We start from the raw sequence: 144179 nt of genomic DNA, 5'->3' as shown, positions 1-144179 counted from the left end.
ATTATTTTTGTCCAATCCGTATCTTTTAGGTGAACTGACAGAGCTCGTAATTTTATGCCATCTACACGATGCTGTTTATTAAATTTTACACTACAGGCACATCCGATGAGCCTATGCTATAGCCTCTTAGAAACTTTCTAGGTTAGTTTAAATGATACCTTGGCATAGGCAAGAAAGCTCCGTATCCATGCGTGGTGAGGTCTCCGCCCTCTTGCTCATGGCAAAGCCTGCAACTCCCTACAGTTTAAACATTTACCTCTTTCTTCACCGAAAGACCACATCGTTTCATATCATAGGATTTCCTAATATATTTTCACCCATTTAAAGGGGAATATTTCTTTTTACTTACATTTACAGCCGCTCATAACATTCAGCTGTTTTACATACAACAGTTCAGTGTCAGTCGCTTGCGCCCTTTGGCCTCGTATCTCCTTGCGCCAATAAACCTTACTTGTCATCATCCAAAGTATGTCTTAACATGGAACAGCCGGGCTTTGTTCTCGTTTCAGAAGCTATGGTTGTTGCGCCCCATTTCTGAAGCGATAGCTTCAATCTGCTAACTGAAGCCTGCCATCGCCGTGTGGGCAACAATCACCAGTATGGCGCTGTCAGGCGGTAGCTGTCAGTTGACATGGCCCAATACTAAATGGATAGACATTACTTTTGGCAGGAGCCACCAAATCCGGCCCCCCTTTTCATATATCATTATGATATCAGAATCAGCCTGCAAGAACCCTTGCATTCACTTCACCCCTCAGCCACGTTGGGACATTCCTACACCTTGCTTAAAGTGGGGCTTCATATGTTGAGTTGTAGACTACGCTATCGCGTCATACTATCAGAGGCGGAGCTTAAGTGCCCATAATTGTTTATTTTTTATTTTTACTTTTTTCCAAATACTGCAGGAAGCAGCTCTGCCCAAGCAGCAGAGAGGTTACATGTTCTGCAATAACAGTTCAGCAAACATATTTTCATTGGCGCATTAGACAATAAATTGAGACAAATGGTTGCACTAATGTGTTCTGAGGGGAAAGTATGAATTCTAGTAAAGTTTGGTCCTGGCGAAATATGGGCTTACTACTTTGGAGTGGTTCAGTCTACTTGATCTCTGGGGTGCAGCAAAAATATAGGTATCACGTGACAAACCAGATTTGTTGTTATACAGCATGTGAAGAATTTCAGCCTAGAGACCTGACGGTGTACTTTAAGAGGTTCTAACTTTAGCTGACTAAGCATGCTACAGACCTAAGATGTTGAACAGTAATCAGAAAAAATAAATATGGGTAAAAGACTCTGGATGCGCTCTAGTTTGATATTGTTCTTATTATAGCACGGTGTCACCCGCTAATAAATATGAGGTATTATTATTAACGATGCGCCCTTAACGGTGCGCACACTCCCAGACACCCTTAGAGTGAGTGGGGGTAGCTGTTCCGGTCGCAAAGGGGATGCCCTCGACTTGCGTGGCAAGCTCAGCTGGAATTCAACTACCTAGTAGTGACAGAAGAGGGTGGTCGTTTGGTGCCCAGCTGTCGCCGGTTCAAACCAGAGTAAGGATCGGAGTCAGAAGTAATAAACAAAACACAATTTGTGTAGAGCAAGAGACGATACAAATGAATACACAAGATCACGTGAAATACAACAGACGAGAGGTTCACAGAATACAAACGCTAAGCATGCAACTACAGAATGATTCAATAACACAGGCTTTACAACAGATCAAACACGAGAGAGTTACATAAACAAACACCAAATTGTTCACCGGGCACTGTTGCAGTCCGACGCCTCAAGAGTCACGATGTGGCCGCCATACGAGACGAGCGCCGCTCCCTTGAAAGTCCGTGGGCTTGCCAGCAGCGGGTGATCCCCGGGAGTCCAGCCGAAGCGCAGGCGAACACGTCGCAAACACTGACGAACTGTCTGACTGACTGACTCATCAAGCGGCGCGGTCTCTTTAAATAGGGCGCGCCGCGTCTGTTTGTTAGCACGCGTCAAAGCTAGCGCGCACACACACTTAGCTTTGCTGGTTATAGCGCTCTCTCTTCCTCCCGTCGAGCCGCGCGTCGCCATTGGCCAGGTCCCATAGAAGATGCTGGAATTTTCTGGTTGATTCCAGTCCGATGAACCACCGTCCTCCCCGGGCAATGGGAAAGAGGGTCACGGCAACGCGTACAAAGCTACGCGCTCTCCCGCGCGGGGAAGGGGGATTTTCTCTCCATGCCTTCCACGCGACGCCGTGCGGGCCTCGCGCCGTACCGGCTTGATGAAAATGGGCGCCGATTTCGTGACACGCGGGTCCCAAACTATCGAGAAATACTCGAGAACTGGTCTGACTAGAGAGCGGTATGCTTCAGGTTTGGCATTAGGAGTACCACCTTTTAATTTTCGGCGAAAAAAACAAACCTTACACAAGCCTTCGTGGTAATGTTGCCAATAAAGGTGTCCCATTTGAGGCTGTCTGCAATCGTTAACCCTAGATACTCACCAGCTGAAACAAAATTAATAAGCTAGTCCTGTATGTGAAAGTTGTAGCCAAGGGGCTTCTTCTTTCTTGATATTGACAGATACAGGTTTTGCAAAATTAATCTTCATACCGCTCTCCTCACATCAGTCCGCAGGTTTACAAAGGCTTTCATTCAACACACTTTGCTGCGAAGCACTGTCTATAACACTGCACAAGACACAATCGTCGGCAAACAATTTCACGCTTACACTCTCATCGACGTTTTAGGCAATGCTATTAATATAAATTAATAATGGTAAAGGACCTAGCACATATCCCTGAGGTACTCAGGTCAATACATCAGTATAAGCAGATCTATATTCTGAACATTCCACAAATTCGGTCCTACTGCTTAAGTATGCCTGTAACCATCTAGCGAAATTGTCTGAAACCCCCGCTTCTTTAGCTTTCTCAATAAGCAAAGGATGCAAAACGCGTTCCAAAGCCTTTCATAGGTCAAAAAATATAGCATCATCCTGCTTGCCACCGTCAACGGCCGAAGCAAAGTCATGAATGACCGATAAAAGTCCCGTGACGGTTGACACCCTTTTTCGAAAACCATGTTGATAGGCCACGACAAAGCTTTTAGATTCGAGGTGATAAGATAGGTGACGGGCTATTACATGTTCTAGTATCTTACAGCAAGCACACAATAAAGAGATTGGTCTATAATTAGCAGCATTAAATTTATTACCCGATTTCATTATCGGAATTACTCTAGCGGTTAGCCAGTCGGTTGTTAAAGAACATTGCGGAAGTGATGCATTCAATATAACAAAAAAGATAATGAGATAATATTTCAGAATATGTTTTAAGAAAACCGTTAGCTATGTCGTCGGTGCAGTGGGACAACATTACTTTTATATTTAGCAAGAGTGAAAATATCCCCTCACGACTAAGCTCTAGGTCTGGTATTGCAGCAGTAGAGGGGAACTGGACAACGTTCGGGGCTCGCACATGCGAGGAGCGTGGTCCAGCGATGGCGAGCTCGAAGCTACGGCTGAATTTATTAGCAATATTAGTGAGGTTGTCAGTTCTGCTAGCATTTATTTTCCGCTGTACCACGCTTTTTTTGGTTTCAGAGAAGAAGCGCGAAAACTTTTGGGGCAACTTTTTGAAGAAATTTCTTAACGTTTTACCTTAAAACGTGCAGTGTGCAGTCCTGAATTTATTAAGCAGTTCATCCTTAAGTGCAGCCAGTTTAGTGGTAGCGTTTCTCTTCGTTTTCTATCTACGTGCAATAAGAAGTTTTCAATGAATTATATCGAGGGTAACCCACGGATTGCGACGCTTTGCCGTCCTATGACGAAGTGGAACAGAACTACTAATGCCATATAAAATTAAAGCTTTAAACTTTTTTCCAAAGATACGAGGCATCTGCACTCTGATCGACTTCAGAAAACGAGAAGTGTAAATTATCAAGAATGGACTCATCGTCGGCAGCTAAAATATTACGTAAAGTTTCGTTAGAATGCCTTCTAATTTCACATTTACGCGAATGAGCTTGTGGGCCGAAATTCCATCTGTGGTACTAACTGCGTAGTCATCGGGCATGTTTTCGAGAAATACAAGGTCAAAAACCGATGCGTCGATGCACTAATGCGTATTGGGGTATTTACAATCTGCTACGGTGTCAAAATATGGTGTCAAGAGAAAGGCAAGCGCCATCTCCATCTTCGGAAACCGAGACCGCAAACCTTTTCTAATCTATGCCCCGTGGTTCAAGTCTCCAGTAAGCACAAGCCTATGACTAGACTTCAGCGTGCGTCTAAATATCCTACCAGGTTTCCTTGTCAATACTTATATTGCGGGTAATATAGATGAATTCTATAGCAATAATGAGAGGGTGACATGCATCGTAATTAAGCTTAAAAAGCGGTAGACACTGAAGGTTGTACAAGGCCTATGAACCTACATACAGCTATGATGACCAGGCACTTGAAAGTTTCTACGACGATGCAGAATCGGCAATACGAAAAGTAAATACGAAGTATACAGTACTAATGGGCGACTTCAATGCCAAGGTAAGGAAAATGTAGGCAGGAGACCAGGCAGTAGGTGACTATGGCATTGGTTCTAGGAATAGCAGGGGGGTGTTACTAGTTGAGTTTGCAGAGCGCAATAACTTAAAAGTCATGAATACCTTCTTCAGCAAACGGAAGAACGGAAATGGACATGGAAAAGTGCTAACGGGGAGACTAAAAATGAAATGGACATCAAACTGTGTTCAAACCCCGCCATTATGCAAAATGTAAAGGCAATCGGGAAAGTGCGATGCAGTGAGCACGGGATGGTGAGGGAACGAAATTCTGCAAATCTGAAGAAGGAATGCAACAGATTAGTAAGAAAGACGTCCATCAACGAATTAGCGGTGAGAGGGAGGACAGCAGAGTTAAGGATCTCGCTACAGAATAGATATTCAGCTCTAGCCGAGAATGGCGACATTACCATAAAGCAAAAAACAATAATTTCAGAGATATCATTATTGAGTGCGTTGTAGAAGTAGGTGGTAAGATAGTCAGAGCGGATACCGGTAAGCTGTCTAAGGAGACGAAAAAATTTGAGGAAACGCCAGGGTATGAAAGCTCCCACCAGATCAGATAGCATTGACAGAGATATCAAAGCTAATCAATAAGCGCAAAGTGGTGAGATATAAGGAAGTATAACATGGCGAAAATTCAGCATGATGTAAAGAACGGGGAGGACTTGAAGCGATGAAGAAGAAATGGGCATAGGCACAAATCAGATGTATGCGCTAAGGGACAAGGCGGGCAACGTCATTAAAAGATAGTCAAAGTAGCCGAGGAGTTCTATAGTGATCTCTACATGAGCCAAAGTAGTCAGGATCGTAATGAGATTGGCGGTAGGGAAACACAGTCAGGCGTTCCACCAGTGATGAAGAACTAAGTTAAGAAAGCAATAGAAACTAAGAAAAGGGGGCAAGCAGCTGGAAAGGATCAGATAACTATAGATTTGAAGAAGGACAGATATCAGGGGGGATATCGTGCTAGAAAAACTGGCCACCTTGTATACACAGTGCCTGGCGTAATCGACGGTACCGGAACCATGAAAGAACGCAAGCATTATCCTCATTCATAAGCAAGGGAATGCTAAGGACCATACAAATTACAGACCAGTAAGCTTACTGTCTGTTACTTATAAGGTATTTACTAAGGTAATCCCTAATAGAATCAGGACATCCTTAGACCGCAATCAAGCAAAGGATCAAGGAGGGTTTCGGAAACGGTACTCTACTATCGATCATATCCATTGATTAGAAAATGTTCGGAATATAACCAGCCCTTATACATAGCATTCATTGATTACGAAAACCATTTGACTCAGTAGAAACCTCGGTGGTGATGCAGGCATTGCGAAATCAGGGGGTATACGAGCCGTAAAGTGCTGGAAGATATCTATAGTGGCTGCACAGCAACCGTAGTTCTGCATAACGAAAGTAACAAAATCCCCATAAAGAAAGGTGTTAGGCAAGCAGACACGCTCTCCCCAGTTCTATTCACAGCTTGCTTAGAGGAAGTATTCAAAGCCTTGGAATGGGAGCAGTTAGGGATAAGGGTAGATGAAGAATACATCAGTAGTCTGCGATTTGCTGATGACATTGCCATGCTAAGTAACTAAGGAGATACACTGCAAAGAGCAATTGGTGACCTAGAGAGGACACGTAGAAAAGTAGGCTTGAAAATCAATATGCAGAAGACTAAGGTATAATGTTCAACAGCTTCGGGAAGGGACAGTAGTTTAGGTTAGGTAGCGAAGCACTGGAAGTAGTAGGCGAATATGTCTACTTAGGACAGGTAGCAACCGCACATTCGGACCATGAAAAGGAAATAACAAGGAGAATAAGATTGGGATGGAGCGCATTTGCCAAGTACTCGTAGATTATGACTAGCAGCTTACCGGTATCGCTCAAGAGGAAAGTATACAACAGTTGCATCTTGCCTGTACTCACCTATGGGGCTGAAACGTGGAGGCTAACCAAGAGGGTTCTGCTTAAGTTGACAACGCAGAGGGCTATGGAACGAAAAATGGTAGGGGTAGCATTAGGAGATAGAAAGCGTGCAGAGTGGGTCAGAGAAATAACTCAAGTTACCGACATTCTAGTGGAAATTAAGAAGAAGAAATGGGCATGGGCAGCGCATGTAGTGCGAAGAGAGGATAACTGATGGTCACTTAGGGCAACAAACTGAATTCCAAGGGAAGGAAAGCGTAGCAGTGGGCGGCAGAAAGTTAGGTGGGCGGATGAGGTTAAGAAATTCGCTGGGGTCAAGTGGATGCCGCTGGCACAGAACCGGGTATTGGAGAAATATGGGAGAGGCCTTCGTACTGCAGTGGGTATAGTGAGGCTGATGATAACGATGATGATGATGATGGCGAATGCTCCTATATACACTGGAACCGCAAGTCTTGAGTCATGAACTACCACGAAGTCCAGTAAAATTAGAAAGAATTTTACTTTCGGGGCTGCTGATTTATAATTCAATGCATCTATTGTTGCTCAATGCAAGTTTTCTAATACCGACGAAGGATTGTGTGCAAGTTAGTTGTCCCTACAAATGTTACCAAATAATTGACAATACAGTGTAAGTGAAATGGTGAAAAAAAGTTCTTTTTGTACTCTGAAATTGCACTTTTCCTGCATCCTGTGCCGATTAGGTTAACCAAACAAATGATCTGAAAAAGAAGCGCCCAAAGACACGCCCTTTTTTAAAAGAGCTGTTTATTCGTACCTTTCAGAGTAAATCGAAGAACAAAGTGTCGCCGATTTTAGCTAACGAAAGCAGTCTATTCAGTTGTTGCCGAAGGCAAGTATAAGATGTTGTTGAGCGGCTTTCCCGCCCAGCAGTTCATAAGAAAAAGGGTCACAAACAGGCTAAAATGTATGGGAGGAATAGGGCCAACCCTGTCCCCTTAAAGTGTAATTTTTAACATAAAGTAATTTAACATACCAATGTAGCAGCCTGAGAAAACACATTTTATGAGAACGCTTTTGCTACTCAACAATAATTTTATTTTCTTCAATAGGATTATTGGGTCCTGCTGATAAGGCAAAAATTTAAGAATGAGCGAAGGAAAATTGACTCAGAACGTGTCAGTGCAAGCAGGGAAAAATATGGCAATGCTCAAAAGCGCTAAAGGCTGCCCACTCCAACTGACGACCCTGGGTTGCAGGGCCAAGTTGGTCAAACCTCGGTCAGTTCTTATTTTTATATAATTGGCCAACATATTTCTTATTTCATTCATTGTGAGTTCTGTCTCACCGCAGGTGCAAAGCTTGCCTCCTGTTGGGGAGGGCATGTCTAGCCTGTCCCAGCATGAAGCTTGGATGATCAGTCAGTAGACACGACCTGACGAAGACAACGATCAAATGCAATGCAGGCTGGGAATAACACATTCTGCTAGAGTGCAACAGCTATCCCAGATGACGGTTGCCACAGCGATTGATCGCTACCCTTATATTACCGACATACAATGGGTATGTGTAATTGTGCCCAGAAATGTTCCATCATTCTAATTACTATCTTTGTAAGGTACATATTCGGAAGTCAAGCGCGAGCATTCATTTTGTGTTGCACATTTATTGGCTTGTGAACCTGGGAAGCAAGCTAGTTGTAGCTTAAAAGATGTGCTGCACTAACATATATGGACCACTGAAGAGGAGGCACAGACATGACACCTAGTTTCTAAAGCGCTAAACAAAGCATTGCCGCTCGTCGCTGTCACTTAGTTTCGGGGTTTTAGAAAATTTCGCGTGTCGCCTGGAAGCAGCTCACGACGCATCCAACCGCAGAAGGCTTTAGGGTGCTCAACTGCCGTTCTGACTTTTTTTCTGCGGGTAAAGTTTGCTATCTTAGTCCGGTTTGGACAAAGAACTTGGTGCCTACAGACACTCATTTCATCTGATCCGTGTATTACAAGCGCTTCGAGAAATTTCAGTAAAAGCTTGGAAAGGTAGTAAAAGAAAAAAAGGCTAGTGTGGCTAGGTAATGTTCGAAAGGAGCAGGAGAAAGTCACTGCATACAATGGAAGTCTGAATCGCAATGTTGTAGCACACTGCTGCGCTGTGAAATGCGATGTGTTACAAGAAATTTCATCAGTGTTTTATTGTACTTCATGCTGTTAAATGTTAGAAATGGGATATAGTGCGATTGCACTCCTCTTGACCGAACGACGGAGCGGCGGTAACAAAGCAACGCTGAAAACGCATCTCTCTGTCGCTGAGCCCCATCGCTCCGTGCGGTGTGCACCAGCGGCAACGACACGCGGCGGCGCGCGACGGATCGCTAAGGGTTGTCGCCTCATGTGGTTACGCTTAAGGTGCCGCTGCTCCAACTACGACAGTTTTCTTCTCTACTGTAGTTTTCTTTCTAACAACTGTGTTATAAAAGCCGATGACGAATGCATTCAGAAAAAGTAGTCCGCGATACTTTCAGGGCTCTGAGTACTTGATGTTGCGAAGTGGTGGCCATATGACTAAACAGTTCGTTGTAGTTTATAGTCGAGACCAAGTCATGTACTTGTGCAGTAAGGTTTCATTCACACTGCGCAGTCGTGTTTTTCTTATGAAGTCCTCCCTTGACAAGGGGTTACCTAACATTTTGATATTTTTAGTGAAATATAGGAGCTGGCAGCCACTATGCTGATAGTTTCTAATAGGTGTCTTATCTGGAACACTACGAGAGTGCATAATGAAGTCCTGCAAAAGTGTTGTTGCATGAAGGAACATGTTTCAAGTTGATAACTCTCCTTTGTATTTCACATTTTTTGTACTGTTTTCCTTGCAGTTCATTGCAGTTTATTCAAGACTTTAATCTTTTGATTATGAAGGATGGACTGAAGGCAGTAGATACAGGTTTTGCCACCATGCTGGGCCTTGCTTTGACTGATGCCCTTGGCGCAAAAAAAGAAGGAAATGAAAAGTCTTGTACAGGCTGATGGCGTGGGCATTGGCCTAAACGCAAGAAGCGTGAGTATTAGCAATGTTGAATCAATTGCCAGGTTGAGTTATGTGCTTTTCATTGTGGAAAGGATACACCAAAAGTGGACTGAGCATGACTGGGCTAGTAGGTGAAAGGTGCTTTATGAGAATGATGACTGAAGAAAGGGTTACACTGTCTATGGGTATTTTGGGCTCATAGTAATCGAGCTGTCATTCGGTTATGTATGTAAGGAATGTGGGATATATAATAGGCTTTTGTTGCAGAAGCTACACTGCAGTATGTTTTCAAGACCTCTGGTGGCCGCAGAAACATTGTGAAGAGGCGTAGCTAAGGTCTCCTCATAAAAAAAGCAGCCTGCCATGACATTTGAATTCAGGTTGCCCCTATGCTATGGGCAGGCGATGCCAACTCTTATCGCTCCTTTCATATGGGAGGGTGATATCAGAATCAACCTGCCAGAACCGTTTGCATTCTTGCTACCCCTGTGACACACAGGCACGTCCATACGGCTTGGTGAAGCGTAACTTTATAATTGGGCTAGTGGCTTACACTCGCGTCATACTCTTAAAAGATGAGCCTAAGAATCCCCAATAATGTAGCACCTTACAATGATAGGGCATGACAGGGGAATAACGTAGCAGGCAAAAGATGCTTCCACCGCTGCTTTTGCAATTCAACTATAGTTTACCAGAGCTAAACCACAACTAATTGTTTCTCTGTATATTTTTTGTTCTTCCTGTTCACCCTGAACCCTGGAGAGGTTTAGGTGCTGAATGAACACTATAGTAGAGCCTAGAAGGTTTACTTATCTTGAACGGCTGCCGCATCCATAGGTCGCGGTGAAGCTGCTTTGGATGCATACCATAGGCGGCTTTGCATCCATCAGTCCAGCTGCTCCTCGTGCAGTTTAGAGGCGGGAAGTACATGCTGACAATGGTTCATGATTGACTTTCTTGCTGTACGCTACAAATCTTTAGCTGCAGATTTGAAAATGTTGACTGAAAGCAAACACCGAGTGATACGTTAACCTTAAGCTGCATAGTGCTCATGACAATGCCTACAGCTTGTTCTAACGTGGTTGTAATTACTTTAAATCATTGCGTGAGTTTGGAAGTTAGATGCGGATAAACATTTTGTTTGAGGAAACACGGTAAGTAAAAAGGCAAAAAGCACTATTTCATATAGTGTGCTTTGTTATGACCATTAACGTAGTTTGCAACACACTCTGCAGGATGAAACTTTTGAACGCCTGCCACGCTGTCGTCCATACATAATTGGATCTTCCCCGCAGTTTTTCTTTTTGGACATGGTTTACTCTAAACGAGGTATTTGAACGCTCTAGGAAGGGGATGAACCAGGTTTACGATATAAGATATGTACGACCGGAACTAGCCAGAACATTGGCGGTTAAAGACAGTGTGAAAAAACGGGGCGCCAGATCCGCAATGAACCGCTTTTTGGCTGGAAACAATAGTGCTTAAGGGGCAGCGGAGCAAGGTGGGCAAATACATCCAATCTCACATGGAAATGAGTCGCATGTCAAATCTGGAATACCTGGTATACTGTGCAAGCATGCAAAAACATAAATTGGGAAAGCAGGTATATTTGAACCCAAGAAAATACGACAGATTCGAAATCTAGACACCTATACCGAGAATTTTTACTACCGTGGTCTTTATTTGGTTGCCATCGGTAGTCTTATTTCCCGCGCAGAATGAGCTTGATGTTCGTAGTGACAGTTACCATCTGAGCAGTTTGTTAGACAAGTGCCTATTCATGCATTTTCATCTTTATATTTTATATAACCACTCCTGCAATGCTTCAAGCCTTGGACAGCAGTACCTGTACATAACAATAACATTATTTACAATAATGAAATTACCTGGTGTTGCAATTAGTTTGGTAAGAATGTCGTTAAGAAGGCGTCTAAGGATTTCAATGCAACCGATATGTTCCGGTACATAGCACGCTCTATCTCTGTTCAGTAACTTCTAAGGGACACAAGTTATTCTATACAGTTGCATCTCGCTACAACAAAACTGACGGGGCTCGCCAAACATTTTGCTGAAGCGAAAATATTTTAGAGCAAATTAGCCCAGAACAATGTAAGATATAACTGCGTAGTTAAGAACATTATATGAGACGATTTCGGGTAGCTGCTTCTGCATATTTGGTATAGGTAACATGTTGAGATGTTCACATTAAGTCGGCAATTGCAACGGCATAAGTTCCATTCGTTTCATGGATGTCCCTGACATGAGCATTGAATATCGCATATTTTAATTCAGAACGGTAAGAGTGTGCGCGGCATGTCTGTGCTCTGCGAGACGCAGATAACAGTAGCAACATCTGTTTCTCATGCTGAATGCTCGAGAATCCTTGAGAGAATGCTCCCTGTTTGAGAAATTGTCATCATGCTACCATCGAGTGCACCACGCAAAGACAAGTGAAGAACGACTAGGGCAAACAAACTGCATTCATGCTGCAGCCACGTGCTTAAGAATACTCCTGTACTACGAAGTATTCTCAAGATTATAGTACGTCGAGTAGCAACCAAATTTGAAGTACCCTTGCGTGTTTGTGCGACATGAAGGGCCCAAGTCTGAGCTGTAGCAAGTGCGTGAACGGGCTTCGGCGACGGAGAAACAACATTGTGAGGCATCCGCCGAGAAATGCCCGGCCCTACGCATGTATTGCTCCGGAAAGGCGGATATCTATTAGGAGCAGTTCTATTAAAACTCCAGTGGAAGGGGACTGCTTTTCGAAGCCCGTATGGGGGTGCTACCGAAAATGTCTTCGTGGGTGGCGTACGGTGGATGCAATGCAGACAGAACAAACGTGTGGTGTGAAGTAGGCAGAAGAGACCACAGAACACAATGTTCTGCTTTGTCTAGTACTCTAACCACAACATCAGGCTGGAATAACGTTAGAACAGCGACTTGAATTCCTATCTCGAAGACCGCTGGATGGCGATTCGGCTGCTGCAGATGCGGTGATAATAGGACTGCCAGCCAGCATGGATGGGAATTTGGAAGCAACATTGGAAACAACAAAACGACGACTAAGTTGTGGAGAGAGAGTTAGTGAAGGCTACTAATAAACTGTAGGAACATCCACGTAGGTAGGGTGGGACGCTGGTGGAATCTTTTTCCGTAAGACAACCCACCAGAACGTGGAAAGACCATACCCAATACTAAGAATACTTTATTGGAATGGGTGGTTAATTAGGAGCACCTATCGATTGCATTGAAAATATTTAGTGATACAAAGTAGTGTTGACCTACAGAAATGAGAAGACGGGTAGTGAAGCGCTTAATGTATCGTCAAACACATTTTAAATTCCAGCCCCACTCATTAAACACGGAGAAGAGGAAGTATTATTAATGTGGAAAATGTATTGAAATGTTCTTTGTAGCTGGGCTCGCATATAGATTTACCAACATCATGTGTAAGCTATCGGAATTGCATCTTTCAGAGCAACGGTTGAAGAAGCGACTGCCATGAACCCCTACGAAAATAATGTATGCCAACTAGGACCCTGCAATTCCGGCCGTTGTCAAAACTGCGATGAAAAGGTTTGCTGCCAGAGCTCGCCGATAATGACCATGAGTATCTCTAATCATAGTTTCTTGTGACGTTTTCGAGCTTCCTGGAAACGGAAGGACTCGTTTTAATGTGAAAATAAGTACGTAATAATTAGGATGTCATTTTTTAAACAAGGATCTGTATAATAAATAAAGAAACGTTTAAGGAACACAATGCGGGCTAGTGCTTTTGTCATTACGCTCAAATATTTCCTTCAAAAATGTTTATTATTTTCGATAGGCACCGATGCAGAAGCTGCAAATGAGCTCTGAGTATTACTTTTATATCCAGATGTAACGAAATCGGCGCACAATTGTAAAGTCGGCTTGGTGCAAAGAATCGCACCAGCGAAAGTCGCCAAATATTGGAAAACATACAGTAGAAAGCAAACGTATATTTTTGGACCCAGTCTTAGAGGCGCAGTAGTTTGGCCGCCGGACTGCTGTGCTCAAGTATGCGCAATAAATATCGGTCCTGGTGGGCGCTTTTCGACGGAGGCGACAAGCGAAGTATACATTACAGAACAGCACTTGATACATATTCCCGGAGCTCTCCTATGCGGCTCACATCATAGCATGTGTAGCTTTGATAGATAAACCTCGTAAATCAATCAAATCTAAACTAAACTGTAGCGTAGCCCTGCGAGCACTTGGAGTCGCCTTAACATCGCTCTTATCGGCGGTGACTGATCACAGCGGAAGCCAAGAGCACTATCTAGGGATGTCCTCCGCGTCTGCCCACTGACGATGAGCCTCTCGGTGGTATAGAGAGAGAACAATTGTGTGCTGAGGGATACGTGTGACTGCACGCCTGTTTTTAAATTCGTCATCAGCTCCAGCCGGATCATGCCCACTGTATGGCGAAGCGCTCTCCAATATTACAACTAGCCCGGTCCTGTGCTACCTGCATCCACTTGAACTTTACCAACTTCTTGACCTCATCCACACACCTAACTTTTTGCTGTCGTCTGCTACGCTCTCCTTCTCTTGGAATAGACTTTGTTACGCTTAGCGACCATTGGTTACCATCTCTTCGCACTACATGATCTGGTCATGCCCATTTTTTTTTTCTTGATTTCGACTACTGTACTAACTCGATTTACTTCTTTTACTAACTTTGAACGCTTCCTCTCTCTTAAAGTTACGCCTAACATTTTCCGTTGCATGGCCCTCTGCGTTGTCCTCAGCTGAAGTAGAACCTTTTGCGTTAGCGTCCACGTTTTAGCCCCGTAGGCCAGTACAGGCAATATGCAACTGTTATGCAATTTCTCCTTCAGAAATACCGGTACGCTGCTATTAAAAATTTCAGAGTATTTGCCAAATGGTCCCCATCCCAACCTTAATATCCAGTTATTTCCCTTTCTGGGTTCGGATCTGCAGCTACTACCTGTCCTAAGTAGAGATATTCACCTACCACTCTGGGTGCTTCTTTAGGTATTGTGAACTGCTGCCCGAGGTTGTTGAATATTACCTTAGTGTCTGAAAACTAACCCTTAGGCCTACCTTTCTGCTTATCTTATTAAGGTCATCAACCAATATAGGCAATCAATTTCTTGAGTTACTTAGTAAGACAAAGTCATCAGCGAATGGCAGATTAGTGAGGTATTCTCCATCAGCCCTTATCCCCAACTGCTTCCATTCTAAGTTCCTGAACAGTATACCTTTAAGCAAGCTGTGAATAGTATTGGGGAGTTGTCTCCTTCCCTGACACTTGTCCTTAGAGGAGCTTTATTACTTCCTGTATGCAGAACTATGCTTGCTGTGCAGTCACTACAGATATCGTAAAGTAATTTCACAAAGGGCTCGTCTAAGCTTTGATCTCGCAATTCTTGCCTGATTTCGGAGGTTTCGACCTAGTAAAATGTTTTTTTTTCATATTCAGTGAAATCTGTGTATAGGGGTTTGTTATATTCCGGGTATTTTTCTAAATGCTCGACGACGCGCGTCCATCGGGGAACAATTGAGTTGTGAGGGATACGTGCGCGTGCACGTCTATTTTTGCGTACCTTGTAGGATTCGGGCTTGCTGCGGCTGCCCTTTGCGCCGCCGCCGCCCGCTTCCCAGTTGTTCTCCTCGTTCCCTTTCTGCCGCCTGAGGGGGCGGAGAGAGGCTCGGTCGCCTTGTCACCGTCGTTCGGGCCACAGCTCCGCCCTGGCGTCCCAGTGGCTGCTCTCATTGGCGCCTTTTGGAGGGAACACAGCAATGCTTCGACAGCCGCGCTTGCGCGACCGTCCGAGCGGAGCTGAGGGGGAGACCCCTCCGAGACATCGCAAGGTGCGTACACAACTGTTCTTGTCTGCCGGCCTTTGTCCGCGCAGACCAGTGCGTATTCGAGTTCGTCTGCTCCGGGTCGTACCTGAGAGCGCAGCTCGAGCCTGTTTATCGTGATCCGACGATCCGCGACAGGCGTACCTTGCGGTGGTTGCCCACTCTCTCTCAAAGGAACCCTTTGGTCACGGCGAGAGAGAGATCACAGCACGCCCTTGCGTGCTTGCGGCGCGCACTCCGTGTCACTTGTGCGTTTTGTATATATGTGTATGTGTGTGCGGCTGGAGGATGGCGTTTCAATAAACGTCTCCTTCGTGAACTTGGAAGTTTGTGTCCTTGCAGCGAAGTGCTCTCCTCCCGGTGGAGGTTGAGTGCGCGCTGCGGTGTTTCAGTGTGCGCGTGGTGACGGCTGATCGGGGCTTCGGCTCGCGCGACGCTCGAACCCGCGGTGGTTGGTGGCCTATGTCCACGTAGAAAACCACAACTGGCGCCCAACGTGAATTGTCCTGGCTCTTTGAGTTGGACTGCACATCGGCCGAGCCGGTTGCCTTGACGATCAAGCTCTTGCACCATGTCTGCCGCCCCTTGCGGGGCACACGGCAGCGAATTTGAAACGCGCTATATGTCGGCTCCTTACGCAGTCGTAGCGTCTTTTGATCCGTTGGATGCTGTTCCTCTGAAGAGCCAACAACAGTGGCTGGCCGCCGGCCCCATTGGGCTATACGGCAATGCCGCGAGTAACGTTGATCACTCGGCTCCCATTGGAGCTTTCTCCGGACCACCCTGTGGTGGGACCGCTACACACATACCTCTGCTGTATCAGTTTTCCGCCCATGGCGGAAGCAGTTCGCGCGATGCCGTCGCTACCGGCAGCTACGCGCAACAGCAGCCGTGCCCCGCTAGCAGTCAGTTTTGCTCGGTGAACGGTGAGGCGTCGGCCGGACTCCCTGCGGAGACCGTGCCGCTCATCGAACTGGAGGACCGTTTGCCTTCTTTGTTCATGCAACCCGCCCAAACCTCCTCTGAGGGAAGGACGCAGGCGCTGCTCACAAGCGCTGCCCAGATGATTCAGAAGCTAACACGGGCGGTTGAGGCTCTTTCGGCCGCGCCGAAGCTGTCTCACCCCGCGGCCATGTTGCCCATGCCGACGTACCGCGGCTATGATGATCCTCTCAGTGCCCGGGATTTCATTGATTCCCTCGCCCATTACCAGAGAGCTATGGGTCTCCCTGATGAGGATGTGTTTGCACGCATGATCCCCGCAGCGCTGACTGACACGGCAGCTAGGTGGTACCGGCTTTCCGGCCACCGAGCAGCGACTGTCGAGGAGTTCCGTGCAGCATTCGGCGAGAGCTGGAGCTCCGCACACAGGCTCCGGACGAGTCGCTCCAGGAGTTTGTGTTGCCGATGGAAGACCTTTTCTCAATCGCTGAGCCAACAGCCTCAAACGAACAACGCGTCGAAAGAGTGATCAGGCAGGCACATCCGACTTTTTCGGCATACCTGTGCGGCGGCCGATTCCGAGATCTAGAGGAGCTGGCCGCCGAGGCAAAGCGCATTCAAGGCGACATCCTCGCCGCGCGTGCGTGTCGCCCGCCACGGCCGGCAAGCGAGGCCCTTGAGCCACGATGCGCATGGAGAGGGGCCATGACCCTTCTCCACCGGCGTGAACCCGCACAAACTGCCTTTGCAGCCGTTGGCGGGCGAGACGACGCTTGGGAGCTGAGCGAAAGAGCTCTATAGATCCTTACTCGTACGGAAGACGAGCAGCCTGCGCTGCACAGTTTTCTTACCCGCGTGCCGAAGGACGCCAAGCGACCCAAAGCACAGCAGAAGGAGAAGCCCGCACAAACCGGCCCTTGTTCGGTGGTACAGCGAGCGGACCTAGGCAGGGAAACGCGCCTTTGTCACGCGGCCAACCGGGGGTGTGCGTTGTTTCCGTTGCCAAGAGAGGGGACACTTAGCAAGAGAATGCCCCTTAGCCAGGCCTCCTGCAGGCAGGAAAACGGCGACGGGGGTCGGTTGTAAAGAGACAACCGGCCCAAGCTTTGCTAATTCCCTCTGCGTACAGGGTAAGCTGCCTCGGTGGTGCGCCCGCGCCGTTTATTTCGGTCACCCTTGCTGGCCGCGAATTTCCGGCGATACTCGATACAGGAGCCAGCGCCTCCTTTTTCAGTGAACAAGTTTTGTCCCACTTGCAAAAGCACTCGGTGCGCTTGCGGGATTGCCGTTCGACATTTAACCTTGCGAAAGGCGTGGCCCATTCGGCTGGCGCCGCGAGGATGACTGTCAGATGGGGAGAGCGAGGGAGACGCACGCGTTTCATTCATCTCCCTGGGCTCAGTGTGCCCATGATTCTCGGAAGGGACTTTCTCCTGAAAACCGGGATCGTGGTGGACATTGCGAATGGCGGCTATCGCGAAGGACCGTTTTCCCAGCTGAAGCCGTTCATTAGCCCCCCGGCGTCGGTATCTGCCTGTGCAGTCGAGACGTTCGGAGAGTGCCACGGTCAGTGATCGGGGCCCTGCCCTTGTGTCGAGCGTTATGTCGTTCACACCCCCCTGTGGGAGCGAGCGGCGCGGTACGGCGACGCCCCCCATCCACTGGCCGCCTCTGCGGTAACTTTGGATCAGACACAGAAGGCTCGGTTGACAGCACTTTTGCGTCAGTGCGAGGAGCTCTTTACCGATCAACCTGGCTGTACCACTTTAGTGAGCCACGCGATCGACACCGGAGAAGCGCTTCCGTTGAAGTACAATCCCAGACCAGTCAGCCTTGCAAAGAGGCAGGTGATTGATGGGTTGTTGGATGAGATGCTATCGTCGGACATTATCCGTCGCTCGTCCAGCGCCTGGGCATCTCCGGTGGTGTTGGTGCCCAAAAAGGATGGCAGCCATCGCTTGTGTGTGGATTATCGCCGTCTGAATGCGCTAACTCGCAAGGATGCCTATCCGCTCCCAACGATCAGCTCAATTGTAGGAAGAGTAGGCAGTGCGCGATATTTTACCACGCTAGATGCCTCCAAAGGTTACCTACAAGTCCAGACGGATGACATTGACCGGCCTAAACCGCGTTCACGTGCCACAGTTCACGTTTGAGTACCGCGTTCACGTTTGAGTTCACTCGCATGATCTTTGGCCTCTGCAATGGTCCTGCGACTTTTCAGAGGCTGATGGACCGCGTCCTAGGCGATGCGAAATGGTCCCATGTCATGTGCTACCTGGACGACATCGTGATTTATTCATGAACCTTTGATGAGCACTTAAGCCACATTGCCGACGTACTCGAGAGGGCACGGGCTGCCGGGATGACTTTGAGTCCTGCAAAAGCCCAAATAGCGCGAACCCGAGTTCAGTTGCTTGGGTTTACGCTGGGCGAAGGCTCCATTGAGCCGGACCAGGAAAAACTTCAAGCCATACTCGAGTTTCCTGTGCCCAAGGACGTACGCGGCCTGCGCCGTTTTCTGGGAATGAAATTTTTATAGGTCATTTATCCCGTCCTGTGCCCGCGTGCAGGCGCCCTTGACCAAGCTCTTGGGAAAGACTGCTGCGTGGCGATGGGAGCCTGAGCAAGAGCAATCCTTTCGCCGCCTGTCTAGTGCCATCGCAGAGACAGTGCAGCTCAGGCTACCAGACCTGACCAGACAGTTTGTAGTCCAGACTGACGCGAGCGATCTGGGATTAGGAGCACTTCGCGAAGCGGGCGACAGGGGAGGCTCTTTGTGAGCACCCCAGATGCGCCGAGGCTAGCGAGCGAAGTTTTGGCGGCTAACCTGCGCGGGGACGAAAACAGGCTCCCCTCTGGGATGACTGGAATCGTGTTCAGCCGTAAAGAGCTACTGATGGCCCAGCAAAATGACTCCTTTTGTCGCGAGGTTAGCGACGGTCTCAGGGAGACGAAGCGCCGTGACGCTACTTGTACTATAGCAGGCGCAGCGGGGCAAGAGCCAGCGTGTGTCGTGGCGAGCCCCGGGGACTCATATTTGCTGGACCGTGACGGACATAGCCACAGATGATGAGTCCATTGACCCATTTAAAGTGGTTATCCCCAAAAGTCTGAGAGGCGCTCTGTTGCGATTCTCTCACGACGAGCCACTTGCCGGTCACCTGAGTGGCTCCAAAGTTTTCACAAAACTGAGTTAATCGGTGACGTGGCCCGGCATGAAGCGCGACATTTTCCGCTATTGCCGTTCCTGCCATGTCTGTCAAACGGTGAAGTCAAGGGGTGGCAAGCCACCAGGCATGATGAAACCAATTGACAGTGTACGTCCATGGTAGATGGCCACCTGCGATTTGATGAGGCCTTTCCCCAGAAGCAAGCAGGGGTTCATTTACCTGATGGTAGTCGTTTATCATTTTTCCAAGTAGGTCGAGTTGTACCCCCTTCGGAAAGTGACAGCGCGAGCGGTGCTGGATAAACTCCAGAAAGTGTTCTGTCGCTTCGGCTTTCCGGAACGGCTGATCACGGACAATGCGTGACAATGGACTTCACGGCTCGGGTGTTTGGTAACACTTGCCGTTCCCTCGGAATCGAGCACTACACCACTTAACCCTACCATCCCCAGTCTAATCTGACCGAGCGGATCAAAAGAACGCTCAAGCCAATGCTTACGGCCTTTGCCGAGTGTCAAAAAGACTGGGCAGACCATTTGAGTGAGTTCGCGTTCGCCTTTCGAACTGAGAATCGCTCAACTGGTTTCTCTCCCACCTTCTTCAATTTCGGAAGGGAGCTGGCGAATCCGATGTCAGGCGTCGTTCAGAGCCAGCAGCTCGAGGATGAGAAGGCGCGAGCAGACTGCTCTGCTTATGCGTCAACGCTTCGGGACCGGCTGTGTCGGGTTCTCAGTAAAGCAAGACAGAGTTTGGCGACGGCCAGAGCCCAGCAGAAGGTTCAGTACGACCGCAAGCACCGCTGCCTGACATTTCAGGTGGGCGATCTTGTCCTGACGCGTAACCACGCTCTTAGTGACACGAGCAAGGGGTTCGCAGCCGCGCTTGCTCCTAAGTGGCTTGGTCCGTACCGAGTGGTCAAAGTCTGGTCGCCACTCGCGTACCTGCTGGAGGATTCCCCTACGGGGAAAACCAGCCGTGCCCACATCGCAGACCTGAAGGCCTATGTGTCGCGGTCTGACGAGCTTGCGTCGGTGCGCATTGTCACCACAGGCAAGCGACGAGGCACACCCGATGCGGCGGAACGCAAGCGTGCCCCGCACCGGTAATCTGAGACGACGGTCACCTGTGTGATTTAATGCCGGACGGCGGACTTTTTCCGCACCCGAAGGCATATCGCCTCACCGAGCGAGCTTTCTCATCGGACCCTACCCGGAAACAACGTCGGCCGTCCCCTTTCTGTCCCGCTTGGTTCCAGCCTCTGTGCGTTATTGTGTTATTGAATTTTGTCTCTTCTAGCATCTTGTTTTTGTGTTGTTGTTTATTTGATTCCGTCCTCGCTTCACCTATTGTACAGTGAGTGCTTTCTTTTGCAGAGCGCGTCTTTTCTCCTATTTCCTTTTGAACACGCGACGGTGGCTCATTAAGCATGCCCGTCGCGCGGCTGTGTTCGGTGCGTGTGGAGGGGAAGTTGGGGTAGTTGGGGGACAAGCAGCGTGGAACATGCCCCCCTCCCCCTTCACCCAAGACCGCCGAGGCTGCGAAGGTGCTCGGGACAGGTTGCCGCTGAAGGTCGGCGTAACACTTTGTGTGGTGTGTGCGTGGCTGTTGGTGAACGCGCCCGGGAGCGGAGGCGACGACGTTGCGGCGTGTGTGTTTGCCGGCGTGTGCTGAGCGCGGTGGAAAGAAAGCCCGCGTGTGCTGAGCGAAAAATAAACGTCCCCCGCGGTCACCACATGTGCGTCTTGGATGGCCGCCGAGACGTTTCCGCGCCTGGGCCCCCTTCCGCGTGTTCACTGTTCCCGCACCGACTGCGATCGAAGATCGTCTGCAGCCAGCAGCTGCCAACTGACCACCCAGAAGTCGACGAGCGGTGAGTCACCGGTTACCGCCGGCTCTCTGTGCTGTACCGACGAACTGTGTCGAACTTTGGAACTTTACCGCTGACACTTTCGTATTTACTTCGTATTCGGAACTTTACATATTATTCTTCAGGTCATGTTATCCTTTTTTTTGTTTTGTTTTGTGTGTGTGTGCCTTGTTGGTGTTTGTCTTTCTTGAGTGTCTGTCTTTTCGAGATCTTTTTGGCTGGAGCTGAAGCGTAGTTGACTTGTTGCGTGAGGATAGCATTCTTTTCTTCGTGCTGGGGACTTGCAGCTTGCTTTCGCTGATGGGTAGGAGGGCAATTAAGGAGAGGAGGATGTGGGATTCGGGCTTGCTGCGGCTGCCCTTTGCGCCGCCGCCGCCCGCTTCCCAGTTGTTCTCCTCGTTCCCTTTCTCCCACCTGAGGCGGCGGAGAGAGGCTCGGACGACTTGTCACTGTCGTTCGGGCCACAGCTCCGCCCTGGCGTCCTAGTGGCTGTTCTCATTGGCGCCTTTTGGCAGGAACACAGCACCGCTTCGACAGCCGCGCTTGCGCGACCGTCCGAGCGGAGCTGAGGGGGAGACCCCTCCGAGACATCGCAAGGTGCGTACACAACTGTTCTTGTCTGCCGGCCTTTGTCCGCGCAGACCAGTGCGTATTCGAGTTCGTCTGCTCCTGGTCGTACCTGAGAGCACAGCTCGAGCCTGTTGATCGTGATCCAACGATCCGCGACAGGCGTACCTTGCGGTGGTTGCCCACTCTCTCTCAAAGCAACCCTTTGGTCATGGCGAGAGAGAGATCACAGCACGCCCTTGCGTCCTTGCGGCGCGCACTCCGTGTCACTTGTGCGTTTTGTATATATGTGTATGTGTGTGTGTGTGTGTGTGTGTGTGTGTGTGCGTGCGTGTGTGTGTGCGTGTGTGTGTGTGTGTGTGTGTGTGTGTGTGTGTGTGTGTGTGTGTGTGTGTGTGTGTGTGTGTGTGTGTGTGTGTGTGTGTGTGTGTGTGTGTGTGTGTGTGTGTGTGTGTGTGTGTGTGTGTGTGTGCCGCTGGAGGATGGCGTTTCAATAAACGTCTCCTTCGTGAACTTGGAGGTTTGTGTCCTTGCAGCGAAGTGCTCTCCTCCCGGTGGAGGTTGAGTGCGCGCTGCGGTGTTTCAGTGTGCGCGTGGTGACGGCTGATCGGGGCTTCGGCTCGCGCGACGCTCGAACCCGCGGTGGTTGGTGGCCTATGTCCACGTAGAAAACCACAACTGGCGCCCAACGTGAATTGTCCTGGCTCTTTGAGTTCGTGTGGAAAGCATGGAGAGGAAAGCCTCCTTCCCCGCGCGGGAGAGTGCGTAGCTTTGTACGCGTTGCCGTCACCCTCTTTCCCATTGCCCGGGGAGGACGGTGGTTCATCGGTCTGGAATACGCCAGAAAATTCCAGAATCTTCTATGGGACCTAGCCAATGACTACGCGCGGCTCGACGGGAGGAAGAGAGAGCACTCTAACCAGCGAAGCCAAGTGTGTGTGCGCGCTAGCTTTGGCGCGTGTTAACAGACAGACGCGGCGCGCCCTATTTAAAGAGACCGCGCCTCTTGTGCACTATGTCATAGAGTCAGTCAGTGAGTCAGTTAGTCAGTAGTTGCGGCGTGTTCGCCAGTGTTTCGGCTGGACTCCCGGGGATCACCCGCTGCTGGCAAGCCCACGGACCTGCAATGGAGCGGCGCTCGTCTCTTATGGCGGCCACAACGTGGCTCCTGAGGCGTCGGACTGCAACAGTGCCCGGTGAACAATTTGGTGTTTGTTTATGTATCTCTCTCGTGTTTCATCTGTTGTAAAGCCTCTGTGTTATTGGATCATTTTGTAGTTGCATGCTTAGCGTTTGTACTCTGTGAACCTCTCGTCTGTGCATTTCAAGTGATCTTTTGAATTTCTGTGTATCGTCTCTTGCTGTGCATAAATTGTGTTTTGTTTGTTACTTCTGACTCCAATCCTTACTCTGGTTTGAACCGCCGACCGCTGGGCACCAAACGACCACCCCCTTCTGTCACTACAATGTAGTTGAATTCCGGCTGAGCTTGCCACGCAAGTCGAGGGTCTCTGATTTGGGACCGGAACAGCTACCCCCACACACTCTAAGGCTGTCTGGGAGTGTGCGCACCGTTAAGGGCGCATCGTTAATAATACCCCTCTTAATTATTAACGGGTGACACCTGTCAACATTTTCACTGCCATACTTTAATAAGCATAAAACATATGTTTCCACAGATAATAATCACCGTAGCAAAAATTTTCCGTTTTTCGTTTACCGAAGGGGAAGACAAAGAAGACTACGCCACCGTGGTTGCAAAGATCGAAGAGTACTTCTTCGAGCAACCGAACTAAGTGCCCAAACGCTATGTGTTTCGCTCATGAGTGTAGGCTTAGGCGGAGCTATTTGAACAGTTCCTTCAGAAAATGAAAAAGCAGGTCTGGCGCTATAACTTCGGGACAAGTGCAGATGATATTGTTCGCGACCAAATTGTGTTCGGCATGACCTCTCCAAAACTGCGAGAAAAAAATGTGGGAAAAGTGTTGTGTTGTGTTGGGTTTTATGGCGCATAAGCAACTAAGGCTATCATGCGCCAAGAGCAAGGTTAATGTTAAATCTATAGTTTATTTAAAAAGTTTCCTTCTTCTAGGAAACTGAGAACGGATGCTAGGTTTACAAGTGCTCTTTCTCCTAAAAGCAAGGTGGGATGAAATGGGATGGTATGATTGTAAAATATAGTAAAATGTTTTCTCCGTAGTGCCTCAAGTTTTGAGCATGTAATTAGTATGTGGTTTACAGTGAGTATCTCGTCGCATTCTTCACAGGTCGGTTTGTTATGTTTCATCAGCAGAAAGTTATGTGTAAGATGTGTATGTCCAATACGAAGACGGCATACTATCACTTCCATAAAACGTTGTTGATGTGTGCTCGATTTCCATTCTCCTAGTACAGGCTTTATGAGACGCAACTTATTATTTTCTTGGTTGTTCCATCTGGACTGCCATTTATTCATCTGTTTATGTTTTATTAATTTCAAGCAATCACTATGTGGTATGTTTACTATCTGAATCAATTTGTTGTGGGCAAGTGCAGCACATTTGTCTGCTCTTTCATTGCCGTCAATGCCTACGTGACTAGGGACCCAACAGAACACTATGTTATGTCCTTGTGTCGTGATCATTTTTACATTATGTATTATGTCACCGATTAGAGGCATGGCAGCATTTCTGTGTTTTAAAGCCATCAGTACACTCAACGAATCGGTGTAGATGACACTTTTCCTAATGTCTTCATTCACTATTTTTTCTACAGCTGTCAGGATAGCATAAGATTCAGCTGTAAAGATTGATGCGCACTGAGGAAGCCTAATTATTTGTTCCCAGTTCTCTTCAACGACGGCACAGCCAACATAAGTAGAAGTTTTTGATCCATCTGTATAAAACTCTGTATAATTACTGTACTTTTCTTTTATTGTGCGAAATTCTTGTATTATATGCTCTTTAGGAGTTTGGCTTTTGTTGAAGTGTGTTAGAGTGAGATCACAGACATTTGGAAAGTTGTACCAAGGGGGCAGGGGGCTGTTTTTTGGTGCAGTGTCGGGCAAGGTGTCCAGAATTTCTAGCTCACTGCAAATGTCTTCGAAACGCATTATCAGTGGCCTCGTTGCTTGTGGTTTATTTGTGAAAATTACTCGTGAGCGGCATGTTGAGACTATTGGATAGCAGAGGTGTTTTTTCTGTGACCTTATTCTAAGGACATAAGCACATGTGAGTGAAGCCCTTCTATCTTTCAGCGGAGGCTCATTCGTCTCTGCATACAGACTATCAACAGGGGATGTCCTGTAAGCGCCACAAGAAAGGCGTAAACCTAGGTTATGTACCGGGTCCAATTTCCTTAGATATGATGGTCTAGCTGACCCGTAGACTATGGACCCGTAGTCCAAGCTAGACCGCACAACAGATCGATATATATGTAGAAGACACGCCCTATCAGACCCCCAGTGTTTCCGAGAGAGAACCTTCAGTATGTTTAGAGATTTTATGGCTTTCCTCTTTAGGATGTTTATGTGAGCCAGGAATGTTAGTTTTCTGTCGAACGTTACACCCAAAAATTTATGTTCGCTCTTTACTAGCAGCTCACTCCCATTTAGGTGTAGCTTGGGGATTGATCTGTATACCTCGTTTCAGCGAGAACATTACTGCCACTGTTTTCTGTGGGGAAAATTTGAACCCATTTTTAAAAGCCCATGAGTCTAGTTTATTTAGTGTTAATTGTACTTGTCTTTCACAAATTGATATGTTTGAGGATGTGCAGGCTATTTGAAGGTCGTCGACATACAGCGAGAACATAATGGATTTTGGGATTACCTTGCTAATAGAATTCATTTTTACAATAAACAAAGTTGTACTTAAAATGCACCCCTGAGGTACCCCATTTTCTTGAATGAAGTTCCTCGAAAAGGTGGTACCGAGACGTACTTGGAATGAACGACCTGATATAAAGTCCTTCAGAACATTAAGCATCCGGCCTCGGATGCCCAAATCTGCTATATCGCGTAGGATCCCGAACCTCCAAGTCGTGTCGTATGCCTTTTCGATGTCAAAGAAAACGGCCAGGCAATTTTGTTTATGTATGAACGCTTCCCTGACAGTATTTTCAAGACGCACTAAGTGGTCGGTCGTTGCGCACCCTTTTTTAAAACCACACTGATGAACATTAAGAAGTTTATGAGATTCTAATATGAAAGTTAGTCTCATGTTTAAAACACTTTCAAAACATTTTGCTAAACAGCTGGTCAGAGCTATGGGTCTGTAACTGCCCGCTGAGGTCGGCGGCTTTCCTGGTTTCAGAAACGGAACAATAACGGCTTGTTTCCAAGCCTCTGGGAGTTTACCCAGAGTCCAAATTTTGTTAAAGAATTTCACAAGTGCCTCTACAGAGGATTCGGACAAATGAGCCAGCATTTCGTAATGAATTTCGTCAGGGCCAGGCGCAGTCTGCTTTCCAGCAGCAAGGACGTTCTTTACTTCTTGGAGTGTAATAAAACTATTATATGATTCATTTCTGCCACCACTTGTTGGGAGTTTTTGTTTCTCAGCTATGTTTTTGTATTTTAAGAATGTTTCTGTGTAGTGTGATGAACTTGAAACGTGTGTGAAATGTTCGCCTAGTATATTGGCCTGTTCTTCTATGCTAGTCTGAACACCAGGGGCTGTGAGGATGGGAATTGTAAACGGGGAAAAGTTTCCACTAAGTTTACGAACTTGTTCCCACATTTTCTTAGATGTCATTGAGCTATTTATTGACGTGACATACTTCTGCCAGGATTCTTTTTCAGAGTTGCGACGAATGTATCGAGCTTTAGCTTTGGCCTTTTTAAAAGCTGTAAGATTTTCGTGTGTAGGGTACCTTCGGAAAACACCCCATGCTTTATTTTGCCGCTTTTTGGCCTCCTTACATTCCTGAGACCACCACGTCTTGTGTTTTTGTCGCACCACACCTAAAGACTGTGGAATGGTGAGGTGAGCGGCAGTGATAATGCAAGTTGTGAACAACTCATTTAGTTTGTCGACACTAAGGGCATCTGAGAAAACTGCTCCTAGATTCGCCTCTACTTTAAAAAGCTCCCAATCTGCTAAGTGAAGTTTCCACCGTTTCGGTTTGGTCGGCATGACTGATGGTGAGGATGATAAGCTGATTATTGCTGGCAGGTGGTCGCTACTATACGGGTTGTTCAGAACATCCCATTTAAAATCATTAAAAAGGGAAGGTGAACTAAAAGCCAAATCTAAAAAACTCACTTTTCCTGATCTTGGTGAACAGTACGTGGGCTTACAGGAGTTCAATAAGCAAATGTCTGAACTAAGAATAAAATCCTCGATAAGCTGTCCACGTGTATCACTTTTTTCACTTCCCCACAAAGGAGAGTGTGCATTAAAATCTCCTACTACTAGGTATGGCTCTGGTAGTTGGCAAAAAAGGTTTTCTAGATCATGGAATGTTATTTTAAGACTTGGTTCAAGATAGACAGAACACACAGTAAGAGTTTTAAAGGCAATTATTGTGGCCGCTACAGCTTCTAAGGGAGTGTTTAATTTCAGTTCTTGAGCTGGAACTCCACTTTGCAATATGATGGCCGCACCACCCGAAAGCCTGCTTGCTTGCTGTCGATCTCGGCGGAAGACTTGACATTTTTTCAGTATATTAGTGTGCGTGCAACCTAAATTTGTTTCCTGTACGCACAGTGCAACTGGCGAGACTGTATCTAGAATGTCTTTTATGTCATTAATATTCTTTAGAAGTCCTCTACAGTTCCACTGTACCAGGAATGCCATCTTATTTTGTTGAAAGCTTGGAAATTAAGTTAGGTTTTTTCCAGGGCCCGTGATTCGGGCCTTGTCTGTTTTGGTTCGTTCCAAGGAGCTCCGCCGTCTCTGTGACGAAGACGGCAAAGAGCTGTCCTGGCCTATGTCCATTACCTCGTCTGAGGTGCTGGACGAACGTGCCAGAGGCACGTGTTCCTTCTTTTTAGACCTTGCCTCGTGGGCGGAGGTCTTGTGGCCCGCCGACCCTGAGGGACGCGTAGCCTGTTTTGGGGGTGGTGGAGGAGCGGGAGTTGCTTCCACCGGGGCAGGGGATGGCACTACCTCAGCCTCGTTTGAGGTCTGGGTAGGTGCCGAAGGCCGTTGTGGTGCCCCGCCCTGTCGCACCACATCGGCGAGATTTGGTTTCGCTGTGAACTGAAATGTGTTCTTGGTTTTGTTGTACTGGGTACGTGCCTCTTTGTATGTGATGTTCTTTGTTGTTTTTAGTGTTATGATCTGCTTTTCTTCTTTCCATTTTTGGCAGGATCGAGAGTATGCGGGGTGGTCCCCCTCACAGTTTGCACAGCGTGGGTCTGCGGTGCAGTTATCAGAGTTGTGGTCGTTCGCAGCACATTTTGCACAAGTTCTGCGGCCACGGCAACTTTACGAGCCATGGCCGTATTTCTGGCAGTTGAAGCATCTCCTCGGATTTGGGATGTACGGTCGGACGTTTATTTTGATGTATCCGACTTCAATTGATTCTGGGAGGGTGCAGCTATTGAAAGTCAGAACCAGATGTTTTGGGGTTGGGTTGGGTTGGGTTGGGTTTTTTGGCACATAGGCTACTATGGCCATCATGCGCCAAACACTAGGTTGCTGAGCTTCTTTATGAGTGAAAATGAAAAGTTTAGAAAATTACAGCTGATTTAGAATCCCTAACTCTTAAGAAAACTAAAAACAGATGAAATTTCAACAAGCGGGTTGTCTCCTAATAGTAAACAGGGGTGGAATAGGATGCGTTCATTATAGAATGGAGTAAAATATTTTTTCCTTAACTGTTCAAGTTCTGTGCACGAGATCAAAATGTGGTTCACGGTGAGCTCACCTCCACATTCTTTGCATAATGGTTTTCGCTCTTTTCTCAGTAAGAAATTGTGTGTCAAGTGTGTATGTCCGATTCGAAGACGGCACAAAATCACCTCACTGAAGCGTTTGTTCTGTGTACATGATTTCCATTCTCCTACTATGGGTTTTACTGTGTGTAGTTTATTTTGCTCTTCGTTATTCCATTTTTTCTGCCATTTATCTATCAGGCTTCTTTTTACTAACTTAATACAATCCTTGTAGGGAATTGGTATTTTCTTTATTTTCTTAGTTCGAGCTTGTGCAGCACATGAGTCGGCTACTTCGTTACCATCTATCCCAACATGGCTAGGAACCCAGCAAAAGACTATGGTTTGGCCTTGCGTTGTGATTTTTTCTATGCCGTGAATGATGTTCCCTACTATAGGCTCAACTGCATTTTTGGAATGTAATGCCGTAAGCACACTTAAAGAATCGGTATAGATTATGCTCTTTTCACAGTTCTGTTGCATAATTTTATTTACAGCTACATAGACAGCGTAACATTCTGCAGTAAATATTGAGGCACTGTTAGGTAGCCTTATGACTTTTTCTCTGTTGCCTTGCACGACAGCACATCCAACATAATTTGCTGTTTTTGATCCATCTGTGAAAAATTCTGTGAAGTTCATATACTTCTCTCGTAGTGCTAGGTATTCCTGTAATATGTGTTCGTGTGCTGTTTGATTTTTTCGGAAGGCTGTCAGTGTGAGGTCACATGTAGAGGGAAGGCTGTACCAGGGCGGAAATGGATACTGTCTTTGGGCTACAGTTGGAAGTGCATCCAGTATTCCTAAATCTTGGCATATTTCTTCAAAGCGGAGTAGTAAAGGCCTGATAGCATGGGGTTTGTTTATGAACAGTGTTCTGGAAGGGCACTTTGTAACTAAGGGGAAACAGAGATGTTTTGGTAAAGATCTTATCCTGAGTATGTATTCGCATGTAAGCATGCTCCTCCTGTCGGCTAGGGGTGGTTCATTTGCTTCTACATAGATGCTTTTAATGGGGGATGTTCTGTATGCACCACTAGAAAGACGTAAGCCGAGGTTATGTATTGGGTCTAATCGCTTTAGATATGATGACCTCGCGGAGCCGTACACAATACAACCGTAATCTAAACTGGAGCGTACAAGAGAGCGGTAAATGTGTAAGAGCATGTTCGATCGGATCCCCAGTGCTTCTTTGAGAGAACTTTGAGTATGTTGAGGGACTTAGAAGCTTTCTTCTTAAGGTTAGTTATGTGAGGCAGGAATGTTAATTTTTTATCAAAAGTTATACCTAAAAATTTGTGTTTATTTTTTACTGGCAGTTCAGCTTCATTTAGGTATAAAGTTGGATCTGTCTGTAGGCCTCTCTTCAGTGAAAAAAGAACAGCTACTGTTTTTTGAGGGGAGAATTTAAACCCATTCCTGTCTGCCCATGTAGCTAACTTATTCAATGTTATCTGTATTTGCCTCTCACAGGATGATATGTTGGATGATGTACAGGCAATTTGCAAATCATCAACGTAGAGTGAATACATAACAGACTCTGGGATTGCTTTACTTATACTATTCATTTTTACAACAAACAATGTAGTACTTAAAATACATCCCTGTGGTACGCCATTCTCTTGGATAAATGTTTTTGACATAGTTGTGCCTAGACGAACATTAAATGAGCGGTTAGAGAGGAAATCACGCAAGATGTTTAGCATTCTCCCACGGATGCCCAAGTCTGCAAGGTCACGCAATATTCCGAACCTCCATGTTGTGTCGTATGCCTTTTCAAGATCGAAGAAGACCGCTAGACAGTGCTGTCTGTGTATGAATGCTTCTCGGACGGTATTTTCCAGACGGACAAGATGGTCAGTTGTACAACATGCCTTCTTAAAGTCACACTGATGAATGTCGAGAAGCTCTTGGGATTCTAGGATAAACATTAATCTAATATTAAGAATACTCTCAAATGATTTTGCCAGACAGCTAGTTAATGATATTGGCCTATAACTGCTGGCCGAAGTTGGTGGTTTGCCATGCTTCAAAAATGGTACAACAAGAGCTTTTTTCCACGCCTCCGGTATCTGTCCTACTACCCATATCTTGTTGAAAAACTTTAGAAGGGCTTCTACAGATGGCTCAGAGAGGTGGGACAACATTTCATAATGTATCTCGTCGGGGCCTGGGGCAGTCTTTTTGCCAGTAGATAGAACTCTATGAATTTCTTGTATTGTGATTAAACTGTTAATCAGTTCGTTGCTGCCACCGCTAGTTGGGAGTTTCTGTTTTTCAGCTGTGATTTTATATCTTAAGAATGATTCTGTGTAGTGGTTAGAGCTAGACACTCTGCAGAAATGCTCACCGAGTATATCTGCCTGCTCCTGCAAGCTAGTTTGCACACCTGGAGGGGTTAGGAGAGGGATTGTGTAGGGGGAGTAGGTACCATCTAGTTTGCGAACTTGTTCCCATACCTTTTTGGATGTGATGGAACTGTTTATAGATGAAACATAGTTTTTCCAAGATGTTTTCTCTGCGCTGCGACGAATATATCTTGCTTTTGCTCTTGCTTTCTTAAAGTTCATTAGGTTCTCGTGCGTTGGGTACCTGCGAAAGACACCCCAGGCTTTATTTTGTTGCTTTTTTGCTTCCTTACATTCCTGTGTGTACCACAGTTTATGATTTGGTTGTATTTTGCCCGAGGACTGGGAGATAGCAAGGTGAGCAGCAGCAAGGATACGGGTCGTGAAAAGCTCATTTAATTCATCTACACTGAGGCTGTCTGAAAAAATGTTTTCTAAATTGGCTTCTGATTTGAACAATGACCAGTCGGCTAGGTGGAGCTTCCAGCGACGTGGTTTAGAAGGGATGATTGATGGAGAAGATAAAAGCTCAATAACAACAGGTAGATGATCACTTCCATACGGGTTGTCTATCACGTCCCATTTAAAATAATTAAAAATCGATGGCGAGCAGAGGGATAGATCTAAACAGCTCATTTTTCCAGAGCTTGGTGAGCAGTATGTTTGCTTTCCGGTGTTCAGCAAACATATGTTGTTACTGTTGTTGTTGTGTTGTGTTTTATGGCGCATAAGCAACTCAGGCTATCATGCGCCAAGCACAAGGTATATTATGGTTTTTTTTAAAAGGAATGAAGTGTTAAGATATCATAGTTTGTTCAGGAAGGATGTTTCTTCTAAGAAACTAAAAACAGATGAAATGTCTACAATTGCATTCTCTCCTAGGAGAAGTGATGGATGGAATGGTATCTGTTTGGTGTAAAATAGAGTGAAATGCTTTTTCCGTAGCTTTTCGAGTTTTTTACATGAAATTAAAATGTGGTTTATCGTCAGTCCATGTCCACAGTCTTCACATATGGGTTCATCTTCTTTTTTGAGAATGTAACTATGAGTAAGATGCGTGTGTCCTATTCGAAGGCGACATAATATTACCTCCATGAAGCGTTTCTGGTGACTGCATGACTTCCATTCTTCGACAACTGGTTTCACGACGTGTAGTTTGTTGTTTATTTCATTTTTCCATGAGGCTTGCCATTTTTCCCTGAGCTTTTTTTGTATGAATTTCAAAACATCTTTGCGTGGTACATTTACTTTTTCTATTTTTGCTTTTCGGGCAGCTGCTGCACATTCGTCAGCTGTCTCGTTACCTACGATTCCGACATGGCTAGGTACCCAGCAGAATTTAATTTTGTAACCTCGTGTTTCGGCTGATGTTATACAATGTATTATTTTTCCCACTACAGGTTCTGTTGCATTTTTAGAGTGTAATGCTGTGATTAAGCTGAGGGAGTCAGTGTAGATTATACTCTTTTCAATATTGCATTTTATTATTTTTTCCACAGCTATGGATATGGCATAACTTTCTGCAGTGAACACTGATGCACAATTGGGCAACCTAACTGTTTTCTGGCGATTGTTTTCTACGACACCACTACCAACATATGAGGTAGTTTTAGAACCGTCGGTATAAAATGTATTGTGGTCTTTGTATTTTTCCTCTAATGTCAGGAATTCTTGTAATATGTGTTCGTGTGGAGTTTGTTGTTTGTCAAACTGTGTTAAAGTAAGGTCGCATACACAGGGAAATTTATACCAAGGGGGTAATGGATCAGGGCATTGTGCAATGTCGGGGAGTGTATCGAGTATTTTTATTTCTTCGCACATCTGTTCGAAGCGGAGGAGGAGGGGTCTGACTGCTTGCGGTTTGTTGTTGAACAGGGTTCTGGACGGGCACTTTGTTACTATGGGGTAGCAGAGGTGTGTTGGTAGCGAACGGATCTTAAGAATGTATGAACAAGTTAGCATGGTTCTTCTGTCCTCAAGAGATGGTTCGTTGGTTTCTACATACAGACTTCGCACAGGCGACGTCCTGTATGCCCCGGTCGAAAGACGCAGACCTAGGTTGTGGACTGGGTCTAGTCGTTTTAGGTATGAGGGTCTTGCGGAACCGTAGACTATGCAACCGTAGTCCAAGCTCGAACGTACAACTGAACGATAAATCTGCAGAAGGCATGTCCTGTCGGCTCCCCAGCGTTTACGTGACAGCACTTTGAGTATATTTAAAGATTGGGAGGCTTTCTTTTTAAGGGTGTTTATGTGGGGGAGGAAAGTAAGCTTTCTGTCGAAAGTAATGCCTAGAAAATTATGTTCGTGTTTTACTGGGAGAGCAATGTCATTGAGGTAAACTGTAGGGTCCACTTGCAAACCTCGTCTAAGTGAGAATAAAACGGCTATTGATTTCTGTGCAGAGAACCTGAAACCATTTCTATCTGCCCATGTCGCTAGTTTATTCACTGTTAATTGAATTTGTCTCTCACACGTTGATACATTAGAGGATGTACATGCTATTTGTAGGTCATCGACATAGACTGAATGCATGATGGTCGTTGGGATTATTTTTACTATGGAGTTCATTTTTACTATAAACAGCGTGGTACTCAAGATGCACCCCTGAGGGACACCATTCTCCTGAGTGAAACGTTTTGACAGAGTAGCACCGAGACGAACTTGGAAAGAACGGTCGGACAAAAACTCTTTCAAGCATTTTAACATTCTGCCGCGGATGCCAAGGTCTCCCAGGTCACGTAGGATTCTATACCTCCACGTCGTGTCATAAGCTTTTTCTAAATCAAAAAATACGGCAAGGCAGTGTTGTCTGCGTATAAATGCTTCTCGTACCGTATTTTCCAAGCGCACAAGATGATCAGTTGTCGAACATCCTTTTCTAAATCCACATTGGCGTGTGTCGAGAAGTTTGCGAGATTCAAGTGTAAACATGAGCCTGATATTTAGAACACTTTCAAACGATTTAGCTATACAACTCGTTAGTGCTATGGGCCTATAACTGCTTGGGGATGTTGGTGGCTTTCCATGTTTCAGTAACGGAACAATAATGGCTTTCTTCCAGGTCTGCGGTATTTCTCCTGACATCCATACCTTGTTAAAAAATTTTAAGAGTGCTTCAACTGAGGATTCAGAAAGATGGGCTAGCATTTGATAGTGTATTTCATCTGGGCCTGGTGCTGTACGTTTGCCGGAAGAGAGAACTGTGTTTATTTCTTGTAGTGTAAGGGGACTGTTGTATGATTCGTGAACGCTGCCAGTAGTAGGTAATTTCTGTCTTTCTGCTTGGCTTTTATACTTTAAAAATGATTCTGAATAATGTGATGAGCTAGATACCATGAAAAAATGTTCACCTAAAATGTCCGCTTGCTCTTGAATGCTTGTCTGGGTATTTGGGTCTGTAAGGAGAGGAACTGTAAACGGGGAGTACTTGCCATTTAATTTATTTACTTGTGCCCACATATCCTTGGATGTTATATGACTGTTTATAGAAGAGATGTAATGCTGCCATGAAGCTTTTTCAGCAGTACGACGCACATAGCGGGCTTTAGCTCTAGCCTTTTTGAAAATTAGGAGATTTTCTTGTGTGGGGTACCTGCGAAATATACTCCACGCCTTATTTTGTTTTTTCTTTGCCTCCCTGCAGTCTTTTGTCCACCACACTTTACAGTTCTGTCTCACAACTCCAGATGATTGAGGGATGGCTTGGCGTGCGGCGGCTAAAATACAAGAGGTAAATCTTTCATTTAACTCGTCGACATTAAAATCTTCGGCAAATAGTTTTCTCAAGTCGGCTTTCTCTTTAAAAAGCTTCCAGTCTGCTAAATGCAGCTTCCAACATCTTGGTTTGGTTTGAATTATAGATGGTGATGATGTTAGACTGATTGTTGTAGGTAGGTGATCACTTCCATGCGGATTATCTAAGACATCCCATTTAAAATCGCTAAGAACCGATGATGAGCAGAAAGATAAATCAATAAAACTCAGTTTACCGGAGCTCGGGGAGCAGTAAGTGGGTTTTCCGGTGTTAAGTAAGCAGATATTATTGCACAGAATAAAGTCTTCTAAAATTTGGCCCCTCGTGTCAGTTTTTTCACTGCCCCAGAAAGAAGAGTGGGCGTTAAAATCGCCAACTACTACGCATGGATCTGGCAGTTGGCTGAAAAGGTCTTCGATATCATGGAGTGTTATTTTTAAGTGTGGCTCTATATAAATACTGCAAATTGTGATTGTTTTATACGTGATAAGTGTGGCAGCTACTGCTTCTAGCCGAGTTTTGAGCCTATGTTCACGAGATGCAATATTGTTTTTAACTATGATGGCAACACCGCCCGAGAGCCTGCATGCCTGCTCTCGATCACGGCGGAAGACTTTGTATTTTTTAAGAATATTCACATGTAGAGGACTCAGGTTTGTTTCCTGCAGACATAAGGCCACAGGTGAATATGTTGCTAAAATGTCTTTTATGTCGCTTAAGTTATTAAGCAGTCCCCTGCAATTCCAGTTTATTACAAAAGCCATCTTAAGCTATATGAGTAAAATAGAGACTACGTTGTTTTTGGCCCCGTGATTCGGGGCTTGTCCTTTTTTGCACGCTCTAAGGAGTCCCGCCGTCTTGACGGCACAGGACTACCCTGTGTTGTCGTGTCCATCGCGTCTTCAGACACGCTGGATGACCGCGGACAACACACCGGAACGCTTGAAGTAGGCCTCCCCGTGTGAGAAGAGGCCTTGGGCCCCGCAGACCTGGAAGGTCGCGAAGCCTGCTTTGGGGGTGGTGGAGCAGCGCCAGCTGCAGCCACCGTGGGCGCGGATGGCTCCACACCAGGGTCACTACCCGTGACCTGGGCGGGTGCCGAAGCACGCTGTGACGCTGCGCCCTGTTGCGTCACAACGGAGTAAGTTGGGCTTTGGACCAATGAAAGCCGCTTTCTCGCCTCTCCGAATGTAATGTTCTCAGTGACTTTTAAGGTTACAATTTCTTTTTCTTTCTTCCATGTTGGGCAGGATCTTGAGTATGCTGGGTGGTTGCCCTCACAGTTTACGCAAAGGTTTGGTTCAGTTTGGCAGTTGTCAGTGGCATGTTCATTTGAAGCACATTTTGCGCAGGTGAGTCGGCCTCGGCAGCTCTGGGAGCTGTGGCCATATCTCTGGCAGTTATAACAGCGACGTGGGTTAGGTATGTACAGTCTGAGTTGCAGCTTTGTGTATCCTACTTCAACGGAGTCTGGAAGGGTGCTCAGCGCAAATGTCAAGACGATGTGCTTAGTTTGGATCTCTTTGTTGTCTCGCCTGATCTTGATTCGGTAAACGTTGATGACATTTTGGTCCTTGATTCCTTCGAGCAATTCTTCTTCGGTCAGAAACTTGAGGTCATTATCTGAAATGACCCCACGAACTGTATTGAGTGAGCGGTGTGGTGAGATTGTGACAGGGACATCACCGAATGATGTAACAGCTGCTAGCTTTTCGCACTGGTGGTTGTACAGCACTTCTAAGAGGAGGTCACCATTTGGTAGCTTTTTGACTTTGTAGCCTGGACCTATTGTGTCTGTGAGAGTCTTTGTCACAAGGAACGGTGAGACTTGACGGGCAGTTTTTTCTGCTTGTTCGGAGTGAATGACATGAAAGCGGGGGAAGCTGTTTACATTTTTAGTGAAAAACTTGTTCGTCACATCGGTGCGCCCTCTCTTGGCGGGAGGGCGATCAGTTGCGGAAAGGGAAGAAGCCATAAAATTTATTTTATTGTTCGGTTATGGTACCAGCCACCCACCATGGAGTCCAACAAGGGGACGGGACAGGTGCCTAAAAAAAAAGCCCTGCCCACGCCAGCTGTATACCTTAACTATAACCTAATATGGCTCAACCCAGGGTAGTCAGCCACACAAGGTTAACCCTCGCCGCCGGGAAGTAAGGAAAAAACCAAGAAGAGAGTAGAGGACAGGAGAGTTGTAGGATAGATGACAGGAAAGTGAAAGATGGAGAGGAGGACAGGAAAAGGCGACTGCCGATTTCCCCCGGGTGGGTCAGCCCGGAGGTGCCGTCTATGGGAAGCGTGGGCCAAAGTGGTGTGTTGCCTCCGCCGAGGGGCCTTAAAGGTCCAAACACTCGGCATCGGCTCAACCACCAGGATCCCCTTTTCCCCAGACACGACGATGCCACGCACGGCTAAGCGTGGGTGCTCGGGGTCCGTGGTGTCGCACAAAACACACAAACACCTGCTTTAACAGGTGCCCCCTGCGGGGATATGTTGTTACATAATATAAAATCTTCTAATATGCGGCCTCTAGTATCTGTTAATTCACTGCCCCAAAAAGATGAATGGGCATTAAAATCACCAACTACCAGATAAGGCTCTGGCAGCTGGTCTAAAAGCTCCTCTAAGTCATGGAGATTTACTGGTGAATGAGGTTGAAGATATTAGCAGCATATCGTTATCGTTTTAAAAAGCAAAGTGGTGACAGCTACGGCTTCGTATTTAGTTTTGAGCTTGATTTGTCTGGTTGCAACACCACTCTGGATAACAATAGCGACACCTCCTGATAATCTACCAGACTGCTCCCGGTCACACCGAAAGACTTTATAATTTTTTAGAATGTTTTTATATTCAGGTCCTAGGTTTGTTTCTTGTAAACAGATGACGAATGGAGAGAACGTGTTTAAGAGATCTTTTACATCACTATAGTTGTTAATTAGACCTCGACAGTTCCAGTGAATGAGGAACGCCATATTGGGTGGATTTTGTTGAGAGTTAAAAATTTAGGTTTCGGGTCTCTCAGGGCCCGTTATTCGGGGTTTGTCCCTTTTTTTCTTTTCAAGCGAGTTGTGCCGGCGCAGAAGCGGCGGCGAACTAAGACTAGTGTCCATCGCTTCCTCGGAGGCGCTGGACGTCCGCTGGTCAGCTGCGGGTGCTTGTGTTTCAGGCTTCTTCTGAAGGGAAGCCTTTTGGGCTGGCGGTTGTGAGACCGGTAGGCCCTGTTTTGCAGATGGCAAGGAAGCTTTCGCTGTCCCTGCCTGGGGCGGGGGTGGTCCTGTCTGAGGCATTGCCTGGACAGGAGCCAGATTCAAGCGTGGCGTGTCGCCCCCACGCGCCACCTTGGAGTAGTCTGCCTTTGCTGTAAAAACGAATGGGTTTTTCTTTTTCAGTTTTTCGCGCGCTTCTTTGAAGCTGATGTTTTCTATTGTTTTTATGGATATGATTTCCTTTTCATTTTTCCAAGTTTGGCATGATCTGGAGTAGGCAGGGTGCTCCCCATCGCAGTTGGCGCAACGTGGCACAGCTGCACAGTTTTCAGAGGTGTGGTCATTTCCAGCACATCTTGCACATTTTGGACGGCCACGGCAGCTCTGTGAGCCATGACCGAAGCGTTGACAATTGAAACAGCGTCTGGGGTTGGGGATATAATGTCGCACAGTCACTTTGATATATCCTACTTCAATAGATTCGGGGAGTGTGGAGGTGGCAAAAGTTAGGACAAGGTGCTTAGTGGGTATTTCTTTGTCATCTTTTCTTATTTTTATTCTGTGCACATTGGTTACATGCTGTTCTTTAAGCCCCTCAAGCATTTCTTCTTCTGTGAGGTTCAAGAAATCGCTCTCAGATATCACGCCACGGACAGTATTCAATGATGTGTGCATAGACACTACAATTGGGATGTCCCCAAACGACTCAAGCTTTGGAATGTTGTCATGTTGAGTTTTGTCTTTGACTTCAAGCAGGAGGTCCCCACTGCCCAGCTTGGATACTTTGTATCCTGGACCCAGGGCTTGTGTGAGAGACTTGGACACGATGAAGGGAGACACCATGCGGGCTGGCTTTTCTGGTTTTTCACTGTGGATAACGTGGAACTTGGGGAATATTTCTAGTTTTTCATTAAAGAATTGAGAGGTTACTTCGGTCCGCCTTTTCTTTGTTTGGCGATCATTTTGTCTTGAAGAAGCCATAAAGTAAGTATGCTGTTCGGTCACAGTGCCAGCCACCCACCATCGAGCCCAACAAGGGGACGGGGCAGGAGTTAAATAAATAAGTCCTACCCTCGCCAGCTGTACACAGTAACTATAACCTAATATGGGTAACCCAGGGTAGTTACACCACACACGGTTAACCCTAGCCGCCCGGAAGAAGGAAGAATCCAAGAAGAGAGAAGAAGACAGGAGAGCTGTAGGATAGAAGATAGGAAAGTGAAAGATGGAGGGGAGGATAGGAAAAGGCGACTGCCGGTTCCCCCCGGGTGGGTCAGCCCGGAGGTGCCGTCTATGGGAAGCATGGGCCAAAGTGGTGTGTTGCCTCCGCCGAGGGGCCTTAAAGGTCCAAACACTCGGCATCGGCTCAACCACCAGGATCCCCTTTTCCCCAGACACGGCGATGCCACGCACGGCTAAGCGTGGGTGCTCGGGGTCCGTGGTGTCGCACAGTACACGCAAACATCTGCTTTAACAGATGCCCCCTGCGGGGGAACCAGATGTTTTGTAGGGATCTCCTTGTTATCCTTTCGGATTTTTATTCTGTGAACCGCGATGACGTTTTGGTCTGCTAGTCCTTCTGCCATTTCATCTTCAGTGAGAGCAATGAAGTCTATCTCAGATATTACTCCTTTTACAATGTTCAAGGATCGGTGGGGGGTGATGACGACGGGGATGTCCCCAAGCGACACAATGTTTTTCAGGTTGGAGGACTGACACTTGGTTTGTACTTCTAGCAAGAGGTCACCATTTGCAAGTTTTGATACTTTGTATCCAGGGCCGAGGTCTTTAGTGAGACACTTTGACACTATGAAAGGGGAGATCTTTCGAGCGGGTTTTTCTAGCTCCTCGCTATGTATGACATGGAACTTTGGGAAAGTCTCTTTTGTTTTCACAAAGAAATGGCTTGTAGCATCGGTCCGCCCTCTTTTGGTTGGAGGGCGATCATTTGTTTGGGAGAAAGAATCCATGAAAGGGTTTGTGTTTTCGGTAGTTGTGCCTGCCACCCACCATGGAGCCCAACGAGGGGACGGGACAGGAACTTGCAAGAAGTCCTGTCCACGCCAGCAGTACACCGCTACTATAACCAAATATGGGCAACTCAGGGTAGCTACTCCACACAAGGTTAACCCTCGCCGCCAAGAAAAAAGGAAAAAAAGAAATGAGGAGGAGACAGGACAGTGCTGTGGGAAAAGAAGTCAACAGTTTCAAGGCCGTGGGCATGTGCAAGGCGGCAAAAACATTAGCACGCCAGAATGAACTCGGGATCAAACGCAGAAAGGGTTCGAAGTCAATGTCATCTCCTCGAGCAGAACAGATATCATGCTACAACAGCCCTCCAGGCGAGCTCCCAAGTGCAGTCGATGCCACTTTCGGGGACAAAAACGGACCAAAAACCAGATCAGAGGGACGTGTCAGGATACGGCTGTTTTGTTCCGCTGATCGCCAGCCGAGCGGCCACTCGCGGGTGTGTGTGTTTGTATTGTATTGTATTGTATCGGGGTTTTATGGCGCATAAGCAACTGAGGCTGTCATGCGCCAAGAGCAAGGTTAAAATCTGTTCTTATTTGAAAAGGGGAAGAGGGTTCGTTAAAGTTTACAGTTTATTCAGTACGTCTGCTTTTTTTAAAAAACTAAGAACACATGTTAAGTTTATTATTGCTCTTTCTCCTAAAAGTAATTTGGGATCAAAAGGGATGGCACGATCATAAAAAATAGTAAAATTCTTTCTCCGTAGTGTCTCTAGTTTTGGGCATGTAATCAGGATATGGTTGACTGTGAGTACTTCTCCGCATTCTCCACACATAGGCTTATCTTGTTTCATTAGTAAAACATTATGTGTGAGATGTGTGTGCCCGATACGCAGACGGCATACTGTAACCTCCATGAAGCGTTCCTGATGAGTGCTTGTTTCCCATTCTTCTATTATAGGCTTGACGAGGTGCAATTTATTACTTTCTTGGTTATTCCATATAGACTGCCATATGTCCTTTTGTTTTCGTTTAATTAACGTTATGCAATCCTTATAAGGTATGTTCACTTTCTCTATTTCTTTCCTGCCTGCTTGAGCAGCACACACGTCCGCTCTCTCATTTCCTTCAATGCCCATGTGGCTTGGAACCCAGCAGAATATTATGTTATGTCCTTGGGCTAATATCTTTATTACATCGTGTATTATGTTACCGAGTAATGGCATGACTGCATTTCTGGAGTTTAGAGCTGTGAGCACACTCAGTGAATCTGTGTTGTGTTGTGTTGGGTTTTATGGCGCATAAGCAACTAAGGCTATCATGCGCCAAGAGCAAGGTTAATGTATGTTTTGGTTAAAAAAAAGGAAATGGATATGTTAAATCTATAGTTTATTTAAAAAGCTTCCTTCTTCTAGGAAACTGAGAACAGATGCTAGGTTTACAAGTGCTCTTTCTCCTAAAAGCAAGGTGGGATGGAATGGGATGGTATGGTTGTAAAATATAGTAAAATGTTTTCTCCGTAGTGCCTCAAGTTTTGAGCATGTAATTAGAATGTGGTTTACAGTGAGTATCTCGTCGCATTCTTCACAGGTCGGTTTGTTATGTTTCATTAGCAGAAAGTTATGTGTTAGATGTGTATGTCCAATACGAAGACGGCATACTATCACTTCCATAAAACGTTGTTGATGTGTGCTCGATTTCCATTCTCCTAGTACAGGCTTTATGAGACGCAACTTATTATTTTCTTGGTTGTTCCATCTGGACTGCCATTTATTCATCTGTTTATGTTTCATTAATTTCAAGCAATCACTATGTGGTATGTTTACTTTCTGAATCAATTTGTTGTGGGCAAGTGCAGCACATTTGTCTGCTCTTTCATTGCCGTCAATGCCTACGTGACTAGGGACCCAACAGAACACTATGTTATGTCCTTGTGTCGTGATCATTTTTACATTATGTATTATGTCACCGATTAGAGGCATGGCAGCATTTCTGTGATTTAAAGCCATCAGTACACTCAACGAATCGGTGTAGATGACACTGTTCCCAATGTCTTCATTCACTATTTTTTCTACAGCTGTCAGGATAGCATAAGATTCAGCTGTAAAGATTGATGCGCACTGAGGAAGCCTAATTATTTGTTCCCAGTTCTCTCTCTCTCAGTGAATCTGTATAGATAACACTGTTCTCAGTGCCCTCGTACACAATTTTTGCTACAGCTACCCGGACAGCATAACACTCGGCTGCAAATACTGATGCACATTGAGGAAGTCGAATAATTTTTTCGGAGTTCGGATCCACTACAGCGCTGCCAACATAGGAGGCAGTTTTTGATCCATCCGTGTAAAACTCTGTGCATTTTCTGTATTTCTCCTTTAGTGCCTGATATTCTTGTAATATATATTCTGTAGGAGTTTCGCTCTTTTTTAACTGTGTAGGAGTGAGGTCACAGACTGTTGGAAAGTTGTACCATGGGGCCAGAGGCCTATTTTCTTGAGCGACATCAGGCAAGGTGTCCAGAATATGGAGCTCATGGCAAATGTCTTCAAATCGCATTATCAATGGTCTTGTTGTCTGAGGCTTATTTGAGAATATTGTTCAAGAGGGGCAAGTTGTGACAATCGGGTAACAGATGTGTTTTTTCCGTGTCCTTATTTTGAGGACATATGCGCATGTAAGTAAAGCTCGTCTATCTTTCAGTGAAGGCGCGTTATTTTCAACATAGAGGCTATGTATGCACAGGAGACGTTCTGTTGCACCACAAGCAAGGCGCAGGCCTAAGTTATGCACTGGTTCTAATTTCTTTAAATATGATTGCCTAGCTGATCCATAAACTATCCTTCCATAGTCCAAGGAGGAGCGCACAACAGAGCGATATATATGCAAAAGGCATGCCCTATCAGATCCCCAATGTTTGCGTGCAAGGACTTTTAGGATGTTTAGGGATTTGGAGGCTTTCTTCTTTAGTGCTTGTATGTGAGGGAGAAAAGTGAGTTTTTTGTCAAAAGTAATGCCCAAGAATTTATGGTTATTGTATATGGGCAATTTGATTTCATTTAGGTGTAAGGTAGGATTGGGCTGTATGCCTCGTTTGAGCGAGAACATAACTGCCACTGTCTTCTGCGGAGAAAATTTAAACCCATTTTCACTGGCCCATTTTGTTAGCTTATTTATTCTTAATTGGATCTGTCTATCACATGTGGACATGTTGCATGATGTGTAGGCTATTTGTAGATCGTCCACATAGAGTGAACACATTATGGAATTTGGTATTACTTTACTAATCGAATTCATTTGTACAACGAAAAGTGTGGTGCTTAAAATGCACCCTTGGGGCACAGCATTCTCCTGCAGAAAGGTTCTTGATAAAGTGGTCCCAAGACGTACTTGAAACGACCGATGTGACAAAAAGTCACTTAAAACCTTTAGCATTCTGCCACATATGCCTAAATCTGCTAGGTCGCGCAATATCCCATACCTCCAAGTTGTGTCGTATGCTTTCTGAAGGTCAAAGAAAACGGCAAGGCAATGCTGTCGGTGTATAAAAGCCTCTCTGATAGTGTTTTCAAGGCGCACGAGATGGTCAGTTGTTGAGCATCCTTTTTAAAACCGCACTGATGAATGTTTAAAAGTTAATGGGATTCTAAAACAAAAGTTAGTCTGATGTTTAAAACACTTTCAAATGATTTTGCTAAACAGCTGGTGAGAGCAATGGGCCTATAACTACCAGGAGATGTCGGCTCCTTTCCGGGTTTTAAAAATGGTACGACAACAGCTTTTTTCCACGCCTCTGGCAATTTTCCTAGGACCCGTATTTTGTTAAAAAAATTTAATAGTGCCTCTATGGCAGGTTCGGATAAGTGGGCGAGCATTTTGTAGTGAATTTGGTCAGGACCAGGTGCAGTTTGTTTACCGGCAGCTAGGACATTTTTTATTTCTTGTAGTGTAATTAAGCTATTATAGGGTTCTTTTGTACCACTACTTGTAGGGAGTTTTTGTTTTTCTGCTGTGTTTTTGTGTTTTAGGAATGTTTGAGTGTAGTGTGATGAACTGGAAACTTCAGAAAAGTATTCACCTAAAATGTCGGCCTGTTCTTCTATAGTTGTCTGTACTCCGGGGGCTGTTAGAAGGGGAATGGTAAATGGAGAGTAGCTGCCATTTAGCTTTCTAATCTGTTCCCACATTTGTTTTGATGTGGTTGAGCTGTTTATAGAAGTTACATAGTTCTGCCAGGAGGTTTTTTCGGCGCGGCGGCGGATGTAGCGGGCTTTTGCTCTTGCTTTTTTAAACTTGACGAAATTGTCCTGTGTTGGGTATCTGCGAAAAATTCCCCATGCTTTGTTTTGTTCTTTTTTTGCTTGTTTACATTCTTTTGAATACCAGGTTTTGTGATTTTGTTTCACCACTCCTGAGGACTGAGGAATTGCTATATGTGCTGCAGTAAGGATACAATTTGTGTAAGCATCGTTTAGTTCATCTATATTATATTTATCTGGAGTAATTTTTTCTAGGCTGGCCTTCTCTCGGAACAGTGCCCAATCGGCTAAATGCAGCTTCCAGCGTCGCGGCTTGGATGGGATGATTTGTGGTGAAAATGTTAAGCTGATTAGTATAGGTAAGTGATCACTTCCGTATGAATTATCTAAAACGTCCCATTTAAAATCTGTAAAAATTGATGGTGAGCTGAGGGATAAATCAATACAGCTCATTTTGCCTGAACTAGATGAACAGTGGGTTGGTTTCCCGGTGTTAAGGAGACAGCTATTATTGAATAGTATACAATCCTCGATGATTTCGTCTCTTGTATCTGTTTTTCTACTGCCCCAAAGGATGGAATGTGCATTAAAATCTCCTACTATTAAAATTGGCTCTGGAACCTGCTTCAAAAGATCTTCTAATTCATAACTACTAAATTTAAGGTGCGGCTCTAAGTATATGCAGCACACAGTTATAGCTTTAAAAGCCTGTAAGGTTACCGCTATTGCTTCAAACTTAGTTTTTAGTTTGTGTTCTTGAATTCCTACTCCATTTTTTACTACTATGGCAACACCACCTGAGAGCCTGAGAGCTTGCTCTCGGTCGCGACGGAAGACTGTATAGTTTTTAGTATGTTCTTATGTTTGGGACCTAAATTTGTCTCTTGCAAACACAAGGCTAGTGGTGAGTGAGTGGCCAATAAGTGTTTTATGTCATTCATATTAGTTAAAGGTCCTCTGCAGTTCCATTGTAAAAAAGCCATTTTGTATTAAAGGAGTAGAGAAATCTAAGTTTTGTTTTCAGGCCCTCGGTTTCGGGGCTTTTCTCGTTTTTGTCGATCCAAGGAGCTGCGCCACCCGTCTGACGTCGACGGCACAGGACTGCCTTGGCTTGTGTCCATCGCGTCTTCTGACACGCTGGACGCCCGTGCGGACCGCACAGGTGCGTTTGTAATTCCCCTCACCGCATGGTGAGAGGCGTTGAGGCCGGCTCACCTGGGGGTCTGCGCAGCCTGTTTTTCTGGTGGTGGCGCAGCGCTGGCCGCAGCCACCAAGGGCACGGATGGCCCTGCTCCCGGTTCACTGTGTGAAACCTGGGCAGGTGCCAGAGTCTGTTGTGGCTCAGTGCCCTGTTGTGCCACAACAGAATAGGCCGGTTTTTTTGACAGAACACGATTTCGCGCTTCCCGGAAAGTTATGTTTTCTTTGACCTTGATGGTAATGATTTCCTTTTCCTGTTTCCATATTGGGCATGTGCGTGAATAGGCAGGATGACTACCCTCACAGTTAGCACATAAATGTGTCTGAACCAAACATTTTTGGGAATCGTGTTAATGGGAAGCACATTTTGCACATCTCGGCTGGCCGCGGCAGGTCTGGGAGCTGTGACCATAGCGTTGGCACTTGAAACAGTGGCGAGGGTTTGGAATATATTTCCTGAGTTGAAGTTTCACATAACCTATTTCGACTGATTCGGGGAGGATACTTTGTGCAAATGTCAGGACAAGGTGCTTGGTCGGAATCTCTTTGTCATCACGCCTCATTTTTATTCTGTAGACATCTGTTACGTTTTGGTCTTTGAGGCCTTCTAGAAGTTCCTCTTCGGTTAGGGATCTGAGGTCATCGTCAGAGATAACTCCGCGGACAGTGTTCAGAGAACGGTGTGGACTGATGGTCACTGGGATTTCTCCAAAAGACTTTAATGTGGACAGTTTTTCATGTTGATGATTATAGAAGATTTCCAACAGAAGGTCTCCGTTCGGAAGTTTCTTTACGTTGTAACCCTGACCTATTATTTCTGTCAGTGCCTTGGTCACTATGAAAGGTGAGATTTGTCTAGCCGTTTTCTCAGCGTTGTCACTGTGTACTATATGAAATCGTGGGAACCTCTTAGGGTTTTTCAGGAAGAACTTAGAGGTTTCGTCGGTGCGACCCCTTTTTTCGGAATCGATCATGTGAGAGTAAAGAAGCCATAAAATAATGTTGATGCTCGGCCAGGGTGGCGGCCGCCCACCACCGAGCCCAACAAGGGGACGAGACAGGAGCTTCCGAGAAAGTCCAGCCCACGCCAGCCTTACACCCTGACTATAACCAAATATGGCGTAACACAGGGTGGTTAGCCACACAAGGTTAACCCTTGCCGCCTGGAAAATGAAAAATCCAAGAAATAGGAGGAGACAGGAAAGTTGTAAGCAAGAGGACAGGAAAGCAAAAGATGGAGGGGAGGACAGGAAAAGGCGACTGCCGATTTTCCACGGTCGGGTCAGGCCGGAGGTGCCGTCTATGGGAAGCGTGGGCCAAAGTGGTGTGTTGCCTCCGCCGAGGGGCCTTAAAGGTCCAAACACTCGGCATCGGCTCAACCACCATGATCCCCTTTTTCCCAGACACGACGATGCCACGCACGGCGTGTGTGTGTGTGTGTGTGCGTGCGTGTGTGTGTGTGTGTGTGTGTGTGTGTGTGTGTGTGTGTGTGTGTGTGTGTGTGTGTGTGTGTGTGTGTGTGTGTGTGTGTGTGTGTGTGTGTGTGTGTGTGTGTGTGTGTGTGTGTGTGTGTGTGTGTGTGTGTGTGTGTGTGTGTGTGTGTGTGTGTGTGTGTGTGTGTGTGTGTGTGTGTGTGTGTGTGTGTGTGTGTGCGGAGACGCGAGGAGGATTCCTCTATTATCGACACCGCCGAACGAGCGCCGCGACTGCCAGGCTCCAAGGGTCCACGCAAGCGGGGGGCCCCTCTAAAGAAAAAGAGAAACAAGTGAATGCCTGGAGAGGGAAACACGGCCGACAGTCCTCGGACACAGTAGCTTGCAAGACGCCGAACGAAACGGTCGTCAGTTTGAATTTGTGTAAAGTTTCTTCCATGTAGCATCCATGTAGCCATTAACTCAGTTTGTTAAGTTTCACCGGAGTTTTATTCTGCGACCAAATTATCCCAACGCACACACGACGACAACAACGATTATTACGACAGACAAAAAGTTTGGTGCCGTAACCCGGGATTCGATCTGCCGTGGATTTGTGAGCTGGACGCTTTCTTTCAACGCTCACGTCAACGCATCCGCGCCAGGGACGTCTCGGCAACGATTGGTCACAACTACCGATGTCATCGATCCGGTTATGTTAATTATTGGCTAACTAATTGCGAAGAAAATGGAACGCCTTTTAAAGAAATGGAAGGTTTTGCGCGTGCAAGTTACAAGGGTCATCAACGAATTCAACGAGCGGCAAATGCCACTAACAACTACTGAAGCTACACTGCTGCATGCTAGACTCAGCAAGCTGGAGCAACAACTTGATACTGCCAATACGGAAATTGTACCATTGGTACCGGAAGATGACGCAGAAAACGACTACGAGCAAGTATTTGAATATCAAGACCGGATCATACCCTGCCTCGCTGGACTAAAGCTTCAAGTTGATAGTGGTCCGTTATCAACGCAGGCTGCCGTGGAATCGGCGGGTAGTGGCATCATCAGTCAAACGGCCACGCCAGCCACTCAAACGACCACACCAGCCTCCTAAACGGCCACATCTGTGAAAAAAAGAGTGAAGATGTCGAAGATCGACCTAATGAAATTCACAGGACGGCGCTCTGACTGGCAACCCTTTTGGGAAGTGTTCGAGTAGGTAGTGGATAAAAACGAAGATTTGTCTGACATCGACAGATTTCACTACCTGCGAGCATCAGTCACGGGCGACGCGGCAGCGGCACTCGCTGGTCTTACACTGACCGCAAGGTGTTACAACGATGCCATCCAGCTGCTCAAGAAACGGTTTGGTAACGAGGAGCTTCTGGTTCAGGAACATCTCAAGAGGCTGATCGACTTGAAGCCCCTGCGCTCATCACACGATATCCGTGGTCTTCGCCGTCTCTACGACACCTTGGCGGCACACATCAAAGGCCTCGAGACGGTCGGACAAAAGCTGGAGTCCTACAGCTCGATGCTGATTCCGATCGTGCAAAGAGCGATACCACGTGACATCCTGTTGGACTTCAGCCGAACGTGCGTTGCGGACACAGACAGCCTCGCCTGCGAATAGAGCTCCCTCTCCGAGGCGTCGTCACACGCAACTAACGAAAGCGGCCAAGGTACGGTTTCTTCCCTTTTAAAGCTACTCTCCTGTCTGAGAGTAGAAGTCGAAAGTCGGGAGAATTTAAATGCATTACAAAGCATGTACCTCAAGCAGCAACCTAGAGAAGGCCTTAAAGACAATTTGAAGCTGCATGGGAAAACGCATGACAGGCATGTCCGATCGGCTGCGATGCTACATCAAAACGCTACCCCATTGACCTGCTTTTTCTGCGGTTCCAACCAGCACAAAACGCAGAGCTGTGACGCCGCAAAAACTTTGGAAGGAGAAACAACTTCTGCGGTCGTCCGGCCCATGTTTCAAGTGCGCTAAATCTGGACATCAGTCACGAGCATGCCGCGTAAGCCTGCAGTGCAACAAATGTCGCAAGAAGCATGCCAGCACGATGTGCGACCCTTCGTACACCGGTAACAGGCCACCTGAACCGAACCGCACCGTAACGAACGCGCAAGTAAGCCTCGAAACTACTACAACGGGAAACGGCTCTGCTTTCAAAAAAACCGTTTTGCTGCAGACCGCAACTGCATTATGTGGTGGAGAGATCAGGTACGAGTTCTGTTCCACGGGGGAAGTCAGTGCTCTTACATCACAGCTCACACCTCGCGGAAACTAGGATGTACGCTTCTCGGGCATGAGAGGTTGACCGTCGGTGTGTTCGGAGGCCACCAAGGCGAACGTGAGTTCCGAAGATTAAAGGTTACACTGAAGACTAACCGCGGAGACGAGCGGGAACTCGAAGTACTGGAAACAGATACCATCTGCGATCAACCTAATCCCTCGCCACCAGAGAGAATAATGAAACGACTAAAGTACCTTGGTTACGAACCGGCCGAATTCTCAAATAACAACGGCACAGGATCTGACCACATATGTTTTGTCGACGACGCAATGCAGTTTCGGCCCACGGACGGAATACGCGCAGACCCTCTCCGGGGTCCCGCCTCGGACTCGACGGGGGGTGCTCTGATCTGCGCTGCGAAGTGGCTCTCGGGTTACTCGGTCATTCCGACCCCGGACATCTGGCGGAATAAATCTGTTCCATTGCTTTTTTTTTTGACGACTGTGTCGACTACATATGGGACTTCACCACAGGTAGATCGGTCAAATTAGGAAATCGACTGAGTGCAGTGGAAACATCAGCGGGCTGGCCCATTCAGGACGATGCCGAGCAGACCCACTGCTTCCAAACCGTGGCACTACGAATATCTGTAATCGAGAGGCAGACGACAGATATTCTGACCAAATTCTGTGATTTGGAATCAATTGGAGTAAAGGAGGCCGAGGAGAACGACCAAATGTGTAAAGCTTTAGAGTTCTTTGAGGACAACATCAAGCGAGTCGGTAACCGCTATGAGGTTGGAACTCCGAGATTTCTCTCGAGGATAACCGAGAAATTGCTCTGAAGCCCCTCAATCAATTGGCGAACCGACTCAAAAGAGCTCCTGACCTTCTCGAAGAATACGACGCGGTGATCAGGCAGTACGGTATTCTGCACATGGCAGAACGCGTAGAAGAAAAGGCCGACCGCTACCACTGCGTTTACCACATGCCTCATCAAGCAGTGCTCCGTGATTCCAGAAAATTGAGAGTTGTATTTGACGCTTTTTCCCCCGCTAAATGTACAAGAAGTCTTAATGACAACCTTGAAACAGGACCCAACTTAACGGCAGACCTCGTCGGGCTTTTGCTCAATTTTTGCAACTATCGAGTTGCGCTTGTCGCGCATATTGAGCAGGCCTTTCTTCAAATTGGAGAGCGAGAGCAAGACAGAGACGCTCTGCGATTTTTTTGGTTCCGAGAGACTCCTCAGGTCGGTACTTCGTTGCCTCCCATTGAAACATGGCGCATGAAGCGAGTACCGTTTGTAACCACCGCAAGCCCGTTTCTGCTCTCCGCTACCCTTCAGCACCACTTGAAAGTGTGATGTTATATATGGGCCCAGGTCCGTTCAGGAGCTCTGGGCAGGTAGCAGAGCAGGTTCACAGACACACGGACGCTTTTCTTTTCTTGACCAATTAACGTAACTGGCACAGACATGCATACAGCCTAGCTTCTCCCAATAGGATATGTCCCAACACAAAACCGTCCTACTTCTGTTTTGGGACTTCCAGTCGCCCGAGGACTCGGTAGCGCGGCAGGCCACGCTCCGGCGTCTGTGTCCGGCGTCTGCTTCACAGTCCGGGGTACGGCGGTGTACCGCGGGGTACCGCGTCACGCCCGGGTACTGCAAAGTGCGGCACCAGTGCGGCAGCACAAGTGCGGCGGCCAGGCACGCTGGAGCGGTTGAGCTGTCTCCGCAAGCTGTTCGCCGGATGGCGAAGCGCTGGGCAGTACCAGACCTCGGACCAGGTGCCCGACAGGTGCTGGCGAGCCGGCCTTGAACGCCAGGCCCAGGACGATGAACTCCGCCGCCAGCGACGCCCAGGAGCGTCCGACCCGTTCGCTTGCCGGAACAAACTCACGCGCACTGGCACGCCCCGCACGCGGCCACACTTCACTTCCTTTCGAGCCACCCGCACGCTCGCCACAATCACCATCATCACAACCTCCCCCCGTTTCAAGACAGTTTCTTGCAACTGTTCTGGCGCCGGGGAGGGGGAAAACGTGGCGGGGAGAGAACAAACTACAACAATAATAAACCCAAATCAGAAGCACACAAAACTTCACAATGCAACACACGAGTTCGTTTTTTTAAATTTTTGTTCGGACACTAGAAACACACTCCCACACCTTTCACACGCTGCTCATGTAACATAGACACAGGACTTAAACACTAACACAAGAAATACAAGGCTGCAGAATGCAGGCTCAAGTTCACACACGGCTTACGTAGTCAGCGCCCACATTGTCAGTTTCCTTGACATACTCTATCGCACTTCATATGGAAGCAAGTTCCCATAGTTTGCGACACCTAAGCATCAATGGTAGTCCTTGCGTGGCACAAACTTAATAGCGAGATACAGTCACTGTAGTCACATTTCTTGCGACAAATGGGATGTGTGTTTGACATGTTTCCTTCTACAGCGGCGACAGCCACGGTGGGGAAACTGGTACGCAGTTTCTCATATTTTTTCAGCATGTTGATGCGGAATTGTTCCTTTGCACCTCCCAAGTCCGTGAGGTAGTTAACCTCGTTTCTCACGCCCACAACTTCAAATGGACCTCGCCATTACATGAATAGTTTGTTTGAATAGGCCAGCAGGAAGATGAGCACTTTCTCTCCAGGCTGTAGCTTCCCCGGCCGACTCTTGCGGTCGTAGTATGTCTTGTTTTGTGCGAGCCCTTTCTAGGTGGTGGTGGTGTTTTGATGCCAAAAGGCATATATCGAAAGTGGTACAGTCCAGAAATACTGGAAAAATCCGTTTTTTTTTCCTGCTTCCAGCAACCATAGTGACCTTCCAATGACGTACCCTTCGTAAGATTGAACTTGGAGAAAAACGTTTTCTGTCCTGCAAGGATGAAGACGGCATCAATGCGCGGAATGAACCCACAGTCAGACTTCAGGACGTTATTGAACTCCCGGAAGTTACTGTACAATCGTATGCGTTGTCTGACATCTTAACAAACACAATTGGCGCATGGTAGAGAGATTTCGACTTCTCGATAATTCTAAGACGCAACATCCTCCGTTATTTCACAAGCTGTTTTTTTTTCCGGCAGTGAGTACGATGCCACTGTTTTATGGCATGTGGTTTCATTTCCGTCCTTGGCTTAAACCGAATGTGCTTGCGGAAATGAGCTTTGCACGTCGAGGTTCTTCGCGCACTTCTGCACTTTCTCGCACAGCTTGCTTCTCGTAGGGGGTGTTCTTTCCGGCCACCAACATTCTTCTTGAGATGAACCATCACTGATTTTACGGCTTTGGGAACATGGAAGATCTGCGGCCAGTCTTTCGCCTCCGCCTGTTCTCCAGATAGTCTAGAAACATCAGAATATGTACTTTTCTTGGTATGCCTCGGTCGCCCACCTTTCCGGCGGCGATCCTCACCAGGCGTGTGAGTCGCTGCAGCTGTATCTAAAGTAAGATAGCCATCTCGACGTTCCGGAGAATTTCCAGTGCTGCTCAACAGTCCATTTGCGAGCTTCTCACGCTCAACATTTCGTAGCAGCCTTATATAACCTAGGCCAGCCACAGTCTTGACTCTTAAACTCTCGTTATGCATTTTCTCATCTTCACGCATGCTCACATTTCTGCTCACAACGACTTTATTCTCAACCTTCTCATGGATGCATAGTCCTTCCCTGTGATCCTTTATCAAGGTGCTTACGTTTTCAGTATTACTGTGACAGTCAGTAAGGCACCTTTCCATGCAGACATATGTCCTTATGGAGCTCTTAACCTCGTTAAGAACAGAGGTGAACATATTAGGACGGTGTCCAACTGTATCTATGTCAAAACAGAGCACATGTAGCGCTGAAGGCTTCGTAAGGTCTTTCACAGCTTTGTACTCATGCTCTAGATGTGGTCTTACACTACTAGCAGGTGCTGCGGCCTGTAATGCCCCATGTGCTTCATTAAACAGTAGGGTCACTTTGTCAGGGCTGCTCTGATCCAACCCGGTAGCTCTATGTAACGTCCAACACCATGAAACGAGGCGTTTTTCTCCTCCGCTGTCACGCGTTTTCGAAGCTCTAATAGTCTTTTTTCGGTCGCCTTCAACAACTGTTCTCTTTCACGGAGTTCTGTAACCTCATGCAAATGCTTGGGTTCGGCATTAGGCGTAAGCCGCCCATCCATTCGCGTTTCTGCCCAGTCCGCTTCTAATTCCTCTTTGTCAATGCTAAGCTGTTCTTCGTACCAGCCGAGAATTCTTTAAGCGTCATACCTAGCTGCTCGCTCATCAGCACCAACGCCTCGAGCTCCATCTTTGCTCAAACGTCGCGATGCGTGTGAACCCGTCCTCGACTCTCTGCCCTCTCTCTGAATGATTAGTTCCTTGAATCTACTAATTTCTAGGATCCTGGCAGGCTCGCCAAATTGTGCTGTTATATATGGGCCCAGGTCCGTTCAGGAGCTCTGGGCAGGTAGCAGAGCAGGTTCACAGACACACGGACGCTTTTCTTTTCTTGACCAATTAACTTAACTGGCACAGACATGCATACAGCCTAGCTTCTCCCAATAGGATATGTCCCAACACAAAACCGTCCTACTTCTGTTTTGGGACTTCCAGTCGCCCGAGGACTCGGTAGCGCGGCAGGCCACGCTCCGGCGTCTGTGTCCGGCGTCTGCTTCACAGTCCGGGGTACTGCGGTGTACCGCGGGGTACCGCGTCACGCCCGGGTACTGCAAAGTGCGGCACCAGTGCGGCAGCACAAGTGCGGCGGCCAGGCACGCTGGAGCGGTTGAGCTGTCTCCGCAAGCTGTTCGCCGGATGGCGAAGCGCTGGGCAGTACCAGACATCGGACCAGGTGCCCGACAGGTGCTGGCGAGCCGGCCTTGAACGCCAGGCCCAGGACGATGAACTCCGCCGCCAGCGACGCCCAGGAGCGTCCGACCCGTTCGCTTGCCGGAACAAACTCACGCGCACTGGCACGCCCCGCACGCGGCCACACTTCACTTCCTTTCGAGCCACCCGCACGCTCGCCACAATCACCATCATCACAGAAAGCTTGCGAGGAAGAGTTTCCCCACACTGCCAGCCAGCTGCAGAAAAGCCTTTATGTAGACGACCTACTAACCGGTGCAGATAACGAAGAGGGGGCTCTGAAGCTCTACAACGAAGCCAACACGATCTTCCACTCCGCCTCTATGAAGTTGCACAAGTGGTCGTCGAATAACGAAAGCCTGCGCCGGCTATTTGGGCAAGACGGCAGTGAAAATAAGTCTCTAGGATTCCTCTCTGGGGAGCTGAAGGTGCTGGGACTGATCTGGGACCCCATTACCGATCGCCTGACTTTTGCGCCATGTGTCGCAAGCTCCAAAACAATGGAGACAGACACTAAACGTTCCATGCTGCAAACTACCGACGGATCTGTGACCCACTGGGATGGCTGTCACCCTTTATCGTACGGGCTAAGATCCTGGTTCAGCAGCTGTGGCGCCATAACGTCGAATGGGACGATGCCCTACCAAACGACATAGCTGAAGCCTGGAAAACCTGGTACTGTGAATTAAAACATCTTCCCGAGATACAGGTGCCACGGTACTAGGGAGCGGACTTCAGTGGGCCGGCTACAAAAACACACCTGCACATCTTTGTAGACGCCAGTCCCGCGGCCTATGGGGCGGTCGCCTACCTCACCATTGCTTCGGAAGACGGCCTAGCTTCAACGATTGTAATGAGCAAATCGAGGATGGCTCCACTTAAAGAACTCACGCTAGCAAGTTTCCCGCCTTGCGACTAGTAAGATATGGTGGACGAGACCCAAGTGGCTCTGCGCACATGAAAGCGAGTGGCCAAATGGATTGGTGCAGGCACCCTTCACGGACAAGGAATTACAGAGCAGGCAGCCAACCAAGGCACTGCCGGCCATGACGTCTCAGGTGACCGCGCCTGCATTAATGAACGTTAGCAGCTACAGCTCTTTCACGAGACTGATCAGAGTCACGGCTTGGGTGCTTCGTTTCATCTTTAATGCAAGACGACGAAGCGATGAAGCCGGACCCCTCACCCCCGAAGAGCTAGATCGGGCTGAACTATTTTGCATACGGAATGAGCAGAGAGAAGGCTTTTCAAAGAACTACACAGCATTCGAAATCAAAAAGCGGTGCCCAACGACTCTCCGCTCAGAAATGCTTCTCTTGCGGTGGACGAGTTCTGAGGATTGACGGACGGCTACAACGTAGCCACTTGAGCTATGACTCCAAGCATCCCGTCGTCATACCAAAGGGAAGCCAGCTAGCGAAGCTGCTTGCCCACTACTGCCACCTCAAAGTGTTACACGGAGGGACACTCCACACGCTTACGCAGCTCACAGAGAAAGATATCACGTGATCGGAGCAAGGCAGCTGGTGAAAAGAATTGTAAAATAATGCGTAACGTGCCAGTGGTTCAACGTACAGCCGGCAAACGAAGTGACAGCACCGCTGCCAACAGATCGCATAACAGCAGCCCAACCCTTTCAGGTGACGGGCGTCGACTTTGCCGGACCACTTGTCGTCAAAGGGCTCTCGCCTACGAAGTGCTATGTAGCGCTGTTCACCTGCGCGGTGACTCGAGCCATCCATCTGGAGCTGGTTGCGGGCATGTCGGCAGGCTCGTTTCTGCTCGCGTTTCGCCGATTTGCTGCCAGACGAAGACTTCCGAGCACCATCTACAGTGATAATGCCCTCACGTTCAAGAAGGTCAAAAGGGATTTGGACTGCCTCTGGGATGTGATGCAAGGTGACCCGGTACAAGATCACCTTATAAACTCGCGTGTTCAATGGAAATTTATTGCGGAACGCGGACCATGGTGGGGCGGCTTCTACGAGCGTCTTGTCGGACTAACGATGCAAGCCTTAAAAAAGACGCTAGGAACGAGCTACTTGACGTTCGAGGAAATGTCAACTACGCTGGCTGAAGTGGATGCGGTGCTGAACTCCCGACCACTTACTCATGTTTACACAGACCCGAACGAACCTGAACCGCTCTGTCCCGCTATTTTTCTTACCGGAAGACGACTGACCTCTCTTCCGGAGCTGCAAAGAAAGGAAATCTCTGCCCTGTCCTGTAACCACCTGCGACAAATGATTTCAACTCGCAACAAAGCATTGCAAGGGTTCTGGAGACGCTGGTGCACTGAGTACTTAAAGGAGCTACAGCTGACCCATTCCAAAGGAGCTCAACGGGGAAAGCAAGTTAAAATTTGAGACGTGGTCCTCCTGAAAGAAGCCCTCCAGCCGCGGCAAATGTGGAAGCTGGGAATAATCGAAAGGGCATTCGCGGGAAGAGACAACTGAACAAGAGCTTTTGAAGTCCGATTGCCAGGGGGGACCAGACTTCGCCGTTCAATTCAGTTGCTCTACACTATGGAACTCTGACTTACAAATGACTTCGCCATTTCGGGGGGGGGGGGGGGGGGGGGGATGTGTCGGGGACAAAAACGGACAAAACCAGATCCGAGGGACGTGTCAGGAGACGGGAGAGATTCTTTACACTCCGCTATCTTATGGGTGGAGCCATGACGTCACCTCATCGGCCCACGTCAGAAATAACAAACAACAAAAACAAAAACCGGTGGAGGCGCTGCTGTTGCTGCTGCGGCTGCGTTTTCCGTGCGCGGGTGCGCCTCTGTGTCGTCTGCTATTTGTCCTCGTAGGCAAGCAGTCCCAACATGATGGACAGCGATGACGAGGACCCACAGGAGACCGTAATGAAAGAACATTTGAAGGAGTTGAAGAAAAATGACGATAACTGGACCGGCTTTCTTGAATCCGATGAGGATCTCGAAGAGTTCGAGAAGAAACTTGCATATATGCTCGCGTCCAGTTTTGCACAGAATCATCGAAAACATTCTAGTCCGGAGCCTGTGAGTTTGCCTGTCATGTGTAATTATGATAGATTCAGGATCGAGAATTTAAGATGATGTTTTTTCAGCTCCCGGTTTGTGTTGTCGGTAGTATTGGCAATGAGGCGCACCGGCGGGTGCGCTATGTTCGCGCGTCTTGATAAATGGTTTCTATATATAATGAACATTCAAAAAAGTATCTAAATTTACGTGCTTTAGTGCATTGTAGACAATTGGAAAGATTGAGATATATATATATGAAATTGCGTCGACGGATCTTCATAATATTCGCTTTTCAACACATCTCACGTGCAGAGGAGAGCGCATATGAAATTGCGTCGACGGATCTTCAGAATATTCGCTTTTCAACACATCTCACGTGCAGAGGAGAGCGCATTATCCCCATTAAGTATAATAATAATAATGTTTATTTTTCCATCACCGTAGGTTGATGGAGGAGGTGGGAATAAAAGCGATTAACGCTTCACTAAGTTCCCACTCCCTTTATATATATAGCTTACTCATCCACGAAAGTTTTTTTTTATATCAGATGATGGAGGAGGTGGGAATAAAAGCTAATAACGCTTCACTAAGTTCCCACTCCCTTTATATATATACCTTACACTTCCATGGATGTTTTTCTTTTATCAGTAGTAATTTTTTCAGGTATCCTATTGTATCTTACCAGATCAGTTTTCAAGCATCAGCTGATGCAGCGTATATGTATACAGTCCCAGATGAGAATGTGTGAAGAGTAAACTGAATGAACTTAATTTCCTCCGTAGTAGTGGGGATACAATGATCGAGGTGGAAGTTCACGGAGCATATACAATTAAGTGATGTGTGTGCAGAATATGTCGCCCAGATGAACGCGCCGACATTGGTTAATTTCTCACGTTTGACATTCTCGGAACAAGTCTCGGAACAAAACTTTGGCAGTCCGAGAAAAAGGAAACGCTGTTAAGTAACAAAAAAAAAGATATTCGTTTAGCTCGAAATCGGTAGTTTCGGGTAAATGAAAATTAAATCAGATGCTTCTAATTTCATAATATCTAACCGCTGCTCCAGCCGCAAGAGCAAAAATGTAATGTGCCTGTAATTCACGTTCACTTTTCCCCACTCGATGACTTTTTAAAATATTTTTAACATTCATTCTGTAACTGTCTTAGTGCATTATGACGTGATCCTGCTTTTTAATTGCAAAACGCATGTATGCGCCACACATCCCAACGATCACGTTCCATGGCAAGAAGATCGACGACGTAGCAAAATTGCGCATATGTGCATGCGGTAGCCACTACACAAACCTTTCACTGCTTCACGAGTTTCAGCAGCCTAGTTAGCCTAGTCAGCTCTTGCTCTCGTATGGAATGGTGTTCGAGTATGGAACATTCCCACGCTGATTCATCAAAAGGTCGCCGCAAACGGGCAGTTTTCAACAAGCACCCAGCGGAGCCAAATCTGTAGAAATCGGGCGTGCAACTACAGGAGCGATTCCTTTTGTTTACTGTCCCTGTCGGCGTGTTAGAGGACGCAGGACAGTCAGGGATGCGTGGTGCAAAAGGAAACCGCAGAAGCCGCCTCGGGCGGTTCCCATAGCCAGAAACGGGAGAACAGTAGTGGGGAGGGGACCTCGCAGGAGATGGGGTCGCCGCGGGTTGCCGTCCGTGTGAGCGACCCACTGCGAGGGCGGACGACGGCTTCAAAGGAGGCGCTTGAAAAGCCTAGCCTGGGAAAGAACAGGCACTCCGAAGATGCTACGTGCAATCCTCCCCCTAGTTGAGATAGAATCAATGGGAAGGAGGGAGCTGAAGTTTTTCCTATCGATTGCGTCCAGTTGGTCGCTGTATGCCGCACAATAATAAAAAGGTTGGGTTGGGTTGGGTTTTTTGGCACATAGGCTACTATGGCCATCATGCGCCAAACACTAGGTTGCTGAGCTTCTTTATGAGTGAAAATGAAAAGTTTAGAAAATTACAGCTGATTTAGGATCCCTAACTCTTTAAGAAAACTAAAAACAGATGAAATTTCAACAAGCGGGTTGTCTCCTAATAGTAAACAGGGGTGGAATGGGATGCGTTCATTATAAAATGGAGTAAAATATTTTTTCCTTAACTGTTCAAGTTCTGTGCACGAGATCAAAATGTGGTTCACGGTGAGCTCACCTCCACATTCTTTGCATAATGGTTTTTGCTCTTTTCTCAGTAAGAAATTGTGTGTCAAGTGTTTTTTGTTTTGTTGTTGTGTTTTATGGCGCATAAGCAACTCAGGCTATCATGCGCCAAGCACAAGGTATATTATGGTTTTTTTAAAAAGGAATGAAGTGTTAAGATATCATAGTTTGTTCAGGAAGGATGTTTCTTCTAAGAAACTAAAAACACATGAAATGTCTACAATTGCATTCTCTCCTAGGAGAAGTGATGGATGGAATGGTATCTGTTTGGTGTAAAATAGAGTGAAATGCTTTTTCCGTAGCTTTTCGAGTTTTTTACATGAAATTAAAATGTGGTTTATCGTCAGTCCATGTCCACAGTCTTCACATATGGGTTCATTTTCTTTTTTGAGAATGTAACTATGAGTAAGATGCGTGTGTCCTATTCGAAGGCGACATAATATTACCTCCATGAAGCGTTTCTGGTGACTGCATGACTTCCATTCTTCGACAACTGGTTTCACGACGTGTAGTTTGTTGTTTATTTCATTTTTCCATGAGGCTTGCCATTTTTCCCTGAGCTTTTTTTGTATGAATTTCAAAACATCTTTGCGTGGTACATTTACTTTTTCTATTTTTGCTTTTCGGGCAGCTGCTGCACATTCGTCAGCTGTCTCGTTACCTACGATTCCGACATGGCTAGGTACCCAGCAGAATTTAATTTTGTAACCTCGTGTTTCGGCTGATGTTATACAATGTATTATTTTTCCCACTACAGGTTCTGTTGCATTTTTAGAGTGTAATGCTGTGATTAAGCTGAGGGAGTCAGTGTAGATTATACTCTTTTCAATATTGCATTTTATTATTTTTTCCACAGCTATGGATATGGCATAACTTTCTGCAGTGAACACTGATGCACAATTGGGCAACCTAACTGTTTTCTGGCGATTGTTTTCTACGACACCACTACCAACATATGAGGTAGTTTTAGAACCGTCGGTATAAAATGTAATGTGGTCTTTGTATTTTTCCTCTAATGTCAGGAATTCTTGTAATATGTGTTCGTGTGGAGTTTGTTGTTTGTCAAACTGTGTTAAAGTAAGGTCGCATACACAGGGAAATTTATACCAAGGGGGTAATGGATCAGGGCATTGTGCAATGTCGGGGAGTGTATCGAGTATTTTTATTTCTTCGCACATCTGTTCGAAGCGGAGGAGGAGGGGTCTGACTGCTTGCGGTTTGTTGTTGAACAGGGTTCTGGACGGGCACTTTGTTACTATGGGGTAGCAGAGGTGTGTTGGTAGCGAACGGATCTTAAGAATGTATGAACAAGTTAGCATGGTTCTTCTGTCCTCAAGAGATGGTTCGTTGGTTTCTACATACAGACTTCGCACAGGCGACGTCCTGTATGCCCCGGTCGAAAGACGCAGACCTAGGTTGTGGACTGGGTCTAGTCGTTTTAGGTATGAGGGTCTTGCGGAACCGTAGACTATGCAACCGTAGTCCAAGCTCGAACGTACAACTGAACGATAAATCTGCAGAAGGCATGTCCTGTCGGCTCCCCAGCGTTTACGTGACAGCACTTTGAGTATATTTAAAGATTGGGAGGCTTTCTTTTTAAGGGTGTTTATGTGGGGGAGGAAAGTAAGCTTTCTGTCGAAAGTAATGCCTAGAAAATTATGTTCGTGTTTTACTGGGAGAGCAATGTCATTGAGGTAAACTGTAGGGTCCACTTGCAAACCTCGTCTAAGTGAGAATAAAACGGCTATTGATTTCTGTGCAGAGAACCTGAAACCATTTCTATCTGCCCATGTCGCTAGTTTATTCACTGTTAATTGAATTTGTCTCTCACACGTTGATACATTAGAGGATGTACATGCTATTTGTAGGTCATCGACATAGACTGAATGCATGATGGTCGTTGGGATTATTTTTACTATGGAGTTCATTTTTACTATAAACAGCGTGGTACTCAAGATGCACCCCTGAGGGACACCATTCTCCTGAGTGAAACGTTTTGACAGAGTAGCACCGAGACGAACTTGGAAAGAACGGTCGGACAAAAACTCTTTCAAGCATTTTAACATTCTGCCGCGGATGCCAAGGTCTCCCAGGTCACGTAGGATTCCATACCTCCACGTCGTGTCATAAGCTTTTTCTAAATCAAAAAATACGGCAAGGCAGTGTTGTCTGCGTATAAATGCTTCTCGTACCGTATTTTCCAAGCGCACAAGATGATCAGTTGTCGAACATCCTTTTCTAAATCCACATTGGCGGGTGTCGAGAAGTTTGCGAGATTCAAGTGTAAACATGAGCCTGATATTTAGAACACTTTCAAACGATTTAGCGATACAACTCGTTAGTGCTATGGGCCTATAACTGCTTGGGGATGTTGGTGGCTTTCCATGTTTCAGTAACGGAACAATAATGGCTTTCTTCCAGGCCTGCGGTATTTCTCCTGACATCCATACCTTGTTAAAAAATTTTAAGAGTGCTTCAACTGAGGATTCAGAAAGATGGGCTAGCATTTGATAGTGTATTTCATCTGGGCCTGGTGCTGTACGTTTGCCGGAAGAGAGAACTGTGTTTATTTCTTGTAGTGTAAGGGGACTGTTGTATGATTCGTGAACGCTGCCAGTAGTAGGTAATTTCTGTCTTTCTGCTTGGCTTTTATACTTTAAAAATGATTCTGAATAATGTGATGAGCTAGATACCATGAAAAAATGTTCACCTAAAATGTCCGCTTGCTCTTGAATGCTTGTCTGGGTATTTGGGTCTGTAAGGAGAGGAACTGTAAACGGGGAGTACTTGCCATTTAATTTATTTACTTGTGCCCACATATCCTTGGATGTTATATGACTGTTTATAGAAGAGATGTAATGCTGCCATGAAGCTTTTTCGGCAGTACGACGCACATAGCGGGCTTTAGCTCTAGCCTTTTTGAAAATTAGGAGATTTTCTTGTGTGGGGTACCTGCGAAATATACTCCACGCCTTATTTTGTTTTTTCTTTGCCTCCCTGCAGTCTTTTGTCCACCACACTTTACAGTTCTGTCTCACAACTCCAGATGATTGAGGGATGGCTTGGCGTGCGGCGGCTAAAATACAAGAGGTAAATCTTTCATTTAACTCGTCGACATTAAAATCTTCGGCAAATAGTTTTCTCAAGTCGGCTTTCTCTTTAAAAAGCTTCCAGTCTGCTAAATGCAGCTTCCAACATCTTGGTTTGGTTTGAATTATAGATGGTGATGATGTTAGACTGATTGTTGTAGGTAGGTGATCACTTCCATGTGGATTATCTAAGACATCCCATTTAAAATCGCTAAGAACCGATGATGAGCAGAAAGATAAATCAATAAAACTCATTTTACCGGAGCTTGGGGAGCAGTAAGTGGGTTTTCCGGTGTTAAGTAAGCAGATATTATTGCACAGAATAAAGTCTTCTAAAATTTGGCCCCTCGTGTCAGTTTTTTCACTGCCCCAGAAAGAAGAGTGGGCGTTAAAATCGCCAACTACTACGCATGGATCTGGCAGTTGGCTGAAAAGGTCTTCGATATCATGGAGTGTTATTTTTAAGTGTGGCTCTATATAAATACTGCAAATTGTGATTGTTTTATACGTGATAAGTGTGGCAGCTACTGCTTCTAGCCGAGTTTTGAGCCTATGTTCACGAGATGCAATATTGTTTTTAACTATGATGGCAACACCGCCCGAGAGCCTGCATGCCTGCTCTCGATCACGGCGGAAGACTTTGTATTTTTTAAGAATATTCACATGTAGAGGACTCAGGTTTGTTTCCTGCAGACATAAGGCCACAGGTGAATATGTTGCTAAAATGTCTTTTATGTCGCATAAGTTATTAAGCAGTCCCCTGCAATTCCAGTTTATTACAAAAGCCATCTTAAGCTATATGAGTAAAATAGAGACTACGTTGTTTTTGGCCCCGTGATTCGGGGCTTGTCCTTTTTTGCACGCTCTAAGGAGTCCCGCCGTCTTGACGGCACAGGACTACCCTGTGTTGTCGTGTCCATCGCGTCTTCAGACACGCTGGATGACCGCGGACAACACACCGGAACGCTTGAAGTAGGCCTCCCCGTGTGAGAAGAGGCCTTGGGCCCCGCAGACCTGGAAGGTCGCGAAGCCTGCTTTGGGGGTGGTGGAGCAGCGCCAGCTGCAGCCACCGTGGGCGCGGATGGCTCCACACCAGGGTCACTACCCGTGACCTGGGCGGGTGCCGAAGCACGCTGTGACGCTGCGCCCTGTTGCGTCACAACGGAGTAAGTTGGGCTTTGGACCAATGAAAGCCGCTTTCTCGCCTCTCCGAATGTAATGTTCTCAGTGACTTTTAAGGTTACAATTTCTTTTTCTTTCTTCCATGTTGGGCAGGATCTTGAGTATGCTGGGTGGTTGCCCTCACAGTTTACGCAAAGGTTTGGTTCAGTTTGGCAGTTGTCAGTGGCATGTTCATTTGAAGCACATTTTGCGCAGGTGAGTCGGCCTCGGCAGCTCTGGGAGCTGTGGCCATATCTCTGGCAGTTATAACAGCGACGTGGGTTAGGTATGTACAGTCTGAGTTGCAGCTTTGTGTATCCTACTTCAACGGAGTCTGGAAGGGTGCTCAGCGCAAATGTCAAGACGATGTGCTTAGTTTGGATCTCTTTGTTGTCTCGCCTGATCTTGATTCGGTAAACGTTGATGACATTTTGGTCCTTGAGTCCTTCGAGCAATTCTTCTTCGGTCAGAAACTTGAGGTCATTATCTGAAATGACCCCACGAACTGTATTGAGTGAGCGGTGTGGTGAGATTGTGACAGGGACATCACCGAATGATGTAACAGCTGCTAGCTTTTCGCACTGGTGGTTGTACAGCACTTCTAAGAGGAGGTCACCATTTGGTAGCTTTTTGACTTTGTAGCCTGGACCTATTGTGTCTGTGAGAGTCTTTGTCACAAGGAACGGTGAGACTTGACGGGCAGTTTTTTCTGCTTGTTCAGAGTGAATGACATGAAAGCGGGGGAAGCTGTTTACATTTTTAGTGAAAAACTTGTTCGTCACATCGGTGCGCCCTCTCTTGGCGGGAGGGCGATCAGCTGCGGAAAGGGAAGAAGCCATAAAATTTATTTTATTGTTCGGTTATGGTACCAGCCACCCACCATGGAGTCCAACAAGGGGACGGGACAGGTGCCTAAAAAAAGCCCTGCCCACGCCAGCTGTATACCTTAACTATAACCTAATATGGCTCAACTCAGGGTAGTCAGCCACACAAGGTTAACCCTCGCCGCCGGGAAGTAAGGAAAAAACCAAGAAGAGAGTAGAGGACAGGAGAGTTGTAGGATAGATGACAGGAAAGTGAAAGATGGAGAGGAGGACAGGAAAAGGCGACTGCCGATTTCCCCCGGGTGGGTCAGGCCGGAGGTGCCGTCTATGGGAAGCGTGGGCCAAAGTGGTGTGTTGCCTCCGCCGAGGGGCCTTAAAGGTCCAAACACTCGGCATCGGCTCAACCACCAGGATCCCCTTTTCCCCAGACACGACGATGCCACGCACGGCTAAGCGTGGGTGCTCGGGGTCCGTGGTGTCGCACAAAACACACAAACACCTGCTTTAACAGGTGCCCCCTGCGGGGTGTGTCAAGTGTGTATGTCCGATTCGAAGACGGCACAAAATCACCTCACTGAAGCGTTTGTTCTGTGTACATGATTTCCATTCTCCTACTATGGGTTTTACTGTGTGTAGTTTATTTTGCTCTTCGTTATTCCATTTTTTCTGCCATTTATCTATCAGGCTTCTTTTTACTAACTTAATACAATCCTTGTAGGGAATTGGTATTTTCTTTATTTTCTTAGTTCGAGCTTGTGCAGCACATGAGTCGGCTACTTCGTTACCATCTATCCCAACATGGCTAGGAACCCAGCAAAAGATTATGGTTTGGCCTTGCGTTGTGATTTTTTCTATGCCGTGAATGATGTCCCCTACTATAGGCTCAACTGCATTTTTGGAATGTAATGCCGTAAGCACACTTAAAGAATCGGTATAGATTATGCTCTTTTCACAGTCCTGTTGCATAATTTTATTTACAGCTACATAGACAGCGTAACATTCTGCAGTAAATATTGAGGCACTGTTAGGTAGCCTTACAACTTTTTCTCTGTTGCCTTGCACGACAGCACATCCAACATAATTTGCTGTTTTTGATCCATCTGTGAAAAATTCTGTGAAGTTCATATACTTCTCTCGTAGTGCTAGGTATTCCTGTAATATGTGTTCGTGTGCTGTTTGATTTTTTCGGAAGGCTGTCAGTGTGAGGTCACATGTAGAGGGAAGGCTGTACCAGGGCGGAAATGGATACTGTCTCTGGGCTACAGTTGGAAGTGCATCCAGTATTCCTCAATCTTTGCATATTTCTTCAAAGCGGAGTAGTAAAGGCCTGATAGCATGGGGTTTGTTTATGAACAGTGTTCTGGAAGGGCACTTTGTAACTAAGGGGAAACAGAGATGTTTTGGTAAAGATCTTATCCTGAGTATGCATTCACATGTAAGCATGCTCCTCCTGTCGGCAAGGGGTGGTTCATTTGTTTCTACATAGATGCTTTTAATGGGGGATGTTCTGTATGCACCACTAGAAAGACGTAAGCCGAGGTTATGTATTGGGTCTAATCGCTTTAGATATGATGACCTCGCGGAGCCATACACAATACAACCGTAATCTAAACTGGAGCGTACAAGAGAGCGGTAAATGTGTAAAAGGCATGTTCGATCGGATCCCCAGTGCTTCTTTGAGAGAACTTTGAGTATGTTGAGGGACTTAGAAGCTTTCTTCTTAAGGTTAGTTATGTGAGGCAGGAATGTTAATTTTTTATCAAAAGTTATACCTAAAATTTGTGTTTATTTTTTACTGGCAGTTCAGCTTCATTTAGGTATAAAGTTGGATCTGTCTGTAGGCCTCTCTTCAGTGAAAAAAGAACAGCTACTGTTTTTTGAGGGGAGAATTTAAACCCATTCCTGTCTGCTCATGTAGCTAACTTATTCAATGTTATCTGTATTTGCCTCTCACAGGATGATATGTTGGATGATGTACAGGCAATTTGCAAATCATCAACGTAGAGTGAATACAAACAGACTCTGGGATTGCTTTACTTATACTATTCATTTTTACAACAAACAATGTATTACTTAAAATACATCCCTGTGGTACGCCATTCTCTTGGATAAATGTTTTTGACATAGTTGTGCCTAGACGAACATTAAATGAGCGGTTAGAGAGGAAATCACGCAAGATGTTTAGCATTCTCCCACGGATGCCCAAGTCTGCAAGGTCACGCAATATTCCGAACCTCCATGTTGTGTCGTATGCCTTTTCAAGATCGAAGAAGACCGCTAGACAGTGCTGTCTGTGTATGAATGCTTCTCTGACGGTATTTTCCAGACGGACAAGATGGTCAGTTGTACAACATGCCTTCTTAAAACCACACTGATGAATATCGAGAAGCTCTTGGGATTCTAGGATAAACATTAATCTAATATTAAGAATACTCTCAAATGATTTTGCTAGACAGCTAGTTAATGATATTGGCCTATAACTGCTGCCCGAAGTTGGTGGTTTGCCATGCTTCAAAAACGGTACAACAAGAGCTTTTTTCCACGCCTCCGGTATCTGTCCTACTACCCATATCTTGTTGAAAAACTTTAGAAGGGCTTCTACAGATGGCTCAGAGAGGTGGGACAACATTTCATAATGTATCTCGTCGGGGCCTGGGGCAGTCTTTTTGCCAGTAGATAGAACTCTATGAATTTCTTGTAATGTGATTAAACTGTTAATCAGTTCGTTGCTGCCACCGCTAGTTGGTAGTTTCTGTTTTTCAGCTGTGATTTTATATCTTAAGAATGATTCTGTGTAGTGGTTAGAGCTAGACACTCTGCAGAAATGCTCACCGAGTATATCTGCCTGCTCCTGCAAGCTAGTTTGCACACCTGGAGGGGTTAGGAGAGGGACTGTGTAGGGGGAGTAGGTACCATCTAGTTTGCGAACTTGTTCCCATACCCTTTTGGATGTGATGGAACTGTTTATAGATGAAACATAGTTTTTCCAATATGTTTTCTCTGCGCTGCGACGAATATATCTTGCTTTTGCTCTTGCTTTCTTAAAGTTCAATAGGTTCTCGTGCGTTGGGTACCTGCGAAAGACACCCCAGGCTTTATTTTGTTGTTTTTTTGCTTCCGTACATTCCTGTGTGTACCACAGTTTATGATTTGGTTGTATTTTGCCCGAGGACTGGGGGATAGCAAGGTGAGCAGCAGCAAGGATACGGGTCGTGAAAAGCTCATTTAATTCATCTACACTGCGGCTGTCTGAAAAAATGTTTTCTAAATTGGCTTCTGATTTGAACAATGACCAGTCGGCTAGGTGGAGCTTCCAGCGACGTGGTTTAGAAGGGATGATTGATGGAGAAGATAAAAGCTCAATAACAACAGGTAGATGATCACTTCCATACGGGTTGTCTATCACGTCCCATTTAAAATAATTAAAAATCGATGGCGAGCAGAGGGATAGATCTAAACAGCTCATTTTTCCAGAGCTTGGTGAGCAGTATGTTTGCTTTCCGGTGTTCAGCAAACATATGTTGTTACATAATATAAAATCTTCTAATATGCGGCCTCTAGTATCTGTTAATTCACTGCCCCAAAAAGATGAATGGGCATTAAAATCACCAACTACCAGATAAGGCTCTGGCAGCTGGTCTAAAAGCTCCTCTAAGTCATGGAGGTTTACTGGTGAATGAGGTTGAAGATATAAGCAGCATATCGTTATCGTTTTAAAAAGCAAAGTGGTAACAGCTACGGCTTCGTATTTAGTTTTGAGCTTGATTTGTCTGGTTGCAACACCACTCTGGATAACAATAGCGACACCTCCTGATAATCTACCAGACTGCTCCCGGTCACACCGAAAGACTTTATAATTTTTTAGAATGTTTTTATATTCAGGTCCTAGGTTTGTTTCTTGTAAACAGATGACGAATGGAGAGAACGTGTTTAAGAGATCTTTTACATCACTATAGTTGTTAATTAGACCTCGACAGTTCCAGTGAATGAGGAACGCCATATTAGGTTGATTTTGTTGAGAGTTAAAAATTTAGGTTTCGGGTCTCTCAGGGCCCGTTAATCGGGGTTTGTCCCTTTTTTTCTTTTCAAGGGAGTTGTGCCGGCGCAGAAGTGGTGGCGAACTAAGACTAGTGTCCATCGCTTCCTCGGAGGCGCTGGACGTCCGCTGGTCAGCTGCGGGTGCTTGTGTTTCAGGCTTCTTCTGAAGGGAAGCCTTTTGGGCTGGCGGTTGTGAGACCGGTAGGCCCTGTTTTGCAGATGGCAAGGAAGCTTTCGCTGTCCCTGCCTGGGGCGGGGGTGGTCCTGTCTGAGGCATTGCCTGGACAGGAGCCAGATTCAAGCGTGGCGTGTCGCCCCCACGCGCCACCTTGGAGTAGTCTTACTTCGCTGTAAAAACGAATGGGTTTTTCTTTTTCAGTTTTTCGCGCGCTTCTTTGAAGCTGATGTTTTCTATTGTTTTTATGGCTATGATTTCCTTTTCATTTTTCCAAGTTTGGCATGATCTGGAGTAGGCAGGGTGCTCCCCATCGCAGTTGGCGCAACGTGGCACAGCTGCACAGTTTTCAGAGGTGTGGTCATTTCCAGCACATCTGGCACATTTTGGACGGCCACGGCAGCTCTGTGAGCCATGACCGAAGCGTTGACAATTGAAACAGCGTCTGGGGTTGGGGATATAATGTCGCACAGTCACTTTGATATATCCTACTTCAATAGATTCGGGGAGTGTGGAGGTGGCAAAAGTTAGGACAAGGTGCTTAGTGGGTATTTCTTTGTCATCTTTTCTTATTTTTATTCTGTGGACATTGGTTACATGCTGTTCTTTAAGCCCCTCAAGCATTTCTTCTTCTGTGAGGTTCAAGAAATCGCTCTCAGATATCACGCCACGGACAGTATTCAATGATGTGTGCATAGACACTACAATTGGGATGTCCCCAAACGACTCAAGCTTTGGAATGTTGTCATATTGAGTTTTGTCTTTGACTTCAAGCAGGAGGTCCCCACTGCCCAGCTTGGATACTTTGTATCCTGGACCCAGGGCTTGTGTGAGAGACTTGGACACGATGAAGGGAGACACCATGCGGGCTGGCTTTTCTGGTTTTTCACTGTGGATAACGTGGAACTTGGGGAATATTTCTAGTTTTTCATTAAAGAATTGAGAGGTTACTTCGGTCCGCCTTTTCTTTGTTTGGCGATCATTTTGTCTTGAAGAAGCCATAAAGTAAGTATGCTGTTCGGTCACAGTGCCAGCCACCCACCATCGAGCCCAACAAGAGGACGGGGCAGGAGTTAAATAAATAAGTCCTACCCTCGCCAGCTGTACACAGTAACTATAACCTAATATGGGTAACCCAGGGTAGTTACACCACACACGGTTAACCCTAGCCGCCCGGAAGAAGGAAGAATCCAAGAAGAGAGAAGAAGACAGGAGAGCTGTAGGATAGAAGATAGGAAAGTGAAATATGGAGGGGAGGATAGGAAAAGGCGACTGCCGGTTCCCCCCGGGTGGGTCAGCCCGGAGGTGCCGTCTATGGGAAGCGTGGGCCAAAGTGGTGTGTTGCCTCCGCCGAGGGGCCTTAAAGGTCCAAACACTCGGTATCGGCTCAACCACCAGGATCCCCTTTTCCCCAGACACGGCGATGCCACGCACGGCTAAGCGTGGGTGCTGGGGTCCGTGGTGTCGCACAGTACACGCAAACACCTGCTTTAACAGGTGCCCCCTGCGGGGACAATAATAAAAAGGAATGTTGAGTTATTACACTAAGTGTGTATGAGTGACGAAAAAAGTAGTCATCCATTTATTGTGTGCCATTAGTTCATCTGTCAAACCATTTCATTCTCAAGCATTCTCAAGCAATTAAATAATTGAAGCGAAATAGACGGCACTTTCAAAGGAGATTGTGTAAGTAGACCCCTGCTGTGCTGTTGCCGAAAGAGCTCGCATATCTAGGAGGTACGCTTTGCTAGTGCATGTTCTGATCGCGCACTTAAGATACGATGGTATAAAAACCGCCCTTCCTTTCCAAAATAAATATTGATGAAGTTAGCACTGTGCGTGTTTCCTTTTCCGTCGTCCATTTTTTTTTGTGCTACGCTTTCTTCCTTGCAAATATATTTGTACCTCTGGCTTAATTTCTAGGAGTGTGAATTCTCTAGTAGTACAATTCACAGTAGCTATCTTACTTAGGTCTGGTGCACGCAGCCCAAATATTGCAGAATACATAGCAAACTGTTTATAAAAATTTTGCACTACAGGCAAACAGGTTATATCAGTATAATACAATAGAATTTATTCTTGATAATGTCATGGTAATTAAAATAATTCTCACTGTTATGCAGTATTTAACCATAATGCCACCAATAATATTACATAAGCAATGGAACAAAACTGTTATAATTACTGGAGGCTGGTTGATATAACTTAAAATGCTTCAATACCAATTGCTCTGATACCTACACATATTATTCTTTTCAAGAAACATATATTTTGTAGACAATATACACATCTGATAATTGTCATTCCCTTTTGATCATTTTGCATTTCAGGTTGAAATCGCTGATGGCACAGGAATAGAAAGGACATACAGAATGAAGGCTGACAAGATAAGACAGCTGGAAAATGAAATAGAAAGAAGAGCGAACATCAGGACGGAGCAACGTATATACATCACAGTGTCATCCATGAGAATGCACAGTGGGCATAAATTTGAACACATTGCAGGCTTCAGCCAAGCTGTGAGTAAACAAGTATCGGTCAAAATACATGACCTTGTGCGCGAAGGCACAACATGTGTCCAAACAGTTAAACAATGCTTAGACTTTTATGTCAAAGAAGTTCTCTTCGCAAATCAGTCAAAGCCGGACACAAGCTGCCGAGCATTCTTCCGAACTGATGCAGATATACGTAATCATATCCAGGCTGCGCTTCATAAAGACAGGATTAGCTCCCTAGGTCAGGAAAATGCCAAAGTCTTGATAGGCACATACCATAAGGATGAACCAGACAGTAACCTTTTTTTACAGATCATACAAAAAGAAAATCTGTAACAATCCGAGATGTGAAAGTGATGAAGCACAAGAATAATTGGAACAAGAATGTGAAGAAACACTTCTCTTCTGTTATCAATCAAAATTCATGAAAGAGATCATGCTAAAATATGGCCAAACTGTTGCATGCCTAGATGGAACCAATAGCTTTGCCACTTTTTTTGATCGTTGTAAAGAGCCCACATGGCTATATGACAGTTCGAGCTTTTATACCACAATTTGAAACAAGCACTTGCATTGCAGAAGCATTTGCAATTTTCAAAAAATGGAATCCAGCTTTCTGCCCTGACTATTGGATGATTGACAACAGCCAAGCTGAGATAAATGCTCTGCATGAATCTTTTCCGGCAAGCAAAGTTTTCCTCTGTGATTTCCACCGAGAGCAGTCATGGGACAGGTGGCTCAAAAAGAGTGAAAACTGTATGCAATCAAAGGAAGCTGTACTTGTTGCTCTCCGGAAGATTGCAAACTCAACTAGTGAAGAGGAAATGGAACAGAACATCAGTGTCTTGAAGAGCTCCGAACATTGGGAGAATGAAAAACTGAAAAGGTACATAGAAGGACATTGGCTGAATGTTAGAGAGATGTGGGTGAGAGCTTACAGGCTAGATCTCAATGTTGTAATAACAACAAACAATGGTACAGAATCACAAAGCAAAATTTTGTAGCACAAGTAATTGAAAAGTAATGAAGGAAGAAAAAAGCCTCTGACCACGTTAGTATCTGTTATCGTAAATATGTTTTACCAGGAAGGCAACAGGAATACCATAGGCGTTTGATGGCTGCATCGTCATCATACAGGGCGTAAAGTGACACTGTACCGAAATATCTACATAACAGACCTCCATCTTTCGTCAAACACATGATGCAAAGAATGTACACAGCTCTAGAATACACTGAAAGTGATGTCAGCAGCACAGGTGCTGCCGGAGAGTTCACTGTGCCATCGCAATCTTCCCCTGGCTGGCACACGGTAAAATGTCTCGACCAGAATGTACATGCATGGACTTCAAGGTGACCAAATTTTCCTGTAAGCACTTCTGTGTAGTCTTCCGGCTAGCAGAAATTTCATTCGAACACTTACCTGAGCGCTATTTAAACAGTTCATATATCTCTGTAGCAGAAATGCCCACTGCTTCGAAACCGGGCACCGAAGTAGACTATGAGGTGAACCCCACCAAGAGAGTGACCAACAAGAACACAATAGTCAGAATGAAGAGTCAGTGCTCCCGATAGCCTCATGCTCCTCCAACCAATTAAAACTAAAGCGAAAGAAAGCTCGAAGCCTTGCAGAAACGTTCACCAGCCTTCTTTACTATTGTACCGATACATTGGCTTTGGACGATGCTAATGAGAAGCTCGAGGCATCCTGTGCTACTTTGAAGGCATCAATTCCATCATCAAGAACATATACGAAGTTCTCCGACCAAAGGTTGTTCAAATCATAGGCTCCGTCCTCTGCAGAAGAAAAATCTCAAAGCAAAAACAAGTTCCTTGTTGCCAGCAAGAATGAGCGGTGAGCACTGGCGTACTAAGGGTCGCGTTGGCAAGCGTGCTGAGAACTTACGCAAAACAATCAACGTTGACCCTTTTCTGTCGGCAAGCAAATGAATTTACAAAAGCAATCAGAGGAAAATCATTACATCGGTAAGGAAGCAGTATTCATACGAGAGTCTCAATATTTCAAAGTGGCCAACATGTGGAGACTACAATGACACAACTGCCGTAGTACAGCCCTGATTTCAAGGAAACTGCTTGTGCTTTTAGCCAATACATGAAGTTATCAGTTTTCATAAGTCGCTGCTGAAAAATTGGCTGGACTCTGTTATACTGTTTTCCTGTAGGGAAATGGACTAAGAAGAACCCTAATTGCTGTTGTTGTTGTTGTTGTTGTTGTGTTGGGTTTTTTGGCGCATAAGCAACTAAGGCTATCATGCGCCACGAGCAAGGTGAAAGTTTTGTTTTGCAAGAAATGGGAAAATGAGTGTGTTAAAAACTCATTTGTTTAAAAAATCTCCTTTTAAAAACTTGGGTTGTTTTAGATCCAATGGCGCTTAAGCTGCCAACACCATGATGTGCCTAGCACAAGGTTTCAGTTTCTCTTAGTGACGTATGTTTCATTTTTTCCTACAGTTTGTGTAGAACATTTGCTTCCCTTATGAAACTAAAAACACAAGATAAATCAATAAGTCCATCATCATCTAAAATCAGTTTAGGGTGAAAAGGAATGTATTCTTTGTAAAATTTTGCAAAAATTTTTTTTCTTATCCTTTCAAGACTTGCGCATGTGAATAAAATGTGGTTAATAGTTAGTTCCTCTCCGCATTTTTCGCATCGTGGTTTCTCTTCTTTTTTCAACAAAAAATTGTGTGTCAGGTGCGTGTGTCCAATGCGGAGACGGCATAGGATCACTTCTATAAAACGCTCCTTATGCCGGCACGACATCCATTCTCCCAAAATGGGCTTTACCAAGTGTAGTTTATTTCCCACTTCACTGTCCCAGGCAGACTGCCATTTTTCTTTTAATTTGAGATGTACAAGTTTCGTACAGTCTTTGTAAGGTATGCTTATACTCTTTATTTGCTTGTCGCGGGCTTCAGCAGCACATGTGTCTGCTCTGTCATTGCCTTTAATGCCCACGTGACTCGGGACCCAGCAGAATTTTACGTTGTATCCTCGAGCTATGGCTGTTGTTATATTGTGTGTTATGTTTCCGAGTAAAGGAGCAGCTGCATTTCTGGAATTTAGAGCTGTGAGAACACTTAGAGAGTCTGTAAATATAATGCTGTTTATGACATTCTCTTTTAATATTTTCTCTACGGCAACAGAAATGGCATAGGATTCAGCAGTGAAAATAGACGCACAGTGTGGAAGTCTTATGATTTCCACAGAATCTCCTTGCACAACTGCACTTCCAGTGTACACAGCAGTTTTAGATCCATCGGTATAAAAGTCTGTGAAGTTTTTGTACTTTTCCTGCAAGTTTAGGAATTCCTGAATAATGTGCTCTTGTGGGGTTTTGGTTTTTGGAAACTGTGTGAGAGTGAGGTCACAGATTTCAGGAAGACTGTACCATGGAGGTAGAGGGCTGTTGTTTTGTGCGACATCAGGCAAGGTGTCCAGGATCTGCAGTTTACTGCACATGTCTTCGAATCGCATGATCAGTGGTCTTGTTGCTTTGGGTTTATTTGTGAAAATTAATCGAGAGGGGCAAGTTGTGACAACTGGATAGCAGAGGTGTTTTTCCTGTGACCTTATTCTTAGAATGTAAGCACATGTGATGGCTATTCGTCTGTCTTCCAGTGAAGGCTCATTTGTTTCTACATACAGGCTGCTTATAGGGGATGTTCTGTATGCACCGCATGCAAGGCGTAGACCTAAGTTATGTACAGGGTCCAGTTTTTTTAGATATGAAGGCCTAGCTGAACCGTACACTATACTCCCATAGTCCACGCGGGAGCGTACAACAGAACGGTATACATGTAAAAGACATGCCCTGTCGGAACCCCAATGTTTCCGCGAAAGAACTTTCAGTATGTTAAGCGATTTTGAGGCTTTCTTTTTTAGTGTGTTTATGTGAGGTAGAAATGTGAGTTTTTTATCGAAAGTAATGCCTAGGAATTTGTGCTCTTCTTTTAATGGTAATTCGGTTCTATTTAAGTGCAAGACAGGGTTGTTCTGAATACCCCGTTTGAGTGAAAACATAACTGCCACCGTCTTTTGGGGGGAAAACTGAAACCCATTTTTGTCGGCCCATGCCACTAGTTTATTTATTGTTATTTGTATTTGTCTCTCACACGTTGATATATTGGAAGAGGTGTAGGCTATCTGGAGGTCATCTACGTAGAGTGAACACATAATGGAATTTGGGATTTCATTGGTAATGGAATTCATTTTTACAACAAAAAGCGTTGTGCTTAGAATGCACCCCTGAGGTACCCCATTCTCCTGAATGAAGCTTCTTGACAAGGTGGTACCGAGGCGCACTTGGAATGAACGATGTAAAAGAAAGTCTTTTAAAACGCTGAGCATTCGACCACGGATGCCCAAAGCTGCTAGATCACGTAGGATGCCGAATCTCCAAGTTGTGTCATATGCCTTTTCTAGATCGAAGAAAACAGCGAGACAATGCTGTCTATGTATAAACGCCTCGCGGACAGTGTTTTCGAGGCGTACTAGGTGGTCCGTAGTTGAGCATCCTTTCTTAAAACCGCACTGATGAATATTAAGAAGTTTACTTGATTCTAAAATAAAGGTTAATCTAGTGTTTAAAATACTTTCAAAAGATTTTGCTAAACAACTAGTTAGGGCTATAGGCCTGTAACTCCCAGGACAGGTCGGCGGCTTGCCGGGTTTTAGGAACGGCACAATTATGGCTCTTTTCCAAGTCTCCGGTATTTTAGCTAGTACCCAGATTTTGTTAAAAAACTTTAGAAGCGCTTCTACAGATGCTTCTGATAGATGGGCGAGCATCTCATAATGAATCTCATCAGGACCAGGTGCGGTTTTTTTACCGCAAGCGAGAACATCTTTCAGTTCTTGCAGCGTAATCAACCTATTGTAAGGTGTGTTCGTGCTGCCCCTCGTAGGAAGCCTATATTTTTCAATCCTGTCCTTGTACTTTAAGAATGTTTTTGTATAGTGTGCAGAACTCGAAATTTTGTGGAAATGCACACCTAATATATTAGCTTGTTCTTCGATGCTTGTCTGTGTATTAGGAGCTGTGAGGATTGGAATTGTGAATGGGGAGAAGCTGCCATTTAGTTTATGAATTTGTTCCCACATTTTTTTTTGATGTTGTGGAGCTGTTTATAGATGTAACATACTTCTGCCATGATTTTTTTTCGGCATTACGACGAATATATCGAGCTTTGGCTCTTGCTTTTTTAAAAACTGTCAGATTTTCATATGTTGGGTATCTCCGAAAAATACCCCAGGCTTTATTTTGTTCTTTTTTGGCTTCTTTACAGTCCTGTGTCCACCAGACTTTGTGGTTTTGGTGCACTACTCCTGTTGATTGGGGAATAGATAGACGTGCTGCCGCAAGAATGCATGCTGTAAATATTTCATTCATTTTGTCTATATCAGTTTTCTCTGAATATATTTCATTTAGACTGGCTTCTTGCCTGAACAAAGACCAGTCAGCTAAATGCAGTTTCCACCGCCTGGGTTTTGTCGGGATGACTGATGGTGAGGATGATAAGCTGATCATGACAGGAAGATGGTCGCTTCCGTACGGATTATTTAAAACTTCCCATTTAAAATCGGTAAAAATAGAAGGTGAACTAAAAGACAGATCTAAACAACTCGCTTTGCCTGTGGCTGGGGAGTAGTATGTTGGATTGCCAGAGTTTAGGAGACACACGTTGCTGCATAAAATAAAATCTTCTATAAGCTGACCACGAGTATCTGTTTGCTCGCTGCCCCAAAGACACGAATGAGCATTAAAATCACCAACTAAAAGATACGGCTCGGGAAGCTGTTGTAAAAGGTCTTCTAAATCATCTAGTGTTATCTTGATGTGTGGTTGGAGGTATACTGAACATACTGTGATGGTTTTATGTGCTAATAATGTGGCTGCTACCGCTTCAAGTCTGGTATTAAGAGTCAGCTCCCGAGCAGCGATTCCAGGTTTCACGACGATGGCTACACCACCCGAGAGTCTGCTGGACAGCTCCCGGTCCCGTCGGATGATTTTGTAATTTTTAAGGAAATTTTTGTTCTGAGGACCTAAGTTGGTTTCCTGGAGACACAAAGCCAATGGAGAGAATGTAGCCAGGATTTCCTTTATGTCGCTGTAATTATTTAGTAGTCCTCTACAATTCCAATGTATTATACACGCCATCTTATTTTATGAAAAATGTGAAAAACTAGCTTAGGTTTTTTTTGGCCCAACGACTCGGGGCCTGTCTTTTTTTTGACGGTCTAAGCTGTGCCGTCGTCCGTCTGACGTCGAAGGCACAGCCCTACCAGGGCTCGTGTCCATTGCCTCCTCTTCAGAGGCAGCGGAGGAGCGCGCCCCAGATAAGTGTTCTTTCGTGTTAGGCCTCGCCTCATGAGGAGAGACCTTCAGGCTTGTCAACCCGGAGGGCTGCATAGCCTTCTTTTGAGATGGAGGTGGGGGAGCAGCATGAGCCACTTCCACCTGGGGCGCGGGTAGCCCTGCCCGAGGCTCACTCTGTGTGGCCTGGGCAGGTGCTAAATGTTGGTGTGGCACCCCGCGCTGTTGTGCCATACCAGAATAACTTGGTTTTGCTGTGAACTGAAAAGCAGGAGTAGTGGCCAGTTTTTGTCGCGCTTCTTTGTATGACAAGTTTTCTTTTGTTTTGATGGTGATTACTTCTTTTTCAGTTTTCCACGTGGGGCAAGACCTTGAATAAGCAGGGTGTTCTCCTTCACAGTTAGCACACTGCAATGTGGTTTCGGTGCATTCATCAGTTGAGTGTTCTTTTGAAGCGCATTTCGCACAAGTTCGGCGACCGCGACAACTCTGTGAGCCGTGGCCGAATTTCTGGCAGTTAAAGCATCGTCTAGGGTTCGGTATATAATGTCTTACACTTATCTTCAGGTAGCCTACTTCAATAGTGTCAGGGAGAGCACTGGAAGCAAATGTAAGGACAATGTGCTTTGTCGGGATTTCTTTGTTTTCTTTTCTTATCTTAATCCGCGGGACATTTACAACGTTCTGATCAGCAAGTCCTTCTAACAGTTCTTTTTCTGTCAAGTGTATGAAATCATTTTCTGAAATCACACCTCGGACAGTGTTCAGTGATCGATGAGCAGTGATCGAGACAGGTATGTCCCCGATAGACTCAATGTTGGACAGTTTCAAGTATTGCATGTAGTCTTTCAATTCAAGCAGTAGGTCTCCACTTGCCAGTTTTTTCACCTTGTAACCTGCACCTAGTGCACTTGTCAGTGATTTCTCAACTATGAATGGGGAGATAATTCTCGCTGATTTTTGCTCTTCTTCACTATGTATCACATAGTACTTTGGGAAAACTTTGTTTTTTTGGAAAAATTCATGGGTTACATCGGTCCGCCCTCTTTTGAGAGGGCGATCAGTTCCAGAAAGAGAAGCAGCCATAAAATGTGATATTTTTCGGCCAAAGTGGCAGCCACCCACCATGGAGCCCAACAAGGGGACGGGAAAGGAGCTTGTACGAGTCCTGGCCACGTCAGCTGTACACTCTGACTATAACCAAATACGGCGTAACGCAGGGTGGTTAGCCACACAAGGTTAACCCTCGCCGCCAGGAAAAAGGAAAAAGCGAGAAGGGAGGAGAAGACAGGAAAGTTCTGAGAAAGAGGATAGGAAAGTGAAAGATGGAGGGGAGGATAGGAAAAGGCGACTGCCGATTTCCCCCGGGTGGGTCAGCCCGGAGGTGCCGTCTATGGGAAGCGTGGGCCAAAGTGGTGTGTTGCCTCCGCCGAGGGGCCTTAAAGGTCCGAACACTCGGCATCGGCTCAACCACCAGGATCCCCTTTTCCCCGGACACGGCGATGCCACGCACGGCTAAGCGTGGGTGCTGGGGTCCGTGGTGTCGCACGGTACACCAAACATCTGCTTTAGCAGATGCCCCCTGCGGGGGATTCGTCCTTTGGATCTGCAGTCGAGCGCCCTAACCACTCAGCCACCGCAGCGGGGTACCTTTATTATGTTCAGCAATCTGGTACCTGTGGGCATATGTACACAGTACTTTGATTTTGCATGCAAATTTTTCTAACTTTTGTATTTCTCTTTCTTGTGCTCACACACTCACCTAGTGACATGCTATAACTGCTTACATGTATGTACCACATCTTAGACGGAAAAGTTCACTGCTGTGTTCCCGAGTGCACACAGCTTGTATATTAAGAGATCTTCTTGGGCTAGTTGGTGTTTATTCATTATAAGTTAAAGGTGCCAAAACAACACGCACACACACAAGAAAAGAAGACTGGGACAGAGCGCCGAAGTCTTGATGAGTCCCGTTCTTCTTTTCTTGTGTGTGTGCGTGTTCTTTTGGTGCCTTTAACTTATAATGAACAGCTTGTATAATATCCTACTCCATTTCTGTTTCTGTAATTTGTTTGCCTGTTCTTGCATTGACTCCATCATATTTACGATGATGTGATGCATGTTGACATGCACTATTTACTGTATATTCCTGCTTTAGCCTTCACAATACCAAGCCAAAGACTTCCTGTTTTTAATCTACCTTGCTAAATAATAATTTTCAAACTGTTGATTTTTTCTGTACAATTTGTAATATTGTATTCATGCACAGAACAAGTTGCCAGTTGTTACAGTTGTTAATGTGATAAACTGAGTTTGTTCTAAACGACATGTTCACACGTGAATAAAATATCCATACTAAGCATCGTTGTGTATGTGTGTCAAAACCTGTATGCACCCACCCAATAAAAGACTGCCGTTTTATCTGCAAATCAGTTTTCATTTGCTGTGGCATACGTGGAGCAAAACACCGACTGTAGCGGTATTTTTCTGTTCTTTGCAGAAGGTTATATTGTAATTTATTCTGATATTAAGAATACATTGCCACTTCTCTCCACAATGCTTTATTTCCTTGATGCACAGCTGAATTCAGTAAATGCTTCCCCATCTACACATCACACAATGAAAAAAAAAGAACATAAAACACCAGTGACATGCATTTTGCTATGCCTATCCTGACGCTATTTGTAGCGACTAGACAGCAAGAGGCGGCTTTAATTTAGGTGGTTGAATTATTGTCGACCACCGCGGGTGAGCACAACTGCAACACTTTTTTCTAAAAATTAGCCGCAAATATGTAGAACGCCCCGACACGTAGTATCTGCGCATTGCAATAAGCGTTTTGCTACCAACGTTGACACACAAGCTAATCGAAATTCGTTTTTTTTTTTTCACGTATGCTTTTCCAGCGCTCGTTGCGTGCGTTGGCTAGTTTTATTAGTAGGCTTTAATAATCAACGAAACTCGGCAGGCCTGCACCACATGTCGGCAGAAGAGGTTCTTGGAAACCTAGCGGGCACAGCCGGGGGTTTACAGGAGACCGACAAAGTCGGGTCGGGGAGGCCTGTCGGTCTAAAAATCGGCTATCGGGCTCATGTATACGCTAGGGGGTCGAGCTAAAGGACCGTCGGGTCGGGTCCCGCCAGCCCGACTGCAGGGGGGGGTTGGCGCGACCCTACCCGATGAGCGAGGGGCATGTAACTCTGACGCGTCTGGCAGGCACCTCCTCTCTTGTCTCCTTGCTGGTCGGGGACGGGACCGTGAGCTGTTCGTCTGAGCATTCCTCCTTTTCCTCCTCTCCTGCCTGCGCCTGGTTCACTTGCTCGACGCACGGTGTAGCAGCGATCTTTGCCCGACAGAAACGAGCTGATGTAAACCAGGACGGGTCGGGCTGGCTCAGCTCGACAACCGGCTCCCCGAACCCGACCCGCTTGCGTCGGGCTCATGTATACAAGGCTGCTAGCGATGGGCCTAACAAGACGCGGACGCCCGCCTGCCCTGAAATTCGAGCTTACGAGGGGGCTGCGGACCAGCACCGGGGGCGCGAGGAGGATTTCTCTATTATCGACACCGCCGAACGAGTGCCGCGACTTCCAGGCTCCAAGGGTCAGCGCAAGCGGGGGGCCCTTCTAAAGAAAAAGAGGATGTTGTGTCCGAGCTAATTTATTGCTCAAAAGGCGTCGGTGTGTCTGCGTTCGCTCCACGGGCATCTCAGCAAGCTTCGTCTGCAGATGTCCACCCGGTCTGCACGCACGCCTCAACAACCGCTCTCCTCACGGCCATTTCGAAGCACCGATTTGGCCGTTTTGTGAAGAAAAGGCCTGACTTCCCAAGAAGAGCCTGGCCTGTTCCTACAGACCTACAGAGGGGCGGCGGCGGAGCAAGCGACCGTCGTCGGAGCCGCGTGGTAAAGGTTACGGTACTCGACATTGGACAAAAGCGGAGAGAGAAGCCATCGTCGGCTTCGCGAGAGCGCTGGCCTACTGGCTGAAGTGTTTGTCGCTGAGGGGGAGACCCACAAGGCGCCGGACCGAACAGACAAAAACAGAGGCAAGCCGTGAGAATAGAACGATGGGGACCCAAGAGAAGAAAACCTGGTGTCCGACATCTAGAGAGGGCTTCCTTCTTAAATCTCCAAAGTGTACACATGTAAATAAACTACTTGTACTCAGCACCACGTCTCCGCAGTTCCTCGACGCCTCGCCGGTGAACGCTACCATGATGATGATGATGATGGATTTTATTGGCGCAAGGGCGACTCAGGCCAAAGAGCGCCAAACTCAAGGTTAATGGTGCACTCAAGTTTATATGATGGAATAGTTGTGATTTTCATGAAGGGATAAAAAACTGGTGTATAGGGCCTAAAAATGTATTCGCTCTGTAATATCGCTAAAAACAATGGTGTATAGGGCCTAAAATTCATTTGTGATATATAATGGATGCGCAATGTATAAGTAGATGTATTAAAATATCTCATCCGTCCTCTCAAGGAGGAGCGGGCTGAGACCCACGTCGTTAAGAAATTTCATGTAAAAAGCCTACTTGTGATAAAAATTTAAGAACCTGTTTTAAAGGAAACATTGGGTTGTCGCCAATAAAAATGGATGGGTGTGGAGGTATTTGATGAGTGAACAAGGAGGGAAAATGACGTCTTCTTTCTGGTTCCAGTTGTGCACATATGATTAAAACATGTATGACAGTGAGTCGATCACCACATCTCGAGCAGTGTGGTGCAGGAGATTTGGTTAAAAGATATGTATGGGTTATGTATGTATGGCCAATTCTCAGCCTGCACAGGGCTACTTCTTTAAATCTGTCTTGTTTTTCTGTGGTGTACCTGCCTATTTTTGCCTTTATTGTGTGTAGTTTATTTTCTGATGCTGCGTCCCATTCCTCTTGCCATTGTTGTCGAATTATGTTTTTTATGTGTGGCTTGAGGTCATGATAAGTTATCTTATCAATGTCTGTGTAATTTCGAAGGGCAGCTGAAGCCGCTAGCCTATCAGCTGCCTCATTACCAGGTATACAGCGGTGGCCTGGCACCCAACACAGTGTAATTTTAATTTCTTGTTCATGGGCAAACATAAGGGTGTTATAGAGTTCAGTACTGGGTTCTTACTTTGCCATTTCCAAAAGGATAGGGACTTTAAAACACTGAGGGAGTCTGTGTAGATGATCGACGTCTGTATTTTATTTTCTATAATGTGTATCACAGCTAAAAGGATACCATGGCATTCAGCGGTAAATATACTAGTATGTCTGTTCAGGGTTTTTGACTGTGAAAACTGTGGTCCATGTGCTGCACAGGAGACTTGAGCAGACTTCGAAGCATCAGTGTAATATTCATCACAAGTGTACTTCTCCTGAAGTGACATGAAGTGCTGCTGTATGGCAGTAGGGGATGCATGTTTGCCCACTTCAAGAAACGACAGGTCGCAATTAACACCGTGCATTTCCCAAGGAGCAATTAGGTCTTTTATGGAAGTTGTATGAAGACTGGTAACCGAAAAATTCAGATATTCAATGTGCGTGGCAACTCTGATTGGATATGGTGGTGTTAGAGATGGTTTTTTTTTAGAAAAGTGCTGTGCCAGTTTTGTCAAGCAGGAGCCGACGACATGGATGGTCCAGTTGGCATAGTACCTTCATAGCATAAGTTAGAGAAGTAAATTGTCTCCTTCGTTGCAGTGACCATCGGTTCGCCTCGGCATAGAGGCTAGCAATTGGGCTAGTTCGGAAAGCGCCCGTAGCGAGGCGAAGGCCGAGGTGGTGCACGGGATCGAGCAATTTTAGCGCAGAGGATGATGCTGACCCATAAACCATCGAGCAATAGTCAATGCGTGATAGAACTACACTATTCAGAAGGTTCAGAAGGCAGTCGCGGTCTGTGCCCCATGACCGGTGAGAGAGAATTTTAAGCAAATTCATCGCTTTGAGACACTTCAGTCGCAACTGTTTTATGTGGGGAATGAAGGAAAGTTTTTCGTCAACAACTACGCCAAGAAATTTATGTTCTTTTTTAAAGGCAAGGCTCTGGCCATTCAGTGTAATGTTGGGGTCAGGCCTGATGCCACGCTGCTTAGAGAAAAGTACACAAACACTCTTTCCAGAGTTAAATTTAAACCCATTGTCATCAGCCCACCTGGACAAATTGTTTACACCTAGCTGAATTTGTCGTTCACAGATGGCCAAGTTGCAAGATTTGAAGCTTATCTGGACGTCATCAACATATACAGAACAAGAAATAGTTTTTGGCAGCACGCTTTTTAAAAAGTTCATTTTGACTACAAAATGTGTGCAACTGAGAACACCACCTTGGGGGACACCATTTTCTTGAATGTACTGCTTTGAATATGCATTGCCAACACGAACTTTGAAGGTCCGTTCAGACAAGTAACTTCGAATTGCATTCAACATGTTTCCTGTGATGCCAAGAGAGAAGAGGTCGCGGATGATACCATTGCGCCAAGTGGTATCATATGCTTTTTCAAGATCGAAAAAGACAGATAAACAATGTTGTTTATGTACGAAAGCATCCCTTGCATAAGACTCAAAGGCAATGAGCTGATCAGCTGTTGATCGCCCAGCTCTAAAACCAGCTTGGTTTTGATAAAGAAGACCATTGTACTCAAGGAAATGGAGAAGGCGACGATTTACTATTTTCTCAAAAAGCTTGCATAGACAGCTGGTTAGTGCGATAGGCCGATAACTAGCAGCAAGTGTGGGTTCTTTTCCAGGTTTTAATATTCGGATGATGATCGCTTCCTTCCATGCTTTAGGAAAGCGTCCTGTGGCCCATACTTTATTATACAGGTAGAGTAGGGTTTCAACAGCGTTCACATGCACATGCCTGAGCATTCCATATGTGATCCTGTCAGGACCTGGTGCTGTGTTACCACATGTGTCTAGTGCAATCTTCAGCTCCTGCATGGTGAATGGGCTATTGTACCCTCCTGAGGATGGCCTTTTATCATGTATGTGCTTCCTCTCCTCTCTTGCCTTGTGCCGCAAAAAGGAATCTGTATAGTGTGCTGAGCTGAATATGTATTCAAAGTGTTGCCCTAGTGTGTCTGCTTGATGTTCAAGAGAGTCACCACTGGTGCTGACAAGGGGCGTTGGGACTGTGCTATATCCTTTAAGTGCTCTTATCCTGTTGTGAACTTTGTGTGCGTCAGAATAGGAGTTCACTGAAGAAAGGAATGATGACCAGCTTTCTCGCTTGGAGATGCGTCGAAAGGCTATTAGGTTTTCGGCTGTGGGGTATCGGCGTAGTTTCGACCATGCCCTGTTTTGAGTTTCACGAGCAGTCTTACATTCTGCATTCCACCAGGGTCTTCGTTTATTTCGTGGCTTACTTGACGTCTGCGGAATGTATTTTTCTGCTGCCTCTATGATGTGCAGCGTGATTAAGCGTTGAGTTTCATCAACGCCTAAGTCAGTAACTGATGAACTGGACAATGATGAGTGTTCCCTGAACATCTTCCAGTTGGCTGCATTTTCTTTGAATTATCTGGGATTCAACACATTTTCATTTCCGTTCCCAGTATATTTTATTAAGATCGGAAAATGGTCACTTCCGTATAGATTGTTGATGACAGTCCACTCTGTAGCTGCCAGGAACATCGAGGAGCCAATGGCTAGATCTATGGATGTGTAAGAGTTATAAGCTATATTGTAGTAAGTTGGCTGTTTCGTGTTTAGTAAGCATGATCCCGAGGACAATAAGAATTTTTCGATTAGAACGCCTCGGGAGTCCGTTCTTGTACATCCCCATAATGGGTGGTGAGCATTAAAGTCTCCGACCAGCAACCAAGGTTCCGGAAGTTGATCAATCAATTTTTCAAAACTTTCGCTACTTAGCTTATAAGTTGGAGCAATATACAGGGAACATACGGTTGTTATTTTGCCATAAACTAAGCTTCTGATTGCCACTGCCTCTAAGTCTGTGTTGAGTGAGATGTTTCGAGAGGGGATTGATTTTTGTGTTACAATGGCAACGCCACCAGAGGAGTGAGAGCTGCCTTGCCTGTCGTTCCTGAATACATCATATTGCTTAAGGAAATTTGAGTCTGCTGGTTTTAAATGGGTTTCTTGCAGACAAAGTATGTTTGGTTGATAGTCCGCAAGAATTTCATATATATCATCTAAATTTTTAAAGAGTCCTCGGCAGTTCCAATAAATGAGGAGCGCCATAATTAAAAGTTATTTAAGGGACAAGTTTAAATTTAGGTTTGTAGGTCCTTGGGACCTGTTATTGGGATTTTTCCCCTTCTTTTTCGCTCCAGTGAGCTTTGCCGCCTAGGCAGCTGGGGTGAAGAAGTTGTGTCCATCGCATCTTCAGATGCGGTGGACGACTGTGCAGAAAGCACAGGATTGTCAGTTTTAGGCCTCGACTCATGGGTCGAGGCCTTTGGGCCGGTTGACCTGGAGGTCCGCGCAGCCAGCTTTGCGGGTGGTGGTGGAGTAGCGCTAGCTGACTCCACCGAGGGCGCAGGTGGCGCTGCCCTGGAAGAACTGTGTACTTCCTGGGCAGGTGCCGACGACCGCTGTGATGCCGCGCCCTGCTGCGTCACAACGGAGTAGTGTGGCTTTTGAGGAAGAGAAAGCCGCTTTCGTGCCTCTCCGTAAGATATGTTTTCGGTGACTTGCAGTGTAATTATTTCTTTTTCTTTTTTCCAGTACGGGCATGAGCGTGAATAAGCTGGGTGGTTACCTTCACAGTTTGAGCAGAGAAGCGGCTGTTCTTCGCAGTTGTCTGTAGAGTGTTCGTGCGAGGCACACTTTGCACATGTGAGTTGGCCACGGCAACTCTGAGAGCCATGGCCATATTTCTGACATTTGAAGCAACGGCGTGGGTTAGGGATGTAGGGCCTCAGTTTTATCTTTGTGTAGCCTACTTCGACAGATTCTGGGAGAGTGCTTGCAGCAAAGGTGAGTACAATGTGCTTTGTTTCTATCTCTTTGTTATCTCGTCTGATTTTTATCCGGTAAACATCTGTTACATTTTGTTCCTTCAGGCCTTCTAGAAGTTCTTGTTCACTCACGTACCTAAGGTCATCATCAGAGATGACTCCTCGGGCAGTGTTTAGTGATCGGTGCGGGCTAATCTGTACCGGTATTCCTCCAAATGATTCGACTGCACTTAGCTTCTGATACTGATGGTTGTATATTAATTCTAGTAGCAGGTCACCGTTTCCAAGTTTCTTTATCTTATAGCCCTAGCCAATGGCCTCAGTCAACGTTCGAGAAACAACAAATGGGGACACAAGTCGTGCAGTGATTTCCTCGTGGTCACTGTGGACCACGTGGAAACGAGGAAAGTTGTTTATGTTCTTTGAGAAGAACATGGTGGTCTCGGTGCGCCCCCTTTTAGAAGGAGGGCGATCGGGGTTAAGGAGTTTAGATGCCATAAAAAAGTATACTGTTCGGCCGCAGTGCCAGCCACCCACCATGGAGCCCAACGAGGGGACGGGACAGAAATTGTCAATTCCTGCCCACGCCAGCTGTACTCCGTAACTATAACCCAATATGGCGTAACTCAGGGTAGCTAGCCACACAAGGTTAACCTTTGCCGCCTGGAAGTAGGAAGAAATGAAGAAAGAGGACAGGACAGTTCTAAGAAAGAAAATAGGAAAGTGAAAGATGGAGGGGAGAACAGGAAAAGGCGACTGCCGATTTCCCCCGGGTGGGTCAGCCCGGAGGTGCCGTCTACGTGAAGCTGGGGCCAAAGTGGTGTGTTGCCTCCGCCGAGGGGCCTTAAAGGTCCGAACACTCGGCATCGGCTCAACCACCAGGATCCCCTTTTCCCCGGACACGGCGATGCCACGCACGGCTAAGCGTGGGTGCTGGGGTCCGTGGTGTCGCACGGTACACCAAACATCTGCTTTAGCAGATGCCCCCTGCGGGGGATTCGTCCTTTGGATCTGCAGTCGAGCGCCCTAACCACTCAGCCACCGCAGCGGGGTACCTTTATTATGTTCAGCAATCTGGTACCTGTGGGCATATGTACACAGTACTTTGATTTTGCATGCAAATGTTTCTAACTTTTGTATTTCTCTTTCTTGTGCTCACACACTCACCTAGTGACATGCTATGTGTGTTGTGTTGTGTTGGGTTTTATGGCGCATAAGCAACTAAGGCTATCATGCGCCAAGAGCGAGGTTAATGTATGTTCTGGTTGCAAACGAGGAAATGGATATGTTTAATCTATAGTTTATTTAAAAAGCTTCCTTCTTCTAGGAAACTGAGAACAGATGCTAGGTTTACAAGTGCTCTTTCTCCTAAAAGCAAGGTGGGATGGAATGGGATGGTATGATTGTAAAATATAGTAAAATGTTTTCTCCGTAGTGCCTCAAGTTTTGAGCATGTAATTAGAATGTGGTTTACAGTGAGTATCTCGTCGCATTCTTCACAGGTCGGTTTATTATGTTTCATTAGCAGAAAGTTATGTGTTAAATGTGTATGTCCAATACGAAGACGGCATACTATCACTTCCATAAAACGTTGTTGATGTGTGCTCGATTGCCATTCTCCTAGTACAGGCTTTATGAGACGCAACTTATTATTTTCTTGGTTGTTCCATCTGGACTGCCATTTATTCATCTGTTTATGTTTTATTAATTTCAAGCAATCACTATGTGGTATGTTTACTTTCTGAATCAATTTGTTGTGGGCAAGTGCAGCACATTTGTCTGCTCTTTCATTGCCGTCAATGCCTACGTGACTAGGGACCCAACAGAACACTATGTTATGTCCTTGTGTCGTGATCATTTTTACATTATGTATTATGTCACCGGTTAGAGGCATGGCAGCATTTCTGTGATTTAAAGCCATCAGTACACTCAACGAATCGGTGTAGATGACACTGTTCCCAATGCCTTCATTCACTATTTTTTCTACAGCTGTCAGGATAGCATAGGATTCAGCTGTAAAGATTGATGCGCACTGAGGAAGCCTAATTATTTGTTCCCAGTTCTCTTCAACTACGGCACAGCCAACATAAGTAGAAGTTTTTGATCCATCTGTATAAAACTCTGTATAATTACTGTACTTTTCTTTTGTTGTGCGAAATTCTTGTATTATATGCTCTTTAGGAGTTTGGCTTTTGTTGAAGTGTGTTAGAGTGAGATCGCAGACATTTGGAAGTTTGTACCATGGGGGTAGGGGGCTGTTTTTTGGTGCAGTGTCGGGCAAGGTGTCCAGAATTTCTAACTCACTGCAAATGTTTTCGAAACGCATTATCAGTGGCCTCGTCGCTTGTGGTTTATTTGTGAAAATTACTCGTGAGCGGCATGTTGAGACTATTGGATAGCAGAGGTGTTTTTTCTGTGACCTTATTCTAAGGACATAAGCACATGTAAGTGAAGCCCTTCTATCTTTCAGCGGAGGCTCGTTCGTCTCTGCATATAGACTATCAACAGGGGATGTTCTGTAAGCGCCACAAGAAAGGCGTAAACCTAAGTTATGTACCGGGTCCAATTTCCTTAGGTATGATGGTCTAGCTGACCCGTAGACTATGGACCCGTAGTCCAAGCTAGACCGCACAACAGATCGATATATATGTAGAAGACACGCCCTATCAGACCCCCAGTGTTTCCGAGAGAGAACCTTCAGTATGTTTAGAGATTTTATGGCTTTCCGCTTTAGGATGTTTATGTGAGGCAGGAATGTTAGTTTTCTGTCGAACGTTACACCCAAAAATTTATGTTCGCTCTTTACTGGCAACTCAATCCCATTTAAGTGTAACTTGGGATTGATCTGTATACCTCGTTTCAGCGAGAACATTACTGCCACGGTTTTCTGTGGGGAAAATTTGAACCCATTTTTAAAAGCCCATGAGTCTAGTTTATTTAGTGTTAATTGTACTTGTCTTTCACAAATTGATATGTTTGAGGATGTGCAGGCTATTTGAAGGTCGTCGACATACAGCGAGAACATAATGGATTTTGGGATTACCTTGCTGATAGAATTCATTTTTACAATAAACAAAGTTGTACTTAAAATGCACCCCTGAGGTACCCATTCCCTTGAATAAAGTTCCTCGAGAAGGTGGTACCGAGACGTACTTGAAATGAACGACCTGATAGAAAGTCCTTCAGAACATTTAGCATCCGGCCTCGGATGCCCAAATCTGCTATATCGCGTAGGATCCCGAACCTCCAAGTCGTATCGTATGCCTTTTCCATGTCAAAGAAAACGGCGAGGCAATTTTGTTTATGTATGAACGCTTCCCTGACAGTATTTTCAAGACGCACTAAGTGGTCGGTCGTTGCACACCCTTTTTTAAAACCACACTGATGAACATTAAGAAGTTTATGAGATTCTAAGATGAAAGTTAGTCGGATGTTTAAAACACTTTCAAAACATTTTGCTAAACAGCTGGTCAGAGCTATGGGTCTGTAACTGCCCGCTGAGGTCGGCGGCTTTTCTGGTTTCAGAAACGGAACAATAACGGCTTGTTTCCAAGCCTCCGGGAGTTTACCCAGAGTCCAAATTTTGTTAAAGAATTTCACAAGTGCCTCTACAGAGGATTCGGATAAATGAGCCAGCATTTCGTAATGAATTTCGTCAGGACCAGGCGCAGTCTGTTTTCCAGCAGCAAGGACGTTCTTTACTTCTTGGAGTGTAATAAAACTATTATATGATTCATTTCTGCCACCACTTGTTGTGAGTTTTTGTTTCTCAGCTATGTTTTTGTATTTTAGGAATGTTTCTGTGTAGTGTGACGAACTTGAAACGTGTGCGAAATGTTCGCCTAGTATATTGGCCTGTTCTTCTATGCTAGTCTGAACACCAGGGGCTGTGAGGATGGGAATTGTAAACGGGGAAAAGTTTCCACTGAGTTTACGAACTTGTTCCCACATTTTTTTAGACGTCATTGAGCTATTTATTGACGTGACATACTTCTGCCAGGATTCTTTTTCAGAGTTGCGACGGATGTATCGAGCTTTAGCTTTGGCCTTTTTAAAAGCTGTAAGATTTTCGTGTGTAGGGTACCTTCGGAAAACACCCCATGCTTTATTTTGTCGCTTTTTGGCCTCCTTACATTCCCGAGACCACCACGTCTTGTGTTTTTGTCGCACCACACCTAAGGACTGTGGAATGGCGAGGTGAGCGGCAGTGATAATGCAAGTCGTGAACAACTCATTTATTCTGTCGACACTAAGGGCATCTGTAAAAACTGCTCCTAGATTCGCCTCTACTTTAAAAAGCTCCCAATCTGCTAAGTGAAGTTTCCACCGTTTCGGTTTGGTCGGCATGAGTGATGGTGAGGATGATAAGCTGATTATTGCTGGCAGGTGGTCGCTACTATACGGGTTGTTCAGAACATCCCATTTAAAATCATTAAAAAGGGAAGGTGAACTAAAAGCCAAATCTAAAAAACTCATTTTTCCTGTCCTTGGTGAACAGTACGTGGGCTCACAGGAGTTCAATAAGCAAATGTCTGAACTAAGAATAAAATCCTCGATAAGCTGTCCACGTGTATCACTTTTTTCACTTCCCCACAAAGGAGAGTGTGCATTAAAATCTCCTACTACTAGGTAGGGCTCTGGTAGCTGGCAAAAAAGGTTTTCTAGATCATGGAGTGTTATTTTAAGATTTGGTTGAATATAGACAGAACACACCGTAAGAGTTTTAAAGGCAATTATTCTGGCTGCTACAGCTTCTAAGGGAGTGTTTAATTTCAGTTCTTGAGCTGGAACTCCACTTTGCAATATGATGGCCGCACCACCCGAAAGCCTGCTTGCTTGCTCTCGATCTCGACGGAAGACTTGATATTTTTTCAGTATATTCGAGTGCATGCAACCTAAATTTGTTTCCTGTACGCACAGTGCAACTGGCGAGACTGTATCTAGAATGTCTTTTATGTCATTAATATTCTTTAGAAGTCCTCTACAGTTCCACTGTACCAGGAATGCCATCTTTTTTTGTTGAAAGCTTGGAGATTAAGTTAAGTTTTTTCCAGGGCCCGTGATTCGGGCCTTGTCTGTTTTTGTTCGTTCCAAGGAGCTCCGCCGTCTCTGTGACGAAGACGGCAAAGAGCTGTCCTGGCCTATGTCCATTACCTCGTCTGAGGTGCTGGACGAACGTGCCAGAGGCACGTGTTCCTTATTTTTAGACCTTGCCTCGTGGGCAGAGGTCTTGTGGCCCGCCGACCCTGAGGGACGCGTAGCCTGTTTTGGGGGTGGTGAAGGAGCGGGAGCTGCTTCCACCAGGGCAGGGGATGGCACTACCTCAGCCTCGTTTGAGGTCTGGATAGGTGCCGAAGGCCGTTGTGGTGCCCCGCCCTGTCGCACCACATCGGCGAGATTTGGTTTCGCTGTGAACTGAAAAGTGTTCTTGGTTTTGTTGTACTGGGTACGTGCCTCTTTGTATGTGATGTTCTTTGTTGTTTTTAGTGTTATGATCTGCTTTTCTTCTTTCCATTTTTGGCAGGATCGAGAGTATGCGGGGTGATCCCCCTCACAGTTTGCACAGCGTGGGTCTGCGGTGCAGTTATCAGAGTTGTGGTCGTTCGCAGCACATTTCGCAGAAGTTCTGCGGCCACGGCAACTTTGCGAACCATGGCCGTATTTCTGGCAGTTGAAGCATCTCCTCGGATTTGGGATGTACGGTCGGACGTTTATTTTGATGTATCCAACTTCAATTGACTCTGGGAGGGTGCAGCTATTGAAAGTCAGAACCAGATGTTTTGTAGGGATCTCCTTGTTACCCTTTCGGATTTTTATTCTGTGAACCGCTATGACGTTTTGGTCTGCTAGTCCTTCTGCCATTTCATCTTCAGTGAGAGCAATGAAGTCTATCTCAGATATTACTCCTTTTACAATGTTCAAGGATCGGTGGGGAGTGATGACGACGGGGATGTCCCCAAGCGACACAATGTTTTTCAGGTTGGAGGACTGGCACTTAGTTTGTACTTCTAGCAAGAGGTCACCATTTGCAAGTTTTGATACTTTGTATCCAGGGCCCAGGTCTTTAGTGAGACACTTTGACACTATGAAAGGGGATATTTTTCGAGCGGGTTTTTCTAGCTCTTCGCTATGTATGACATGGAACTTTGGGAAAGTCTCTTTTGTTTTCACAAAGAAATGGCTTGTAGCATCGGTCCGCCCTCGTTTGCTTGGAGGGCGATCATTTGTTTGGGAGAAAGAATCCATGAAAGGGTTTGTGTTTTCGGTAGTTGTGCCTGCCACCCACCATGGAGCCCAACGAGGGGACGGGACAGGAACTTGAAAGAAGTCCTGCCCACGCCAGCAGTACACCGCCACTATAACCAAATATGGGCAACTCAGGGTAGCTACTCCACACAAGGTTAACCCTCGCCGCCAAGAAAAAAGGAAAAACAAGAAATGAGGAGGAGACAGGACAGTGCTGAGAAAAGAGATAGGAAAGTGAAAGATGAAGTGGAGGACAGGAAAAGGCGACTGCCGATTTTCCCCGGTTTGTTCAGCCCAGAGGTGCCGTCTACGTGAAGCTGGGGCCAAAGTGGTGTGTTGCCTCCGCCGAGGGGCCTTAAAGGTCCGAACACTCGGCATCGGCTCAACCACCAGGATCCCCTTTTCCCCGGACACGGCGATGCCACGCACGGCTAAGCGTGGGTGCTGGGGTCCGTGGTGTCGCACGGTACACCAAACATCTGCTTTAGCAGATGCCCCCTGCGGGGGATTCGTCCTTTGGATCTGCAGTCGAGCGCCCTAACCACTCAGCCACCGCAGCGGGGTACCTTTATTATGTTCAGCAATCTGGTACCTGTGGGCATATGTACACAGTACTTTGATTTTGCATGCAAATTTTTCTAACTTTTGTATTTCTCTTTCTTGTGCTCACACACTCACCTAGTGACATGCTATAACTGCTTACATGTATGTACCACATCTTAGACGGAAAAGTTCACTGCTGTGTTCCCGAGTGCACACAGCTTGTATGTTAAGAGATCTTCTTGGGCTAGTTGGTGTTTATTCATTATAAGTTAAAGGTGCCAAAACAACACGCACACACACACACAAGAAAAGAAGACTGGGACAGAGCGCCGAAGTCTTGATGAGTCCCGTTCTTCTTTTCTTGTGTGTGTGCGTGTTCTTTTGGTGCCTTTAACTTATAATGAACAGCTTGTATAATATCCTACTCCATTTCTGTTTCTGTAATTTGTTTGCCTGTTCTTGCATTGACTCCATCATATTTACGATGATGTGATGCATGTTGACATGCACTATTTACTGTATATTCCTGCTTTAGCCTTCACAATACCAAGCCAAAGACTTCCTGTTTTTAATCTACCTTGCTAAATAATAATTTTCAAACTGTTGATTTTTTCTGTACAATTTGTAATATTGTATTCATGCACAGAACAAGTTGCCAGTTGTTACAGTTGTTAATGTGATAAACTGAGTTTGTTCTAAACGACATGTTCACACGTGAATAAAATATCCATACTAAGCATCGTTGTGTATGTGTGTCAAAACCTGTATGCACCCACCCAATAAAAGACTGCCGTTTTATCTGCAAATCAGTTTTTATTTGCTGTGGCATACGTGGAGCAAAACACCGACTGTAGCGGTATTTTTCTGTTCTTTGCAGAAGGTTATGTTGTAATTTATTCTGATATTAAGAATACATTGCCTCTTCTCTCCACAATGCTTTATTTCCTTGATGCACAGCTGAAGTCAGTAAATGCTTCCCCATCTACACATCACACACACGGTCGTCAGTTTGAATTTGTGTAAAGTTTCTTCCATGTAGCATCCATGTAGCCATTAAATCAGTTTGTTAAGTTTCACCGGAGTTTTATTCTGTGACCAAATTATCCCAACGCAGACACGACGACAACAACGATTATTACGACAGACAGCTACCACGCTCACGCTACACGACGTTGCCCTACCTACGGCAAGGCTTGCTATGTGTGCAGCAGGCGATAACACTTCGCGTCGTGATGCAGAGCGAAAGCCGACGTTGATGAAGTACAGCCCGAGGATAACAACTTCAATGTACTGGACATAGCAGTTTGAAGCTTCAGCAGCAGTCGCGACAGGTGAATCACGGCCAAAGTTGGTACCAAGAAGGTGAAGTTCATGGTCGATACTGGGTCACAGGAAAATCTTGTACCTATGTCGCCCTTTCGAATGCTGAACGCCAGTGCACTGAAGAAAAGTAGCGCCGTTCTGTCATCGTAAAGAGAAGGCGTCATCAAACACTGCGGCATGTGTTCAGTGTCGGTCTAAGTTGATGAGCGAAAGACGTTCGCTGAATTCGTAGTCAAGAAAGGCCACCAGGCCATATTGAGACTTCAAGCCAACGAGGAGCTCGGTCTACTCCAGCGCACGGTAGAAACGTGACAACCGATGCCCAAGAAGTAAATAGGAAGTACCATGGACTCTGGGCGCTGGGCGCTTACAACGCGAAAACAAGATGCTGCTGCGCAAGGACGCTGTGCCTGTAGTTGAAGCTGCTTAAAGTGTGCCTATTTCCTTGCAAGAACCTTTGCTTGCTGAGTTATAAAAAATGGAACGAGAAGAGATCATCAGGAAGTTTCAGCGAATTGACCGACTGGGCAAGAGCGCTAGCCATAACCCATAAAAAATACGGATTTATTTATTTATTATTATTTCTCAAAGGTCCGGGGACATTGCGTTTGCATGGATTCTAGGAGGATTAATGACAACCTGTGCAGAGAGCACTACCAAGTACTGCGTCGGTCAGACATCGAGGAGGAGTTGGCGAGAGCGAACGCTTCTTTCACCAGATCCCGCTTGATGAGCGTGCATCGAAGGTTTGCACATTTCCAATACCTTTCGGTCGGTACCGCTTCCTCCTGCTTCCTGTCGGTGTGGTTTTTGCTAGCGAAGTATTTCAAAAGGTTTCACGATACCCCATGAGTACGAGTGTACGTGGATGATGTTCTAAATTGTCGTTCTACCAGAGAAGAGCACGGCGAACGGCTGAAGGGCACACTAAAGGCAGCTGAGGCTGCAGGTTTGACATTCAATCTTGCAAAATGCAAATTTGGTGTCGAAGAAATAGCATTTGTGGGCGACGAGCTCTGCAGCGGAGGAATAAGCCCTAGTCCGACACTAGTTGAAAGCGTAAGGAACATGCCAAAACCGAAAAACAAACAGGCAATACAAAGGTTGCTTGGTATGGTAAACTACTTCAGCATGTATCTTCCATCCTTAGCAGCCAGCCCTACGAACGCCAGTGCTGCGCTTTATCCTAAAGAAAAATGTCATATTTCAATACGCAGCCAATCGTGGGAGAGAGTGGAAATATATAATATATGACGCACTCACACTACCACTAGCTATTTTCAACCCACAGAAAGAAGCAAAGTGACGTCAAATGCATCAGAGAATGACATCGGTTCAGCTCTGCTGCAGCGGCATGGCGCAAGTTGGAGGCAAGTTGCTTACGCGCCCAATGCACTGACAGGATGTGAACAGAAATATTCACAGATAGAAAAAGAAGTGATGGCTCTCGTATTTGGTTGTGAGAAGTTCAACAATCGGCCGCTGATAGACATCTAAAGGCCATAGAGCACATGCCACCCACACTGCAACGGTTTTTTTTAAGAATGCTGAAATATGGTTTGTTCCCGGAAAACATAGAGCTGGCAGACATGCTGTTGGGTCCTGCAGACATCAGCCCTGTGGACACAAGAGATGTGGACATCATGCAGTCTGCAGTCAGTCAGCACTAACTGCGCATGAGACTGCATCCTATAACTATCTGAAAGCGGTAGTGCAAACGATTGCAGACAGGAACGCGGTTCAAGGTCCAGTCAAATATGTGGCTCCTGAACTTACAGTAGTGCGTGGAATACCGTTTAAATAAACGTAAGTCTTTATGCCTAAAAACCTGCGGGTCGAGACGCCAAAACGCATTCATAATGGACATCTTGGCATTGCTTATCATCATTGTGCTGATAGCGCCTGTGCCGCGTGTCATGTGTCTGCGTTATCGGGTGCCTGAAACATTGTCTGTCCGTGACGTCACTGGTCACATGAGTACTTGCTATATAAAGATGCTGTTTGCGTGAAGTAAAGGGTTGTTGTTATCGTGCCGGGATCGGGGCCAGTCTCAGTACCTTCCTGCCCGCTGCCCAGCCGGGCTCGGCGTCCGGCAGGGTCCAAACGCTACACGGCCGCGCTCGGCGTCCGGCAAGGAACCAAACGCTACACGGCCGCGCTCGGCGTCCGGCAAGGGACCAAACGCGACAATCATGTACATCAACACCGGCGTTGCATGAATGATGGAGAGTTGCTAAACGTGCAGAAATATACTTATAACCAACCACCATAGCCACTGATGATCCCAGCCCAAGCTTGGTACCGGAAATGTGTGGGCATTCAAATTGGTTTAAAATATTACCTCATCGCTTACGACGCAACATCAAATATTTAACATGTCGAGGAACTCCGCAATCCAAAGGCAGTCGGTGCCATTGAGAAACGTGGAGCGATGTTTTCTCGATTCAGAATCCCGATAGGGGTATGCACAGATAATGGCCTACAATTCTCCATTCCAGAATTCGATCTTTTCTCCGAGCTGTATGACTTCAAATATATGACGTCAAGGCCAATGTTTTCTCGCTTCATGGGGCTGGCCGAAAAGGGAGTGCAATTACTAAAACGCATGCTGAGAGAAAAAACAACATACACTGCTTGTAGTGCATAATACTTTACGTGTTACTTAAGCTTTTGCGCTCATTCTTGCACCGCGTATAATCCAGCCAACCCTTCGGTCATAGCAACACTTCCAAAAATGTTTACACACAAATAAAATTTAGTAACCAGCAAAATAGTGTCCTCGCTGCTGCGCTTGTCAGTTTTGAAGCTCGTCGCACTTTTTTCCTTGAAGGGTTGCGCTACGGCTCCGTGTTCAGCGAAAATTACGCCCACGGTAGCGGAGTATGACCGAAGAGCGGGCGCTGGTACATTTCTCAGCGTTGTGAAACTCCCACGTGTTAAAATATTTCCAGTGCACAATATAGTGCGCATAGACATCCAGAACATTAGTTGCAAGCCTTGAGAGCAGGCAGGAAGCTACAATGGTCAAGACGTTGTAACTGTCAGAGCAGCATAAGTGGTCTCTACACTTCGAAACATGAAGTTCCAACATTACACACGCGAGAGGAACCGAGTGTGAATCCCGCCAGCGCCGTCGTTTTTTTTTTTTTCAGCTTGAAACTAATTTTCCGCTTTTTGCAGTTTTTTTATATGTATTTGAGGTGCTTGTTACTTTTAAGTTATTTTTTCTCCGAGGCCTTATTTCGCCGGGCGACCAGTGCCACCAGCGCGGAGCGTGCCAGTATGCCGCGTCCCAGTACGCCCAGTCTCCAGCGTCATACTGGGCCCATAATCAGGTATTGCGCTGGGTCGCTGTCACCCGTTAATAATTATGAGGGGTTATCATTAACGATGCGCCCTTAACGGTGCGCACACTCCCAGACACCCTTAGAGTGAGTGGGGGTAGCTGTTCCGGTCGCAAAGGAGATGCCCTCGACTTGCGTGGCAAGCTCAGCCGGAATTCAACTACCTTGTAGTGACAGAAGGGGGTGGTCGTTTGGTGCCCAGCGGTCGCCGGTTCAAACCAGAGTAAGGATCGGAGTCAGAAGTAACAAACAAAACACAATTTATGCACAGCAAGAGACGATACAAAGGAATACACAAGATCACTTGATAAACAACAGACGAGAGGTTCACAGAGTACAAACGCTAAGCATGCAACTACAGAATGATTCAATAACACAGGCTTTACAACAGATCAAACACGAGAGAGTTACATAAACAAACACCAAATTGTTCACCGGGCACTGTTGCAGTCCGACGCCTCAAGAGTCACGATGGGGCCGCCATACGAGACGAGCGCCGCTCCCTTGCAGGTCCGTGGGCTTGCCAGCAGCGGGTGATCCCCGGGAGTTCAGCTGAAGCACAGGCGAGCACGTCGCAAAGTACTGATGAACTGACTGGCTGACTGACTCAAGAAGCGGCGCGGTCGCTTTAAATAGGGCGCGCCGCGTCTGTTTGTTAGCACGCGCCAAAGTTAGCGCGCACACACACTTAGCTTCGCTGGTTAGAGCATTCACTCTTCCTCCACTCGACCCGCGCGTCGTCATTGGCTAAGTCCCATAGAAGATTCTGGAATTTTCTGGCGGATTCCAGTCCGATGAACCACCGTCCTCCCCGGGCAATGGGAAAGAGGGTGACGAAAACGCGTACAAAGCTACGCGCTCTCCCGTGCGGGAAGAGGCTTTTCTCGCCATGTTTTCCACGCGACGCCGCGCGGCCTCGCGCCGTACCAGCTTGATGAAAATGTGCGCCGATTTCGTGACAGTCGCTGGTCCCAGTGGCGCTGGTTTTTGCAATAAGGAGGGCCCCTTTCCCGCGCACAAATTGGTAATTCACAAATTTCACTGCATGTTGGAGAAATCCACAGATATACATAGGGTTCTCCACACAGTGGGCAGCCGTGGTTTTGCACCTTACCAACCAACCGCCCACCTCCTGGGCTTCGAAGTTAGCTGGGACAACTTTCTTTGACTGTGACGTCTCCAGTCACGTCATTAGAGATGCTGCAGCTCGCATCACTGGCCATTTAGTTTTATTTCAGTATGCTGTCATGCCATTCTAATGCATACTCATATTTTTATTTTTATAATATATGCTATTTTTCGCCAGATTACACTGCTCAGAGGACCCTACCTTTAAGAGAGTGGAATCAAGCGTTAAGGATGCTGGGAATGAACAGCCTTGAACTGCATGGATTACAATTTTTATCAACACTTGAAATCATGAAAACTGTAAGAGAGCAGGTATGGCGGCTCTTCTCGCTTGTAGGCTCGAATTGTCACTAATACAAGTGATGGCCGTATTTTCATAGCCGTGTTAGCAGTGTCGCGAATGAACAGTTGGTGTATTAAATTTTGTGCATTTTATCAAAAGTTGTCGTCACTTCATCTGCTGTGCATTTCCATTGCCTCTGGACTCTCCCTTAACTATATGACCTTTTTTCCCTGTCCACAGAGTTCAAAGCTTGGAAAGGTAGCCCGGAAACTTGAGAGACAGCTCATTTTGCTACTTCAAGAAGGCCAAAACAGCCAATACCACGTGTGACCAAGAGTTGCTTTGTCTGCCATCACTCTGGTTTTATGAAAAAAAATTATAGGCAAGCGGAGGTCAAAATCACAGGGTAGTGTAAAGTGCAACAGTCATTGTTTTGCTTGTCAGTGACAACACATATTGAGGCGACTAGAATTTTAGACTGAACGCTATGGTCATCAAAAGGAACTGAACTACCAGCTCTTGTCAGAGAGTCATAGGATTTGCATGAAGGAAAAGCTCCCTTTGGGCGTGCCATCTGGCCAGCTGGATCAATGTCATCTTCAAAGATGACAAAGGAGGCGGGAAACTTCCGCTTGAGGCACAGAATTGGCTTCAAAGAACAAGAAAACAAAGATGATCTTGTAAGTATGAGGATATGAATTGAGCAGCTTAGAAAGAGCTGACACCCAGTTCTCCTGTACGCAGATAAAAATAAATTGATTAACCAAGAAGTGGGCGAGTTTGAAAAGGCACTCATGAACAGTGCCCAGTAGAATGAGCTGATAAAATGCGGTCCACAAACAGTGTGCATTGACTCAACATATGGTACAAATGGGTACAACCTCTAGCTGACAACACCGATGGTAATTATAGGCAATGGTGCAGGAATTCATGTGCCTACCACCTCGTAAAAAGTACATCAGAGATTACAATAGTCAGATATTTTGAACCTATCAAAGAAAGGCTTGGCGGGCCACTAAATTGCACTCATTATCTCAGATGGTGCACAAGTGTGTGTCAATGTCTGGACTTGAGTCATGGGTGCTCCTGGTAGACGTTCCTACATCTTCCATGTGTGGCGAAGCTTGGAGACAAACATCAACAAAATCATTGGATCTGAAAACAAAAATCTGCATTGCATGCATTGATGCAAGCCCAGATGAGTCACAGTTCCAGGCTCTTCTGTCAAAATTTCTTTGTGAAAAAAGCAAACCTGGACGGATGAATCTTGTTGAATACTTTGAAAGGATGTACTCCAAACACCCAGAGTACTACTACAAATAACAATATAGTTTGCATAATGACATCAAGAGAAATTATTTTGATTGGAGGGGCGTTCAAGTGAGCGCGCTTATATGGAGGCGGGAAAGGGCGAGCCGATGCTGTCCCAAGTTGCCAGCCGAAAGCGAGCAGTTCGGCCAGACTTGGCGGGAGCTGTGGCGGCGGACTTGACGGGAGGCTGTAGTTTGCTGATAGCTGGTACAGAAACGCAGCCGGTTCATCGAGAGGTGGTTCGGCGAGCCAGAAAGGGTCAGCAGGCGACAGGCCGCCCAGAAGAGTGATCAGCAAAACCTGGAAGTACATGACGACTCAGCGTTGTGCTACGAAGACGGTGCCATGCGGGTTCTATTCGTGAAGACGGGGTATGAATGGGGTCCTAAATTACTATTTCCTGCATTGGAGCATTGCATGGGCCATTGTCCGTCTATCTGGTGAAATAAATGTACATAGTCCATAAGAGATAAATCTCCTTGCGTCCCAAACTCTCGAAAATTCAAGGATAGCCTAGCATCTTAATTTAGGTGTACATATAAGGCAGTTTTCTGGATTACATGTTATTTGCTCTGCTGTTGCAGGTCGACATTGGGAACGGTGTCCTCGTGGAGAGTAGCATCATTTTTATGCTCGACCGCGTGAGCCATAGCGGGCCTGAGCCATAGCGGGCCTGGAAAGTTTGCCAGAGGACTCCTGCGACACATTTTCAGCCCTGAGGAGATGAGAGGAAAATTTTCTCTTCGGAATGAAAAGTAACGCTCAGAAGGACCGCCCCGTAAAGGAAGCCCTGGACCAAGTTCGTTTGAAAGCTGTGATAGGTAAGTTCTCCAGCGCTTTCTTACTTGATTAGTTAGTATAATGTATCAAAACCTAATTATACTTTCATTTTCTATTCCACCATACTCATGTGAGAAGTTTCCACACGTCAACCTGCCGTACATAAAAAAACAGCCTGGCGTCCTATCTGTCGCGCGATTGAAGTGAAAAGTGAGTAAATAATGAAGTCCATGTTATGGACTCACTTGAATCAACAACTATGTAGCTCTATTTATTCAGCATATTCTGATCAGACTTGGTTGCTGACTGCTCAGAAACAGAAATGTGAAAATTCAAATGGTCCCAACTATACTTGCCTATATATATGTGCCATGCATTTATGTCCAATATCACTTCCGTGCACCTGCTGACAAAGAAATTTTATGATTTGATTAGAGGGATGTCCAGTACGTTATCTTGCGATGAACTGTTACATGAGCCACAGTTATTTGAGACGATGCACTTTCTATGGCTGCATTAGCTCTAAAGCGACAGTAACACATAGGATGTCGATTCGCACGCGTAGAAATGCTTCTTTTCAGGTTTCATTACATGCAAAATTTCCCGAATGAGAGTATAAATGAAGTACGGGTCCACATCGGCGCACGGAAACAGGCGGCACATTTTTGGCTGTAAGATAGAAGTAGATGACCGACGAGTGGACAGTACCTATGCGCGTACATGTCGCTACGGTTCCGCTGTCTCATGAAACCTTATCGTATAATGTAGCTCATATTTTGCGCTCCTGGCTAACCAGCGGTCATACAGTTTTTCTGTTGTTCCTCAGTAAACGTTTAACAGAGAATCAATATTCCCCTCCTCTATATTTTCTGTGGATATAGAGCAATAATTCAATAGAAAGTCTATGGTGCAAATTCGATAGTCCCTTTTAAGAAACACATGGCCACTATTCCATAAGCGCTCAACATGAGGTCAACACTGCACCATCCAAGATGCTGCCGATTATCGACAGACTTTCAACAGCGTGTATTGACACAACGCTTTCGAATTTCTATAGAAACCCTACATGCATTTTTGTAAGGGATGAAGCTATACTAGTTCGCACGTTGGTGGAATTGTAGCCAGCACCCATCGCGGTAGCTCAGGAAGCTCGACTACTGTGTCGGGGGACCCCGGTTTCACCTTGCTAGCGGCGGCCGCTTTTCGACGAAGGCGAAAGGTGAAAGTTGATAAGCCGCGTGAAAGTTAGATAAGCCGCGAGGTTGTCGACATTTGCCCGGAACTTCTACTACTCCTTTACTCCTAACCTAAGTTGATTTTGTAACTAAAGGAACCTCAGACAAAACGGATGACTATTCCCTTCACCTCCTTCCAAACACACGTGCCGAGCAAGGCCACCGACAACACGGTCGGATACAACACAAGAATTCAGCACAAGCATTTGGCCCTCCCAAGGAGGCCCTCAAGCCAAAGGCATCGGCTGACTCCAGTGTGATAAAACCTACCAGCCCGCTATGTTTACACACTACTAGGTGCACGGGCTCAACCGGGTAGCATGACCCCTGTTTAACTTATCACATCCCCACCCACGCTAAAAAAAAAGCAACTCTTACAAATGCACAAGTGCCCTAAACAAGCCCGACATGCATTATGATCGAGCATTATGAGCTATTTAACAAGAACAACCACGCTTACCTCGGTCCGATGTATGCGAGAACGAATATCTAGCACTTGCAGGGACTTGTGATGTTCGAGTCCATGGCTTCAAACAAAACACGACCTGCGTTGTTCCAGCGCGACGAAATTATGGCGCAATGCAAACGCCGCAGCAGTGAATGCGGAGTATTCAAATACTAGAAACCCGAGCTCGGCTCGGCAGCGAAAGAACCCGAGCTAATATTGTCACGATATTGGCGACTAGGGCTAGGCTATCAGAGCCGGTGCAGGTGGAATTATAAGGTCCAAGCTTTAGGTACGTCCTTCTAGTCCGGAGCCGATTCACTTCGTCCTTTTTCTCCGAGCGCCCCTTCAACGTCTTTCGCTGCTAGCGCCCCCTGGCATTCCTCCCTCCTTAAGCGTGACGCACACGGCACACGTGCACACAGGTGGACAAAAGCAAACGAAAAAAAAAAAGTTTGCAGATGCCGTCTTTCAGTTACCGCGTAAAATACGGCTTCATGCGTAGGACATGAACTGTCTCTGGACGAGGTAGCCGACGGCCTCTCTGCTCTGGGCCATCTGGGAGGACCTCATAGTTAACGTCGCTGAGGCGCCGCAAGACTTTATATGGTCCGAAGTAACGGCAAATCAGCTTTTCTGATAGACCACGGCGTCGAACAGGAGTCCACACCCACACCTGGTCCCCGGTGTTGTAGGAAGCTTGTTTGTGGCGGAGGTTGTACCGGCGTGAATCCTTGTCCTGTTGCTGGGCGATGTGGACGCGTGCTAGTTGGCGTGCTTGCTCAGCATCTTGGGCAAAGTGTTCGGCGTCGGTAGAAAGCTCGATATCTGTTTCGCAAGGGAGCATTGCGTCCAGCATCGTCCGAACCTCTCTGCCGTAAACTAGGCGAAACGGCGTGAAGCGTGTCGTCTCTTGGACTGCCGTATTGTACGCGTATGTCACATATGGTAGGATAGCATCCCAAGTTTTGTGCTGGGCGTCGACATACATCGACAGCATGTCCGCAATGGTCTTATTAAGCCTTTCAGTCAGCCCATTGGTCTGCGGATGGTAAGCAGTAGCTTTTCGATGCGCCGTACCGCTGAGATGAAAAACTTCGGCCATCATTTGTGAAGTAAAGGCAGTCCCTCTGTCAGTAATAATACAGGTCGGAGCACCGTGCCGCAGCATGATCTGGTGTACAAAGAAATGGGCAACCTCCGATGCTGTACCACTAGGTAACGCTTTGGTCTCGGCATATCGAGTCAGGTAGTCCGTGGCGATGATTATCCAGCGGTTGCCCCCGGCGGATCGAGGGAAAGGACCGAGAAGGTCCATGCCGACTTGATCAAACGGTGCGCGTGGTGGTATTATGGGCACGAGAAGGCCTGCAGGCTTTGATTGCGGAACCTTTCGACGCTGACATTGCCGACAGCTCTTAACATATCGTTTAACGACAGTGGCAAGGTTGGGCCAGTAGAATGTTTTTCGTATTCTAGCAAGTGTGCAAGTATAGCCCAAGTGGCCAGAAGTTGGTTCATCGTGGCACGTGGAAAGGATTTCCTCTCGCAGAGCTGCGGGTACCACGAGGAGGTAGGTTCTCTAATCGGATCTAGAGCTGTGCTTATAAAGTACACCACTTCTCAGGCAGAAAGTTGAGAGGCCCCGAGAAAAGCACTTAGGTATTGTGGCTGGCTGACCTTCTAAATAATCGATCAGGGCTCGTAACTCTGGATCAGCACGCTGCTGATGAGACATATCTGATGCATCAACAGCTCCGAGAAAACTGCCAGAGTCACCCCTGTGTGGTGAAGCGAGCTCGACGGGCGCACGAGAGAGCGCATCAGCATCTTCATGTTTATGTCCGGACTTATAGACTATAGTAAGGCCAGGCGGCCGCATGGGTCACGCAGGTTGGCCAGCCAACACAAGGAATGGTGGTCAGTGACCACTTTAAATGGGCGACCATAAAGGTAGGGGCGAAATTTTGCAGCCGCCCAAATCATGGCGAGGCATTCCTTCTCAGTAGTTGAATAGTTCATCTCGGCGCGGGATAAAGCACGGCTGGCATAGGCGACGACTCGTTCCACACCCTCTTGACGTTGCACGAGAACCGCCCCAGGGCCAATGTTACTGGCGTCAGTGTGGATTTCTGTCTCACCGTGCTCATCGAAATGGGCTAGAATAGGCGGCGATTTGAGACGGAGACGCAACCCGTGTAAAAGCAGCTTCTTGCTCGTGACTCCAAACAAAAGGGGTGTCTCCCCGGGTGAGCCGAGTCAGTGGTTCAGCAAGATCAGCGAAGTTATCGATAAAACGGCGGTAATACCTGCACAAGCCGAGAAATCTGCGAACAGCTTTCTTGTCACGTGGAATCGGAAATTCCGCAACAGCAGTAAGCTTGTCAGGGTCGGGCTTCACGCCGGCAGCGCTTACGACATGACCGAGGAATTTAAGCTCTTGGTAGCCAAAGTGACATTTCTGTGGCTTAAGTGTCAAGTTAGCGGATCGAAGGGCTTCGAGTACTGACCGCAGGCGCTTAAGATGTTGTGAAAACGATTCTGCGAAGGCCACTACGTCGTCTAGGTAGACTAGGCAACACTGCCATTTAAGCCCGGCGAGGACAGTGTCCATCATCCGCTGAAATGTGGCCGGCGCGGAACAAAGTCCGAAAGGTAGAACTTTAAATTCGTAAAGTCCGTCGGGTGTGACAAAGGCCGTTTTTTCACGATCTCGCTCATCTACCTCAATCTGCCAGTAGCCACTTTTTAGATCGATTGACGAAAAGTACTTCGCACGCCGAAGGCGGTCGAGAGAGTCGTCAATCCGCGGCAAGGGGTATACATCCTTCTTGGTTAGGGCGTTCAGCTTGTGGTAATCGACGCAAAAACGTAACGTGCCGTCTTTCTTTTTAACTAGAACGACTGGGGAGGACCATGGGCTATTTGAAGGCTGGATAACATCATCTTCGAGCATTTGTTTAACTTGTGACCTAATAACTTCGCGCTCGGTCGAAGAGACGCGGTAGGGGTGCTGGTGAATTGGGCGCACATCATCGAACGTCACGATCTGGTGCTTGGCAATGGGAGTCTGATGCACATTTGACGATGATGCAAAACACTCTCTGAATTCAAGTAACAATGAAAACAGCTGTTCACGCTGGCTCACCGATAGCTCTGAGCTAATATCGAGGTTGTCGAGGGATGTGGGCGGTGGCACGGTTTCTGTGGACAAGCACTAGGAGACTTCAGATAAGCGTTCCGCGAAAGCTACGGAAGTATTCCGAAAAAGGTGTCGATACTCGTGCGAAAAATTGGTAACAAGTACCTTGGACTGATCACCGTTAAGATGGATCAAACTGCGAGCCACGCAGACTCTCTGCGTCAACAGTAACGAGAGGTTAGTTTCGGCTATTGCATCACCATCGTGAAGTGCATTGCATTTGACATTAACGAAGGTGCTGATTCGGGGTGGCAGCGTGACACTGTCCGCATAAACTCGAAGCACATTGAGTGGTCGCTGTGTACTGCTGAGGGCCGCTGCTTTCTCAGTTGAAAACGAGACCTTAAAATCCCGGAGGTCAATAATTGCGCCATATTCACGAAGAAAATCTACGCCCAGAATTAGGTCACGTGAGCAGCTTTTCAGAACGAGGCAGCTTACCACAAATGTCGACTCTTGAATTTGAACCCTGGCCGTGCACATGCCTAGAGGAGTAACCAGATGAACACCCGCAGTGCGAACGTGTGTGCCAGCCCACTGAGTCAAAACCTTCTTGACAATCGCGGCAAACTGGCTGCTCAAAATAGAATAATCAGCGCCAGTATCCAACAAAGCTCGAACACGGCGACCATCCAGTATTACTGGTATGTCCAACGACAGCTTCTCGCCAATATCAGGCTTCTGAGTGTTTGAGTGCTCTGCGTCGGTGTACGCGGTATGCTTCACCTGCAATTCGTCGTTGTTGCAGGCGCGTTGTTGCGGTGTCCGTTCTACCGGCAATTCTTCGTCGTTGCGGGTGCGTTGTCGTGTAATCTGTTCCACCGGCAATCTGTCAATGTTGCGGGTGCATTGTTGCGTCGTCTGTTTCACCGGCAATTCGTCGTTTATAAAGTAAAATAATTGCACAAAAAAGTGGAAAATTAATCGAGTTAACCCTGACTCCTGGGTTGCAAATTAGACATACCACTCCTAGTTGATGTAGGCCCATTAGTGCAATGTTGTTAAAGCAGAGTTTCATATGTATTTTGTCTCATCTTCCACATGTTGTGGTAGGCTGCGGCTGTGTGCTCATGAATATGTGTGAGATTACCAAGGCACTAAAAGGAACTAGTGATTAGGAGAAACGCAAAGTCCATGTCATTAAAGGGATGAATATACAGTGAAGCGGATCAGCAAGAGGAGCCACTTGCATGGTCCTTTAATGCTTTCACATCATAACCTTGTAGATAGCATCATTTTACCAAAACTTTATGCCATTGTGTTTAGGGTAAATAGCAAAAAAAAAGATAATATATTGAGAACTCCCTCTTGCCCTTATCTTAACCTGCCATACCAAGCAATTTACACAAACAGGAATCTAGACATATTACATCCCTCATTTTTTGACATAGAATAGAATATATTCCAGTTTGTATTACCCAATACCTTTTTCAGATGAACAAGACCTTTTTAGATACTTGTGGAAAATGCATATCACAATGTAGAAGTTCGCTAATAGTACATTCAATAGCTATCCCTGCATTTCACTGCTTGCAAGAGATTGACAGCATGCATCAAAATCTTTATTGCAGTGAAGAAAATGATGATGGTCGGCACTTCGCCCTGCCTGAAATGGGCTTCCATACTAAGCAATAATCCTCTCTCTTCGTACAGCACTACAGGGATTGCAGACATACTTTTTCAAGAGATGTCAAAACATACCATGTAAGTGCACTTTCAATGGTATGGCTTGTTGAGTACCTGCTGATGCATGAAGAGAGATTAAGAAGGAACGGAAACCTAGCAATTTTAAGGTATTTCCAGGTGTGCACCCACCTAATTGGCATGACAAAATTATTACCTAATCTTTGATCAGTGCCTCCAATTCTTTCATTGTGCTATTTTGGCTCCACGTTGGCTTACCTTAAGTAAGTCCAGACAATACTGCTAGTTAACAAAGTGTCAAATTTTAATTTCCTTAATGTATGCCCTTATAGCATGTTTAAAATCAGAAAATGCAATGATGGCACCCCCCTTCCCCCACCAACTCAAAGTGCATGTTTCTTAGCCCATAAAGTAGCATTTCAACAATCCTCTCTCTTCGTACAGCACTACAGGGATTGTGGACGTATTCTTTCAAGAGATGTCAAAATATACCATGTAAGTGCACTTTCAGTGCTATGGCTTGTTTTGTAATTGCTGATACATAAAGAAAGGTTAAGAAGGAACTGAAACCTAGCAATTTCAAGGTATTTCCAGGTGTACACCCACCTATTTGGCACGACAAAATAGATATATATTACTTGATCTTTGATCAGTGCCTCCAGTTCCTTCATTGTGCTATTTTGGCTCCACATTCGCTTATCTTAAGTATGTAAGTCTTAGTGGCTGCCAGAGGTAAGCAGCCATACTAGTTCCCAAAGTGTCAAATTTTCATTCCCCCCCCCCCCCCCCCCCCGCACACAAAGTGCCAGTTTCTTAGCCCATAACATAGCATTTGTTGAAATTGTGTCATGAAGTTTTTATCATGGTTTCCACATTAATGAAACATACTACTCATTCTCTTGTATTTTTGTGTCTTGAAAGGCGATAAAATACAGGGCACAGTTATTTTATACATCCTTGTGTTCTTGTGCCATTTCCTACCGAATTGCTAAATAAAACAAAATTTGCCTTTCTCAGCTATCCTTCCAGGCAATTTTATCAAAAAGTGGGATGCATGCTCATTCAGGAGTATCCCCAGCTTGCTGACAACTGTGGCAGTGGTCATGTGAGTGTCGATGTGTTGCTGACTTGATTTGGTGTCAGTTTGCATTGAACTGTAGTCAGTAGACCTGAAGCTATATATGTAAATAATTGGCTTTATTCTATTTTCAATCTGAATGACACTGCTTGACAAGTAGTTGCTCGCACAACCTGCTAGCAATGCGAAAATTGGTTCTGATCGCATTGGTTCAAGACATCGAAACGAAAACCATAGCGCAATACGCCTCGAGCTGACATTTGAGTTCATTTCAGAATTTTTGCAAGTTGGTTCACAGTCGAATGGTTATGCAAAGTTGACTGACTGCGACTATACTTCATGCAGAGGGTTACATGTCAGGTCACTACGTAGGTCAAGAGGGCAAGGACACTAGCACAGTATAGAAGTATTGGTAATGGAGGGGACTAACAAGCTTGTGGCTATTAAAAAAAATTCGTCAGCACATATTTGTGTGTTGTGTTGTGTTGGGTTTTATGGCGCATAAGCAACTAAGGCTATCATGCGCCAAGAGCGAGGTTAATGTATGTTCTGGTTGCAAAAGAGGAAATGGATATGTTTAATCTATAGTTTATTTAAAAAGCTTCCTTCTTCTAGGAAACTGAGAACAGATGCTAGGTTTACAAGTGCTCTTTCTCCTAAAAGCAAGGTGGGATGGAATGGGATGGTATGATTGTAAAATATAGTAAAATGTTTTCTCCGTAGTGCCTCAAGTTTTGAGCATGTAATTAGAATGTGGTTTACAGTGAGTATCTCGTCGCATTCTTCACAGGTCGGTTTGTTATGTTTCATTAGCAGAAAGTTATGTGTTAGATGTGTATGTCCAATACGAAGACGGCATACTATCACTTCCATAAAACGTTGTTGATGTGTGCTCGATTGCCATTCTCCTAGTACAGGCTTTATGAGACGCAACTTATTATTTTCTTGGTTGTTCCATCTGGACTGCCATTTATTCATCTGTTTATGTTTTATTAATTTCAAGCAATCACTATGTGGTATGTTTACTTTCTGAATCAATTTGTTGTGGGCAAGTGCAGCACATTTGTCTGCTCTTTCATTGCCGTCAATGCCTACGTGACTAGGGACCCAACAGAACACTATGTTATGTCCTTGTGTCGTGATCATTTTTACATTATGTATTATGTCACCGATTAGAGGCATGGCAGCATTTCTGTGATTTAAAGCCATCAGTACACTCAACGAATCGGTGTAGATGACACTGTTCCCAATGCCTTCATTCACTATTTTTTCTACAGCTGTCAGGATAGCATAGGATTCAGCTGTAAAGATTGATGCGCACTGAGGAAGCCTAATTATTTGTTCCCAGTTCTCTTCAACTACGGCACAGCCAACATAAGTAGAAGTTTTTGATCCATCTGTATAAAACTCTGTATAATTACTGTACTTTTCTTTTATTGTGCGAAATTCTTGTATTATATGCTCTTTAGGAGTTTGGCTTTTGTTGAAGTGTGTTAGAGTGAGATCGCAGACATTTGGAAGTTTGTACCATGGGGGTAGGGGGCTGTTTTTTGGTGCAGTGTCGGGCAAGGTGTCCAGAATTTCTAACTCACTGCAAATGTTTTCGAAACGCATTATCAGTGGCCTCGTCGCTTGTGGTTTATTTGTGAAAATTACTCGTGAGCGGCATGTTGAGACTATTGGATAGCAGAGGTGTTTTTTCTGTGACCTTATTCTAAGGACATAAGCACATGTAAGTGAAGCCCTTCTATCTTTCAGCGGAGGCTCGTTCGTCTCTGCATATAGACTATCAACAGGGGATGTTCTGTAAGCGCCACAAGAAAGGCGTAAACCTAAGTTATGTACCGGGTCCAATTTCCTTAGGTATGATGGTCTAGCTGACCCGTAGACTATGGACCCGTAGTCCAAGCTAGACCGCACAACAGATCGATATATATGTAGAAGACACGCCCTATCAGACCCCCAGTGTTTCCGAGAGAGAACCTTCAGTATGTTTAGAGAGCACATATTTCTAGGGACCTATATTGCAATAAAGCTCTTTTTTTACTTCAAAGGCAATTAGCTCGAAACAAGGAACTTCTAGAGCTAGGGGTATACAAATTTAGAGCTATTGCGCAAACATGTCTGACAGTCTACTGAACCAGGATTATTAACATTTATGAAGGGAATTTTGATTTAAAGGCAATTTACTGCAGATTTTGTCTTTAAAATTTGGTTTTCCTAGTAAAGAAACGCTAACAAAAAAATTCAATGTTCAAAAAACAATAATTCTAGTTGATTATTACTTTCTCGCATTGCTGACTACAATGATACCAAGATGAATGCTTAAGCCCAGCAGTTCACAAAAAAAAGGGTCACAAACGGGCTAAAATGCATGGGAGGAATAAGGCCAACACTGTCCCCTTGAAGTGTAATTTTTAACATAAAATACTTTAACATACCAAGGTAGCAGCATGAGAAAACACATTTTGTGAGAACGCTTTTGCTACTCAAAAATAATTTTATTTTCTTCAATAGGATTATTGGGTCCTGCTGATAAGACAAACATTTAAGAATGAGCGAAGGAAAATTGTCTCGGTACGCGTCAGTGCAAGCAGGGCAAAGTATGGCAATGCTGAAAAGCGCTAAAGGCTGCCCACTCCAACTGACGACCCTGGGCTCAAGAAGGGCCAAGTTGGTCAAACCTTGGTCAGTTCTTATTTTTATATAATTGTCCAACATTTTTCTTATTTCATTCATTGTGAGTTCTTTCTCACCGCAGGTACGAAGCTTGCCTCCTGTTGGGGAGGACATGTCTAGCCTGTCCCAGCATGAAGCTTGGATGATCAGTCAGTGGACACGAGCTGACGAAGACAAGATCAAATGCAATGCAGGCTGGGAATAACACATTCTGCTAGAGCGCAACAGCTCTCCCAGATGACGGTTGCCACAGCGATTGATCGCTACCCTTATATTACCGACATACAATGGGTATGTGTAATTGTGGCCAGAAATGTTGCATCATTCTAATTACTATCTTCGTAAGGTACATATGTGGAAGTCAAGCGCGAGCATTCATTTTGTGTTGCACATTTATTGGATTGTGAACCTGGGAAGCAAGCTAGTTGTCGCTTTAAAGATGTGCTGCACTAACATATGGACCAGTGAAGAGGAAGCACAGACATGACGCCTAGTTTCCAAAGCGCTAACCAAAGCATTACCGCTCGTCGCTCTCACTCAGTTTCTGGGTTTTTAGAAAATTTCGCGTGTCGCCTGGAAGCAGCTCACGAGGCATGCAATCACGGAAGGCTTTAGGGTGCTCAACTGCCGTTCTGACTTTTTTTTGCGGGTGAAGTTTGTTTTCTTAGTCCGGTTTGGACGAAGAACTTGGTGCCTACAGACACTCACTTCATCTGATCCGTGTATTACAAGCGCTTCGAGACAATCCAGTAAAAGCTTGGAAAGGTAGCAAAAGATAAAAAAGGCTAGTGTGGCTAGGTAATTTTCGAAAGGAGCAGGAGAAAGTCACTGCTTGCAATGCGTCTGCATCGCAATGTAGTAGCACACTGCTGCGCTGTGAAATGCGATGTGTAGCAAGAAATTTCATCAGTGTTTTATTGTACTTCATGTTTTAAGTGTTACAAATGGGATATAGTGTGATTGCACTCCTCTTGACCGAACGACGAAGCGGCGGTAACAGAGCAATGCTGAAAACGCATCTCTCTGTCGCTGAGCCCCATCTCTCCGTGCGGTGTGCACCAGCGGCAACGACAGGCGGCTGCGCGCGACGGATCGCTAAGGGTTGTCGCGTCATGTGGTTATGCTTAAGGTGCCGCTGCTTCAACTACGACAGTTTTCTTCTCTACTGTAGTTTTCTTTCGAACAACTGTTTTATAAAAGCAGATGACGAATGCATTCAGAAAAATTAGTCTGCTACTGGATGCTGCGAAGTGGTGGCCATATGGCTAAACATTTCGTTCCGGTTTGCAGTGCCACTATGCTGCTAGTTTCTAATATGTGTCTGATCTGGAGCACTACGAGAGTGCATATTGAAGTCCTGCAAAAGTGTTGTTTCATGAAGGAACATGTTTCAAGTTGATAACTCTCCTTTGTTTTTGACATTTTTTGTAATGTTTTCCTTGCAGTTCGTTCATGAAGGATGGACTGAAAGCAGTAGATACAAGTTTTGCCACCATGCTGGGCGCTGCTCTGACTGGTACCCTTGGCGCAAAAAAAAAGGAAATGAAAAGTCTTCTACAGGCTGATGGCGTGGGCATTGGCCTAAGACGCAAGAAGCGTGAGTATTAGCAATCTTGAATGTTGAAATAGACTGAGTTACGTGCTTTCCATTGTGGAAAGGAGTACAACAAAAGTGGACTGAGCATGACTGCGCTAGTAGGCAGCAACAAGTGGGAGTGAAAGGTGCTTTATGAGAATGATGACTGAAGAAAGGCTTACATTGCCTATGGGCATTTTGGGCTCATAGTAATCCAGCTGTCACTCGGTTATGTATGTAAGGAATGTGGGATATATAATATGGCCTTTTGTTGCAGAAGCTACACTGCGGTATGTTTTCAAGACCTCTGGTGGCTGCAGAAACATTGTGAAGAGGCGTAGCTATGGTCTCCTCATAAAAAAATCAGCCTGCCATGACATTTGAATTAAGGTTGCCCCTATGCTATGGGCAGGCGATGCCAACTCGGATCACTCCTTTCATATGGGAGGGTAATATCAGAAACAGCCTGTCAGAACCGTTTCCATTCTTGCTACCCCTGTGACACACAGGTACGTCTATACGGCTTGGTTCAAGCGTAACTTTATATGTGGGCTAGTAGCTTACACTCGCGTCATACCCTTAAAGGATGAGTGTGTTGTGTTGTGTTGGGTTTTATGGCGCATAAGCAACTAAGGCTATCATGCGCCAAGAGCGAGGTTAATGTATGTTCTGGTTGCAAAAGAGGAAATGGATATGTTTAATCTATAGTTTATTTAAAAAGTTTCCTTCTTCTAGGAAACTGAGAACAGATGCTAGGTTTACAAGCGCTCTTTCTCCTAAAAGCAAGGTGGGATGGAATGGGATGGTATGATTGTAAAATATAGTAAAATGTTTTCTCCGTAGTGCCTCAAGTTTTGAGCATGTAATTAGAATGTGGTTTACAGTGAGTATCTCGTCGCATTCTTCACAGGTCGGTTTGTTATGTTTCATTAGCAGAAAGTTATGTGTTAGATGTGTATGTCCAATACGAAGACGGCATACTATCACTTCCATAAAACGTTGTTGATGTGTGCTCGATTGCCATTCTCCTAGTGTGTTGTGTTGTGTTGGGTTTTATGGCGCATAAGCAACTAAGGCTATCATGCGCCAAGAGCAAGGTTAATGTTAAATCTATAGTTTATTTAAAAAGTTTCCTTCTTCTAGGAAACTGAGAACAGATGCTAGGTTTACAAGTGCTCTTTCTCCTAAAAGCAAGGTGGGATGAAATGGGATGGTATGATTGTAAAATATAGTAAAATGTTTTCTCCGTAGTGCCTCAAGTTTTGAGCATGTAATTAGAATGTGGTTTACAGTGAGTATCTCGTCGCATTCTTCACAGGTCGGTTTGTTATGTTTCATTAGCAGAAAGTTATGTGTAAGATGAGTATGTCCAATACGAAGACGGCATACTATCACTTCCATAAAACGTTGATGTGTGCTCGATTTCCATTCTCCTAGTACAGGCTTTATGAGACGCAACTTATTATTTTCTTGGTTGTGCCATCTGGACTGCCATTTATTCATCTGTTTATGTTTTATTAATTTCAAGCAATCACTATGTGGTATGTTTGCTTTCTGAATCAATTTGTTGTGGGCAAGTGCAGCACATTTGTCTGCTCTTTCATTGCCGTCAATGCCTACGTGACTAGGGACCCAACAGAACACTATGTTATGTCCTTGTGTTGTGATCATTTTTACATTATGTATTATGTCACCGATTAGAGGCATGGCAGCATTTCTGTGATTTAAAGCCGTCAGTACACTCAACGAATCGGTGTAGATGACACTGTTCCCAATGCCTTCATTCACTATTTTTCCTACAGCTGTCAGGATAGCATAAGATTCAGCTGTAAAAATTGATGCGCACTGAGGAAGCCTAATTATTTGTTCCCAGTTCTCTTCAACTACGGCACAGCCAACATAAGTAGAAGTTTTTGATCCATCTGTATAAAACTCTGTATAATTACTGTACTTTTCTTTTATTGTGCGAAATTCTTGTATTATATGTTCTTTAGGAGTTTGGCTTTTGTTGAAGCGTGTTAGAGTGAGATCACAGACATTTGGAAGTTTGTACCATGGGGGTAGGGGCCTGTTTTTTGGTGCAGTGTCGGGCAAGGTGTCCAGAATTTCTAGCTCACTGCAAATGTCTTCGAAACGCATTATCAGTGGCCTCGTTGCTTGTGGTTTATTTGTGAAAATTACTCGTGGGCGGCATGTTGAGACTATTGGATAGCAGAGGTGTTTTTTCTGTGATCTTATTCTAAGGACATAAGCACATGGGAGTGAAGCCCTTCTATCTTTCAGCGGAGGCTCGTTCGTCTCTGCATACAGACTATCAACAGGGGATGTTCTGTAAGCGCCACAAGAAAGGCGTAAACCTAGGTTATGTACCGGGTCCAATTTCGTTAAATATGATGGTCTAGCTGACCCGTAAACTATGGACCCGTAGTCCAAGCTAGACCGCACAACAGATCGATATATATGTAGAAGACACGCCCTATCAGACCCCCAATGTTTCCGAGAGAGAACCTTCAGTATGTTTAGAGATTTTATGGCTTTCCTCTTTAGGATGTTTATGTGAGGCAGGAATGTTAGTTTTCTGTCGAACGTTACACCCAAAAATTTATGTTCGCTCTTTACTGGCAACTCAATCCCATTTAGGTGTAGCTTGGGATTGATCTGTATACCTCGTTTCATCGAGAACATTACTGCCACTGTTTTCTGTGGGGAAAATTTGAACCCATTTTTAAAAGCCCATGAGTCTAGTTTATTTAGTGTTAATTGTACTTGTCTTTCACAAATTGATATGTTTGAGGATGTGCAGGCTATTTGAAGGTCGTCGACATACAGCGAGAACATAATGGATTTTGGGATTACCTTGCTAATAGAATTCATTTTTACAATAAACAAAGTTGTACTTAAAATGCACCCCTGAGGTACCCCATTCTCTTGAATAAAGTTCCTCGAGAAGGTGGCACCGAGACGTACTTGAAATGAACGACCTGATAGAAAGTCCTTCAGAACATTTAGCATCCGGCCTCGGATGCCCAAATCTGCTATATCGCGTAGGATCCCGAACCTCCAAGTCGTGTCGTATGCCTTTTCCATGTCAAAGAAAACGGCCAGGCAATTTTGTTTATGTATGAACGCTTCCCTGACAGTATTTTCAAGACGCACTAAGTGGTCGGTCGTTGCGCACCCTTTTTTAAAACCACACTGATGAACATTAAGAAGTTTGTGAGATTCTAGGATGAAAGTTAGTCTGATGTTTAAAACACTTTCAAAACATTTTGCTAAACAGCTGGTCAGAGCTATGGGTCTGTAACTGCCCGCTGAGGTCGGCGGCTTTCCTGGTTTCAGAAACGGAACAATAACAGCTTGTTTCCAAGCCTCTGGGAGTTTACCCAGAGTCCAAATTCTGTTAAAGAATTTCACAAGTGCCTCTACAGAGGATTCAGATAAATGAGCCAGCATTTCGTAATGAATTTCGTCAGGGCCAGGTGCAGTCTGTTTTCCAGCAGCAAGGACGTTCTTTACTTTTTGGAGTGTAATAAAACTATTATATGATTCATTTCTGCCACCACTTGTTGGGAGTTTTTGTTTCTCAGCTATGTTTTTGTATTTTAAGAATGTTTCTGTGTAGTGTGACGAACTTGAAACGTGTGTGAAATGTTCGCCTAGTATATTGGCCTGTTCTTCTATGCTAGTCTGAATACCAGGGGCTGTGAGGATGGGAATTGTAAGCGGGGAAAAGTTTCCACTGAGTTTACGAACTTGTTCCCACATTTTCTTAGACGTCATTGAGCTATTTATTGACGTGACATACTTCTGCCAGGATTCTTTTTCAGAGTTGCGACGGACGTATCGAGCTTTAGCTTTGGCCTTTTTAAAAGCTGTAAGATTTTCGTGTGTAGGGTACCTTCGGAAAACACCCCATGCTTTATTTTGTCGCTTTTTGGCCTCCTTACATTCCCGAGACCACCACGTCTTGTGTTTTTCTCGCACCACACCTAAGGACTGTGGAATGGTGAGATGAGCGGCAGTGATAATGCAAGTCGTGAACAACTCATTTAGTCTGTCGACACTAAGGGCATCTGAGAAAACTGCTCCTAGATTCGCCTCTACTTTAAAAAGCTCCCAATCTGCTAAGTGAAGTTTCCACCGTTTCGGTTTGGTCGGCATGACTGATGGTGAGGATGATAAGCTGATTATTGCTGGCAGGTGGTCGCTACTATACGGGTTGTTCAGAACATCCCATTTAAAATCATTAAAAAGGGAAGGTGAACTAAAAGCCAAATCTAAAAAACTCATTTTTCCTGACCTTGGTGAACAGTACGTGGGCTTACAGGAGTTCAATAAGCAAATGTCTGAACTAAGAATAAAATCCTCGATAAGCTGTCCACGTGTATCACTTTTTTCACTTCCCCACAAAGGGGAGTGTGCATTAAAATCTCCTACTACTAGGTAGGGCTCTGGTAGTTGGCAAAAAAGGTTTTCTAGATCATGGAGTGTTATTTTAAGATTTGGTTCAAGATAGACAGAACACACAGTAAGAGTTTTAAAGGCAATTATTGTGGCTGCTACAGCTTCTAAGGGAGTGTTTAATTTCAGTTCTTGAGCTGGAACTCCCCTTTGCAATATGATGGCCGCACCACCCGAAAGCCTGCTTGCTTGCTCTCGATCTCGGCGGAAGACTTGATATTTTTTCAGTATATTCGAGTGCATGCAACCTAAATTTGTTTCCTGTACGCACAGTGCAACTGGCGAGACTGTATCTAGAATGTCTTTTATGTCATTAATATTCTTTAGAAGTCCTCTACAGTTCCACTGTACCAGGAATGCCATCTTATTTTGTTGAAAGCTTAGAAATTAAGTTAGGTTTTTTCCAGGGCCCGTGATTCGGGCCTTGTCTGTTTTGGTTCTTTCCAAGGAGCTCTGCCGTCTCTGTGACGAAGACGGCAAAGAGCTGTCCTGGCCTATGTCCATTACCTCGTCTGAGGTGCTGGACGAACGTGCCAGAGGCACGTGTTCTTTCTTTTTAGACCTTGCCTCGTGGGCGGAGGTCTTGTGGCCCGCCGACCCTGAGGGACGCGTAGCCTGTTTTGGGGGTGGTGGAGGAGCGGGAGCTGCTTCCACCGGGGCAGGGGATGGCACTACCTCAGCCTCGTTTGAGGTCTGGGTAGGTGCCGAAGGCCGTTGTGGTGCCCCGCCCTGTCGCACCACATCGGCGAGATTTGGTTTCGCTGTGAACTGAAATGTGTTCTTGGTTTTGTTGTACTGGGTACGTGCCTCTTTGTATGTGATGTTCTTTGTTGTTTTTAGTGTCATGATCTGCTTTTCTTCTTTCCATTTTTGGCAGGATCGAGAGTATGCGGGGTGATCCCCCTCACAGTTTGCACAGCGTGGGTCTGCGGTGCAGTTATCAGAATTGTGGTCGTTTGCAGCACATTTCGCACAAGTTCTGCGGCCACGGCAACTTTGCGAGCCATGGCCGTATTTCTGGCAGTTGAAGCATCTCCTCGGATTAGGGATGTACGGTCGGACGTTTATTTTGATGTATCCGACTTCAATTGACTCTGGGAGGGTGCAGCTATTGAAAGTCAGAACCAGATGTTTTGTAGGGATCTCCTTGTTATCCTTTCGGATTTTTATTCTGTGAACCGCGATGACGTTTTGGTCTGCTAGTCCTTCTGCCATTTCATCTTCAGTGAGAGCAATGAAGTCTATCTCAGATATTACTCCTTTTACAATGTTCAAGGATCGGTGGGGGGTGATGACGACGGGGATGTCCCCAAGCGACACAATGTTTTTCAGATTGGAGGACTGACACTTGGTTTGTACTTCTAGCAAGAGGTCACCATTTGCAAGTTTTGATACTTTGTATCCAGGGCCGAGGTCTTTAGTGAGACACTTTGACACTATGAAAGGGGAGATTTTTCGAGCGGGTTTTTCTAGCTCCTCGCTATGTATGACATGGAACTTTGGGAAAATCTCTTTTGTTTTCACAAAGAAATGGCTTGTAGCATCGGTCCGCCCTCTTTTGTTTGGAGGGCGATCATTTGTTTGGGAGAAAGAATCCATGAAAGGGTTTGTGTTTTCGGTAGTTGTGCCTGCCACCCACCATGGAGCCCAACGAGGGGACGGGACAGGAACTTGCAAGAAGTCCTGCCCACGCCAGCAGTACACCGCTACTATAACCAAATATGGGCAACTCAGCGTAGCTACTCCACACAAGGTTAACCCTCGCCGCCAAGAAAAAAGGATAAACAAGAAATGAGGAGGAGACAGGACAGTGCTGAGAAAAGGGATAGGAAAGTGAAAGATGAAGTGGAGGAAAGGAAAAGGCGACTGCCGATTTCCCCCGGGTGGGTCAGCCCGGGGGTACCGTCTATGGGAAGCGTGGGCCAAAGTGGCGTGTTGCCTCCGCCGAGGGGCCATAAAGGTCCAAACACTCGGCATCGGCTCAACCACCAGGATCCCCTTTTCCCCAGACACGGCGATGCCACGCACGGCTAAGCGTGGGTGCTGGGGTCCGTGGTGTCGCACAGTACACGCAAACACCTGCTTTAACAGGTGCCCCCTGCGGGGGCCATTCTCCTAGTACAGGCTTTATGAGACGCAACTTATTATTTTCTTGGTTGTTCCATCTGGACTGCCATTTATTCATCTGTTTATGTTTTATTAATTTCAAGCAATCACTATGTGGTATGTTTACTTTCTGAATCAATTTGTTGTGGGCAAGTGCAGCACATTTGTCTGCTCTTTCATTGCCGTCAATGCCTACGTGACTAGGGACCCAACAGAACACTATGTTATGTCCTTGTGTCGTGATCATTTTTACATTATGTATTATGTCACCGGTTAGAGGCATGGCAGCATTTCTGTGATTTAAAGCCATCAGTACACTCAACGAATCGGTGTAGATGACACTGTTCCCAATGCCTTCATTCACTATTTTTTCTACAGCTGTCAGGATAGCATAGGATTCAGCTGTAAAGATTGATGCGCACTGAGGAAGCCTAATTATTTGTTCCCAGTTCTCTTCAACTACGGCACAGCCAACATAAGTAGAAGTTTTTGATCCATCTGTATAAAACTCTGTATAATTACTGTACTTTTCTTTTGTTGTGCGAAATTCTTGTATTATATGCTCTTTAGGAGTTTGGCTTTTGTTGAAGTGTGTTAGAGTGAGATCGCAGACATTTGGAAGTTTGTACCATGGGGGTAGGGGGCTGTTTTTTGGTGCAGTGTCGGGCAAGGTGTCCAGAATTTCTAACTCACTGCAAATGTTTTCGAAACGCATTATCAGTGGCCTCGTCGCTTGTGGTTTATTTGTGAAAATTACTCGTGAGCGGCATGTTGAGACTATTGGATAGCAGAGGTGTTTTTTCTGTGACCTTATTCTAAGGACATAAGCACATGTAAGTGAAGCCCTTCTATCTTTCAGCGGAGGCTCGTTCGTCTCTGCATATAGACTATCAACAGGGGATGTTCTGTAAGCGCCACAAGAAAGGCGTAAACCTAAGTTATGTACCGGGTCCAATTTCCTTATGTATGATGGTCTAGCTGACCCGTAGACTATGGACCCGTAGTCCAAGCTAGACCGCACAACAGATCGATATATATGTAGAAGACACGCCCTATCAGACCCCCAGTGTTTCCGAGAGAGAACCTTCAGTATGTTTAGAGATTTTATGGCTTTCCGCTTTAGGATGTTTATGTGAGGCAGGAATGTTAGTTTTCTGTCGAACGTTACACCCAAAAATTTATGTTCGCTCTTTACTGGCAACTCAATCCCATTTAAGTGTAACTTGGGATTGATCTGTATACCTCGTTTCAGCGAGAACATTACTGCCACGGTTTTCTGTGGGGAAAATTTGAACCCATTTTTAAAAGCCCATGAGTCTAGTTTATTTAGTGTTAATTGTACTTGTCTTTCACAAATTGATATGTTTGAGGATGTGCAGGCTATTTGAAGGTCGTCGACATACAGCGAGAACATAATGGATTTTGGGATTACCTTGCTGATAGAATTCATTTTTACAATAAACAAAGTTGTACTTAAAATGCACCCCTGAGGTACCCATTCCCTTGAATAAAGTTCCTCGAGAAGGTGGTACCGAGACGTACTTGAAATGAACGACCTGATAGAAAGTCCTTCAGAACATTTAGCATCCGGCCTCGGATGCCCAAATCTGCTATATCGCGTAGGATCCCGAACCTCCAAGTCGTATCGTATGCCTTTTCCATGTCAAAGAAAACGGCGAGGCAATTTTGTTTATGTATGAACGCTTCCCTGACAGTATTTTCAAGACGCACTAAGTGGTCGGTCGTTGCACACCCTTTTTTAAAACCACACTGATGAACATTAAGAAGTTTATGAGATTCTAAGATGAAAGTTAGTCGGATGTTTAAAACACTTTCAAAACATTTTGCTAAACAGCTGGTCAGAGCTATGGGTCTGTAACTGCCCGCTGAGGTCGGCGGCTTTTCTGGTTTCAGAAACGGAACAATAACGGCTTGTTTCCAAGCCTCCGGGAGTTTACCCAGAGTCCAAATTTTGTTAAAGAATTTCACAAGTGCCTCTACAGAGGATTCGGATAAATGAGCCAGCATTTCTTAATGAATTTCGTCAGGACCAGGCGCAGTCTGTTTTCCAGCAGCAAGGACGTTCTTTACTTCTTGGAGTGTAATAAAACTATTATATGATTCATTTCTGCCACCACTTGTTGTGAGTTTTTGTTTCTCAGCTATGTTTTTGTATTTTAGGAATGTTTCTGTGTAGTGTGACGAACTTGAAACGTGTGCGAAATGTTCGCCTAGTATATTGGCCTGTTCTTCTATGCTAGTCTGAACACCAGGGGCTGTGAGGATGGGAATTGTAAACGGGGAAAAGTTTCCACTGAGTTTACGAACTTGTTCCCACATTTTTTTAGACGTCATTGAGCTATTTATTGACGTGACATACTTCTGCCAGGATTCTTTTTCAGAGTTGCGACGGATGTATCGAGCTTTAGCTTTGGCCTTTTTAAAAGCTGTAAGATTTTCGTGTGTAGGGTACCTTCGGAAAACACCCCATGCTTTATTTTGTCGCTTTTTGGCCTCCTTACATTCCCGAGACCACCACGTCTTGTGTTTTTGTCGCACCACACCTAAGGACTGTGGAATGGCGAGGTGAGCGGCAGTGATAATGCAAGTCGTGAACAACTCATTTATTCTGTCGACACTAAGGGCATCTGTAAAAACTGCTCCTAGATTCGCCTCTACTTTAAAAAGCTCCCAATCTGCTAAGTGAAGTTTCCACCGTTTCGGTTTGGTCGGCATGAGTGATGGTGAGGATGATAAGCTGATTATTGCTGGCAGGTGGTCGCTACTATACGGGTTGTTCAGAACATCCCATTTAAAATCATTAAAAAGGGAAGGTGAACTAAAAGCCAAATCTAAAAAACTCATTTTTCCTGTCCTTGGTGAACAGTACGTGGGCTCACAGGAGTTCAATAAGCAAATGTCTGAACTAAGAATAAAATCCTCGATAAGCTGTCCACGTGTATCACTTTTTTCACTTCCCCACAAAGGAGAGTGTGCATTAAAATCTCCTACTACTAGGTAGGGCTCTGGTAGCTGGCAAAAAAGGTTTTCTAGATCATGGAGTGTTATTTTAAGATTTGGTTGAATATAGACAGAACACACCGTAAGAGTTTTAAAGGCAATTATTCTGGCTGCTACAGCTTCTAAGGGAGTGTTTAATTTCAGTTCTTGAGCTGGAACTCCACTTTGCAATATGATGGCCGCACCACCCGAAAGCCTGCTTGCTTGCTCTCGATCTCGACGGAAGACTTGATATTTTTTCAGTATATTCGAGTGCATGCAACCTAAATTTGTTTCCTGTACGCACAGTGCAACTGGCGAGACTGTATCTAGAATGTCTTTTATGTCATTAATATTCTTTAGAAGTCCTCTACAGTTCCACTGTACCAGGAATGCCATCTTTTTTTGTTGAAAGCTTGGAGATTAAGTTAAGTTTTTTCCAGGGCCCGTGATTCGGGCCTTGTCTGTTTTTGTTCGTTCCAAGGAGCTCCGCCGTCTCTGTGACAAAGACGGCAAAGAGCTGTCCTGGCCTATGTCCATTACCTCGTCTGAGGTGCTGGACGAACGTGCCAGAGGCACGTGTTCCTTATTTTTAGACCTTGCCTCGTGGGCAGAGGTCTTGTGGCCCGCCGACCCTGAGGGACGCGTAGCCTGTTTTGGGGGTGGTGAAGGAGCAGGAGCTGCTTCCACCAGGGCAGGGGATGGCACTACCTCAGCCTCGTTTGAGGTCTGGATAGGTGCCGAAGGCCGTTGTGGTGCCCCGCCCTGTCGCACCACATCGGCGAGATTTGGTTTCGCTGTGAACTGAAAAGGTTCTTGGTTTTGTTGTACTGGGTACGTGCCTCTTTGTATGTGATGTTCTTTGTTGTTTTTAGTGTTATGATCTGCTTTTCTTCTTTCCATTTTTGGCAGGATCGAGAGTATGCGGGGTGATCCCCCTCACAGTTTGCACAGCGTGGGTCTGCGGTGCAGTTATCAGAGTTGTGGTCGTTCGCAGCACATTTCGCACAAGTTCTGCGGCCACGGCAACTTTGCGAACCATGGCCGTATTTCTGGCAGTTGAAGCATCTCCTCGGATTTGGGATGTACGGTCGGACGTTTATTTTGATGTATCCAACTTCAATTGACTCTGGGAGGGTGCAGCTATTGAAAGTCAGAACCAGATGTTTTGTAGGGATCTCCTTGTTATCCTTTCGGATTTTTATTCTGTGAACCGCTATGACGTTTTGGTCTGCTAGTCCTTCTGCCATTTCATCTTCAGTGAGAGCAATGAAGTCTATCTCAGATATTACTCCTTTTACAATGTTCAAGGATCGGTGGGGAGTGATGACGACGGGGATGTCCCCAAGCGACACAATGTTTTTCAGGTTGGAGGACTGGCACTTAGTTTGTACTTCTAGCAAGAGGTCACCATTTGCAAGTTTTGATACTTTGTATCCAGGGCCCAGGTCTTTAGTGAGACACTTTGACACTATGAAAGGGGATATTTTTCGAGCGGGTTTTTCTAGCTCTTCGCTATGTATGACATGGAACTTTGGGAAAGTCTCTTTTGTTTTCACAAAGAAATGGCTTGTAGCATCGGTCCGCCCTCGTTTGCTTGGAGGGCGATCATTTGTTTGGGAGAAAGAATCCATGAAAGGGTTTGTGTTTTCGGTAGTTGTGCCTGCCACCCACCATGGAGCCCAACGAGGGGACGGGACAGGAACTTGAAAGAAGTCCTGCCCACGCCAGCAGTACACCGCCACTATAACCAAATATGGGCAACTCAGGGTAGCTACTCCACACAAGGTTAACCCTCGCCGCCAAGAAAAAAGGAAAAACAAGAAATGAGGAGGAGACAGGACAGTGCTGAGAAAAGAGATAGGAAAGTGAAAGATGAAGTGGAGGACAGGAAAAGGCGACTGCCGATTTTCCCCGGGTGGGTCAGCCCGGAGGTGCCGTCTACGTGAAGCTGGGGCCAAAGTGGTGTGTTGCCTCCGCCGAGGGGCCTTAAAGGTCCGAACACTCGGCATCGGCTCAACCACCAGGATCCCCTTTTCCCCGGACACGGCGATGCCACGCACGGCTAAGCGTGGGTGCTGGGGTCCGTGGTGTCGCACGGTACACCAAACATCTGCTTTAGCAGATGCCCCCTGCGGGGGATTCGTCCTTTGGATCTGCAGTCGAGCGCCCTAACCACTCAGCCACCGCAGCGGGGTACCTTTATTATGTTCAGCAATCTGGTACCTGTGGGCATATGTACACAGTACTTTGATTTTGCATGCAAATTTTTCTAACTTTTGTATTTCTCTTTCTTGTGCTCACACACTCACCTAGTGACATGCTATAACTGCTTACATGTATGTACCACATCTTAGACGGAAAAGTTCACTGCTGTGTTCCCGAGTGCACACAGCTTGTATATTAAGAGATCTTCTTGGGCTAGTTGGTGTTTATTCATTATAAGTTAAAGGTGCCAAAACAACACGCACACACACACACAAGAAAAGAAGACTGGGACAGAGCGCCGAAGTCTTGATGAGTCCCGTTCTTCTTTTCTTGTGTGTGTGCGTGTTCTTTTGGTGCCTTTAACTTATAATGAACAGCTTGTATAATATCCTACTCCATTTCTGTTTCTGTAATTTGTTTGCCTGTTCTTGCATTGACTCCATCATATTTACGATGATGTGATGCATGTTGACATGCACTATTTACTGTATATTCCTGCTTTAGCCTTCACAATACCAAGCCAAAGACTTCCTGTTTTTAATCTACCTTGCTAAATAATAATTTTCAAACTGTTGATTTTTTCTGTACAATTTGTAATATTGTATTCATGCACAGAACAAGTTGCCAGTTGTTACAGTTGTTAATGTGATAAACTGAGTTTGTTCTAAACGACATGTTCACACGTGAATAAAATATCCATACTAAGCATCGTTGTGTATGTGTGTCAAAACCTGTATGCACCCACCCAATAAAAGACTGCCGTTTTATCTGCAAATCAGTTTTTATTTGCTGTGGCATACGTGGAGCAAAACACCGACTGTAGCGGTATTTTTCTGTTCTTTGCAGAAGGTTATGTTGTAATTTATTCTGATATTAAGAATACATTGCCTCTTCTCTCCACAATGCTTTATTTCCTTGATGCACAGCTGAAGTCAGTAAATGCTTCCCCATCTACACATCACACACACGGTCGTCAGTTTGAATTTGTGTAAAGTTTCTTCCATGTAGCATCCATGTAGCCATTAAATCAGTTTGTTAAGTTTCACCGGAGTTTTATTCTGTGACCAAATTATCCCAACGCAGACACGACGACAACAACGATTATTACGACAGACAGCTACCACGCTCACGCTACACGACGTTGCCCTACCTACGGCAAGGCTTGCTATGTGTGCAGCAGGCGATAACACTTCGCGTCGTGATGCAGAGCGAAAGCCGACGTTGATGAAGTACAGCCCGAGGATAACAACTTCAATGTACTGGACATAGCAGTTTGAAGCTTCAGCAGCAGTCGCGACAGGTGAATCACGGCCAAAGTTGGTACCAAGAAGGTGAAGTTCATGGTCGATACTGGGTCACAGGAAAATCTTGTACCTATGTCGCCCTTTCGAATGCTGAACGCCAGTGCACTGAAGAAAAGTAGCGCCGTTCTGTCATCGTAAAGAGAAGGCGTCATCAAACACTGCGGCATGTGTTCAGTGTCGGTCTAAGTTGATGAGCGAAAGACGTTCGCTGAATTCGTAGTCAAGAAAGGCCACCAGGCCATATTGAGACTTCAAGCCAACGAGGAGCTCGGTCTACTCCAGCGCACGGTAGAAACGTGACAACCGATGCCCAAGAAGTAAATAGGAAGTACCATGGACTCTGGGCGCTGGGCGCTTACAACGCGAAAACAAGATGCTGCTGCGCAAGGACGCTGTGCCTGTAGTTGAAGCTGCTTAAAGTGTGCCTATTTCCTTGCAAGAACCTTTGCTTGCTGAGTTATAAAAAATGGAACGAGAAGAGATCATCAGGAAGTTTCAGCGAATTGACCGACTGGGCAAGACCGCTAGCCATAACCCATAAAAAATACGGATTTATTTATTTATTATTATTTCTCAAAGGTCCGGGGACATTGCGTTTGCATGGATTCTAGGAGGATTAATGACAACCTGTGCAGAGAGCACTACCAAGTACTGCGTCGGTCAGACATCGAGGAGGAGTTGGCGAGAGCGAACGCTTCTTTCACCAGATCCCGCTTGATGAGCGTGCATCGAAGGTTTGCACATTTCCAATACCATTCGGTCGGTACCGCTTCCTCCTGCTTCCTGTCGGTGTGGTTTTTGCTAGCGAAGTATTTCAAAAGGTTTCACGATACCCCATGAGTACGAGTGTACGTGGATGATGTTCTAAATTGTCGTTCTACCAGAGAAGAGCACGGCGAACGGCTGAAGGGCACACTAAAGGCAGCTGAGGCTGCAGGTTTGACATTCAATCTTGCAAAATGCAAATTTGGTGTCGAAGAAATAGCATTTGTGGGCGACGAGCTCTGCAGCGGAGGAATAAGCCCTAGTCCGACACTAGTTGAAAGCGTAAGGAACATGCCAAAACCGAAAAACAAACAGGCAATACAAAGGTTGCTTGGTATGGTAAACTACTTCAGCATGTATCTGCCATCCTTAGCAGCCAGCCCTACGAACGCCAGTGCTGCGCTTTATCCTAAAGAAAAATGTCATATTTCAATACGCAGCCAATCGTGGGAGAGAGTGGAAATATATAATATATGACGCACTCACACTACCACTAGCTATTTTCAACCCACAGAAAGAAGCAAAGTGACGTCAAATGCATCAGAGAATGACATCGGTTCAGCTCTGCTGCAGCGGCATGGCGCAAGTTGGAGGCAAGTTGCTTACGCGCCCAATGCACTGACAGGATGTGAACAGAAATATTCACAGATAGAAAAAGAAGTGATGGCTCTCGTATTTGGTTGTGAGAAGTTCAACAATGCCCCGCCGGGGTGGTGCAGTGGTAAGACGCCCGACTACTGTGCCGGAGTTCCCGGGTTCGAACCCGACCGCGGCGGCTGCGTTTCGATGGAGGCGAAACGAAGAGGCGTCGTGTGCTGTGCGATGTCAGCGCACGTTAAAGATCCCCAGGTGGTCGAAATTACTCCGTAGCCCTCCACTACGGCTCCTCTTTCTCTCTTTCCACTTTCATTCCCACCCTCCTCCCTTCCCTTACGGCGCGGTTCGGGTGTCCACAGAGCAAGTGTGACAGTTACTGCGCCTTTCCCTTCCTGTGAACCAATTTAACTTATTTAACTTAAGTTCAACAATCGGCCGCTGATAGACATCTAAAGGCCATAGAGCACATGCCACCCACACTGCAACGGTTTTTTTTAAGAATGCTGAAATATGGTTTGTTCCCGGAAAACATAGAGCTGGCAGACATGCTGTTGGGTCCTGCAGACATCAGCCCTGTGGACACAAGAGATGTGGACATCATGCAGTCTGCAGTCAGTCAGCACTAACTGCGCATGAGACTGCATCCTTTAACTATCTGAAAGCGGTAGTGCAAACGATTGCAGACAGGAACGCGGTTCAAGGTCCAGTCAAATATGTGGCTCCTGAACTTACAGTAGTGCGTGGAATACCGTTTAAATAAACGTAAGTCTTTATGCCTAAAAACCTGCGGGTCGAGACGCCAAAACGCATTCATAATGGACATCTTGGCATTGCTTATCATCATTGTGCTGATAGCGCCTGTGCCGCGTGTCATGTGTCTGCGTTATCGGGTGCCTGAAACATTGTCTGTCCGTGACGTCACTGGTCACATGAGTACTTGCTATATAAAGATGCTGTTTGCGTGAAGTAAAGGGTTGTTGTTATCGTGCCGGGATCGGGGCCAGTCTCAGTACCTTCCTGCCCGCTGCCCAGCCGGGCTCGGCGTCCGGCAGGGTCCAAACGCTACACGGCCGCGCTCGGCGTCCGGCAAGGAACCAAACGCTACACGGCCGCGCTCGGCGTCCGGCAAGGGACCAAACGCGACAATCATGTACATCAACACCGGCGTTGCATGAATGATGGAGAGTTGCTAAACGTGCAGAAATATACTTATAACCAACCACCATAGCCACTGATGATCCCAGCCCAAGCTTGGTACCGGAAATGTGTGGGCATTCAAATTGGTTTAAAATATTACCTCATCGCTTACGACGCAACATCAAATATTTAACATGTCGAGGAACTCCGCAATCCAAAGGCAGTCGGTGCCATTGAGAAACGTGGAGCGATGTTTTCTCGATTCAGAATCCCGATAGGGGTATGCACAGATAATGGCCTACAATTCTCCATTCCAGAATTCGATCTTTTCTCCGAGCTGTATGACTTCAAATATATGACGTCAAGGCCAATGTTTTCTCGCTTCATGGGGCTGGCCGAAAAGGGAGTGCAATTACTAAAACGCATGCTGAGAGAAAAAACAACATACACTGCTTGTAGTGCATAATACTTTACGTGTTACTTAAGCTTTTGCGCTCATTCTTGCACCGCGTATAATCCAGCCAACCCTTCGGTCATAGCAACACTTCCAAAAATGTTTACACACAAATAAAATTTAGTAACCAGCAAAATAGTGTCCTCGCTGCTGCGCTTGTCAGTTTTGAAGCTCGTCGCACTTTTTTCCTTGAAGGGTTGCGCTACGGCTCCGTGTTCAGCGAAAATTACGCCCACGGTAGCGGAGTATGACCGAAGAGCGGGCGCTGGTACATTTCTCAGCGTTGTGAAACTCCCACGTGTTAAAATATTTCCAGTGCACAATATAGTGCGCATAGACATCCAGAACATTAGTTGCAAGTCTTGAGAGCAGGCAGGAAGCTACAATGGTCAAGACGTTGTAACTGTCAGAGCAGCATAAGTGGTCTCTACACTTCGAAACATGAAGTTCCAACATTACACACGCGAGAGGAACCGAGTGTGAATCCCGCCAGCGCCGTCGTTTTTTTTTTTTTTCAGCTTGAAACTAATTTTCCGCTTTTTGCAGTTTTTTTATATGTATTTGAGGTGCTTGTTACTTTTAAGTTATTTTTTCTCCGATGCCTTATTTCGCCGGGCGACCAGTGCCACCAGCGCGGAGCGTGCCAGTATGCCGCGTCCCAGTACGCCCAGTCTCCAGCGTCATACTGGGCCCATAATCAGGTATTGCGCTGGGTCGCTGTCACCCGTTAATAATTATGAGGGGTTATCATTAACGATGCGCCCTTAACGGTGCGCACACTCCCAGACACCCTTAGAGTGAGTGGGGGTAGCTGTTCCGGTCGCAAAGGAGATGCCCTCGACTTGCGTGGCAAGCTCAGCCGGAATTCAACTACCTTGTAGTGACAGAAGGGGGTGGTCGTTTGGTGCCCAGCGGTCGCCGGTTCAAACCAGAGTAAGGATCGGAGTCAGAAGTAACAAACAAAACACAATTTATGCACAGCAAGAGACGATACAAAGGAATACACAAGATCACTTGATAAACAACAGACGAGAGGTTCACAGAATACAAACGCTAAGCATGCAACTACAGAATGATTCAATAACACAGGCTTTACAACAGATCAAACACGAGAGAGTTACATAAACAAACACCAAATTGTTCACCGGGCACTGTTGCAGTCCGACGCCTCAAGAGTCACGATGGGGCCGCCATACGAGACGAGCGCCGCTCCCTTGCAGGTCCGTGGGCTTGCCAGCAGCGGGTGATCCCCGGGAGTTCAGCTGAAGCACAGGCGAGCACGTCGCAAAGTACTGATGAACTGACTGGCTGACTGACTCAAGAAGCGGCGCGGTCGCTTTAAATAGGGCGCGCCGCGTCTGTTTGTTAGCACGCGCCAAAGTTAGCGCGCACACACACTTAGCTTCGCTGGTTAGAGCATTCACTCTTCCTCCACTCGACCCGCGCGTCGTCATTGGCTAAGTCCCATAGAAGATTCTGGAATTTTCTGGCGGATTCCAGTCCGATGAACCACCGTCCTCCCCGGGCAATGGGAAAGAGGGTGACGAAAACGCGTACAAAGCTACGCGCTCTCCCGTGCGGGAAGAGGCTTTTCTCGCCATGTTTTCCACGCGACGCCGCGCGGCCTCGCGCCGTACCAGCTTGATGAAAATGTGCGCCGATTTCGTGACAGTCGCTGGTCCCAGTGGCGCTGGTTTTTGCAATAAGGAGGGCCCCTTTCCCGCGCACAAATTGGTAATTCACAAATTTCACTGCATGTTGGAGAAATCCACAGATATACATAGGGTTCTCCACACAGTGGGCAGCCGTGGTTTTGCACCTTACCAACCAACCGCCCACCTCCTGGGCTTCGAAGTTAGCTGGGACAACTTTCTTTGACTGTGACGTCTCCAGTCACGTCATTAGAGATGCTGCAGCTCGCATCACTGGCCATTTAGTTTTATTTCAGTATGCTGTCATGCCATTCTAATGCATACTCATATTTTTATTTTTATAATATATGCTATTTTTCGCCAGATTACACTGCTCAGAGGACCCTACCTTTAAGAGAGTGGAATCAAGCGTTAAGGATGCTGGGAATGAACAGCCTTGAACTGCATGGATTACAATTTTTATCAACACTTGAAATCATGAAAACTGTAAGAGAGCAGGTATGGCGGCTCTTCTCGCTTGTAGGCTCGAATTGTCACTAATACAAGTGATGGCCGTATTTTCATAGCCGTGTTAGCAGTGTCGCGAATGAACAGTTGGTGTATTAAATTTTGTGCATTTTATCAAAAGTTGTCGTCACTTCATCTGCTGTGCATTTCCATTGCCTCTGGACTCTCCCTTAACTATATGACCTTTTTTCCCTGTCCACAGAGTTCAAAGCTTGGAAAGGTAGCCCGGAAACTTGAGAGACAGCTCATTTTGCTACTTCAAGAAGGCCAAAACAGCCAATACCACGTGTGACCAAGAGTTGCTTTGTCTGCCATCACTCTGGTTTTATGAAAAAAAATTATAGGCAAGCGGAGGTCAAAATCACAGGGTAGTGTAAAGTGCAACAGTCATTGTTTTGCTTGTCAGTGACAACACATATTGAGGCGACTAGAATTTTAGACTGAACGCTATGGTCATCAAAAGGAACTGAACTACCAGCTCTTGTCAGAGAGTCATAGGATTTGCATGAAGGAAAAGCTCCCTTTGGGCGTGCCATCTGGCCAGCTGGATCAATGTCATCTTCAAAGATGACAAAGGAGGCGGGAAACTTCCGCTTGAGGCACAGAATTGGCTTCAAAGAACAAGAAAACAAAGATGATCTTGTAAGTATGAGGATATGAATTGAGCAGCTTAGAAAGAGCTGACACCCAGTTCTCCTGTACGCAGATAAAAATAAATTGATTAACCAAGAAGTGGGCGAGTTTGAAAAGGCACTCATGAACAGTGCCCAGTAGAATGAGCTGATAAAATGCGGTCCACAAACAGTGTGCATTGACTCAACATATGGTACAAATGGGTACAACCTCTAGCTGACAACACCGATGGTAATTATAGGCAATGGTGCAGGAATTCATGTGCCTACCACCTCGTAAAAAGTACATCAGAGATTACAATAGTCAGATATTTTGAACCTATCAAAGAAAGGCTTGGCGGGCCACTAAATTGCACTCATTATCTCAGATGGTGCACAAGTGTGTGTCAATGTCTGGACTTGAGTCATGGGTGCTCCTGGTAGACGTTCCTACATCTTCCATGTGTGGCGAAGCTTGGAGACAAACATCAACAAAATCATTGGATCTGAAAACAAAAATCTGCATTGCATGCATTGATGCAAGCCCAGATGAGTCACAGTTCCAGGCTCTTCTGTCAAAATTTCTTTGTGAAAAAAGCAAACCTGGACGGATGAATCTTGTTGAATACTTTGAAAGGATGTACTCCAAACACCCAGAGTACTACTACAAATAACAATATAGTTTGCATAATGACATCAAGAGAAATTATTTTGATTGGAGGGGCGTTCAAGTGAGCGCGCTTATATGGAGGCGGGAAAGGGCGAGCCGATGCTGTCCCAAGTTGCCAGCCGAAAGCGAGCAGTTCGGCCAGACTTGGCGGGAGCTGTGGCGGCGGACTTGACGGGAGGCTGTAGTTTGCTGATAGCTGGTACAGAAACGCAGCCGGTTCATCGAGAGGTGGTTCGGCGAGCCAGAAAGGGTCAGCAGGCGACAGGCCGCCCAGAAGAGTGATCAGCAAAACCTGGAAGTACATGACGACTCAGCGTTGTGCTACGAAGACGGTGCCATGCGGGTTCTATTCGTGAAGACGGGGTATGAATGGGGTCCTAAATTACTATTTCCTGCATTGGAGCATTGCATGGGCCATTGTCCGTCTATCTGGTGAAATAAATGTACATAGTCCATAAGAGATAAATCTCCTTGCGTCCCAAACTCTCGAAAATTCAAGGATAGCCTAGCATCTTAATTTAGGTGTACATATAAGGCAGTTTTCTGGATTACATGTTATTTGCTCTGCTGTTGCAGGTCGACATTGGGAACGGTGTCCTCGTGGAGAGTAGCATCATTTTTATGCTCGACCGCGTGAGCCATAGCGGGCCTGAGCCATAGCGGGCCTGGAAAGTTTGCCAGAGGACTCCTGCGACACATTTTCAGCCCTGAGGAGATGAGAGGAAAATTTTCTCTTCGGAATGAAAAGTAACGCTCAGAAGGACCGCCCCGTAAAGGAAGCCCTGGACCAAGTTCGTTTGAAAGCTGTGATAGGTAAGTTCTCCAGCGCTTTCTTACTTGATTAGTTAGTATAATGTATCAAAACCTCCACACGTCAACCTGCCGTACATAAAAAAACAGCCTGGCGTCCTATCTGTCGCGCGATTGAAGTGAAAAGTGAGTAAATAATGAAGTCCATGTTATGGACTCACTTGAATCAACAACTATGTAGCTCTATTTATTCAGCATATTCTGATCAGACTTGGTTGCTGACTGCTCAGAAACAGAAATGTGAAAATTCAAATGGTCCCAACTATACTTGCCTATATATATGTGCCATGCATTTATGTCCAATATCACTTCCGTGCACCTGCTGACAAAGAAATTTTATGATTTGATTAGAGGGATGTCCAGTACGTTATCTTGCGATGAACTGTTACATGAGCCACAGTTATTTGAGACGATGCACTTTCTATGGCTGCATTAGCTCTAAAGCGACAGTAACACATAGGATGTCGATTCGCACGCGTAGAAATGCTTCTTTTCAGGTTTCATTACATGCAAAATTTCCCGAATGAGAGTATAAATGAAGTACGGGTCCACATCGGCGCACGGAAACAGGCGGCACATTTTTGGCTGTAAGATAGAAGTAGATGACCGACGAGTGGACAGTACCTATGCGCGTACATGTCGCTACGGTTCCGCTGTCTCATGAAACCTTATCGTATAATGTAGCTCATATTTTGCGCTCCTGGCTAACCAGCGGTCATACAGTTTTTCTGTTGTTCCTCAGTAAACGTTTAACAGAGAATCAATATTCCCCTCCTCTATATTTTCTGTGGATATAGAGCAATAATTCAATAGAAAGTCTATGGTGCAAATTCGATAGTCCCTTTTAAGAAACACATGGCCACTATTCCATAAGCGCTCAACATGAGGTCAACACTGCACCATCCAAGATGCTGCCGATTATCGACAGACTTTCAACAGCGTGTATTGACACAACGCTTTCGAATTTCTATAGAAACCCTACATGCATTTTTGTAAGGGATGAAGCTATACTAGTTCGCACGTTGGTGGAATTGTAGCCAGCACCCATCGCGGTAGCTCAGGAAGCTCGACTACTGTGTCGGGGGACCCCGGTTTCACCTTGCTAGCGGCGGCCGCTTTTCGACGAAGGCGAAAGGTGAAAGTTGATAAGCCGCGTGAAAGTTAGATAAGCCGCGAGGTTGTCGACATTTGCCCGGAACTTCTACTACTCCTTTACTCCTAACCTAAGTTGATTTTGTAACTAAAGGAACCTCAGACAAAACGGATGACTATTCCCTTCACCTCCTTCCAAACACACGTGCCGAGCAAGGCCACCGACAACACGGTCGGATACAACACAAGAATTCAGCACAAGCATTTGGCCCTCCCAAGGAGGCCCTCAAGCCAAAGGCATCGGCTGACTCCAGTGTGATAAAACCTACCAGCCCGCTATGTTTACACACTACTAGGTGCACGGGCTCAACCGGGTAGCATGACCCCTGTTTAACTTATCACATCCCCACCCACGCTAAAAAAAAAGCAACTCTTACAAATGCACAAGTGCCCTAAACAAGCCCGACATGCATTATGATCGAGCATTATGAGCTATTTAACAAGAACAACCACGCTTACCTCGGTCCGATGTATGCGAGAACGAATATCTAGCACTTGCAGGGACTTGTGATGTTCGAGTCCATGGCTTCAAACAAAACACGACCTGCGTTGTTCCAGCGCGACGAAATTATGGCGCAATGCAAACGCCGCAGCAGTGAATGCGGAGTATTCAAATACTAGAAACCCGAGCTCGGCTCGGCAGCGAAAGAACCCGAGCTAATATTGTCACGATATTGGCGACTAGGGCTAGGCTATCAGAGCCGGTGCAGGTGGAATTATAAGGTCCAAGCTTTAGGTACGTCCTTCTAGTCCGGAGCCGATTCACTTCGTCCTTTTTCTCCGAGCGCCCCTTCAACGTCTTTCGCTGCTAGCGCCCCCTGGCATTCCTCCCTCCTTAAGCGTGACGCACACGGCACACGTGCACACAGGTGGACAAAAGCAAACGAAAAAAAAAAAGTTTGCAGATGCCGTCTTTCAGTTACCGCGTAAAATACGGCTTCATGCGTAGGACATGAACTGTCTCTGGACGAGGTAGCCGACGGCCTCTCTGCTCTGGGCCATCTGGGAGGACCTCATAGTTAACGTCGCTGAGGCGCCGCAAGACTTTATATGGTCCGAAGTAACGGCAAATCAGCTTTTCTGATAGACCACGGCGTCGAACAGGAGTCCACACCCACACCTGGTCCCCGGTGTTGTAGGAAGCTTGTTTGTGGCGGAGGTTGTACCGGCGTGAATCCTTGTCCTGTTGCTGGGCGATGTGGACGCGTGCTAGTTGGCGTGCTTGCTCAGCATCTTGGGCAAAGTGTTCGGCGTCGGTAGAAAGCTCGATATCTGTTTCGCAAGGGAGCATTGCGTCCAGCATCGTCCGAACCTCTCTGCCGTAAACTAGGCGAAACGGCGTGAAGCGTGTCGTCTCTTGGACTGCCGTATTGTACGCGTATGTCACATATGGTAGGATAGCATCCCAAGTTTTGTGCTGGGCGTCGACATACATCGACAGCATGTCCGCAATGGTCTTATTAAGCCTTTCAGTCAGCCCATTGGTCTGCGGATGGTAAGCAGTAGCTTTTCGATGCGCCGTACCGCTGAGATGAAAAACTTCGGCCATCATTTGTGAAGTAAAGGCAGTCCCTCTGTCAGTAATAATACAGGTCGGAGCACCGTGCCGCAGCATGATCTGGTGTACAAAGAAATGGGCAACCTCCGATGCTGTACCACTAGGTAACGCTTTGGTCTCGGCATATCGAGTCAGGTAGTCCGTGGCGATGATTATCCAGCGGTTGCCCCCGGCGGATCGAGGGAAAGGACCGAGAAGGTCCATGCCGACTTGATCAAACGGTGCGCGTGGTGGTATTATGGGCACGAGAAGGCCTGCAGGCTTTGATTGCGGAACCTTTCGACGCTGACATTGCCGACAGCTCTTAACATATCGTTTAACGACAGTGGCAAGGTTGGGCCAGTAGAATGTTTTTCGTATTCTAGCAAGTGTGCAAGTATAGCCCAAGTGGCCAGAAGTTGGTTCATCGTGGCACGTGGAAAGGATTTCCTCTCGCAGAGCTGCGGGTACCACGAGGAGGTAGGTTCTCTAATCGGATCTAGAGCTGTGCTTATAAAGTACACCACTTCTCAGGCAGAAAGTTGAGAGGCCCCGAGAAAAGCACTTAGGTATTGTGGCTGGCTGACCTTCTAAATAATCGATCAGGGCTCGTAACTCTGGATCAGCACGCTGCTGATGAGACATATCTGATGCATCAACAGCTCCGAGAAAACTGCCAGAGTCACCCCTGTGTGGTGAAGCGAGCTCGACGGGCGCACGAGAGAGCGCATCAGCATCTTCATGTTTATGTCCGGACTTATAGACTATAGTAAGGCCAGGCGGCCGCATGGGTCACGCAGGTTGGCCAGCCAACACAAGGAATGGTGGTCAGTGACCACTTTAAATGGGCGACCATAAAGGTAGGGGCGAAATTTTGCAGCCGCCCAAATCATGGCGAGGCATTCCTTCTCAGTAGTTGAATAGTTCATCTCGGCGCGGGATAAAGCACGGCTGGCATAGGCGACGACTCGTTCCACACCCTCTTGACGTTGCACGAGAACCGCCCCAGGGCCAATGTTACTGGCGTCAGTGTGGATTTCTGTCTCACCGTGCTCATCGAAATGGGCTAGAATAGGCGGCGATTTGAGACGGAGACGCAACCCGTGTAAAAGCAGCTTCTTGCTCGTGACTCCAAACAAAAGGGGTGTCTCCCCGGGTGAGCCGAGTCAGTGGTTCAGCAAGATCAGCGAAGTTATCGATAAAACGGCGGTAATACCTGCACAAGCCGAGAAATCTGCGAACAGCTTTCTTGTCACGTGGAATCGGAAATTCCGCAACAGCAGTAAGCTTGTCAGGGTCGGGCTTCACGCCGGCAGCGCTTACGACATGACCGAGGAATTTAAGCTCTTGGTAGCCAAAGTGACATTTCTGTGGCTTAAGTGTCAAGTTAGCGGATCGAAGGGCTTCGAGTACTGACCGCAGGCGCTTAAGATGTTGTGAAAACGATTCTGCGAAGGCCACTACGTCGTCTAGGTAGACTAGGCAACACTGCCATTTAAGCCCGGCGAGGACAGTGTCCATCATCCGCTGAAATGTGGCCGGCACGGAACAAAGTCCGAAAGGTAGAACTTTAAATTCGTAAAGTCCGTCGGGTGTGACAAAGGCCGTTTTTTCACGATCTCGCTCATCTACCTCAATCTGCCAGTAGCCACTTTTTAGATCGATTGACGAAAAGTACTTCGCACGCCGAAGGCGGTCGAGAGAGTCGTCAATCCGCGGCAAGGGGTATACATCCTTCTTGGTTAGGGCGTTCAGCTTGTGGTAATCGACGCAAAAACGTAACGTGCCGTCTTTCTTTTTAACTAGAACGACTGGGGAGGACCATGGGCTATTTGAAGGCTGGATAACATCATCTTCGAGCATTTGTTTAACTTGTGACCTAATAACTTCGCGCTCGGTCGAAGAGACGCGGTAGGGGTGCTGGTGAATTGGGCGCACATCATCGAACGTCACGATCTGGTGCTTGGCAATGGGAGTCTGATGCACATTTGACGATGATGCAAAACACTCTCTGAATTCAAGTAACAATGAAAACAGCTGTTCACGCTGGCTCACCGATAGCTCTGAGCTAATATCGAGGTTGTCGAGGGATGTGGGCGGTGGCACGGTTTCTGTGGACAAGCACTAGGAGACTTCAGATAAGCGTTCCGCGAAAGCTACGGAAGTATTCCGAAAAAGGTGTCGATACTCGTGCGAAAAATTGGTAACAAGTACCTTGGACTGATCACCGTTAAGATGGATCAAACTGCGAGCCACGCAGACTCTCTGCGTCAACAGTAACGAGAGGTTAGTTTCGGCTATTGCATCACCATCGTGAAGTGCATTGCATTTGACATTAACGAAGGTGCTGATTCGGGGTGGCAGCGTGACACTGTCCGCATAAACTCGAAGCACATTGAGTGGTCGCTGTGTACTGCTGAGGGCCGCTGCTTTCTCAGTTGAAAACGAGACCTTAAAATCCCGGAGGTCAATAATTGCGCCATATTCACGAAGAAAATCTACGCCCAGAATTAGGTCACGTGAGCAGCTTTTCAGAACGAGGCAGCTTACCACAAATGTCGACTCTTGAATTTGAACCCTGGCCGTGCACATGCCTAGAGGAGTAACCAGATGACCACCCGCAGTGCGAACGTGTGTGCCAGCCCACTGAGTCAAAACCTTCTTGACAATCGCGGCAAACTGGCTGCTCAAAATAGAATAATCAGCGCCAGTATCCAACAAAGCTCGAACACGGCGACCATCCAGTATTACTGGTATGTCCAACGACAGCTTCTCGCCAATATCAGGCTTCTGAGTGTTTGAGTGCTCTGCGTCGGTGTACGCGGTATGCTTCACCTGCAATTCGTCGTTGTTGCAGGCGCGTTGTTGCGGTGTCCGTTCTACCGGCAATTCTTCGTCGTTGCGGGTGCGTTGTCGTGTAATCTGTTCCACCGGCAATCCGTCAATGTTGCGGGTGCATTGTTGCGTCGTCTGTTTCACCGGCTATTCGTCGTTTATAAAGTAAAATAATTGCACAAAAAAGTGGAAAATTAATCGAGTTAACCCTGACTCCTGGGTTGCAAATTAGACATACCACTCCTAGTTGATGTAGGCCCATTAGTGCAATGTTGTTAAAGCAGAGTTTCATATGTATTTTGTCTCATCTTCCACATGTTGTGGTAGGCTGCGGCTGTGTGCTCATGAATATGTGTGAGATTACCAAGGCACTAAAAGGAACTAGTGATTAGGAGAAACGCAAAGTCCATGTCATTAAAGGGATGAATATACAGTGAAGCGGATCAGCAAGAGGAGCCACTTGCATGGTCCTTTAATGCTTTCACATCATAACCTTGTAGATAGCATCATTTTACCAAAACTTTATGCCATTGTGTTTAGGGTAAATAGCAAAAAAAAAAAGATAATATATTGAGAACTCCCTCTTGCCCTTATCTTAACCTGCCATACCAAGCAATTTACACAAACAGGAATCTAGACATATTACATCCCTCATTTTTTGACATAGAATAGAATATATTCCAGTTTGTATTACCCAATACCTTTTTCAGATGAACAAGACCTTTTTAGATACTTGTGGAAAATGCATATCACAATGTAGAAGTTCGCTAATAGTACATTCAATAGCTATCCCTGCATTTCACTGCTTGCAAGAGATTGACAGCATGCATCAAAATCTTTATTGCAGTGAAGAAAATGATGATGGTCGGCACTTCGCCCTGCCTGAAATGGGCTTCCATACTAAGCAATAATCCTCTCTCTTCGTACAGCACTACAGGGATTGCAGACATACTTTTTCAAGAGATGTCAAAACATACCATGTAAGTGCACTTTCAATGGTATGGCTTGTTGAGTACCTGCTGATGCATGAAGAGAGATTAAGAAGGAACGGAAACCTAGCAATTTTAAGGTATTTCCAGGTGTGCACCCACCTAATTGGCATGACAAAATTATTACCTAATCTTTGATCAGTGCCTCCAATTCTTTCATTGTGCTATTTTGGCTCCACGTTGGCTTACCTTAAGTAAGTCCAGACAATACTGCTAGTTAACAAAGTGTCAAATTTTAATTTCCTTAATGTATGCCCTTATAGCATGTTTAAAATCAGAAAATGCAATGATGGCACCCCCCTTCCCCCACCAACTCAAAGTGCATGTTTCTTAGCCCATAAAGTAGCATTTCAACAATCCTCTCTCTTCGTACAGCACTACAGGGATTGTGGACGTATTCTTTCAAGAGATGTCAAAATATACCATGTAAGTGCACTTTCAGTGCTATGGCTTGTTTTGTAATTGCTGATACATAAAGAAAGGTTAAGAAGGAACTGAAACCTAGCAATTTCAAGGTATTTCCAGGTGTACACCCACCTATTTGGCACGACAAAATAGATATATATTACTTGATCTTTGATCAGTGCCTCCAGTTCCTTCATTGTGCTATTTTGGCTCCACATTCGCTTATCTTAAGTATGTAAGTCTTAGTGGCTGCCAGAGGTAAGCAGCCATACTAGTTCCCAAAGTGTCAAATTTTCATTCCCCCCCCCCCCCCCCCCCCCCCCGCACACAAAGTGCCAGTTTCTTAGCCCATAACATAGCATTTGTTGAAATTGTGTCATGAAGTTTTTATCATGGTTTCCACATTAATGAAACATACTACTCATTCTCTTGTATTTTTGTGTCTTGAAAGGCGATAAAATACAGGGCACAGTTATTTTATACATCCTTGTGTTCTTGTGCCATTTCCTACCGAATTGCTAAATAAAACAAAATTTGCCTTTCTCAGCTATCCTTCCAGGCAATTTTATCAAAAAGTGGGATGCATGCTCATTCAGGAGTATCCCCAGCTTGCTGACAACTGTGGCAGTGGTCATGTGAGTGTCGATGTGTTGCTGACTTGATTTGGTGTCAGTTTGCATTGAACTGTAGTCAGTAGACCTGAAGCTATATATGTAAATAATTGGCTTTATTCTATTTTCAATCTGAATGACACTGCTTGACAAGTAGTTGCTCGCACAACCTGCTAGCAATGCGAAAATTGGTTCTGATCGCATTGGTTCAAGACATCGAAACGAAAACCATAGCGCAATACGCCTCGAGCTGACATTTGAGTTCATTTCAGAATTTTTGCAAGGTGGTTCACAGTCGAATGGTTATGCAAAGTTGACTGACTACGACTATACTTCATGCAGAGGGTTACATGTCAGGTCACTACGTAGGTCAAGAGGGCAAGGACACTAGCACAGTATAGAAGTATTGGTAATGGAGGGGACTAACAAGCTTGTGGCTATTAAAAAAAATTCGTCAGCACATATTTGTGTGTTGTGTTGTGTTGGGTTTTATGGCGCATAAGCAACTAAGGCTATCATGCGCCAAGAGCGAGGTTAATGTATGTTCTGGTTGCAAAAGAGGAAATGGATATGTTTAATCTATAGTTTATTTAAAAAGCTTCCTTCTTCTAGGAAACTGAGAACAGATGCTAGGTTTACAAGTGCTCTTTCTCCTAAAAGCAAGGTGGGATGGAATGGGATGGTATGATTGTAAAATATAGTAAAATGTTTTCTCCGTAGTGCCTCAAGTTTTGAGCATGTAATTAGAATGTGGTTTACAGTGAGTATCTCGTCGCATTCTTCACAGGTCGGTTTGTTATGTTTCATTAGCAGAAAGTTATGTGTTAGATGTGTATGTCCAATACGAAGACGGCATACTATCACTTCCATAAAACGTTGTTGATGTGTGCTCGATTGCCATTCTCCTAGTACAGGCTTTATGAGACGCAACTTATTATTTTCTTGGTTGTTCCATCTGGACTGCCATTTATTCATCTGTTTATGTTTTATTAATTTCAAGCAATCACTATGTGGTATGTTTACTTTCTGAATCAATTTGTTGTGGGCAAGTGCAGCACATTTGTCTGCTCTTTCATTGCCGTCAATGCCTACGTGACTAGGGACCCAACAGAACACTATGTTATGTCCTTGTGTCGTGATCATTTTTACATTATGTATTATGTCACCGATTAGAGGCATGGCAGCATTTCTGTGATTTAAAGCCATCAGTACACTCAACGAATCGGTGTAGATGACACTGTTCCCAATGCCTTCATTCACTATTTTTTCTACAGCTGTCAGGATAGCATAGGATTCAGCTGTAAAGATTGATGCGCACTGAGGAAGCCTAATTATTTGTTCCCAGTTCTCTTCAACTACGGCACAGCCAACATAAGTAGAAGTTTTTGATCCATCTGTATAAAACTCTGTATAATTACTGTACTTTTCTTTTATTGTGCGAAATTCTTGTATTATATGCTCTTTAGGAGTTTGGCTTTTGTTGAAGTGTGTTAGAGTGAGATCGCAGACATTTGGAAGTTTGTACCATGGGGGTAGGGGGCTGTTTTTTGGTGCAGTGTCGGGCAAGGTGTCCAGAATTTCTAACTCACTGCAAATGTTTTCGAAACGCATTATCAGTGGCCTCGTCGCTTGTGGTTTATTTGTGAAAATTACTCGTGAGCGGCATGTTGAGACTATTGGATAGCAGAGGTGTTTTTTCTGTGACCTTATTCTAAGGACATAAGCACATGTAAGTGAAGCCCTTCTATCTTTCAGCGGAGGCTCGTTCGTCTCTGCATATAGACTATCAACAGGGGATGTTCTGTAAGCGCCACAAGAAAGGCGTAAACCTAAGTTATGTACCGGGTCCAATTTCCTTAGGTATGATGGTCTAGCTGACCCGTAGACTATGGACCCGTAGTCCAAGCTAGACCGCACGACAGATCGATATATATGTAGAAGACACGCCCTATCAGACCCCCAGTGTTTCCGAGAGAGAACCTTCAGTATGTTTAGAGAGCACATATTTCTAGGGACCTATATTGCAATAAAGCTCTTTTTTTACTTCAAAGGCAATTAGCTCGAAACAAGGAACTTCTAGAGCTAGGGGTATACAAATTTAGAGCTATTGCGCAAACATGTCTGACAGTCTACTGAACCAGGATTATTAACATTTATGAAGGGAATTTTGATTTAAAGGCAATTTACTGCAGATTTTGTCTTTAAAATTTGGTTTTCCTAGTAAAGAAACGCTAACAAAAAAATTCAATGTTCAAAAAACAATAATTCTAGTTGATTATTACTTTCTCGCATTGCTGACTACAATGATACCAAGATGAATGCTTAAGCCCAGCAGTTCACAAAAAAAAAGGGTCACAAACGGGCTAAAATGCATGGGAGGAATAAGGCCAACACTGTCCCCTTGAAGTGTAATTTTTAACATAAAATACTTTAACATACCAAGGTAGCAGCATGAGAAAACACATTTTGTGAGAACGCTTTTGCTACTCAAAAATAATTTTATTTTCTTCAATAGGATTATTGGGTCCTGCTGATAAGACAAACATTTAAGAATGAGCGAAGGAAAATTGTCTCGGTACGCGTCAGTGCAAGCAGGGCAAAGTATGGCAATGCTGAAAAGCGCTAAAGGCTGCCCACTCCAACTGACGACCCTGGGCTCAAGAAGGGCCAAGTTGGTCAAACCTTGGTCAGTTCTTATTTTTATATAATTGTCCAACATTTTTCTTATTTCATTCATTGTGAGTTCTTTCTCACCGCAGGTACAAAGCTTGCCTCCTGTTGGGGAGGACATGTCTAGCCTGTCCCAGCATGAAGCTTGGATGATCAGTCAGTGGACACGAGCTGACGAAGACAAGATCAAATGCAATGCAGGCTGGGAATAACACATTCTGCTAGAGCGCAACAGCTCTCCCAGATGACGGTTGCCACAGCGATTGATCGCTACCCTTATATTACCGACATACAATGGGTATGTGTAATTGTGGCCAGAAATGTTGCATCATTCTAATTACTATCTTCGTAAGGTACATATGTGGAAGTCAAGCGCGAGCATTCATTTTGTGTTGCACATTTATTGGATTGTGAACCTGGGAAGCAAGCTAGTTGTCGCTTTAAAGATGTGCTGCACTAACATATGGACCAGTGAAGAGGAAGCACAGACATGACGCCTAGTTTCCAAAGCGCTAACCAAAGCATTACCGCTCGTCGCTCTCACTCAGTTTCTGGGTTTTTAGAAAATTTCGCGTGTCGCCTGCAAGCAGCTCACGAGGCATGCAATCACGGAAGGCTTTAGGGTGCTCAACTGCCGTTCTGACTTTTTTTTGCGGGTGAAGTTTGTTTTCTTAGTCCGGTTTGGACGAAGA

The 144179-nt window shown here is 45.8% G+C and overlaps 1 protein-coding gene across 1 annotated transcript; it reads left to right on the top strand.

Annotated features, from left to right (window-relative positions):
- The first annotated feature begins 48018 nt into the window (after positions 1 to 48018).
- LOC146195053 (uncharacterized) lies at positions 48019 to 48507 on the top strand. Its single transcript, XM_084596706.1, has 2 exons — positions 48019 to 48089; positions 48132 to 48507. Exons 1-2 carry the CDS (start codon positions 48019 to 48021, stop codon positions 48505 to 48507), a joined length of 447 nt encoding a protein of 148 aa, XP_084452832.1.
- Positions 48508 to 144179: the final 95672 nt, after the last annotated feature.

The sequence above is a fragment of the Amblyomma maculatum genome, chromosome 3 (genome assembly GCF_055883805.1).
Source record: "Amblyomma maculatum isolate TAMU_Amacu chromosome 3, ASM5588380v1, whole genome shotgun sequence".
Lineage (NCBI taxonomy): Eukaryota > Metazoa > Arthropoda > Arachnida > Ixodida > Ixodidae > Amblyomma > Amblyomma maculatum.
This window is presented reverse-complemented; position numbering and strand designations above follow the sequence as displayed.

What these genes read in the sequence shown, in the direction of transcription:
- LOC146195053 (XM_084596706.1), top strand. Translation starts at nt 48,019, where the DNA reads ATGTCGAAGATCGACCTAATGAAATTCACAGGACGGCGCTCTGACTGG. An exon ending in CCCTTTTGGGAAGTGTTCGA is followed by an intron (nt 48,090 to 48,131) that starts GTAGGTAGTGGA and finishes TGACATCGACAG; the next exon opens with ATTTCACTACCTGCGAGCAT.